General features: G+C 44.4%; 1 protein-coding gene across 2 annotated transcripts; it reads right to left on the minus strand.

Annotated features, from left to right (window-relative positions):
* Nucleotides 1-547: 547 nt before the first annotated feature.
* On the minus strand, nucleotides 548-64,720 carry kics2 (KICSTOR subunit 2). 2 transcript variants are annotated; one of them, XM_072268273.1, is made up of 4 exons: nucleotides 64,263-64,720; nucleotides 61,827-62,115; nucleotides 55,108-55,502; nucleotides 548-1,210 (listed from the first exon to the last, which is right to left on the minus strand). In XM_072268273.1, exons 1-4 carry the CDS (start codon nucleotides 64,627-64,629, stop codon nucleotides 987-989), a joined length of 1,275 nt encoding a protein of 424 aa, XP_072124374.1. In that variant the 5' UTR covers nucleotides 64,630-64,720; the 3' UTR covers nucleotides 548-986. The 2 variants fall into 2 exon arrangements, with proteins under 2 accessions (XP_072124374.1, XP_072124373.1); XM_072268272.1 differs by lacking the exon at nucleotides 548-1,210 and having other exon boundaries at nucleotides 42,921-55,502; nucleotides 64,263-64,699.
* Between the last annotated feature and the right edge of the window lie 77,377 nt (nucleotides 64,721-142,097).

Genomic DNA, 142,097 nt, shown 5'->3' on the forward strand with positions numbered 1-142,097 from the left:
ATGCTTATCAAACTGATTGTTCCTTTGTATCTTTGCCTTTGCCTTATAACTTCTAACAATTCTGACATCAAGCAGTGAACTTGTTGAATCGCTGGAGGGATGAGAACGCTCCTCCCCTGATGTCGGGACCAAGTTCACCCGCTGGCTGAGCTCGAAGAAATAAACGGGTGAAAAGATAAGTAATGATCTTTTGTGCTGTGGTTATTTGGTCCAGTGTTTTTAAAGTTTACACCCTCCTCTACCTGGTTCCATCTACCCATTATCTCCTCCCCTTATGGTGACACTTATCACTTGATAGACTCTGCCCCAGGCCTGATATACTGTCTGATCATTTATGTTCCAATGCAGACTCTCAGCAGGAAATATCAACTGCCTTCACCAATGCTGCTTGACCCACCAAGTCATTTCAGCATTCTAGTTTTGTTCTTACAAACTAGAATGAATCTATCAGGGAAATGTCAGTCGTGAAATCAAATATAATTCATTGTGAAGCCCACTGCAACATGCAGACCCACCAACACAGGGAGAGCAAAGACTCTTACTCCAATTCAGGGTGATATGACAGGTTTAACAACATATTTCTATAAAAATAGATGCATCATTGTCTTGCAAAAAAATCTTTCAAATATTTCTAGTTGGAGGTGTTGCCTTTGTTTTCAATTATTTTTAGATTATGAAGACACGCAGTCCTCTTTTATTGTCATTTAGTAATGCATGCATTAAGAAATGATACAATATTTCCTCCGGTGTGATATCACAAAACACAGGACAGACCAAGACTGAAAAAACTAACAAAACCACATAATTATAACATATAGTTACAACAGTGCAACAATACCATAACTTGATGAAGAAGTCAATGAGCACAGTAAAAGTTCAAAGTCTCTCAAATGTCCCACATCTCATGCAGACGGGAGAAGGAAGAACTCTCCCTGCCATGCCAACCACAGTCCGACTCTGAGTCACCTGAAAACTTCGAGCTCTGATCAGCTCTCTGACACCAGGTACTGAGCGCCATCTCTGTCCAAACGATTCAACCTCAACCTCGGTCGCCAACAGCAGGCAAAGCCGGGGATTTTGAGGCCTACCCTCCGAAAGATTCCCGACCATGCAGTGACGACAGCAGCAAACAAGCGTTTCAGAAATTTTTCCAGATGTTCCTCTGTGTTTTCACGTCCATTCTCCATCAAATCAGAATTGTCCATGGCCCCTATTTAACAGATACAATATCATTTTTCACGGAGGGCTGCACACGGCATTTTGAAGAGAAAATCATGGAGGCAATGGACTATTTGATTTCCTTTGTCAATTGTATGGCATATTTATATTATAGACATATGCACCAAGTGGAAGCCATCAACCATCAACTTAAGATCTGGTGCGGCCACTTGGGCCACACAGTGGACCAGAGATGTCCAGCCTTTAGGAGAAAATTGTAAATGTTGCCATGAGTTAGATTAAAAATTGAAGATTGTTTAAGCCATTTCTAGTACACAGGTGTAAAGGAGAATGAAATGATTGTTATTCTGGATCTGATGTCAGATAAGAAGACACAAGATAAGGATCATAATAAATATAAATATATAGGTAGCATACTAAACACAAAATAATCTGCAGATGCTGGGGTCAAAGCAACACTCACAAAAAGCTGGAGGAAATCAGCAGGTCGGGCAGCATCCGTGGAAAAGATCGGTCGAAGTTTCAGGCCGGAACCCGTCCTGACGAAGGGTTCCGGCCCGAAACGTCGACCGATCTTTTCCACAGATGCTGCCCGACCTGCTGAGTTCCTTCAGCTTTTTGTGAGTGTAGGAAGCATACTACATGGTTACATAAAGTGATGCTAGGCACAGGAGTGCCTACGTAGTCTGAATGACAGAAAATGATAAGGTAGTGGTGGTTTAGGGTGTATACAGGTCAGTTAGTGGGTGGAGGTGTTGATCAGCCTTACTGCTTGAGTAAAGTGTCTTGGTGTGGATGCTATGTAATCTCTTCTCTGATGGGAGTGGGACAAACAGCCCATGAGAAGGGCTAGGGTGGGATCCTTCATGAGATCGCAGACTGTTGCAAGAGACATAATGTTGTTATAGCAGAATCAGAATCAGAATCAGGTTTACTATCATTGGCACGTGTCATGAAACTTGTTAACAGCGGCAGTTCAATGCAATACATAATATAGAAGAACAATAATAATAAGTAAATCAATTACAATATACGTATATTTAGATTAAAAATCATGCAAAACAGAAAAAATATATATTGAAAAAGTGAGGTAGTATTCACGGGTTCAATGTCCATTTAGGAATCGATGGCAGAGGGGAAGAAGCTGTTCCTGAATCGCTGAGTGTGTGTCTTCAGGCTTCTGTAACTCCTACCTGATGGTAACAGTGAGAAAAGGGCATGCCCTAGGTGCTGGAGGTCTTTAATAATGGACTCTGCCATTCTGAGACACCGCTCCCTGAAGATGTCCTGTGTACTTTGTAGGCTAGTATCCAAGATGAAGCTGACTAGATTTACAACCTTCTGCAGCTTCTTTCGGTCCTATGCAGTAACTCCTCCATATCAGACAGTTATGTGGCCTGTCAGAATGCTCTCCACGTACAACTATAGAAGTTTTTGAGTGTATTTGTTGAGTTGTGGGACCACTTTGCATCTAGTGATCATAATGCCATTAGTTTCAAGGCAGTTATGAAAAGGTCTGACCCTTGGGTAGAGATTCTAAATTGGAGGAAGACCAATTTTGATGGTATCAGGAAGGATCTGGCAAGACTGGATTGGAACAGGTTTTCTGGCAAAGGTGTAGTTGGTAAGTGGGAAGCCTTTGAAAGTGAAATTTTGAGAGTACAATGTTTGTATATAAAACAGGTAGGATGCAGAAGGACTTAGACAGATTAGGAGAATGGGCAAGAAAGCTGCAAATAAAATACAATGTTGGAAAATGCATGGTAATGCACTTTGGTAGTAAAAATAACTGTGCGAACTATTTTTTAAATGGGGAAAAATCCAAAAATCTAAGAGGCAAAGGGGCTTGTGAGTCCCTGTGCAGAACACCTTAAAGGTAAACTTGCAGGTTGAGTCGGTGGCGAGGAAAGCAAATGCAATGTTGGCATTCATTTCAAGAGGTCTAGAATACAAGAGCAGGGATGTGTTGCTGAGGCTTTATAAGGCATTGGTGAGGCCTCACCTTGAGTATTGTGTACAGTTTTGGGCTCCTCATCTTAGAAGAGATGTGCTGGCATTGGAGAGGGTCCAGAGGAGGTTCACAAGGATAATTCCAGGAATGAAAGGGTTATCATACGAGAAACGTTTGATACCTCTGGGTCTGTACTCGTAGGTATTTAGAAGGATGAGGAGGGATCTCATTGAAACCTTTCGAATGTTGAAAGGACTAGACAGAGTAGATGTGGAAAGGATGATTCCCATGGTGGGAGAGTCTAGGACAAGAGGGCACAGCCTCAGAATAGAGGGGTGTCCATTCAAAACAGAGAAGCAGAGAAATTGCTTCAGACAGAGGGTGGTTAATTTGTGGAATTTATTGCCACGTGTAGCTGTAGAGGCCAGGTCGTTGGGTGTATTTAAGGCAGAGATTGATAGGTTCTAGATTGGACACGGCATCAAAGGTTATGGGGAGAAGGCTGGGAAATGGGGCTGAGGAGGACAAAAAAAGGGTCAGCTGTAACTGAGTTGTGGAGCAGGCCTGATGTGCCAATTGGCCTAATTCTGCTCCTATGTCTTATGGTCTTATGGTTTCTTAATCTGTAACGAGCGAAGATCTACAGATGCTGGAAATCTAAGCAACACACACAAAATGCTGGTGGAACTCAGCAGCTCAGGCAGCATCTATGGAAAAGAGTACAGTTGACGTTTCGGGCCGAGACCCTCACCCAAACTGGAGAAAAATAATGAGGAATCAGAGTAAGAAGGTGGGGCGGAGGAGGAAGAAACACAAGTTGATAGGGGAAACCGGGAGTGGGGAGGGTTGAAGTAAAGAGTTGCTGAAAGAGATACAGAGCTGGAGAAGGAGACGGAGGTGACAGAAGAAGAGCTCAGCATCATGGCAGGCATGGAACTCACTGAGGTGAGGGCGTGGGGGGACAAAATTGAGGCCGTTACTGTGGACAGAACATTCTGCCTCAAAGTGGGGACGGTCGGAGGTGAAGACTGGCACAGATGAGAGCTGGAATCAGAAGGGGGAATGGGTTAGTATTGTCAGAGGAGAGGGGAGGGTTGGGGTGTTCAGAGACGATGCGGTGAGAGGAAGGTGGAGTCAAGAGCTGGTGGTGGGACCTGAGACACACGGGATTACAGAGTGATGGTTGCAAAGGGGAGGCATGGGGATTCCAGTGGCAGCACGTACAATCCCAGCCTGGAGGCGCTGTTGGTGAAGGCTGGAGTCAAAGTTGGAGGATGCCCAATCAGCACTTTGAAAGTGAATCTGTTACATGTCTATTATGTCTTAATCTGTTGCTTTGTTACTTGTTTCCCCATGCAATTAGTTTTAGGGATAATTTACTTTTCATACTGGCCACATGAAATTTAAGTCGATGGACTAGAAATTTGGGCAACTTTATTCTGGGTATGAGAGGCCCACATTTCAGAGGAAATTGAGCACTTGGGGCACAATTCTTGTAGTTCTATTGCTTTTTGTGTTTCTAAATATCCACTAACTAATCAGGAGTGAGGATATCGTATCTCCCTGCAGTACAGAATGGCGAAGTGGTGGATGCTGATTTGTGGTGGGAGATCCTGTGATACATTCCTGAGGATGTGGTGTTTGAATTTGCACACTGGACCAATGGGTTAGATTGCTGGATTTGTATGAGGACTCTACTATACCATGGATGTGATGCCACTGATATTGATTTGTTTGACGACTGTTGGGGAAATTAAGTGGTTTTCGGGTTTTAGCATTCTGTTTTTGGGGAGCTGGGAGGGAGTAATCTATTCCAGCCAACTTCAACCCAGAGTATGGTAACAGCCTTAAAGTACTTGAGCCTTAATAGCCCTGGTGAAGTGACTGCTTTGAGGGCTGGTATTTTCCATTTGTATAACTGTGATGTCCTTTCTCTTAAAGTGACAGAGAGTGTTGGTGTAGGTGGTATGTTGAGTACAGGTACAAGGTGCATGGTGGGTGGCGAGTGTTAACAAGAACAGTGTCCTGGGATGGCTGTGTCTACACTAAAGGTTGTTGTGAAGCTAGGCATTTGTTGGGTACTGAATGGCACTTACAGGATATGCAGTTCCTAGATCAACCCATTGTCCCCACAGGGTTGTACTATATGTATACCACCCCAGCACCTTGCCCATGTTGGTCGATAAGAGGGTTATAACAGAGGAAGGGAGGTTTCGAATGATAGCTTTTCTCAGCACAGTGTGGCCAGATTGTCACGGAGCTGATTTTGATGACCTCAGATTACCTGCTCACAAAATTTGTGGCACTTGTACTGTTATTGGTTAAGGATGCTGCACCTACATTCCTACTCACCTGGTTGATCACAACTCAGAGTCAGTGTATAAGATTAAGTGGGGTGACCAGTTCATTGGCTATTACACTCCAGGGTGGGGCCACTGGCCTTTTCGGGCTTAGGGAGGAGGGTGACTATTGGGTTTACAGTAGTCAGAATTGTACTTCTGTGTTTTATATGTAGTTTAGTTGGGAGTTCAGGAGAGTCATACTAGTCTGAAGGGTGGATCATCACGTTCACAACTTTTGAGGGGTAGAGTGCCCTGTGGGGATGTCCCTTATTCTGATTGTCAAAAGTCGCTTCCATTGTGATTGGTAGTGGCTTCTTCTCCCATTGGTTAGCTGCCTAGCCTTCGGTTTCAAATATTCTGGGTATATCGAGAGCCCGTGTGGGTGGTTCTTTATCCCTCTTCCTTTGTTTAAGGGAAGCGATGCATATGCCCATTGGGAAGGTATGCTCTACACACGCTTTTAGCTAAGTACGTATGTTTGTTGAATATTCAACTTTGTACGTTCTGTAACTTGGGGAACATAACTATTTGGTTAAATTTTTACTGTTTACAAATAAATAGAAACATAGAAACATAGAAAATAGGTGCAGGAGTAGGCCATTCGGCCCTTCGAGCCTGCACCGCCATTTATTATGATCATGGCTGATCATCCAACTCAGAACACCGCCCAGCCTTCCCTCCATACCCCCTGACCCCCGTAGCCACAAGGGCCATATCTAACTCCCTCTTAAATATAGCCAATGAACTGACCCATGGACTTGATTCAACATTACATCAACACAGACCCTGTAAAACACCAGTAGTCACCAGCAGCCAACCAGGAAAGGCTCCCTTTCTCACTCTTTGTCTCCACCAATCAGCCACTGCTTTATCCATGCTGTTATATTTCCTGTAATGCCATGGGCTTTTTACTTGTTAAGCAGCCTCATGTGTGGCACCTTGTCAAGGCCTTCTGCAAACCCAAGTACACAACATCCATCGATTCTCACTCGTCTATCCTACTTGATATTTTTTCAAAGAATTCAAATAGATTTATCAGCCAAGAACTTCCCTTAAAGAAACCAGGCTGACTAGCCTATAATTTCTTTTCTTCTGCCTCTCTTCCTTCTTGAAGAGTGGAGTGACATTTGCAATTTTCCATTCCTCTGGAACCATGCCAGGATTAATTGAATTTTGAAAGATCTCTTTACCCACCTCCTCCAGAACCCTAGGGTGTAACTCATCTGGTCCAGGTGATTTATCTACCTTCAGACCTTTCAGTTTTGCAAGAACCTTCTCCATAGTAATGGCAACTTCACACACTTCAGCCCCCTGACACTCTTAGGCTCACGGCATACTACTAGTATCTTCCGTAGCAAAGACTGATCCAAAATACCTATTCAGCTTGTCCACCATTACCTTGACCCCCATTTCTACCTCTTCAGCATTATTTTCCAGTGGTCCAATACCTACTCTCACTTCTCTTTTACACTTTATGTATCCTCTTTTGGTATCCTTTTTACAATTATTGGCCAGTTTACTTTCATATTCCATCTTTTCTCTCTTATTAACTTTTTTAGTTGCTTGCTGGTCTCTAAAAGCTTCACAATCCTCTAACTTCTGACTAATTTTTGCTCTATTATGTGCCTTTGCTTTGGTTTTTATGTTGGTATTGACGTCCTTTATCAGCCATAGTTGTGTCATCCTGCCTTTAGAATGCTTCTTCCTCTTTGGGATATATGTATTCTGTGCCTTCCGAATTGCTCCCAGAAATTCCAGCCATTGCTGCTCTGCCGTCATCCCTGCCATTTATCTTTTCCAATCAATTTTGGCCAGTTCCTCTCTCATGCCTCTGTAATTCCCCTTAACCCACTGTAATACATCTGACTTTAGCTTCTCCTTCTCAAATTGCTGGGTAAAATGTTATCATATTATGATCACTTTCCCTCTCTAATCAATTGTACAACACTTAATCCAAAATAGCTGGTCCCTTAGTAGCCTCAACTACAAGCTGCTCTAAAAAGCCATTTCATAAGCATTCCAGAATTTCCCTCTCTTGGGATCCAGCACCAAACTTATTTTCCTAATCTACCTGCATATTGAAATCCTCCATGACTATTGTAACATTGCCCTTCTGGCATGCATTTTGTATCTTCCATTGTAACTTGTAGACACATCTTTACTACTGTTTGCCGGTGGGGGGGGCAGTGTATATAACTCCCAAAAGAGTCTTTTTACCTTTGTAGTTCCTTAACTTTACCCATAATGATTCAGTACTTTCCGACCCTATGTCACCTCTTTCTAATGATTTGATTTGAGCCACGCCTGTCTTTTTGATACAGTGTATATCCTTGGATAGCTCCCAGCTATAATCTTCTTTTGGCCACGATTCAGTGATGCTCACAATGTTATGCATGCCAATTTGTAACAGTCCTACAAGTTCATCTACCTTATTCTGTATATTGTGCACATTCAAATATACCACCTTCAGTCCTGGGTCACCTTTTTCAATCTTGTCCACCTTTTACATTGCAACTCATCCTGTTCAATGAAATTTTGCCCTATCATCAGCCTCTCCCTGCTAGCAGTCTCACTACACACTGCCTCTGCTTGTAAACCAACTACTTCATCCTCAGCACTACCACTCTGATTCCCATCCCCTGCTAAATTAGTTCAATCCCTCCCAAACAGCTCTAGTACACCTGCTCACAGGATATTGGACCCCCTGTGTTCAGGTTTACAGGTCATTCCTTCCGCAGAAGAGATCCCAATGATCCACAAATCTGAAACCCTACCCCCTGCACCAGTTCCTCAGCCAAATCATCTTAACCTCACTAGCGAGTGGCACGAGCAGCAATCCAGAGGGAAAAAACAATTCTAATTGAAGTTAGAGATGGAATCGGATACACTTCAGCTCTGGCAGTGTTTGCAGGTCATTACTTCCTACAGTATGAAACCTAACACCATGAATAGCTGTAGTGCTTCGCTCCAAGACGAGCTCAATGCTTCTTATGCATGCTTTGAAAGGGAGAATAAAACTACACCTGTGCAAATCCCTGCAGCATCCTGTGATCTCCGTCTCAGGCCCTGATGGTGTACCCAGTGGGGCACACCAAAATCTGTGCCAACCAACTGCTGGGAATGTTCAATCTCTCACTGCTGCATTTGGAGGTTCCCACCTACTTCAAAAGGGCAACAAGTATACCAGAAATCAAGAAAAGCAGGGTGAGCTGCCTCAACAACTGTTGAACTCACATCTACTGTGTTGAAGTGCTTTGAAAGGTGGGTCAAGGCTAGAATCAACTCTTGCCTAAAGCAAGGATCTGGACTCGCTGCAATTTGCCTATCACCGTAATAGGTCTACAGTGGATGCAATCTCACTGGCTCTGTATTCAGCCCTGGATCACCTGGACAATAATAATATCTATGTCAGGCTGCTGCTTATTAATTACAGCTCAGTGTTCAACATGATCATAGTTTCAGTTCTAATTAACAAGCTTCAAAACCTGGGCCTCTGCATGTCCCTCTGCAACTGGATCCTTGACTTCCTCACTGGGAGACTGCAGTCTATGCGAATCAGAAATAACATCTCCTCCTCAGTGACAATCAACCCTGGCGCTCCACAAGGATGCGTGCTTAACCCACTACTCTACTCTCTCTACACCTATGACTGTGCAGCCAGGCACAGCTCAAACTCCATCTATAAATTTACCAATGACACAACTATTGACAGAATTTCTGATGGTGACAAGGAGGCATCCAGCAGCAACACAGATCAAACAACAGGCATTCTGCAGATGCTGGAAATTCAAGCAACACACATCAAAGTTGCTGGTGAACGCAGCAGGCCAGGCAGCATCTGTAGGAAGAGGTGCAGTCGACGTTTCAGGCCGAGACCCTTCGTCAGGACTAACTGAAGGAAGAGTGAGTAAGGGATTTGAAAGTTGGAAGGGAAGGGGGAGATCCAAAATGATAGGAGAAGACAGGAGGGGGAGGGATAGAGCCAAGAGCTGGATAGGTGATAGGCAAAAGGGGATACGAGAGGATCATGGGACAGGAGGTCCGGGAAGAAAGACAGTGGGGGGGGGGGGACCCAGAGGATGGGCAAGAGGTATATTCAGAGGGACAGAGGGAGAAAAAGGAGAGTGAGAGAAAGAATGTGTGCATAAAAATAAGTAACAGATGGGGTACGACGGGGAGGTGGGGCCTAGCAGAAGTTAGAGAAGTCGATGTTCATGCCATCAGGTTGGAGGCTACCCAGACGGAATATAAGGTGTTGTTCCTCCAACCTGAGTGTGGCTTCATCTTTATAGTAGAGGAGGCTGTGGATAGACATGTCAGAATGGGAATGGGATGTGGAATTAAAATGTGTGGCCACTGGGAGATCCTGCTTTCTCTGGCGGACAGAGCATAGGTGTTCAGCAAAGCAGTCTCCCAGCCTGCGTCGGGTCTCGCCAATATATAAAAGGCCAGATCGGGAGCACCGGACGCAGTATTTCACCCCAGTCGACTCACAGGTGAAGTGTTGCCTCACCTGGAAGGACTGTTTGGGGCCCTGAATGGTGGTAAGGGAGGAAGTGTAAGGGCATGTGTAGCACTTGTTCCGCTTACATGGATAAGTGCCAGGAGGGAGATCAGTGGGGAGGGATGGGGGGGACGAATGGACAAGGGAGTTGTGTAGGGAGCGATCCCTGCGGAATGCAGAGAGAGCGGGGGAGGGAAAGATGTGCTTAGTGGTGGGATCCCGTTGGAGGTGGTGGAAGTTACGGAGAATAATATGTTGGACCCGGAGGCTGGTGGGGTGGTAGGTGAGGACCAGGGGAACCCTATTCCTAGTGGGGTGGCGGGAGGATGGAGTGAGAGCAGATGTACGTGAAATGGGGGAGATGTGTTTAAGAGCAGAGTTGATAGTGGAGGAAGGGAAGCCCCTTTCTTTAAAAAATGAACACATCTCCCTCGTCCTAGAATGAAAAGCCTCATCCTGAGAGCAGATGCGGCGGAGACGAGGAATTGCGAGAAGGGGATGGTGTTTTTGCAAGAGACAGGGTGAGAAGAAGAATAGTCCAGATAGCTGTGAGAGTCAGTAGGCTTATAGTAGACATCAGTGGATAAGCTGTCTCCAGAGACAGAGACAGAAAGATCTAGAAAGGGGAGGGAGGTGTCGGAAATGGACCAGGTAAACTTGAGGGCAAGGTGAAAGTTGGAGGCAAAGTTAATAAAGTCAACGAGTTCTGCATGCGTGCAGGAAGCAGCGCCAATGCAGTCGTCGATGTAGCGAAGGAAAAGTGGGGGACAGATACCAGAATAGGCACGGAACATAGATTGTTCCACAAAGCCAACAACAAGGCAGGCAAAGCTAGGACCCATACGGGCGCCCATAGCTACACCTTTAGTTTGGAGGAAGTGGGAGGAGCCAAAGGAGAAATTATTAAGAGTAAGGACTAATTCCGCTAGACGGAGCAGAGTGGTGGTAGAGGGGAACTGATTAGGTCTGGAATCCAAAAAGAAGCGTAGAGCTTTGAGACCTTCCTGATGGGGGATGGAAGTATATAAGGACTGGACATCCATGGTGAAAATAAAGCGGTGAGGGCCAGGGAACTTAAAATCATCGAAAAGTTTAAGAGCGTGAGAAGTGTCACAAACATAGATCAGCTGGCTGAGTGGTGTTGTCACAGAAACAACCTTGTGCTTATAGACAATAGACAATAGGTGCAGGAGTAGGCCATTCAGCCCTTCAAGCCAGCACCACCATTCACTGTGATCATGGCTGATCGTCCACAATCAGTACCCTTTTCCTGCCTTCTCCCCATATCCCTTCATTCCGCTATCTTTAAGAGCTCTATCGAACTCTTTTTTGAAAGAATCCAGAGAATTGGCCTTCACTGCCTTCTGAGGCAGAGCATTCCACAGAACCACAACCCTCTGTGTGAAAAAGTTTTTCCTCAACTCCATTCTAAATTGTCTACCCCTTATTCTTAAACTGTGGCCTCTGGCTCTGGACTTCCCCAACATCTGGAACATGTTTCCTGCCTCTAGCGTGTCCAATCCCTTAATAATCTTATATGTTTCAATCAGATCCCCTCTCATCCTTCTAAATTCCAGTGTATACAACCCCAGTCGCTCCAATCTTTCAACATATGACAGTCCCGCCATCCCGGGAATTAACCTCGTGAACCTACGCTGCACTCCCTCAATAGCTAGAATGTCCTTCCTCAAATTTGGAGACCAAAACTGTCCACAATATTCCAGGTGTGGTCTCACCAGGGCCCTGTACAACTGCAGAAGGACCTCTTTGCTCCTATACTCAATTCCCCTTGTTATGAAAGCCAGCATGCCATTAGCTTTCTTCACTGCCTGCTGTACCTGCATGCTTACTTTCAGTGACTGATGAACAAGGACACCTAGATCTTGTTGTACTTCCCCTTTTCCTAACTTGACACCATTCAGATAGTAATCTGCCTTCCTGTTTTTGCACCAAAGTGGATAACCTCACATTTATCCACATTAAACTGCATCTGCCATGCATCTGCCCACTCACCCAACCTGTCCAAGTCACCCTGCATTCTCATAACACCCTCCTCACATTTCACACTGCCACCCAGCTTTGTGTCATCTGCAAATTTGCTAATGTTACTTTTAATTCTTTCATCTAAATCATTAATGTATATTGTAAATAGCTGCAGTCCCAGCACCGAGCCTTGCGGTACCCCACTAGTCACCGCCTGCCATTCTGAAAGGGACCCATTAATCCCTACACTTTGTTTCCAGTCTGCCAACCAATTTTCTATCCATGTCAGTACCCTACCCCCAATACCACTTGCTCTAATTTTGCACACGAACCTCCTATGTGGGACCTTATCAAAGGCTTTCTGAAAGTCCAGGTACACTACATCCACTGGCTTTCCCATGTCCATTTTCATAGCTACATTCTCAAAAAATTCCAGATTAGTCAAGCATGATTTCCCCTATCCTGCCACTGCTATCCAAATATGCCGCCATTACATCTTTTATAATTGATTCCAGCATCTTCCCCACCACTGATGTCAGACTAACTGGTCTATAATTGCCTGTTTTCTCTCTCCCTCCTTTCTTAAGAAGTGGGATAACATTAGCTCCCCTCCAATCCGCAGGAACTGATCCTGAATCTATAGAACATTGGAAAATGATTACCAATACATCCACGATTTCTAGAGCCACCTCCTTAAGTACCCTGGGATGCAGATGATCAGGCCCTGGCGATTTATCAACCTTCAGTCCCATCAGTTTACTCAACACTATTTTGTGCCTGATGCAAATTTCCTTCAGTTCCTCTGTTACCCTAGGTCCTCTGGCCACTATTACATCTGGGAGATTGTTTGTGTCTTCCCTAGTGAAGACAGATTCAAAGTACCTGTTCAGCTCATCTGCCATTTCTTGTTCCCCATGATAATTTCACCTGTTTCTCTCTTCAAGGGCCCAACTTTGGTCTTAACTAATTTTTTCCTCTTCACATACCTAAAGAAGCTTTTACTATCCTCCTTTATATTTTTGCTTAATGCCAGTAAGACCAAGGAATTGATTATGGACTTCAGGAAGGGGAAGTTGAAGGAACACACTGCAGTCCACATCGAGGGATGTGCAGTAGAAAAGGTAAGCAGCTTCAAGTTCCAACATCTCTGAAGATCTATACTGGGCCCTGCATTTGAAGCAATTACAAATAAGGCATGACAGTGGCTACTCTTTATTAGGAGTTTCAGGAGACTTGGGATGTCACCAAATACTCTTGCAGATTTCTACAGGTGTACTGTAGGAAGCATTCTAACTTGTTGCATCAGCATTTGGTGTCGAAGGGCCACTATATAGGATTAGAAATTGCTGCATAAAGTTGTGATCTCTGTCAGCTCCATTAAGGGCACTAGACTCCCCAGCATCAAGGACACCTGTAAAAGGTGGCATCCATCATTAAGGACAGCTATCACCCAAGACATGCGCCCTTCTCATTGCTACCATCAAGGAGGAGGTACAGGAGCCTGAAAACATGCACTCAATGTTTTATGAGCAGTTTCTACCCCTCTGCCATCAGATTTCTGAATGGACAGTGAACCCATGAATACTACCTCGCTATTTTTTCTCTCTCTTTTTGCAGGATTTATTTAATTTATTTTTATGTATACTCACTGTAACATAGGTTTTTTTATCATTATGCATTGCAATGTCTTGCTGCCACAAAATAACACATTTCACAACATATACCAGTGATATTAAACCTGATTCTGAAATCTCATCTTCTAGAGATTCAGATTCAGATCCAGATCCAGATTCATTTACTAACACATGTACATCAAGACATATAGGGAATTGCATAATTTGCATTAACACATCTAGGGATATTGTGGGGGCAGCCCACAAGTGTCACCACAAATAGCATGCCCACCTTGTTCACAGAACACAATAAGCAACAAAACAACAACAGCAAAACAAGCAGCTTTCCTCCTTCCCATCCTCCAACTGCAGAACAGGCCTCTGCGCCTCCAGTCTCCAGTCTCCGCTCTCCACTCTCCAGGCTTCAGCCATTGGGCATCGACTTCTAGACTTCCAAGCTTCCGAATGATCTTTGGGATCCGATCTTTGATATCAACTTCCAGACTAGCCAGTCTTGGGATGCTGTACTCTGAACTATGGGCACGCTAGCAGACCGGCCCTTGTGCCTTTTCATGCCTCCTGTTTGCATTGACCCATATGAACCTGGGACTTGCTGACATCCACAGATATTATTGGAGGTCCACTACTGTCCTGGTACCCCAGTGCTTCCCTTTGTAATTGTGCCTAACAGCTGCGTTATGAAGATCATTCGTGTGAGAAGCCAGGACATTCCACTTCACCCCCACCCTCCCCACCACACACACTCACAAGTCATCATTCCAGGCAGTGCCAGCCATTGATAATGTCTGGTAGTGCAGGCTCCCTCAGGAGTTACTCACTTCTGAAGGTGCTTTGTATCTCAATCTCAACATTGTGTTTCTTTGAAAGCCACAAAGAAGCAACAAACGAGCATCTGCATGAGGCCAGAGTGCTCCAATATCTGTTTGCACATTTCGACATAAAGAAAACACATCAGGCACCAGTGATTTCCAGCACAATCTATTCCAAGGTAGTAGACAATCCAATTCCATATGTTCAAGTCACATCTTGTAAATTGGATTGTCTCCCCATTACCTTGGTCAAATATTTCCTAACTCCTAACGGATTTCCCAATTGTATCAAGAAATTGGCTCCAGTTTCAAGTGTTTTCTAACAGCTCCACCTACTGTATATGACATCTGCTGACTTTCTTCCAAACGATAACTGTTGACTATGTTATTTGCTTGGCAAGGTTAATTCAACATGATTTTGTCATTAATAATCTCCCAGCTGAGTTTGTATTTTTTCAGAGTTCAGTCATCCCGTCAGATTGAATCCTTGTTAAGTATTCTTCTGTTGCTTACTATAATAGTGTAAAGTCAATTATTTCAACGTGTTATGAAAATCACAAGTTTATTTTGAAAGGTGATAAATAATTGGGCTGAGCATTTTTGTTCTTGAGCCTGGGACTTTTCAAATTCATTGAAGCAGCAAATGGTGTAAATCAAAGAGGAGCACCATCTGATGAGAGGACTTGATATTTTTTTAGATTCCCGTGGATACAAACCAGATTATTTCGATGCTTTAATTTCTGTATCTTAGACCATACTTGAAGTACTGTGAGCAGTTTTGGATCCTTTATCCAAGAAAGAATGTGCTGGCATTGGAGAGGATCCAGAGGAGCACAGGAATGACCCTGGGTATGAAAGGGTTAATGTATGAGGAGCATTTGATAACTCTGAGCCTGTACTCGCTGGTGTTTAGCAGAATGGGGGAAAGGGGGTTATTGAAAAGCCCAGACAGAGTATGTTTCCCTTAGGGGGAAGTCTAGGACCAGAGGGCACAGCCTCAGAATAGAAGGATGTCCCTTTAGAACAAAGATGAGGAGGAATGTTTTTTAGCCAGAGGGTCATGAATCTGTGGAATTCATTGCCACAGGTGGGAGTAGAGGACAAGTCATTGGATATACTTAAAGAGAAGGTTAGTGGGTTCCTGATTAGAAGGTGTGAAGGTTACAGAGAGAAAGCAGGAGAATAGGGTTGAGAGGGACAATGAATCATCCACGATGGAATGGTGGAGTAGACTCAATGGCCTCATACTGTTTCTATGTCTTATAGCCCTATATGCTGTGAAATTTATTGTTTTGTGACAGCAGTACAAGGCATGGCATAAATTACTATGTTACAATAAATAAATAAATAGACAGATAGGTAGATATAATAGATGGATAGTTATAGATAGATACAAAATTATCTTACTGAGAAAGGTATTAAGAGTAAATTGAAACAACATTTCCTTTTTTAATTCTTACCAATGAATGGTAATGGTGACTGGCATTGATTAACTGTACGACTATTTCCGACTTTGCCATCGAAAGAGATTATGATAAAAATTCTATTTTATACCTTTACATTTAGCATTGAAGTGTATGGGTGGCAGTGTGATCACTCGAGGCAACTATGATTTTCTCCTAAGGGGGCTGTTTACTTTACATGTATGGAGTTTGTTTGTCCTTTGTACCAGTGACCAGTTTACTGAGATTCACTGAGTTAACATTCTACAAAGGTTATCGGCCTTCTATTGTGCTTGATCCATGTTACATCTTTCTCCTTTCTATCAGGTCCAAACTGTCAGACGTCACTTCTGATGAAATTATAAAGCATTCTTTTTCCAGAATTGATGGGCATACAGTGTAGACTTTGATGTCATGTAAAAAAGTCTTTTGTGCATAAAGATCTGGATTCTTACAGGCCTCTTCAACTGAAGAAGGTTTTAGCTGATGAGTTGAGCACTGTTTTTGCTCTTGTTAAAATGAACTTAACATCGGCTGGTCTTGGTTTTCGAGACTCCCAACATCTTCTAGGGTGGTCCTTCTTGAAATAGTCTCTTTAATTCATCTTTTCACCTACTTCCTCAACAATTCATCTAATGATACCGTGAGGCCAGCATTGCTTTCACTGAACAGATTACTAATCACTGTAATTTTCCTCAACACACACAAAATGATGGAAGAATTCAGCAGGTCAAGCAGCATCTATGGAGAGGAATAAATAGTCTACAGTACTCCACAGTAATTGTAATGATTTACATCAACAACCTGAAAGACCATAAGACCATAAGAGATCGGTGCAAAATTAGGCCATTTGGCTGATCCATTTTCCCTCTCAATCCATTCTCCTGCCTTCTCTCCGTAACATTTCATGCCCTGACTGATCAAGAACCTATCAACCTCTGCCTTAAGTAAACCCAAAGCATATTGCACTGAGCTCAAGGAAGTTTCTAACTCACTGTTGTCGGAATGAAACAAGAGGTAGGAAATGACAGGTGAATCCGGGTGAGGAAGGGTGACAGGCAAATGGCAGATGGCAGATGGAAGAGTGGAAATCTTGACAGAGGCAGGGAGGAGATCAGAGGGCTGCAGATGATGGAGATTGATAGGAAAGGAAGTTGGTGCATAGAAACAAATAAGGGAGGTGGTGTGGGCAGTGGGAACAGCAGGAAGGAGTGTGGGTGATGGGCAGAGTGGGTGGAGGCAGGGAAACAAATATATGTTTGATACAAGAAATGATCCGTAAAGCAAAGTTTTTGACTGAACCTCAGTACATCTGACAATAATAAACCAACTTACCAATTTTATTAACATTATGAGAACTCATTATATCTATTGGAGTTGATACATGGGTGTTTGCAACCCAGGGAGAACTTTGAATGTAAGCCAAGCTTCAGAGTTTTAAATGTTAGTTAATTAAAACTTGTAAATGTTTGCTAATATTACATATACTGATGTTCAATGAAAATCTTTGCTTTACAGAGATTCTGCAGATGCAGGAAACCTGGAGACAAACACACAAAGTGCAGGAGGAACTCATCAGGTCAGGCAGCATCTGTGGAGAGAAATAAAACAGTTGACGTTTCGAGCTGAAACTCTTCATCAGGACAGGAAAGGAACAGGGCAGAACCACAATAAGAAGGTAGGGGGAAGGGAAGGAGTACAAGTTCCTCCTTCAAATGACACCTATTTCACTGATAGGTGTTTTTTTTTTGTTTTTGGGAGTAGATTCTAACAATAAGTGAAACCCCACTGATTTCCTTGGCTGCATAAACCTAGGGAATACACACTCCGGTCCTGTCAGACCCATGAGATTGAGACGGCTCTCCCACTCCAAACCTCGATATGTCTGGATGCTGTGTAATTTGCTACCCTGTTACAACTCCGTGCCAAGAAATAACAGACTTCACACTGCATACAATTAAAGAAATTGTATTTATGAATCTTAACTAAAGGGTTAGTAAAGAAAAGAAAAAAACATAAAGAGCCCATTATAATTAAACAGTTAAATATGCACTTTGGAGTTTAACTCTTCAAAAGTAATATTCATCGATCCTCAATCGACTGCAGCACCTCCTCTATCAAATCACGGTCCTCCACCAGTTCGAATCCTATGACCGGTTCTCTCCAGAGTCTTCTCTCTCCATCTCCCGCCAAACAAAGGACTCAGCTCACATTCCAAAGCACCCGTTATCTCTAACCATAACTCAAGCACTGCTTCTACAGAAAGACCATTACGTTAGCAGTGAAACCTTTCCCAGGGTGTCACCCTCTTCGCCCACCAAAATTAATCATGTCTTCATGACGTTGAGATGATTTGTCATCCCTTCATACAAAGTCCAACCCAGGTGCAAATGGCTGTGACAGCTTACCAATAGGATAGGTCCCACACTTTTTTCCTGGCTGCAATATAGGCCTGTCTGTCTGGGGGGGGGGGGGGTCTCCTGACACTTTGGGACCTCCTTACCCATCATTTACTTCTTCAGCTTCAGACACTCCCTGGTCTCTTTCCTGTCTACCTGGGGAGGCCCCTGCTTGTCAATTACTCATGCCTTCTGACAACTCAGGTCCTCTCGTCACTTGGCTAAGCTCGGCTTCATGCCCAGTTACTTTAGAGTCTAAGCGCAAACTTGCTTGTCCACTGATAGTTCTCCCCATTTCACCTGCCTCAGTGTGAGAAGAGTTGGGAATCTCTTCATTAATTATTGGGGAGGTTGTGAAGGGCAGCATATATCACACCCCCATTTCCTCATCCTCTGAGTCCATATCACATTCAGGGTATGGACTAATTCATCTCATTGCTGGTCCCACGTAACCACAAAGTCCTCTTACCAGGTGTAGGGCCCAAGTCAGGCTCTGGGTCAACACGTACCTCTTGTCCCAGAGGGAGAAGGTGGTTCTGATGGAGAATATTGACAGGCCCATTCCCATCCTCTGGTTGCACCCAGAAATCTGCTACGTTTGGCATCTGACTCTCCACTACATAAGGCTTAGCTGCCCAGTGGTCAGCCAACTTATGCTTCCCAGGTAGCACCAAATTCTTTATGAGGATTCTGTCTCCAGGCATCAGTTGGGAGAACCTAACCTTTGATCGTACTTCCTCTTATATCCTTGATTCTGCTTGGTAGTCAAGACCTCAGCTAGTTCATAAGCTTTTTTTCAGTTCCCTTCTCATATCAAACACTAATGTATCAAGGACCTCAGCTACTCCCATATCTGCCTTCGAAAACTCCAGCTTCAACGACAAGTAACCACCATACGGATAGTCATCCATACTAAAACCCCAGATCTCTAGCGCACTGAGCGGCATTAATCGTAAATGCGTCAAATACTGGTCGTAAAACAAATGGTATAGCAAAGTAACCCGAGTGCATGTCTCCAGCATAAATACCCTCAATCTGTAACGATACACTGGAACTTGGCCCCAGTAATCCTTCAGGAATATGGTTTTTTGCTATAAGGTATTCCTTGATACATTGCTGGGAAAGTGTTCCTCCTGAGACACCATGCTATTCCCTCACTGGGCCTCCCCACTGAGGTACCCGGGGAGGCTCACTCTCTGAGGGTTTTCCCATCTGTCACACACTCGCTTGAAGTGTTCGTCTTCATCACAGTTATAACAGACAATCAATACCGGTCACTCCCCTTCTTGTAGGGCCCTGTTCACTCGCAGCCCCCTGCTTAGTCCGTCCCCTCAGGGGCTCTGATTTCCTGTCGGCTTTGTCGTGTGGGGTGGCCGCCAATAACAACTGAGACATCTCAGTCTTACACTTTGCCACAAGCTCCTTTTAATACTCCCTGGGGTGGTCACTTCAACCAAACGGGCTACTACTGAGAACTGTACCCTACTGCTACTACTGCGCTTCCGTTGCATTCTCCCCCTCTCTTACTTCGCTGATCAGCTCGACAAACAAGAGAGGAGGGTGCGTCTCACGAGACATGCGGAGACCCCAACAATCAGGTCCTGTGACTGTGCACCTTTTGCCACTTGGTCCATTCTTAACTGGTTCACCTCAGCCATTTGAATGCCACCTCCACCCCCACGCCGCAAGCGACTCAGCTGCCTTTCTAGCCATAAAATGTAGGTGGAAAGTTTCTCCCCCTTCTCCATGTTCTGAAACACTGTCATAAGCTCCACTGAACTTCCCGTCATACCAAATATGTTTAGTAGCACTTGTACGTAGCCCACAGAAGTAGCAAATGAGTTCTGTGTCTTTAAGGATCTCACTACGTCAACAGCTAGCCCCCTCAAACTTTCTACCAATTGCTGTCATCAGAGCACTGCCACTCATCCAGCATCTGAGAGGTCTGCTCCACCCAAATCTCATACTCCTCTTCCTCTTTAGTGGTGGGCTTCATTTCCGAGAACACGCTGAGACGACAATAACTGGTACTTTGAACCTGGGCACTTTGCCATTTATTCGTCAAGGAGGTAGGGGCCGCTGTCAACTCAGAATGCTCACCCCTCACTGGAGGACTCATTAGACCTTCTATATCAGACCACTCCTTCCCCTTGCTCTGCAGAAATGAGAATAACTTGTCTTCAAAGTCTCTGCCCCCAGCTAAGGGAAATTCAGCTTCCGATTTGGCACGCTCACCTATACTCCCCTCCTCCCGGCAAATATGGACTGCCCACGGCCCCTCCTCTCCCAGAGCCCCAATAGTACCAGGTAGATCCACTGCTGTTACGTCAGCGCTAGTCTGAACTAAAACAAAGACTTTGCCTGCCATTTTGTCAAACTTCCACTCCATGATCGTAACTGTTCCAAATGCTTTAACAGTACTTAAAGTACGAATTAACAATTCATCGGAAATACGATTGTGTACCCCACTCAATATTCATGCATTTGTTACTGGTAACCCCATGAATTAGCACCACAGCTCGACCCCTGCAGCGTCCATAACCATGTATCTTAATCACTTTACCGGACAGTAGTTTAACACAGGCTTAAACACACAACCCATTGGATCAATGCTCACAGCATCCAACAAAATCAATCCCGGACAAGCTCTCACAAATGAAACCCCACTGGCTTCCTTGGCTGCGTAAGTCTAGGGAATACATGCTCTGGTCCTAACAAACCCATGAGATTGACAGCTATCCCACTCCAAACCCAAGTTTGTGAGGATGCTGCATAATTTGCTACCCTGTTAGAACTCAGTGCCAAGAAATGACAGACAGAACACTGCATAAATTAAGTAAATTATTTTTATGAATCTTAACTAAAGGGTTAGTAAAGAAAAGAAAAAAAAACAAAAAGCGCCCATTTTAATTCAATAGTCAACAGTCAAGTTGGAGCTCAACTCTTCAAAAGTAATATTCACCAATCCTCAGTCGACTGCAGCACCTCCTCCATCAAATCACAGTCCCCCACCAGGTAGAATCCTATGACCGTTCTCTCCAGCGTCTTCCCTCTTCACCTCCCGCCGAACAAAGGGCCCAGCTCATGTTCCAAAGCACCCATTATCTCCAACCATAACCCAAACACAGCTTCTACAGAAAGACTATTATGTTAGCCGCAAAACCTTTCCCAGAGTGTTACATAAAATTGGTACCCTACTTCTGAGGGGATTAAACCATCCTCAAGATCATGTCCACATCATCAGTCTGGGAGGAAAGCAACAGATACAGAAATCCTAGTCTCACACTGCCAATACAGGTACATGACTTATTGCACCATAATTTTGGATGCATGTCTCATGCTCAGAAAACATATTTAGAAACAGATGACACAATCGATTCCGTCAGAAAGCTCAGAACTTGAGGTCATAAGTAATTCACAGCATCATTTCTGCTATTTGTAATACACACAGAATCACAAAACTGTTTGGAACAATTTATTGTTTAGTGCTCTTGCTGCTACAATGTGAAAGAAAGCAACAAACAATTTCCAGGATTAGCAAATGAAATTTAAGTGAGCCTTTCTTTATAAAGGAAACTAAAGCACACGGTATTGGGGGTAAGGTATTGGTGTGGGTGGAGAGTTGGTTAGCAGACAGGAAGCAAAGAGTGGGAATAAACGGGACCTTTTCAGAATGGCAGGCGGTGACTAGTGGGGTACCGCAAGGCTCAGTGCTGGGACCCCAGTTGTTTACAATATATATTAATGACTTGGATGAGGGAATTAAATGCAGCATCTCCAAGTTTGCGGATGACACGAAGCTGGGTGGCGGTGTTAGCTGTGAGGAGGATGCTGAGAGGATGCAGGGTGACTTGGATAGGTTGGGTGAGTGGGCAAATTCATGGCAGATGCAATTTAATGTGGATAAATGTGAAGTTATCCACTTTGGTGGCAAAAATAGGAAAACAGATTATCTGAATGGTGGCCGATTAGGAAAAGGGGAGGTGCAACGTGACCTGGGTGTCATTATACACCAGTCATTGAAAGTGGGCATGCAGGTACAGCAGGCGGTGAAAAAGGCGAATGGTATGCTGGCATTTATAGCGAGAGGATTTGAGTACAGGAGCAGGGAGGTACTACTGCAGTTGTACAAGGCCTTGGTGAGACCACACCTAGACTATTGTGTGCAGTTTTGGTCCCCTAATCTGAGGAAAGACATCCTTGCCATAGAGGGAGTACAGAGAAGGTTCACCAGATTGATTCCTGGGATGGCAGGACTTTCATATGAAGAAAGACTGGATGAACTGGGCTTGTACTCGTTGGAATTTAGAAGATTGAGGGGGGATCTGATTGAAACGTATAAGATCCTAAAGGGATTGGACAGGCTAGATGCAGGAAGATTGTTCCCGATGTTGGGGAAGTCCAGAACAAGGGGTCACAGTTTGAGGATAGAGGGGAAGCCTTTTAGGACCGAGATTAGGAAAAACTTCTTCACACAGAGAGTGGTGAATCTGTGGAATTCTCTGCCACAGGAAACAGTTGAGGCCAGTTCATTGGCTATATTTAAGAGGGAGTTAGATATGGCCCTTGTGGCTACGGGGGTCAGAGGGTATGGAGGGAAGGCTGGGGCGGGGTTCTGAGTTGGATGATCAGCCATGATCATAATAAATGGCGGTGCAGGCTCGAAGGGCCGAATGGCCTACTCCTGCACCTATTTTCTATGTTTCTATGTTTCTAAAGTGCTTGAATTTCAGGTTGAGTCTTAATGAGGTTCAGTAATGGGTGGAGGATTGCTTTGGCTTCAGTTAAAAAGGATGTAACATTATTGTATCTAAGACTTTCAACTTCTTCCAGGTTGTCCTTTTCCAAATAGTTTCCTTAGTGATTCAGAAAAAAACTCTCAAATTCACAATGGTCCATTGGAATGCAAAGTGAACATGGAATGATGAAGCACTGTGGTGAAAGCTTAGCCTGAGCTTGGAGTATTAGACTGAATGCTTAGTCTCATGATGAGCCAGCAGAACAAAGACACAGTCTGTGCAATGAATCAGAATCAGAATCAGATTTATTGTCACCGGCACATGTTGTGGAATTTGTTAATTTAGCAGCAGCAGTACAATGCAATTCATGATAATATAGAAGGGGAGAAAAGTACTGTAAATCAATTACAGTAATTATATATAAGTATATTAAATAGTTTTAAAATAGCACAAAACAGAAATAATATTTTTTTACAAGTGAGGTAGTGTTCATCGATGGGTTCAACGTCCATTTCAGAATTGGATGGCAGATGGGAAGAAGCTACTCCTGAATCACTGAGTGCGTGCCTTCTTCCTGACGGTAACAATGAGAATAAAGCATGTCCTGGATGATGGGGGTCCTTAATAATGGACGCGGCTTTTCTGGGGCATGTCTCCTTGATGATGTCTTGGATACTATAGAGGCTAGTATAGAGGAGATGACTCATTTTACAACTTTCTTGTAGCCTCTTTCAGTCCTGTGCAATAGCCCCCACCCCACTTCACCAGACAGTGGTGCAGCCTGTCAGAATGCTCTCCACGGTACATTTGTAGAAGTTTTTGAGTGTTTTAGGTGACAAACCAAATCTCTTCAAACTCCAAATGAAATATAGCCGCTACCTTGCCTTCTTTGCATTGGCATGTTGGGACCAGATTAGAGATCGTGACACCCAGGAACTTGCAATTGCTCACTCACACCACTTTTGATCCTCCTATGATTGATTCATGTTCCCTTGCCTTATCCTTCCTGAAGTCCACAATCAGTTCTTGGACTATGGACTATCAAAGTGGACAAAGCTTTCACACTACTGAGTCCAGATGAAAGGTCACCAAAGACTCCAGGATGTTTGCATGGATGTACCATGGAGAGCACTCTGACTGGTTGTATCTCCACCTAGTTTGGAGGCTCCAATGCCCAGGATTGTGCAGAGTTGTAAACTCAGCCAGCTGCCTCATGGGTATAAGCCTCCACACCATCAAGGGCATCTTCAAAAAGCAGTGCATTAAGGACCCCCACCATCTGGGACATGCCCTCTTCTCATTACTACCATCAGAGAGGAGGTAACTGAGCCTAAAGGCCCATGGCTTCTTCCCCTTTGCCATCAGATTTCTGAATGGTCCATGAACCTTGCCATACCTCTTTTTTACTCTTTATTGTTTGTTTATCTGTCTATCTAACTATTTACTTGTAATTAATAGCAACGTTTATGCCTTGCACTGTACTGCTGCCAAAAAACACAAATTTCACTATATATATCAATGATTCTGATTCTGATGTCGGCTGTCCACTTCCATCTACATTTCTGCCAGAGTTCCTCCAGCAGATCGTTTGTCGCTCTGGACCCCACCATCTGCAGCTTCTTGTGTTTTTTTTAAAGTAAAATTGATCGTCAGAATATACACACAGTCCATCCAAAGGCCATCTGATCAAATTGGCTGCTCCACTACTGGCAGCCAAGACAAACACACCGACTGCGCAGACAGATTGCATAACGGGTGCAATGTACTACAGAACACGTGTATAGTCTCTATCTTGAAATCGCAGAGTGACGACTGAGGCAGCGTAGAAGACTGCCAAAGCAAAGACCTGATGGAGTTAATGCTACGTCTGTGATATAGATCACCAGGATGAATGATTAACCAGTGTGACAGCCACCAAAGTTCAAAAGTTCAAAGTAAATTTATTATCAAACTACATATATCTCACCATATACAAACCTGAGATTCACTTCCTTGTCGGCAATCACAGTAAATACAAGAAACACAATAGAATCAATGTAAGACCTATCCAATTGGATGGACAATAACCAATGTGCAAAAGACAACACTGTAAATACAAAATTAAAAAAATAAATAAAATAATAATAAATAAATATCAAGAACATAAGATGAGGAGTCCTTGAAAGTGAGTCCATAGGTTATGAGGAACAGTTCAATAATGGGCCAAGTGAAGTTATCCCCCCGATTCAATAGCCGGATGATTGGGTAATTACTGTTTCTGAACCTGGTGGTGTGGGTCCTGAAGCTGCAATACCCTCCTCCTGACAGCAGCAGCGAGAAGAGAGCATAACCTGGACGGTGGAGGTCTTGTTTTCCTGTGACAGTGTTCCCTGTAGCTGTGCTCAATGATGGGGAAGGCTTTAACCATGATGGACTGGGTTGTATCAACTATGTTTTCTATTCAAAAAGGCATTGGTGTTTCCTTAACAGGCTGTGATGCAGTCAGTATAGACATGTTGGCCCATTGTAGTATTGCGTGCATGCTTGGTGGAACGGAATGCCAGGGGAAATCCAGTGCCTGTAAGATCAGCTACCAGACAGAAGGCAGCAAAGTTGAGGTGAGAGATCACCTGAGTCAACGCCATGGACCACCAAAGCAAATACATGGTCTATGTAATGGCCTACCAGAGCACATGTCTGGCCACCAACCTCCAGAACAGATCACAGCTTGGATGCAAAATCTGCACAAAGGACAGCCAAACTAAACCTTAGGCCGTAGGATGGATAGTGAATGGTCTCGGAAAGGGATTAGCTACACTAATGCAAATGAACAAGGTCAAAATTTAGATGATATCTCTGTCATCTTCAGCAGGACTCATTGTCTGAGTGAATGCATATTCTGTGTGATGGGACTCATGGCCCACACAACATGCTCAGAGCAAATATACAGAACTTGTGCTGACCTACCAACACAAACATTCACTCTAGCAGAACCTCAAGTGGGCTATGGGGTTGCTTTGGCCTCTCTTCATGCTAGCTACTGCATTTGCTTCGAGAATCGACCATGACAATCAACTACATTGACAATAGTTGGTGATTAACTTTGACAACATGATGAGACACCACTCTCAATGTGGTTGAAGGTCACTGTTGAGGGCCAAAGCAAATCAAGAACCAGGATCAACTTTATTCGCCAATTACAAATACATTTACATGTATTAGGAATCCGTTGTGGTGTGGACATCAGGGCACAACGGGCAATGAGAAACAATATTCAAAGCTTACAAAGAATAAAGAATCAAATTTATATACATACTATTATGAAATATTTTCTATATTATATAGAAATAGAGATTAAATTATGCATATGGAATCAAATGTACATAAATACCAGCATGTACTTACAATATAAATATCTGCTGCATGCTACCACCCACACGGGACCCACTACAATTCACCTACCAACACAACCGATCGACAGATGACACAATAGCCACTGCTCTACACACTGTCCTTACACATCTGGAGAAGGGTGCTTATGTGAGAATGCTGTTCTTGGACTGCCATTTTAGCATTCAACACCATTAATTCCCTCCAGGCTTGACAAGAAGCTCAGAGACCTCGACCTTCACCCTGCAGTGTGCAGCTGGATCCTGGTGTCAGATCACTGGCAGGTGGTAAGAGTGGGCTCCCTCACCTCTGTCCCACAGCACAGGTGTCCCTCAGGGCTGTGTCCTAGGCCCTCTCCTTTACTCTGTACACCCATAACTGTGTCGCCACCCACAGCTCCAATCTGCTAATAAAATTTGCAGATGATACTACATTGATTGGCCTTATCTCACATACTAATGAGGCAGCCTACAGAGAAAAAGTCATCACCCTGACACAATGGTGTCAAGAAAACAAGCTCTCCCTCAATGTCGCAAAAACAAAAGAGCTGGCTGTGGATTACAGGAGGAACGGAGACGGGCTAACCCCTATTGACATCAATGGATCTGGGGTTGAGAGGGTGAACAGCTTTAAGTTCCTCAGCCTACACATCACCGAGGATCTCATGGTCTGCACATACCGGCTATGTGGTGAAAAAAAAGTACAAGCACCTCTTTCAGCTCAGACGGTTGAAGAAGTTGGGCACGAGTCCCTAAATCCTAAGGACTTTCTACAGGGGCACAATTGAGAGCATCCTGACTGGCTGCATCACTGCCTGGTATGAGAACTGTACTTCCCTCAATGGCTGAGCTCTGCAGAGAGTGGTGCAGTCAGTCCAGTGCATCTGTAGATGTGAAATTCCCACTATACAGGACATTTAAGAATACAAGAACCTAAGAAATAGGAGCAGGAGTAGGCCATCCAGCTCAACGAGCCTGCACCACCATTCAATAAGATCATGGCTGATCTGTCCGTAAACTCAGCTCCATCCACTTGCCTTTCCCCCATAACCCTTAATTCCCTTACTATGTAAAAACCTATCTGTTTCTTAAATATATTTAGTGAGGAAGCCTCAACTGCTTCCCTGCGCAGAGAATTTCACAGATTCACCACTCTCTGGGAAGAACAGTTTCTCCTCATCTCCACCCTAAATCTTCTCCCCTGAATCTTGAGGCAATGTCCCCAAGTTTGAGTCTCACCTACCAATGGAAACAACTTTCTTACTTCTATCTTATCTATCCTTTTCAAAATTTTGTATGTTTCTGTAAGGTCCCCTCTCATTCTTCTGAACTCCAGAGAGTATAGTCCCAGGCGACTCAATCTCTCCTCATAGGTTAACACCTTCATCTCTGGAATCAACCTGGTGAACCTCCTCTGCACTGCCTCCAAAACCAGCATATCCTTCCTCAAGTATGGAGACCAGAACAGCACACAGTACTCCAGGTGCAGCCTCACCAGTACCCTGTATAGTTGCAGCATGACCCCCCTGCTCTTGAATTCAATCCCTCTAGCAATGAAGACCAACATTCCATTTGCCTTCTTAATAACCTGTTATACCTGCAAGCGAACTTTTTGCAATTCATGAACAAGCACTCCCAAGTCCCTCTGCACAACAGCATGCTGCAATCTTTCACCATTTAAATAATAATCTGCCCTTCTATTATTTCTTCCAAAGTGGATGATCTCGCATTTACCAATGTTGTATTCCATCTGCCAGAGCTTGGCCCACTCACTTAACCTATCTATATCCCTCTGCAGACTCTCCACATCCCCTGTACAATTTGCTTTTCCACTCAGTTTAGTGTCATCAGCAAATTTTGCTACACTATACTCAGTCCCCTCTTCCAAATCATTAAAGTAAATGGTAAACAGCTGCAGGCCCAGCACCAACCCCTGCGACACCCCACTCACCACTGACTGCCAACCGGAGGAACACCCATTTATATCAACTCTCTGCCTTCTATTGGTTAACCAATCCACTATCCATGCTAATACACTTCCTCCGACTCCGTGCATCCATATCTTATTTATAAGTCTCTTGTGCAGCACCTTATCGAACACCTTCTGGAAATCCGAGTATACGACATCCACCCATCCACCTGTTTCCCTCTATCCACTGCACTCATTATGTCTTCAAAGAACTCCAGTAAGTATAGGACCTGCCCTTTCTAAATCCATGCTGTGTTTGTCTAATGGAACCACTCCTTTCTAAACGTTTCGCTATTTCTTCCTTAATGACAGCTTCAAGCATTTTCCCGACTACAGATGTTAAGCTAACTGGCATATAGTTGCCAATTTTTTGCCTACATCCTTTTTCAAAAAGTGGTGTGATATTTGCTGTCTTCCTATCTACCAAGACCTGCCCAGAGTCCAGAGAGTTTTGATAAATCATTACCAACGTGTCTACTATAACCTCCACCAATTTCTTCAGCACCCTGGGATGCATCCCATCAGGACCAGGGGACTTGTCTACCTTCAGGCCTTCTAGTTTGCTCATCACTATCTCTTTAGTGACAGTGATTTTATCGAGGTCCTCACCTCCCATTTTGTCCATAACATCGTCTTTGGCATATTAGATGTGTCCTCCAACATGAAAATTGACACAAAATAGTCGTTCAATGCCTCAGCCATTTCCTTATCACCCAATACCAATTTCCCCTTATCGTCTTCCAAGGGACCTACGTTGACTTTAGCCGCCCTCTTCCGCTTTATATATTTATAAAAACTTTTGCGATCTGTTTTTATATTTTGTGCTAATTTACTTTCATACTCTATCTTCCCTTTCCTTATTTCCTGTTTAGTTGTTCTCTGTTGCTTTTTAAAGTTCTCCCAATCCTCCAGTCTCCCACTAGTCTTTGCGACTTTGTACACGAGCTTTTAATTTGGTACTATCTTTTATTTCCTTAGTTATCCAAGGCTAGCTCTCCCCACACTTACTGTCCTTATTTTTGACTGGAATATACTTCTGTTGAGCACTGTGAAAAATCTCTTTGCAAGTATTCCACTGTTCCTCCACTGTCCTACCAAATAGCCTGTGCTCCCAATCCACATTAGCCAACTCCTCCCTCATCCCGTTGTAGTCTCCCTTGTTCAAGCATAATACACTAGTTTTAGATCTAACTATTTCATCCTCCATCTGAATGCAAAATTCAATCATACTATGATCACTCTTTCCAAGTGGCTGACAAGAGAAATTAGGGATAGTATCAATTCCAAAGAAGAAGCATACAAATTAGCCAGAGAAAGTGGCTCACCTGAGGACTGGGAGAAATTCAGAGTTCAGCAGAGGAGGACAAAGGGCTTAATTAGGAAGGGGAAAAAAGATTATGAGAGAAAACTGGCAGGGAACATAAAAACGGACTGTAAAAGCTTTTATAGATATGTAAAAAGGAAAAGACTGGTAAAGACAAATGTAGGTCCCCTGCAGACAGAAACAGGTGAATTAATTATGGGGAGCAAGGACATGGCAGACCAATTGAATAATTACTTTGGTTCTGTCTTCACTAAGGAGGACATAAATAATCTTCCAGAAATAGTAGGGGACAGAGGGTCCAGTGAGATGGAGGAACTGAGGGAAATACATGTTAGTAGGGAAGTGGTGTTAGGTAAATTGAAGGGATTGAAGGCAGATAAATCCCCAGGGCCAGATGGTCTGCATCCTAGAGTGCTTAAGGAAGTAGCCCAAGAAATAGTGGATGCATTAGTGATAATTTTTCAAAACTCGTTAGATTCTGGACTAGTTCCTGAGGATTGGAGGGTGGCTAATGTAACTCCACTTTTTAAAAAAGGAGGGAGAGAGAAACCGGGGAATTATAGACCGGTTAGCCTAACATCGGTGGTGGGGAAACTGCTGGAGTCAGTTATCAAGGATGTGATAACAGCACATTTGGAAAGCGGTGAAATGATCAGACAAAGTCAGCATGGATTTGTGAAAGGAAAATCATGTCTGACGAATCTCATAGAATTTTTTGAGGATGTAACTAGTAGAGTGGATAGGGGAGAACCAGTGGATGTGGTATATTTGGATTTTCAAAAGGCTTTTGACAAGGTCTCACACAGGAGATTAGTGTGCAAACATAAGCACACGGTATTGGGGGTAAGGTTTTGGTGTGGGTGGAGAATTGGTTAGCAGACAGGAAGCAAAGAGTGGGAATAAACGGGACCTTTTCAGAATGGCAGGCGGTGACCAGTGGGGTACCGCAAGGCTCAGTGCTGGGACCCCAGTTGTTTACAATATATATTAATGACTTGGATGAGGGAATTAAATGCAGCATCTCCAAGTTTGCGGATGACACGAAGCTGGGTGGCAGTGTTAGCTGTGAGGAGGATGCTAAGAGGATGCAGGGTGACTTGGATAGGTTGGGTGAGTGGGCAAATTCATGGCAGATGCAATTTAATGTGGATAAATGTGAAGTTATCCACTTTGGTGGCAAAAATAGGAAAACAGATTATTATCTGAATGGTGGCCGATTAGGAAAGGGGAAGGTGCAACGAGACCTGGGTGTCATTATACACCAGTCATTGAAAGTGGGCATGCAGGTACAGCAGGCGGTGAAAAAGGCGAATGGTATGCTGGCATTTATAGTGAGAGGATTCGAGTACAGGAGCAGGGAGGTACTACTGCAGTTGTACAAGGCCTTGGTGAGACCACACCTGGAGTATTGTGTGCAGTTTTGGTCCCCTAATCTGAGGAAAGACATCCTTGCCATAGAGGGAGTACAAAGAAGGTTCACCAGATTGATTCCTGGGATGGCAGGACTTTCATATGAAGAAAGACTGGATGAACTGGGCTTGTACTCGTTGGAATTTAGAAGATTGAGGGGGGATCTGATTGAAACGTATAAGATCCTAAAGGGATTGGACAGGCTAGATGCAGGAAGATTGTTCCCGATGTTGGGGAAGTCCAGAACGAGGGGCCACAGTTTGAGGATAGAGGGGAAGCCTTTTAGGACCGAGATTAGGAAAAACTTCTTCACACAGAGAGTGGTGAATCTGTGGAATTCTCTGCCACAGGAAACAGTTGAGGCCAGTTCATTGGCTATATTTAAGAGGGAGTTAGATATGGCCCTTGTGGCTACGGGGGTCAGGGGGTATGGAGGGAAGGCTGGGGCGGGGTTCTGAGTTGGATGATCAGCCATGATCATAATAAATGGCGGTGCAGGCTCGAAGGGCCAAATGGCCTACTCCTGCACCTATTTTCTATGTTTCTATTCTTGACTACAAGATTGTTAATCTTACCTGCCTCATTGCACAGGACTAGATCTAAGATAGTATTTTCCCTTGTAGGTTCACTAACATGCTGCTCAAGAAAGCCATCATGGATGCATTCTACAAAGTCCTCCTCAAGATTTCCTTGACCAACCCGATTCACCCAATCTATGTAGAAGTTAAAATTCCCCATGACAATTGCCGTTCCGTTCTTACAAGCCTCAGTTATTTCTTGGTTAAACGCCTCTGCCATGGCAATATTTTTATTAGTTGGCCTATAGACAACACCCACCAATGATTTTTTCCCTTTACTATTCTTAATCTCTACCCAGATGGACTCAACATTCTGCTCCGCAGATCTTATATCGTCTCTCATAATCACCCTGATCTCATCTCTAATCAAGAGGGCCACCTCACCTCCTCTGCCTTCCTGCCTATCTTTCTGTATTACCTGATACCCTTGGATATTTAATTCCCAGTCATCTCCACCTTGCAACCAGGTTTCTGTAATGGCCACTAAATCATATGCCTTAGTACTGATCTGTGCCACAAGTTCACTAACCTTGTTTCTAATACTATGGGCATTTAGATAAAGTGCCCTTATACTCATTGTCCTTTTAGAATCCAGTGACCTATGCGATTTTTGCTTTTTACTTTTATGCACTCTACTCTTACTTTTTTCTTCACTAACTCTAGCTTTGGTCTCTGCATCACTTCCCTCTTCTTCTCTGTGTTGGTTCCCATCCCCCCCGCCATATTAGTTTAAAGCCTCCCCAACAGCACTAGCAAACAATCTCCCTAGGACATTGATCCCGGCCCTGTCCAGATGTAGACCGGACAGTACTGGTCCCACCTCCCCCAGAAGCGGTTCCAATGCCCCAAGAATCTGAAACCCTCCCTCCTGCACCACCGCTCAAGCTACATATTCATTCTAGCTATCCTGCTATTCCAACTCTGGCTAGCACGGGGCACCGGTAATAATCCTGAGATGATTACCTTTGAGGTCCTACTCTTTAATTTATCTCCTAGCTCTCCCTAAGTTCCAGCTTGTAGGACCTCATCCCACTTTCTTCCTTTATTGTTAGTACCTACATGCACCAGGACAGCTTTTTACAGCAACAAGTGTGTAAAAAGAGCCCGAAGGATCTTTCAGGACCCAAATCACCCCAACTACAAACTGTTCCAGCTGCTACTGTTCGGAAATAGTACCACAGCATAAAAACTAGGACCGACAGGCTCTGGGACAGCTTCTTCCATCAGACTGCTTAATTTATGCTGACACAGCTATATTTCTATGTTATATTGACTATCCTGTTTATTAAAAATTGCTATAAATTGCACATTCAGACAGAGATGTAACATAAAGATTTTTACTCCTCACATACGTGAAGGATGTGAGATATGAAGTCAATTCAATTCAACAGCATTATAAAATGTGGCTTAAAATGTCTACAGTGCAATACAGTGAAGGATGAGGGACTAATAGACAGAGGGGTGTGGGGCTAATAGACAGAGGGGTGTGGGGGCTAATAGACAGAGGAATGAGGGGGTTAATAGACAGAGGAGTGAGGGGGCTAGTAGACAGAGGAGTGAGGGGGCTAATAGACAGAGGGGTGTGGGGGCTAATAGACAGAGGGGTGTGGGGCTAATAGACAGAGGGGTGTGGGGCTAATAGACAGAGGAGTGAGGGGGCTAATAGACAGAGGGGTGAGGGGGCTAATAGACAGAGGGGCGAGGGGGCTAAGTAGGATGGTTGATCATATTAACTGCCCGGGGGAACAAAATTTTTAAATGGCATGGTTTTTGTTTTAATAGTCCTATAGCACTTTCCAAAAAAGAGCTGTAGGAAAGGGCAGTTTAAGACCATAAGGTACAGGAGCAGAATTATGCCATTTTGCCTATTGAGTCTGTTCCGCCATTTCATCATGGCTGATCCAATTTTCCTTTCAGCCCCAATCTCCCATGAAATCAGGCTGCAGTAGCTGGCAAAGGAGGGTAGCTAAAGAGAATCCATGGCCTACTGATAATTCTGTCAGAGTGAGTGCATGGCCCATGTGACAGATTGTCAGTGAATGTGTTGACCACAGAATAGGCCACTAAGTGAATACCTAATCCTGTATGTTACAAAGCATATGCGCTAAATAAATCTGAATCTAATCCATAGGATCCCCAAAGTGAATGCACAGTCTCTGGGCCGAATGACAGAGTAAATACATAGCTGACACAGTGCACTAACAATGTGAACTCTTTGTATCTGCAATGAACCATGAGAGACAATAGAATAATTGAATTTGCAAATTCCCATGTCCCAGCTGTTTGCATTATGGTCTTATACAACAATTTGAATGTGCAGGAATGCAGAGAATAGTGGACTCTTGACAGACACAGTCCATTGGTAGCATCTACAGGAGGTGTTACCTCAAGAAGACCAAATCCATCATCAGAGATCCTCCAATTTCTGGACCATGCAATCTTCTCACAGCCTGCAGCTGCCAGGAGGCCTGAAGTCACACACCATCAGATTCAAGAACAGCTACTTCTCTTCAACATTATCTCTTATGAGTTGAGATTTAAAGGGCAAAAGTCTCGGGGTAACATGAGGGGAGAACTTCTTTACTCAGAGAGTGGTAGCTGTGTGGAACAAGCTTCCAGCAGAAGTGGTTGAGGCAGGTTCGATGTTGTCGTTTAAAGTTAAATTGGATAGATATATGGACAGGAAAGGAATGGAGGGTTGTGGGCTGAGTGCAGGTCAGTGGGACTAGGTGAGAGTAAGAGTTCGGCACAGACTAGAAGGGCCGAGATGGCCTGTTTCTGTGCTATAATTGTTATATGGTTATTGTTATATGGTTAACCATTCAATTCCTGAACCAATTTCCACAACACTAACCACTACCTCAGTATCACAACACTGTAACCACTTTGATGAATTGACACTACAATGGACCCTGTTCGAATTGTATCCTTTCTTGTAAAACTAGTGTATAATTTATGTTCTTCTTCTTGTGAATGCTGCTCATGTGATACAAAGTGCCTATGATGCTGCTGCAACTAAGTTTGTTATTCCACCTATGTATTTGTGCTTATGAGGGTGTATGGGGTGTCAGGGAGGGGTAACACCTCTGGTGGGGGAACATGTTGCGTCCTTTTCAAGGCAGTTAGTCCACCTTTGGTCCCCACCTGGCACTCAGCTCTCACCTGTGGCTCCTCGTAGCTGTTTGCATGCGACAGCAGCCACACCCCGGGCAACGGCTTCGACAAGCCGGCTAAACCAGATGAGGGTAGCCAAAGGGTCTCAAACCCTCGGTGAGATAGGGAGATGTCTATCCCAGCATGTGAAGATAAGACTCCGGCAGATTGAGTGGACGAGCCCAATGGAAGGTCCAACGGTCAAGAAGGCGGTCTCTGCAAGTGTCGTGGATCGTGCAGAGCATGACAAGACACAGAAGACGTCCTGGTCATCCACTGCACCTAGTCCCATCTCCAGCCGTCTCGACTCTTGTCTTGCCACTGGATCCAGATGGGAATTGGGAAGAGAGAGTGAGGCCGATCCTGCACAACTCTCCCTCACTTAAATCCAAATCAAGCGCTAGTCTCGACACCGTCATCATCATCCTCAACTTTTGAAGTCCTGTGGCGATGGGCGAGTGACGAAGCAGCAGGTGTGGATACACTGGGAGCTGTAGTCACAGACCTGCACACAGGCAGCTCAGGTCTAATGTCGTTTTTCGCTGACCGAAGCAGCAGTGAAACTCGGCATCTAACTTGGCGACTGAGCAGCCCTCTTTTGGAATGCACTGCTCACCCCTGTAGTATGAGGAAGGGGATAGAAAAGGTGCCCCAAACATAGCCTGCTTCATTACACCCTGGCCAGTTTGCCGCAGCTAGTGGGGATCCTATCTCGGCGGTTGAACAAACACAACGAAACGCAAGGTGACACCGCTCACCATTGGCACTTGGAATGTGCGCATGCTATTGGACAACCCTACAGCAAACAGACCAGAGAGAAGAACAGCCTTAGTTGCCAGAGAGCTTGCAAGCTACAACATTGACATAGCAGCCCTGAGGGAGACTTGTCTTGCCAACATAGGTCAGCTGACTGAAACTGGAGCAGATACACTTTTTTCTGGAGCAGTCGCGGCAGCAATGAGCGTCGAGATGCTGGAGTTGGATTCACCGTCAGGAGTCACCTTGTTCGGAAACTTGCCAGTCTCCCCAAGGGTGTGAGTGACTGGCTCATGACACTACAGTTTCCGCTACAGAACAGAAGTCAAGCCACCCTGATCAGCCCCCAAAATGACCAACCCGGAAGAAACAAAAGACAGGTTCTATGAAGAACTAGACGCCCTGCTATCAGCAGTGAGCAGTGCCAACAAGCTGATCTTGCTCGGCGACTTCAATGCAAGAGTAGGGTGCGACTCCGCAGCCTGGCAGGGAGTCGTTGGGAGTCATGGAGTGGGCAAATGTAACAGTAACGGCCTATTCTTACTGAAGACCTGTGCAGCACACAACCTTCTCATCACCAACACAACTTTCCGCCTGCCTACCCATAACAAGACCTCCTGGATGCACTCCCGCTCTAAGCATTGGCATCTTGTCGACTATGTCATCGTCAGAAGAAAAGACAGGCAGGATGTCAGTGACCAAGGCCATGTGTGGTGCTGACTGCTGGACAGATCACAGGCTCATTGTCTCCAAAATGAAGCTCTGCATCAGACTCAAGAGGCAAACGCAAGGAAGCAAGGCTATGAAAAGAATCAATGTGGCCAGGCTGAAGAACTCCAGCATTGCTTCAGCACTGGTTGAAGATTGAGGAACCAAGCTTGCTGACCCACACCTTGTAGGCAGCGCTGTGGATGACTGGATTCGTTTCAGGGATGCTGTCCATTCACCTGCACTGAAGATGCTACGGCTCTCTACCCACAAGCAGCATGACTGGTTCGATGAGAATGATGAGGAGATACTGGCTCTACTTGTTGAAAAGCACCGCCTTCATCGTGCCCATCAGAACGACCCATCATCAGCTGCCAAGATAAACGCCTTTACCAGTGCTCGCAGGATAGTTCAGAATAAACTGCGTAAAATGCAAGATGCCTGGCTGAGCGCCAAGGCAGATGAAATACAGGGATACGCTGACAGAAACGACTTGAAACAATTCTATGAAGCCCTCAACACTCTGTACGGACCTCAGTCTCTCGGGAGCTCCCCCCTCCTGAGTATAGATGGTACAACTCTCATTACAGAGGAGGCTCAGATCCTGCAGAGGTGGGCTGAACACTCTGAAGCCATCCTCAACCGACCATCATCTATTAACGATGAGGCGATAGACAGGATTCCCTAGGTCGACATCAACAGCGCCATGGATGACCCACCGGTAGTAGCCGAAGTCATGGAAGCTGTCAGCCAGCTATCCAGTGGCAAAGCCCCAGGGGCAGACACCATACCTGCAGAGATCTACAAAGCCAGTGGTCCTATACTTATAGAGAAGTCTTTTTGGAAGCATGGATCCATTCCTCAGGAACTTAAAAATGCATCCATGGTACACCTCTATAAGAGGAAGGGCAATCGACAGGTATGCGACAACCACCGAGGAATCTTGCTACTCTCCATTGCAGGAAAAACCCTTGCAAGAGTCCTGCTAAATTGTCTGGTCACCCATCTGGAGCTGGGCCCGCTGCCAGAGTCACAGTGTGGCTTTCGCAAAGGCCGTGGGACTATTGACATGATTTTTGCCGCGCGCCAACTTCAGAAGCAGTGTCAAGAGCAGAATCACGAACTCTACACAACTTTTGTTGACCTCACGAAAGCCTTCAACACTGTCTGCTGACAAGGGCTGTGGAGGATCATGTCAAAGTTCGGCTGCCCCTCCAGATTCATTCAGATAGTATGCCAGTTCCATGACGGCATGATGGCCAGAGTGCTGGATGGCGGAGAATCCTCTGAGGCATTCCCAGTCACCAATGGCGTCAAACAGGGTTGTGTGCTCGCACCCACACTGTTCAGCATGATGTTTACTGCCTTGCTGAATGATGTCTTCCAGGACAGTGATGCTGGAATCAGCCTCAAGTACAGAGTGGATGGGAAGCTCTTCAACCTGAGGAGACTTCAAGCTATTACCAAAGTGAAGGAGACTATTCTGAGAGAATTCCTCTTTGCCGATGACTGTGCCCTGTATACTGGCTCGGAGCCAGAGATGCAAGTCAATATGGGCAAATTCTCCACGGCTTGTGACAACTTTGGACTCACCATCAACATCAAAAAGACCGAAGTCATGCACCAGCCTGCCCCTCATGCACCGTACACAGAACCCAAAATCACAGTCAAAGGACAGAAACTACAGGCAGTTGACCTGTTTACTTAGCTTTGCAGCACCCTCTTCCGAGCAGTGACTATTGATACAGACGTTAACTGCAGAATAGCAAAGGCAAGTTCTGCTTTCGGTAGACTGTGCCCGAACTGTATGGGAATGCCGAGGAATCAGTCCAGCAACAAAACTGAAGGTCTACAGAGCTGTGGTACTCACTACCCTCCTGTATGTCTGTGAAACGTGGACTGTGTATCAAAGGCATGCAAGACAGCTCAACCATTTCCATATGACTTGTCTTCGCAGAATATTAGGCATCAGATGGCAAGGCAAAGTACCAGACACTGAAGTTCTCTCTAGAGCAAGTCTACCATCAGTCACACATTGCTGATGAGAGCACAGACCTGGTGGGCAGGTCATATCATCTGCATACCAGTCGAGTGCATACCCAAGCAGCTCCTTTTTGGTCTGTTGGAAGACGCTCGCATAGAGGGCAGAAGAAACGTTACAAAGACACACTAAAGGCCTCCCTGAAGTCGCTTGATATAGACACGACCACCTGGGAAACGCTGGCACAAAACCGCCCTGCCTGGCGCAGCCTTATCCACAAGGGCTGTCAAGCTTACAAAGCAAGGCGCACTGCTGAAGCACAACATAAACATGAGCTGCGCAAGTCCAGAGCCACCAGCGCAACAACTGCAGTGCCTACACGTCTGCCCAACATATGCCAGGCCATTTCGTGCCCGAATTGGCCTGACCAGTTATCTTCGGTCACACTGCATCCAGTCTCAAAGTGACTAATGGTGTCGAGGTCTTCAACGACGACGATGGATGAACGATATGCTTATGACAATAAACTCGACTTTAGGCTTTCGGTGGACCTCTATAGAAACATAGAGACATAGAAAATCTATAGCATAATACAGGCCCTTTGGCCCACAAAGTTGTGCCGAACATGTCCCTACCTTAGAAATTACTAGGGTTACCCACAGCCCTCTATTTTTCTAAGCTCCATGTACCTATCCAGGAGTCTCTTAAAAGACCCTATCGAGGCAGGTTCGATGTTGTCATTTAAAGTTAAATTGGATAGCTATATGGACAGGAAAGGAATGGAGGGTTATAGGCTGAGTGCAGGTCGGTGGGACTAGGTGAGAGTAAGAGTTTGGCACGGACTAGAAGGGCCAAGATGGCCTGTTTCTGTGCTGTAATTGTTATATGGTTATATGGCATCCGCCTCAAACACCATCGCCAGCAGCCCATTCCACACACTCACTACTCTCTGTCTAAAAAACTTACCCCTGACATCTCCTCTGCACCTACTCCCAAGCACCTTAAACCTGTCTCCTCTTGTGGTAGCCATTTCAGCCCTGGGAAAAAGCCTCTGACTATCCACACGATCAATGCCTCTCATCATCTTATATACCTCTATCAGGTCACCTCTCATTCTCCGTCGCTCCAAGGAGTAAAAGCTGAGTTCACTCAACCTGTTTTCATAAGGCATGCTCCCCAATCCAGGCAACATCCTCGTAAATCTCCTCTGCACCCTTTCTATGGTTTCCACATCCCTCCTGTGGTGAGGCGACCAGAACCAAGCACAGTACTCCAAGTGGGGTCTGAGCAGGGTCCTACATAGCTGCAACATTACCTCTCGGCTCCTAAATTCAATGATTGATGAAGGTCAATACACCGTATGCCTTCTTAACCATAGAGTCAACCTGCACAGCTGCTTTGAGAGTTCTATGGACTCGGACCCCAAGATCCCTCTGATCCTCCACAATGCCAAGAGTCTTACCATTAATACTATATTCTGCCATTATATCTGACCTACCAAAATGAACCACTTCACACTTATCTGGGTTGAACCCCATCTGCCACTTCTCCGCCCAGTTTTGCATCCTATCAATGTCTCGCTATAACCTCTGACAGCCCTCCACACTATCCACAACACCTCCAACCTTTGTGTAATCAGCAAACCTACTAACCCATCCCTCCACTTCCTCATCCAGGTCATTTATAAAAATCATGAAGAGTAAGGGTCCCGGAACAGATCCCTGAGGCACACCACTGGTCACCGACCTCCATGCAGAATATGACCCATCTACAACCACTCTTTGCCTTCTGTTGGCAAGCCAGTTCTGGATCCACAGAGCAATGTTCCCTTGGATCCCATGCCTCCTTACTTTCTCTATGATAAATGTACACCTTTGTAAGCAACAACAAGACCTGAAACACTGACTGTTTAATCCCCTCCATACATATTGCCTGAACTTCTGAGTTTCTTCAGCATCTTATCTGTTGCTAAAGGAAAGATACTGGAGCTGAGCACAGTATCTGCCGGTCTGTAGGTCAGGCATTCTGGCCCATTTACTTTTACATGTACAGTTCCATTTCAAGATTCTGTATTAAGTTGTTTAAAAAGAATTCCATGAAATCAGCAACTTGGAAGGATGAATTTCAATGCCATTGTAGCAATCTTAGTTGGCTTTGTTTCTCTGCCAGCATTCCTCGTTGGATTCTTTGCCTGTTTGCTGGTGTTTGCCATGTAACTAAATTGCTGGTGTTTGTCATTTAAATTAATTACTGATTTCACAGTTCCTCAAATCAGTGGCATGAATCCTGTTTCTAAGATCAAAGTTCAAAGTAAATTTCTTATCAAAGCACATACATGTCACCGTATACAACCCCGAGATCTGTTTTCTTGCAGGTATACTCTGTAAATCCAACAACCATAATAGAATCAATGAATGACCACGCCTAGCAGTGTGCAAAAGACAACAAATACAAAAGAAAAAAGAAATAATCAATAAATATTGAGAACATGAGATGCAGAGTCCTTTGAAAGTGAGTCCATAGATTGTGGCAACATTTTAGTGATGGGCAAGAGAAGCTAAGTGATGTTATCCCCTCTGGTTCAAGAGCCTGATGCTTGAGAGTTCCTAAACCTGCTGGTGTGAGTACCTTCTTCCTGATGGCAGCAATGAGTAAGAGGTTGTTGAGATTTTCAAACTCCCTCTTATATGCAGATTTGTCAGCACCTTTGATTTGGCCATCTACTTTTTCAGCATTCCTTCAGGATCAAGCATTATTTGCCTGCACTCCATTTCTGAGGTGATTGATGGGACCTGCAGACTGGAGTAGTTTACTCTGGGTTACTGTGTGCTCCTATAACATGGACATGTTTCTCAGTTCCATTCATTTCCCATTTGAAGTGATCATGTGCCCAAGCTTTCCTTGATTCAATGTGAGTGTTACACTTTCTCAAGCAGGTTTTGAAACATCCTTGGATCTTTACATCTGTCCACCCAGCAATCTTCCCTTGAATCTGGTGTCATGTGGGTGAATGACTCAGGTTATCCTTCACAAACAATTGGATTTAATTTGGATTTTACTTGGCCTGGGAGTAGGCACTCACTTTGGTTCGCATGTCCCAAGACTGGGTTTGAAGTAATTTGCACAGATTTGGTGGTACCTCTCTGATGTCTTGAGAGCTATATTGTAGGTCGTCCACATTTTAGAACCATACAGGAGGGCAGAAATCACAAGACCTCGAGCGCTATGGAGGATTTTCATCATTGATATCTGCTTTTGCTAAGAGGTAGTACCCAGGACACAGGAACTGGTCTGCGTTTCATCAAGGACCTTTGTTGTCGAAGGGCACAATTGTCCTGCAGGGAGAGGTTGATAGAGAACCTTTGTTTTGCAGACTTTACGTGTGAAGCTATCCTTATATATGCCTATATATTACTGCTCAGTGAACAGATTCTAAACATGTACAATTACAGATGATGTCTCTGGAATATATCTTTATGGATGGTTCTGAATTAGAAATGACACAGGTTGAATAATTCCAGGGCACATGTCAGTGATAAAAAAAAAACTAACTCTTTTAAGACATAGGACCAGAATTAGGTTATTCAGCCCATTGAGTCTGCTCTGCCATTCCATCCAGGCTGATTTACTATCCCTCTCAACACTATTCTCTTGCCTTCTCCCTGTAATCTTTGACACCATTACTAATCAAGAATCTATCAACCTCCACTTCAAATACCCAATGATTCCACAGACATCTGCGGCAATGAATTCCCACTGGCTAATGAAATTCCTCATCATTTCTGTTCTAAAGGGACTTTCTTGTATTCTGAGAATATGCCCTCTGGTCAACTCCTCCACAATAGGAAGCATCCTGTCCATATCCATTCTTTGGGCCTTTCAATATTCAGAAGGTTTCAATGAGATCCCCCTCCCCTCAGTCTTCTAAACTCCAGAGCAGGAGCCATCAAATGCTCCTCCTACATTAACCCTTTCATTCCCAGGATCATTCTTGTGTACTTCCTCTGGACCATCTCCAATGCCAGCACGTCTTATCTTAGATAAGGGGCCCAGAACTCCTCACAATATTCCAAATGTGGTCTGATCAATGTCTTACAATGTCCTCCTTGCTGTCAGTCATGGGACAAGTTATTTCCAAGGTCTTTCTCAAACACCCCATAGGCAGAAGAACAGCTCCCAAATTGCAATTGCTCTGATATACAGAGGAGGACATGAACTTCACTGAGTGACCAGCCTAACAGAATAGTCAGGAGCAACACCAAGCAATGTACATGACCCTTTCCAACCTTTCCAAAGACTTTAGCATTAATTGAGGAGTACTGTGGAGCATCTCTTGTTGCCATTTTACCTGTGCTGCCTGACTGTATGAAGGTCACGGTTTTAAAACCACAGTGCACAAAGGTGTCAAGTAATCTCGTGTGATGTCATCGATATTTTTCTCAGCAATATGGCACCCCGCCTCCAACATGCTTCCCAGTGAAGCAGAGCCAAACTACAGGATTAAAGGGAAACAGACTGATTGAATACGGTGTAGGGAAGTATACAGGAGAAGGAATAAAGATTTAGACTTGGTGCAGCCTGCCAATAACCATGACTTAAAGGTGGAATTTTATCTGCTGTTCCTTCCCCCCCCCCCCCATAGATGCTGCATGACCATTTTCTGGAGATTAAAGATGTGATTGGAAACAACATTCAAATGGTTCCAATTACATTTATTAATTCAGTATATCAAGATTATTACATGTAATTTGATTTTCCAGAACACAGTTGTTGTTTAATCAATAACAATGCACTTAGCAATGCTAGTGGCTTTCAGCTGTTCTGCAAGTACAGTGGCCACTTTATTAGGTGCACCTGCTCATTAATGCAAATATCTAATCAACCAATCAAGTGGCAGCAACTCAATGCATAAAAGCATGCAGACATGGTCAAGAGGTTCAGTTGTTGTTCAGACAAAACAGTAGAATAGAGAAGAAATGTGATCCAAGTGACTTTGACCATGGAATTATTGTTGGTGCCAGTCAAGGTGGTTTATTTCAGAAACTGCTGATCTCCTGAGATTTTCATGCACAACAGTCCCTAGGGTTTACAGTGCAAAATGCAAAAACATCCAGTGAGTGGCAGTTCTGGGGGACAAAAACACCTTGTTAATGAGAGGTCAGAGAAGAATGGCCATGCTGGTTCAAACTGACAAGAAGGCGACAGGAACTCAAATAACCACACGTTACAACAGCAGCATACAGAAGAGCATCTCTGAATGAATATGTCCAACCCTGAAATCTGGCTGAGTGGTGCTACCACAACCTCTTATTCAATGTCAGTGGGACCAAAGAGCTGATTATTGACTTCAGGTGGAGGAAATCAGAAGCCCATGAGCCAGTCCTCATTAGAGATGGAAAGGGTCAGCAACTTAAAATTCCTTGGTGTTATCATTTCAGAAGACCTGTCTTGGGTCCAGTAAGTGCATTTACAAAGAAAGTACAGCAGCACCTCTACTTCCTTAGGAGCTTGCAAAGATTTAGCACGACATCTAAAACTTTGACAAGCTTCTCTAGATGTGTGGTGGAGAGTATATTGACTGGCTACATCACAGCCTGGTATCAAAACACCAATGCCCTTAAACAGAAATTCTTACAAAAAGTAAGAATTTGGATGTGGGGGTAGAAGGGTGGGTTGGCAAGTTTGCAGACGACACAAAGATTGGTGGTGTTGTAGATAGTGTAGAGAATTGTCAAAGATTGCAGAGAGACATTGATAGGATGCAGAAGTGGGCTGAGAAGTGGCAGATGGAGTTCAACCCAGAGAAGTGTGAGGTGGTATACTTTGGAAGGACAAACTCCAGGGCAGAGTACAAAGTAAATGGCAGGATACTTGGTAGTGTGGAGGAGCAGAGGGATCTGGGAGTAGATGTCCACAGATCCCTGAAAGTTGCCTCACAGGTAGATAGGGTAGTTAAGAAAGCTTATGGGGTGTTAGCTTTCATAAGTTGAGGGATAGAGTTTAAGAGTCGCGAGGTAATGATGCAGCTCTATAAAACTCTGGTTAGGCCACACTTGGAGTACTGTGTCCCGTTCTGGTTGCCTCATTATAGGAAGGATGTGGAAGCATTGGAAAGGGTACAGAGGAGATTTACCAGGATGCTGTCTGGTTTAGAGAGTATGGATTATGATCAGAGATTAAGGGAGCTCGGACTTTACTCTTTGGAGAGAAGGAGGGTGACAGGAAACATGACAGAGGTGTACAAGATATTCCTCTTAATATGAGGAATAGACAGAGTGGATAGCCAGCACCTCTTCCCCAGGGCACCACTGCTCAATACAAGAGGACATGGCTTTAAGGTAAGGGGTAGAAAGTTCAAAGGGGATATTAGAGGAAGGTTTTTTACTCAGAGAGGAATGCACTGCCTGAGTCAGTGGTGGAGGCAGATACACTAGTGAAGTTTAAGAGACTACTAGACAGGTATATGTTGGAATTTAAGGTGGGGGGTTATATGGGAGGCAGGATTTGAGGGTCGGCACAACATTGTGGGCCGAAGGGCCTGTAATGTGCTGTACTATTCTATGTTCTAAGTAATGGATACAACCCAGTCCATCACAGGTAAAGCCCTTCCCACCACTGAGCACATCTACAAGAAGAGTTGTTGCAGGAAAGCAGCATCCATCATCAGGGACCCCTACCACCCTGGTCATGTTCTCTTCTTGCTGCTGCTATCACAAAGAAGGTACAGGAGCCTCAGGACAGACACCACCAAGTTCAAGAACAGTTATTACCCATGAACCAAATTCAATTTCACTTGCCATCACTGAAATGTTCCCTCAATCCATGGATTCTCTTTCAAGGACTCCATCTCATGTTCTCAATATTTATTGCTTATTTAGACCATAAGACCATAAGGTATAGGAGCAGAATTAGGCTATTTGGCCCATCAAGCTTGCTTCACCGTATCATCCTGGCTGATCCAATTTTCCTCTCAGCCCCAATCACTTATCTTCTTACCGTATCCCTTTATGCCTGACCAATCAAGAATCGATCCACCTCTGCCTTAAAAATACATAAAGAAGGCCTCTACGGCTGCCTGTGGCAAAGAATTCCACAGCTTCACCACCCTCTGGCTAAAGCAATTCCTCACCTCCGTTCTAAACGGATGCCCCTCTATTCTGAGGTTGTGTCCTCTGGTCTTATTCTCTCCCACCATAGGAAACATCCTCTCCACATCCACTCTATCAAGTCCTTTCCATTATTCGATAGGTTTCAATGAGGCCACCCCCCATTCTTCTGAATTCCAGTAAATACAGGTCCACAGCCATCAGATGCTCTTCGTATGAGAAGCCATTCAATCCTGGAATCATTTTCGTGAACCTCCTTTGAACTCTCTCAAGTTTCAGCACTTCCTTTCTAAGATAAGGGACCCTAACCTGCTCATAATACTTCAAGTGGGACCTCACCAGTGCTTTATAAAGCTTCAATACTGCATCCTTGCTTTTATATTCCCATCCTCTTGAAATGAATGATAACATTGCATTTGCATTGCTCACCGCAGACTCAAACTGCAAATTAACCTTTAGGGAATCCTGCAGAAGGACTACCAAGTCCCTTTGCGACTCAGTTGATTGTATTTTCTTTCCATTTAGAAAATAGCCAACTCTTTCATTTCTTCTACAAAAGTACATGATCACACAGTTCCCAACACTGTATCCCTCTGCCATTGCCCATTCTAATCTAAGTCCTTCTGTAACCCCTCTACTTCCACAAAACTACCTGCCCCTCCACCTATCTTTATATCATATGCAAACTTTGCAACAAAGCCATCAATTTCATCATCCAAATCATTTACATATAACATCAAAGAGTCGATCCCAAGACAGACCCCTGTGGAACACCACTAGGCACTGGCAGCCAGTCAGAAAATGCTCCCTTTACTCCCACTCTTTGCCTCTTGCAAATCAGCTATTGCTTTATTCATGTTAGAATCTTTCATGTAATACCACGGGCTCGTAGCTTGTTAAGCAGCCTCATGTGTGGTACCTTGTCAAAGGCCTCCTGAAAATACAAGTACACATCAACCAATTCTCCTTTGGCTATCCTGCTTGTTACTTCTTCAAAGTATTCCAACAGATTTGTCAAACAAGATTTTCCCTTGATGACCTATTTTATCATGTGCCTCCAAGTACCCTGAGATCTCATTCTTAATAATCGGCTCCAACATCTTCCCAACTACTGAGATCAAACTAACTGGCCTATAGTTTCCTTCTTTCTGCCTCTCTCCCTTCTTGAAGAGTGGAGTGGCATTAGTAGTTTTCCAGTTTACCAGAACCACCCCGGAATCTAGTGACTGTTGATCCAGGTGATTTATCTACCTTCAAACCCTTCAGTTTCCCAAGAACCTTCTCTCTAGTTACCATAACTTAATGCCCCGACACCTGGAACTTCCACCATCCTGCTAGTGTCTTCCACAGCGGGGATTGATGCAAAATAAACTTACTCAGTTCGTTCGCCGTTTTTTTGTTTCCCATTACTACCTCTCCAGCATCGTTTACCAGTGGTCCAATATTCACTCTCACTTCTCTTTTATACTTCATGTATCTGAAGAAACTTTTGGTATCTTCTTTACTATTAACTGCTAGGTTACTTTCATATTCCATCTTTACCTTCTTAATGACTCTTTTAGTTGTCTTCTGGTGGTTTTTAAAAGTTTTCCAATCCTCTAACTTCCCAATAATCTTTGCTCTATTATAAGCCCTCCCTTTGGCTTTTATGTTGGCTTTGACTTCACTTGTTAGCCACGGTTATGTCGTCTTTCCATTAGAATACTTCTTCCTCTTTGGGATGTATATATCCTGTGCCTTCCAAATTGCTTCCAGAAATTCCAGCCATTGTTGCTCTGCCGTCATCCCTGCCAGTGTTCTTTTCCAATCAATTCTGGCCAACTCCTCTCTCGTGCCTCTGTAATTCCCTTTACTCCAGTGTAATACTGACACATTTGGTTTTAGCTTCTCCTTCTCAAATTTCAGGACCAATTCGACCATATAATGACTACTTTCCCCGAGAGTTCTTTTACCTCGAGCTCTCTTAATTAATACTGGTTCTTTGCACAACACCCAATCCAGAATAGCGATCCTCTAATGCGCTCAACCACGAGTTGCTCTAAAAAGCCATCTTGTAGGCACTCTAGAAATTCCCCCTCCTGTAATCCAGCACCAACCGGATTTTCTCAATCTACCTGCATATTGAAATGCCCCTTGACTATTGTAACATTGCCCTTTTGCAATGCACTTTCTATCTCCCATTGTAATTTGTAGGCAAAGTTTAGGGGTCTGTATACAACTCCCATCAGGGTCTTCTTACCCATGCAGTTCCTTTGCCCTATCCACAATGATTCAACACCTTCTGACCCTATGTCATCTCTTTCTAATGATTTGATTTAATTTTTTACCAACAGAGCAATGCCACCCTCTCTGCCTTCCTGCCTATCCTTTCGATACAGTGTGTATCCTTGGATATAAAGCTCCCTGCTATAATCTTTCAACCAGATTTGGTGATGCCTACAACACCATACCTACCAATCTGCAACTGCGCTGCAAGTTCATCTTCCTTATTCCATATACCGCACACATTCAGATACAACACCTTCAGTCCTGTATTCACCTCTTTCGATGTTGTCGCACCATGCTCAACCTTTTGATTTCTAACGTTGTCCCAGGTCTTACCAACATCTGCCTCCACAACCTCTCCATTAACCCTTCTAGAACTCTGGTTTCCATCCCCCTGCAACTCTAGTTTAAACCCCACCAGTTCAGGTGCAAACCATCCCTTCTGTACAAGTCCCACCTTCCCTGGAAGAGAACCCAATGATCCAAAGATCTTATGCCCTCCCTCCTACACCAACTCCTTAGCCATGTATTATATTTATTATTAATTATTACTTTTCATATTTGTACAGTCTGTTGACTTTTTTTTACTCTGGATGAACACCAAGTTGATGCAGTTTTTCATTGATCGCATTATGGTTATTATTCTATTATGTATTTTTGAGTATGCCCACGAGAAAATGAATCTTAGGTTTGTTTCCTGTGACATATATGTATTTTGATAATAAATTTACTTTGACCTTTGAAGCAAATGGGTTATACACCCAGTGCCCACTTTATAGGTATGGGGGTACTTAACAAAGTGGCCACCGAGTGTAGATGCAATTAATGTGATCTTAAAATTGGCACCTAATGAAATAGGTTTTGTACATTTCTCTCCATGGCAACATAACTACCAATTTCTGCAATCACAAACAATGCATTTCACAGTATGTTTTGAAGTACACATGGTAAATAAATCTGAATCTGCATCTGAAATAGACCTGGAATACAAGAAGGGAAATAAACTGCATGTCCTAGAAATCCACAACAAAAACAAAAATGCTGGAGGCACTTGTTATTTCTTCAAAGAATTCCAATAGATTTGTAAGGAAACCCATGCTGACATGTTATCTGCTTCCACTGATTTCCCTTGGCAGTGTTCCAAGCACTTTTAGAGAGGATATGGGCCAAACACATGCTGATAAGACCAGCTCAGGGTGGCAACTTCGTTGGTGTGGAGGAGTTGTGCCGATGGGCCTGTTCTGACTCTGGAAACACAAGTCAATGCTATTCTTTTTAATTCTTCTGTGTTCAGTGACCAACACTTTCAACTTGTCAAATGTGCCTCACTCCCTATCTAATGTGTTAAGTGGATTCTCTCCAGTAAGCTCAGCTTTAAATCTGTTTCAGTCAAATCTTCACTTACTTAGTTATCCCATCTAATAGGGAGGCTCCAATGTACAAGATTGGAAAAAGCTGCAAAGGGCTGTAGACTCGGCCAGATCCATCATGGGCACTAGACTCCCTCTTCCCCTCTGCCATCAGATTCCTGAACAGCTCATCAACCATGAACAATCCCTCACTATTTAGCACAATTTACACTACATACTGTATATATCATTGTAACTTAAACTAACTTAATATTCTAATTTTCTTAAAGTATATTTTACATATTGCACTGTACTGCTGTGACAAAACAAATTTCACAACATACTGTATGTCTGTGATAACAAACTATTCCAAAAGTTTCCTCAACTCATCTGCTGCTTATCAGATATTTATTCTTTCGCAAAAGTTCCTGGGTGTTTCACAAATTAAAGCCTCTGAATACAAATTATTGTTTGAATCTAGGAAATATGTGTGAGTTTAATCACACTCAGAACCCTTTAATATGAATTATTTCCTCCTAACTTATGCTGTCAGATGGACCATGAATTCCAGAATTTTGTCTCCAGACCATCCCACAGGTAGCTCTCTATTTTTGAAGTGTATTCACGTTGTAATGTAAAAACTATAGCAGGTAATTTACACCTGGCAAACACAAACAAATCACAAAGAGCAAATAATCTGTTTTCTAATGTGCGGACAGGACACCAGGAATAATTCAACTTGTTGATTTCAATGTAATGCAGTGGGCAGACAGACTCGCTTTAACATCACTCTAACTATGCAGAAATCCTTCAGACTATAAAAAAGCAAATAAAACTGCAATGATAACAATCTGAAATTTTTAAAAATGCTGGAGATTCCGCAAACTTTTCTCTCTACAGATGCCGCCTGACTAGCCGAGTATCTCTAGCACTTTGCTGTTTCAATCCCTCACCAAGTCGATTTGTGTACTTTGGTTTCTGGAGGACACTTGAATTCAGAATTACTGATTTTGAAATCTTGAAGCATGGAGTCATCTCAGCTCTCCACAACTTGTGCATTTGCATCACTCCCCAATTCCCATTCCAATACCACTGCTCCCTGGCCTTTAACATTATCATGGAAAAGGACAGAATCAGAGAGGACAGGAAAATTTTTAATTGGGGAAGGGCAAATTATGAGGCTAGAAGGCTAGAACTTGCGGGTGTGAATTGGGATGATGTTTTTGCAGGGAAATGTACTATGGACATCTGGTCGATGTTTAGGGATCTCTTGCACGATGTTAGGGATAAATTTGTCCCGGTGAGGAAGATAAAGAATGGTAGGGTGAAGGAACCATGGGTGACAAGTGAGGTGGAAAATCTAGTCAGGTGGAAGAAGGCAGCATACATGAGGTTTAGGAAGCAAGGATCAGATGGGTCTATTGAGGAATATAGGGTAGCAAGAAAGGAGCTTAAGAAGGGGCTGAGGAGAGCAAGAAGGGGGCATGAGAAGGCCTTGGCAAGTAGGGTAAAGGAAAACCCCAGGGCATTCTTCAATTATGTGAAGAAAAAAAGGATGGCAGGAGTGAAGAAAGGACCGATTAGAGATAAAGGTGGGAAGATGTGCCGGGAGGCTGTGGAAGTGAGCGAGGTCCTCAATGAATACTTCTCTTCAGTATTCACCAATGAGAGAGAACTTGATGATGGTGAGGACAATGTGAGTGTGGTTGATGTTCTGGAGCATGTTGATATTAAAGGAGAGGAGGTGTTGGAGTTGTTAAAATACATGAGGACAGATAACTCCCCGGGGCCTGACAGAATATTCCCCAGGCTGCTCCACAAGGCAAGGGAAGAGATTGCTAAGCCTCTGGCTAGGATCTTTATGTCCTTGTTGTCCACGGGAATGGTAGCGGAGGATTGAAGGGAGGCGAATGTTGTCCCTTTGTTCAAAAAAGGTAGTAGAGATAGTCCGGGTAATTACAGACCAGTGAGCCTTATGTCTGTGGTGGGAAAGCTGTTGGAAAAGATTCTTGGAGATAGGATCTATGGGCATTTAGAGAATCATGGTCTGATCAGGGACAGTCAGCATGGCTTTGTGAAGGGCAGATCATGTCTAACAAGCCTGATAGAGTTCTTTGAGGTGGTGACCAGGCATATAGACGAAGGTAGTGCAGCGGATGTGATCTACATGGATTTTAGTAAGGCATTTGACAAGGTTCCACACAGTAGGCTTATTCAGAAAGTCAGAAGGCATGAGAAACACAAAATAATCTGCAGATGCTTTGATCAAGGCAACACCTACAGTACGCTGGATAAACTCAGCAGGTCGGGCAGCATCAGTGGAAATGATGAGTCGACGTTTCTGGCCGGAACCCTTCATCAGGACTGAAGAATGAAGGAGGTGGAAGGATTTGATGAATGCTTGGGATCCAGGGAAGTTTGGCCAGGTGGATTCAGAATTGGCTTGCTTGCAGAAAGCAAAGGGCCGTGGTGGAGGGAGTACATTCAGATTGGAGGATTGTGACTAGTGGTGTCCCACAAGGATCTGTTCTGGGACCTCTACTTTTCATGATTTTTATTAACAACCTGGATGTGCGGGTAGAAGGGTGGGTTGGCAAATTTGCAGATGACACAAAGGTTGGTGGTGTTGTGGATAGTGTAGAGGATTGTCGAAGATTGCAGAGAGACATTGATAAGATGCAGAAGTGGGCTGAGAAGTGGCAGATGGAGTTCAACATGGAGAAGTATGAGGTGGTACACTTTGGAAGGACAAACTCCAAGGCAGAGTACAAAGTAAATGGCAGGATACTTGGAAGTATGGAGGAGCAGAGGGATCTGGGGGTACATGTCCACAGATCCCTGAAAGTTGCCTCACAGGTAGATAGGGTAGTTAAGAAAGCTTATGGAGTGTTAGCTTTCATAAGTCGAGGGATAGAGTTTAAGAGTCGCGGGGTAATGATGCAGAACTTGGAGTACTGTGTCCAGTTCTGGTCGCCTCACTATAGGAAGGATGTGGAAGCACTGGAAAGAGTGCAGAGGAGATTTACCAGGATGCTGCCTGGTTTAGAGAGTATGCATTATGATCAGAGATTAAGGAAACTAGGGCTTTACTCTCTGGAGAAAAGGAGGTTGAGAGGAGACATGATAGAGGTATACAAGATATTAAGATGAACAGATAGAGTGGACAGCCAGTGCCTCTTCCCCAGGACACCACTGCTCAATACAAGGGGACATGGCTTTAAGGTAAGGGGTGGGAAGTTCAAGAGGGATATTAGAGGAAGGTTTTTTACTCAGAGAGTGGTTGGTGCCTGGAATGCACTGCCTGAGTCAGTGGTGGAGGCAGATACACTAGTGAAATTTGAGAGACTACTAGACAGGTATATGGAGGCATTTAAGGTGGGGGGGGCGGTTATATGGGAGGCGGGGTTTAAGGGTCGGCATAACATTGTGGGCCGAAGGCCCTGTACTGTGCTGTGCTGTACTGTTCTATGTTCTATGATCTAACACATATGTCCATGGCTTCCTCTACTGCTATGATGAGGACACACTCAAGTTGGAGGAGCAACACCTCATATTCTGTCTGGATAGCCTCTAACCTGACAACATGAACATTGATTTCTCTAACTTCTGGTAACTTCTCCACCCCACCCCCTTCTCTCTTTATCCATTCCCCATTCTGGTTACCTGATCACCCTTCACCACTTCTCTTCTCCTCACCTGCCCATCACTTCCCTTTGGCACCCCTCCTCCTTCCCTTTCATCCATGGTCCACTGTCCTCTCCTATCAGATTCCTTCTTCTTCAATGCTTTACCTCTTCCTCTTGTCACCTCCCAGCTTCTCACTACATCATCTCTCTCCCACCCACTCACCTTCTCTCCCACTTGGTCTCACCTAACACCTTCAAACTTGTAGTCCTTTCCCCTCCCTACCTATCTTTCCTGGACTCATGAAGAGTTTTATCATGAAATATTGGATATTTATTCCTCTCCATAGATGATGCCTGATCTGCTGAGTTCCTCCAGCATTTTGTGAGTGTTGCTCTGGATTTCCAGCATCTGCAGAATCTTATGTGTTTCCAGTTGCATCACGCTAGTTACCTATCCATTAGCACACCATCAAATAAGAGGCACATTATCTGATACAAGACCAATAGGATACACTTTGGGTCATGATGGGTTTGGCCAACTCTTTTTAAATAACTGTTCTAAGGCTTAGTGCTTCGCTAAGACCCCAGATACCTGACTCAAGTCTAATGATACTGAATATACACTGCCAGATTTGGGTCAAGTATTAAAACAACTGTCCGTAGGCTCAAAATACGTTTGAATTTCAGTTTCCAACAGATTTCTCTTGTGACCCTTCCCCATGACCTCTGTCAACATATGCTCTATACGAGGCTGAACTATGACGCTGCTGATAGTTTAGAAGAATGACAGGTATCCTCAATGAAATAGTGAAGATTCTAAAAGGAGTTGAGGGGCAGAGAACGTTCCCTTAGGCTAGAAAAGCTCGGAGTAAAAACAGAACATTACAGCATAGTACATGGCATTCAGCCCACAATGTTGTTCCAACCTTTCAACCTACTCTCATATTTATCTAACCTTTCCTTTCTACATAGCACTCCATTTTTCCTTCATCTATGTGCCTATTGAAGAGTTTCTTAAATGCCTCTAAGGCAGCTGTTCCCAACCTGAGTCCACAGACACTTCAGTTAATGGTAAGGATCCATGGCATAAAAAGATGGGGAACCCCTGCCCTGTATCTGTCTCTTTCACCATCCCTGGCAGGGCAGCACATTCCATGCATTCACAACTCTCTGTGTAAAAAATAACTACCTGAGCCATCTTCCCATACTTTCCTCCAGTCACCTTAATAGGGCTCCAATGTACCCCAAGTATTAACCATTTTTGCCCTGGGAAAAACTCTGTGCCTCTTACTCTCTGTGCATCTCCATCAAGTCACTGTTCATCCTCTTTCTCTCTAAAGAGAAAAGTCCTAGCTTGCTCAACCTATCCTCATAAGACATGCTCTCTAGTCCACATAGCATCCTGGTAAATCTCCTCAGCACCCTCTCCAAAGTCCCTTCCTATAATGATGTGACCAGAACGGAACACAGCGTGGTATATCCAGGGATTCTTGGAGCAGCAAAATCACCTAACAGCTTTTGAAATCAATCCCCTGACTAATGAAGGGCAACAAACTATATGCTCTCTTAACAACTTAGATGCTCTATTCCAAACCAAAGTGTACAAGTTATTACTCAGAAAAGAACTTCACAGACAGATGGATCATGAGGGAGAAGTCAGAGAGAAGTTGTCAATGGCAGTGAATACCTGGCTGAATGAAGAGGCAGGCTCAAGGGACTGGTTTCTGTTTCAATTCCTTGAATGCTTGCAATGGCAAACAACAAATAATCAGCTGGAAGAACTCGGTGGATCAAGCAGCATCTGTTGTTTCCTCCTCTGTATTTAAATGCATTGTAAACGTATCCTTTCATTTTCAAATAACACCTCGGATTAAACCTCATGCTTTGCAAAGAGTTGAGTTTTTTTTTATTTCACAGTAATAAGTTACTAGGGAAAATGGAATCATTATCTCAGTGAGTATTAGAATGAAACGGCAGCAACCGTACTTGGCAAAAGGTCTGCATTTCCTAGCTGAGTGCAGATCGAACATCCACATCCGAAGTTCTTCATACAAATGTCATTGGTTCTGTAATGCACAGTAGTGAGTCACTGTCCGACATGGTATTGGCATCAGCCCTTTGAACCGGGTTTCAAACTGGCAAATGGCTTGCTGTTCTTCAAGGAGCCAGAGAGCTCGTTGAGGAAAGAGAGAAAGTGGGAATCCTTCTCTGACTTCCTGGAGTCGAAGATCACCACAAGGGTGAACTGTGGTTCAGGGCGCGTGAGGAAGTAGGTGCTCTGGACCTTGTCGTCATAGAAATGGACCACTTTTTCCAAAGTGTTGAGCTCCATTGCACTGTCTGTCATGATCATGATGACACTGGGCCAATGAATCAAAGGCCGATCGCTGGGCAGAGAGACTACTGCTGGGTACTGATCCACTCCCTTAGGGGCTTCTCTGTATGAGTGGGGGTGGTGGTAGCCATGCCCCTGGAAGGTCTCCGAACCCCGGTTATCAAAGATGAGGGAAACATTCTGGGCGTCGTACTTACGGATGAAGCTGGAGATCTTGCCGCAGTAGTCGGGGTTGGTCTTGGTGGTCAGAGCCTTCATCTCTGATGGGGTGGTCTGGCGGCTCAGGGCCTCATGAAAGTAGAAGCTGAACTTGGCCAAGAGAGCGTTCTTCAGCCTGGCCAGCCACTGGAAGAGGTGAGGTGGCTGGAGGGCCTTCTGGGTCTGGCCCCCAAACAGGTGCTTCCTGGTCTCTCGCTGCTTCTCAAACATCTGGCCCCAGCTCTGCAGTTTGGAGTGGGCGCCGTGCAAGTTGAGCAGAGAAGGGAGAAACCTCCATTCGCTGATCTCGGCCTGAGCCTTCAGCAGCTGGCTGAGCACATCCACCTCCAGATGGAAGCAGCTTTCCAAAGGGCTCAGGATTGGGTGATGGAACCTGAGGAAGTCAAAGCCAACACATGTTAAACTCATCAAATAGATTCTATAGATGCTGGAAATCTTGAGCAACACACACAAAATGTCAGGGGAGCTCAGCAAGTCAAGCAGCATCTACAGAGGGAAGTAAACAGTCAATGTTTCAGGCTAAGACCCTTCATCAGAACTGGAGTGGAAGAGGGCAGAAGCCAGAATACTGGGGCTGCACGGTAGCATTAATGCTATTACAGCACCAGCAACCCAGGTTCAATTATCACACACCCTGTAAGGAGTTTGTACGTCTGCCCTGTGACCAGGTGGATTTTCTCCAGTTGCTCTGGTTTCCTCCCATATTCCAAATATGTACAGGTCAGTAGGAAAATTGGTCACAAAGTGAGGCGCAGTCTCATTAGGACAGGAGAGCCTATTACCGTGATGTATCTCTAAATAAAATAAAACCTAGAAAGAATGTGGCGGATGGAGAGTAGTACAGCTGGCAGGTGGTATGAGACCAGATGAAGGGGGACCAGGTAAGGGGGAAAGTGGGTGGGTGGGGAGGGGGGTATAAAGTAAAAAGCTGGGAGGTGAAATGTGAGACCAGATGAAGGAGAAGGTAGAAGGGTGGGGAGGGGGGATAAAGGTGTGAGATGGAAGAAGTGAAATGCTGAAGGAGGACAGTAGACCATGGAAGAAAGGAAAGGAGGAGGGGAACCAAAGGGCTACGGTAGGCAGCTGAGGATAAGGGATGGGAGGGTAGCCAGAATGAAGAATAGAAAAGGAGTGGAGGGGGGAAATTACTTCATGGCATCAGGTTGAAAGCTACCCAGGTGAAATATGAGGTGGGAAAGAGAACTTAAGATTATTATACCGATTGAAAAATGGGAAAAAATTCTTCAATTGGTTAATTTATCCTCTATATGTGCTAAACATGTGTTGATACAGTTTAAAGTAGTGCACAGGGCTCATATGTCCAAAGATAAACTATCTCGTTATTATTCGTATATTAATCCAATATGTGATAGATGTCATTGCGAGATAGCTTCTTTAACTCACATGTTTTGGTCATGTCCTTTGTTGGAAAAATATTGGAAAGATATTTTTGACATTATTTCAAACGGTTTTGAATATAGACTTACAACCTCATCCAATTACTGCTATCTTTGGATTACCAATGATAGATTCAAATTGTTTAACCTCTTCAGCACGTAGGATGATTGCATTTCTTACTTAATGGCTAGAAGATCCATTCTGCTGAATTGGAAAGAGATTAACCCTCCTACTGCATTTCATTGGTTTTCACAAACTATGGTGTGTTTGAATTTGGAAAAAATTAGAAGTGCGGTTTATGACCCTTCCATTAAATTTGAAAAAACTTGGAGGCCATTCATTCAGCATTTTCATTTGATGTAATTTGACCATTTCCAAACTTCTTTTATTTCTCTGTACTGTTGGTTGAGAGGAATGGAGTCGTCGACACTAAGGTTTTCTTCTTTCCCATTTTTAAGTTGTTAGTTTTGCCCAAGTCTTTTAGTTTAGTTGACTAATTCTGTTTAGTTTTTTTAGGGATTGGGTTTTTTTTTCTATTTTTTTTCTTTTTCATGAATTTTCTTCAGTTTTTTTTTGCTTTGTATTATTCATTGCTATTCTACACGATTGGGAGCTTTGTCAATTTATACTATTTGGTCTTACAATTACTCATTTTAAGTGTAACAATGTATCTCCTACTATTTGTATTATTGCTATGTTATGTTTTCATTCTATGAAATTAATAAAAAGATTGAAAAAGAAGAAGAAATATGAGGTGTTGCTCCTCCAACCTGAGGGTGGCCTCATTACGGGAGTAGAGGAGGCCATGGACTGACATGTTGGAATGGGAATCAGAAGTTGAATTGAAATCGGTAATCCCACCTTTTTTGTAATTTTTTTTTTAAATCAGGATTTCATTCCCACCTGTGTTCATCCCTTTCCACAAGGCATTGTAACTTAGAGCAATTTTATGTATTGCACTGTACCATTGCCGCAAAACAACAATACATTTCTAAACAAGTGTCAGTAATAATAAAGCTGATCCTAATTCTGATTTTAATAGATCAACTGCAGAAACGTGCTCTGTACAAAATAGTGATCAAGATTCCTAACATCGACTATTCATTCTGTCCTCCTTGAAATATTCCACCTCTCAACACCTGTCTTGCTCAGCTGGATGAGATTTAGGTTACTGACTGCTGTACTGCTCAGAATCTATCATCTCTGGAGCATGACTAGAAACCACAAACAACTGATTCATAAGCAATCATCACTGTCAGAATTCAGAAAATAGCTTAACGTGAGAGTCATGAACACGAGTGTTTCTGTAGATGCTGGAAATCCAAAGTAACACACACAAAATGCCAGGCAGTATCTATGGAGAGAAATAGACAGTCGACATTTCATGCCAAGACCCTTCATCAATGCATCCTAAAGGGTCTCGGCCCAAAATGTCGTTTGTTTATTCCACTCTATAGATGCTGCCTGACCTGCTGAATTCTTCCAGCATTTTGTGTGTGTTAATGTGAGACTCACTGTACATCTGGAAGGAAAAATCAGTGAATGTACAACTCAAAGGCAGTATTGAAATATACTGCAGCAGAGTTCAACATATTTCTTTGATTTGGCTTGCATTTTCAAAGATACTAATTTATCTTCAAAAATGTTAGGTCTTAGAATTGCTTTGGAGTGGAGCTCTAAAAGTATAGTCTAACACTTAAGATAAATGCACTATCAACAGATGGAACAAATGAAGATATAGATAAATTCTATTAAGAGCTTGAACAAGCAAAGAATGGATGCAAATCTCAAGATACTGTTATTGTCATGGGAGATCTAAATGCTAAAGTAGGATAAGCTGCTGATGGAAATACTTGAGGAAAATTTGGACTAGGGGAAAGAAATGTAAGAGATGAGAAATGGGTAGAATGGTGCAAGATGAATAATCAGGTCATTATGAATACCTACTTTAAAAACCACCCAAGACACTTGCGGACCTGGAAAAGTCCAGCTGATAACACTAGAAATCAACTTGACTTTATTACTATAAACCAAAGGTTTAGAAACTCAGTGACCCAATGCAAAACATATCCAGGTACAGACTGTAATAGTGTCCATAACCCAGTAGTATGTCATGTAAAAGTAAAACTTAAAAAACCAAAGAAGCAAAAACCTGAACAATCCCTTGCAATTAATTAAAGAAGAAAACTTAAGACAAAAATTTACAATTGAAGTAAGGAATAGATTTCAAATATAGAAATAGAATCTGTTGAAGATGATAGCAATCATGTAGAAATGAAATTTAACTCGCTAAAGGATGCCTTGGTAGAATCAGCAAAGTCAGCGATTCCTAAAAAAGAAAAAGGCACAAAGAATAAATGGATGACAGATGAAATCAAAGATCTAATGGAAGAAAGGAGACAGAAGAAAGCAAATCCTATGGAATATATGTCCTAGATTAAAAATTTAAAGCTTATATCAAAAAGCCAAAGAAGAATGGTTAAACCAGGAATGTGAGCAAATAGAAAGAATCCCTATTACTGATCCAAAAAGGTTACATCATCAAATCAAGAATATCACTGGTAAAAAGCTCCTCTGTTCTTCAGATGGATGTTTGAAAGCAAAGGACAGTACCATTATCATGGAAAAAGATGAGATTATGAACAGATGGACTGTGTATATTCAGGAATTGTTTGAAGACAATCGAGGCAAAAAACCAGAAATTAAGAAAAACATTGAAGGTCCAAGTATTTTAAAATCTGAAGTTCATAATGCAATAAATAAGATGAAGAAAGGAAAGGCAGCAGGCCTTGATGAATTAGTAATAGAACAAATTATCACCCTTGAAGAATATGGAATTGAAAAACTTACTGATTTAATCAATGACATTTATGAGACTGGAATAATACCAGAAGAGATGAAAAAAATCAGTATTTATCACTCTTCCTAAGAAACATGGAGCAATAGAATGTGAATTACGTAAGTCTAATGAGTCATATCACCAAGATACTTCTAAGAATTTTGATGACAAGAGCTAAAGGTAAGATACAAGCTGAAATAGGCAAAGAACAACGTGGTTTTGTGAAAGACAAAGGTACAAGAAACGCAATATTGATGTTAAGGATACTATCAGAACGAGCTATTCAAGTGCAAAAAGATTTATTTGCTTGTTTTGTCGACTACACAAAAGCATTTGATGAAGTGAAGCACAGTAAGTTATTTGAAGTATTGTAGAAAACTCTAGATCTAGATTTGAAAGACCTCCGCCTACTCAGGAATCTGTACTGAGAACAAACTGCCGCTGTAAGAATAGATGGAGAGGTGAGTCAGTTCACGAAAATCAAGAGAGGCGTTAGACAAGGGTGTGTTTTCTCCCCTGATTTGTTTAATGTGTACAGTGAAACAATATTACAAAAAATAAGAGACATCTCGGGAATCAAAGTTGGCAGTGAAAACATCAATAATTTCAGATATGCAGATGACACTGTGTTAATTGCAAATACGGAGGAAGAACTACAAAATTTAATTGATATAATTGTTGAAGAAAGTGCAAAAATGGATGTCTATCAATTGCAAAAAGACAATGTATGGTGATATCCAAAAAGAAGGAGAATTCTATATGAAGGCTGAGAATAAACGGGGAAGACATAAAACAAGTACAGAATTTTTGCTACTGAGGAAACTGGGTGACATCAGATGGCAGGTGCGACATGGACATCAAAAGAAGAATAGGGATGGCAAAAGACACCTTTACAAGAATGACGAGTATACTGACCAATACTAAACTAGGCATGACAACCCGCCTCAGAGTACTGAAATGTTACATTTATCCAGTTATGTTATATGGCTCAGAATGTTGGACAATATCTAGTAACATGAGGAAATGAATTGAATCAGCAGAGATGTGGTTTTTGAGGAGGATGCAAAGAATATCATGGATGAAATGGATATCTAAGGAGGATGTCATGCACAGAGCAAGCATGAAAAGAGAAATAATGTATGAGATCATGAAAAGGCAATGTAACTTCATTGGACATGTGATTAGGAAAGAGGAGTTAGAATGTACAGTAGTTATGGGAAAGATTGAAGGGAAGAAAGCAAGAGGAAGACAAAGACAAACGATGATGGAGACAGCAGCCAGAGAACTGGAAATGAATACCAATGAATTGATCCACTTGACCCGAAACAGGAGTGTGTGGGCCATGGCAATCAAAGCTCAAACTGGGCACCTGATGATAATGATGAACACTTAAGTTCCTTTGTCAGATACCATCACACCAGTATCTGTACTCATAATAAATTAATGCTGATATAACATAATTCATGTATACAGTATGTGCATTAATCTAGCCTCACCGTATAAGCTCCAACCATTCAAATCTGGCATCTCTAACATGCATTTTTTTTTAAATCAAGCAAAAGATTAAATGGAAAATCCAATAAAAGGTTTGAATTGCTTTCAGAATTTGCAAAGAACATGTGGGAAGTACTGAGAGTTCGTAAGCTCTTAGTCTATCAAGTACTGTTTAATACCTTTAAGCCAGTGAGGGGCAGATCACCAACATCCCTAAGGGTGAATCTAATCCATCAATCTAATACCTTCTACCCATGCTTCCTAATTATTTATCGGTTCCAAGGGAAATAGATCCCTCCTATCGATTTTATCAACTCTTCTCAATCTTACCAAATTTGATCAAGTCACTGTTCCAAAGAAAAATGGTCTATCCTAGCTAATCCTTTCTCATAAGTAACCTTCTTCACACCAGAAAACATAATTTTATTTCTCCAGAGCCCTCTCTGGTAGATTTGACATAGAAAACTGCAGCACATTCCAGGCCCTTCAGCCCAAGATGTTATGATCAATCTAGCCCCTAATTTTTCTTTCATTCATGTGCCTATCTAAGAGTATCTGAAATATCCCTAATGTATCAGCCTCTATCTATCTCTTATCATCTTGTGCATCTCTATCAAGTCACCCTCCATCCTCTTTCTCTCTAAAGAGAAAAGTCTTAGCCCACTCAACCTATAGACAACCTCCAGGGTAAATCTTCTCTGCACCCTCTTGAAAGCTTACTATCAAGAGATGACCAGAACTAAACACAATGCTCTAAGTGTGGTCTAACCAAAGTTTATATTACCTCAGGTTTGATTAAAAGTTTGTCCTGTACAGCCACCCTGGCCAATATTTATTGGAAACATCAAGGTGTAAGACTATGGACCATGGTTGGTCCAATCCGAAACACCCTGTGGATGATCAAAACCTCAGTATGCTTCTCTGCAGTACTGACCCCAAAATCACTAAATTAGGACTTCCACTGACCTGGAGCTATACTTCTGTACGATAGATTCCAGTGTGTCCACCAACTCCATGGAATGGATGGACTTCTGTGTGCTGAGAGAGTATATTTTCTCATAGAACTCGGCAATTTCCATTCGGGCCTGGATGAAATCACAGAGCTGCTCAGAGAGGTGGCAGAGAAGCACATCCAGGTGGGATGAGTTGCTAGCCGTCGAACCCTTCCCAAAAGCGACCAGCTTGCGCAGTTCATTTTGGATGCTGGTGTAGATATTTCGAATGGAATCCTTCCGACTGAAGAATGATTGCCCGCCTGCCAGTTCAGAGATTGCATGTGAGTGAGCAATGAAGTATCTCAAATACATTCATTAAGTCTTGTACTAGCATTTACCGGTGCTGATGTGGCCAAATTTAGAGTATTCATCTTCTACTGTTTCCACCCCTTCCCTGCCTTCTCTCCTCCTAGAACCTTCCCCTTGCTCTCCACCTCCACTCCACTACTTCTCTGTCACCAATTCTTCACTCGCAATCCTCAATCCTTCCATCATCATTCCATTCCCTGCACCCCGTATTCCTCCACTTCACCCACATCCATGTGCCCACCATTCTCCCCATCCCCTAGACACCATTTACTCAAGTGTACATCTCTCGCATACCCACAAAGCATTCACCCTTCAGTACATTACCCCATCCGCTTCACACAATTCACCCATCCATACATCACCCCCATCCCCTTCACACAATTCACCCATCCATACATCACCCCCATCCCCTTCACACAATTCACCCATCCATACATCACCCCCATCCCCTTCACACAATTCACCCCTGCATACATCTCTCCTATTCCCTACACCTCTCCAATTCTGTATACACCATTCACCCATCCACTCTCCTTCCTCCTTTCCCACTCTTCCCCACCTCTCCTTACACTTGCACTCCATTTCCCTCTTTATTCACTCTTTTTCCCTCCCATTCCACACCCCATCACCTCATCTCCCTCCAGCACTCCCATCCCTCCCACCCGTCCCCTTCCACACCACCTCTCTTTTCACCCTCCCTCCCCACCCCCTACCCTGCCCCTCTTTCCCTCCCTGACCAGCCCTTTCCCTCCCCTCTCTCTGCCCAAACCCACCCCTCTCTCCCCTCCCCTTCCTTTCTGACCCTCCATACCCACTCTCCCCAGCCCCCAACCTCACCCCTCTCTAACACCTGTCCCCATCCCCACTCCACCCACCCCTTTTTTCATCCTCCCTCTGGAGCCCATTCTTCACTCTCGCTCCACTCTCCAGCCCTCCCTCCCCAGCCTCTCCCCAGCTCTTCCATCCCCACCCACTCTCCCTCATTCCCCACCCCCCTCTTTCCTGCCCTTCTTCCCCTTGCCCACTCTCTCCCTCTTTCCCTCCGACCCAACCCTCTCTACAACCAACCCCTCACCTCTCTCCCCAACATTCTCTTTTCCCCCACCCCCGCTCCCCTCCCTCCCACTCCATCCCCATCCCTTCCCCTCTCCCCACTGCTCTGCTCCCTCACTCTCTGACCCCACTCTCCTCCCTCCCCACCCCTTCTCTCCTCCTCCTCCCCCTCCCCACCCCTTTCCCCTTCCTGTCCATACCCTCTCCCTCTCCTCTCCCCACTCCCCTTCCTCTCCACTCCCTCTCCCCACCCCACTCCCCTTCCTCTCCACACCCTACTCCCCCTCCCCACTCCACTCCCTCCCCACCCTCTCCCCCCATCCCTCTCCCCTTCCTCTCCCCCTCCCCACCCCTCTCCCTCTCCCCCTCCCCAACCCTCTCCCCTTCCCTTCCCCTCCCCTCTCTCCCCTTCCCTTCCCCTCCTCCCCAACTCTATCCCCTTCCCCTCCTCCCCACCCCTATCCCCTTCCTCTCCCCCTCCTCTCCCCCCACCCCTCTCCCCCTCCTCTCACCCCACCCCTCTCCCCCTCCTCTCCTCCTCTCCCCCTCCTCTCCCCCCACCCCTCTCTCCCCCTCCTCTCCCCCCACCCCTCTCCCTCCCTCCTCTCCCCCCACCCCTCTCCCTCTCCTCTCCCCCTCCTCTCCCCCCACCCCTCTCCCCTCCTCTCCCCCTCCTCTCCCCCCACCCCTCTCCCCCTCCTCTCCCCCACCCCTCTCCCCTCCTCTCCCCCCACCCCTCTCCCCCTCCTCTCCCCCCACCCCTCTCCCCCTCCTCTCCCCTACCCCTCTCCCCCTCCTCTCCCCCCACCCCTCTCCCCCTCCTCTCCCCCCACCCCTCTCCCCCTCCTCTCCCCCCACTCCTCTCCCCCCACCCCTCTCCCCCTCCTCTCCCCCCACCCCTCTCCCCCTCCTCTCCTCCTCTCTCCCTCCTCTCCCCCCACCCCTCTCCCCCTCCTCTCCCCCCACCCCTCTCCCCCTCCTCTCCCCCTCCTCTCCCCCCACCCCTCTCCACACCCTCTCTGCCTCCCCACCCCATCGCTCTTACCTAGTTTCTGGCCCAGGAAGCCCATGCTTTGATAGGCCTTCTCGGCGGCCGCCAGGTGCCCGAGGGCCGTCAGCAGGGCGCCCCAGCTCGGGCCCGCGCTCTTGCTGCTCTCCTTCTCCCGCTCCACGTAATCCTTGGCGCGGTCGTGTGAGAAGACGCCGAGCTGCGAGAAGAAGGTCTCCAGCACCGCCTGCTCTTGCGGCACCGGCGCCGAGGCCTCGGACTCGCTCATCCCGCGGTCGCCGGGGACGGAAGGAGGGCGCGGGCGGAGCCGAATGACGGCGGTCGCTGGACCGTGGGGTGTAGCGAAGGGACAATGGGAGGGGCAAACGAGAGGGGAATGAATAGTAGTGGAAGCAAGGGGCATTTGGGAGAGGAATGGGAGGTTTGTGTAAGTGGCAAAAATAAGATGAGATGGGGCAAAGAAGGAAAAGAAGAAAGAGAGGAGATTGTGGAGGGCAGAAGGAATGAAGCAAAGGCAAGTGGGAAGAGGAACGGGAGAGTGTAGAAAAAGCAAAGGAGAATGGGAAAAGGCGGAAAGGGAATACAAGCTATGGAGGTTTGAAGGAGCAAGGGGAAAACAGTGGGAAAATGGAAGGGTAAAGAAGAGTTATTGCAGGGGCAAAGGGGAAGAGGCCTGCTCCAGTGTCACCCATTAACAATTGGTTCTGCTTCAATTTTAGTCCCCAAGTCGTTTTTCTGTCTCTGACCTCACTTATCCTTAAATTCTCAGAGTATTTCTATTTCCTGCCTGATGATCATCCCCAAATTTATTTGTCCTAATTCTGGCAGCCATGACTTTCAATACCAAGGCACTGGTTTCCTTCCCTATACCTGCCATCCACCTCTCCTACCTTTGAGTTGTTTTTTTATATCTGCCTCTTTGTCCAAGGTTTTGATCATCAGCAGATGCAAGAAATGTCAAATAAAACAGAAAATTGTTGTGAAATTGTAATTGTTTTATCATTGTCAATTGTTGCCGTCTCAGGTTGAGATCCTATATCATGGCCTGATGCAGAATTTCAACTCAAAACATTGACAATTCCTTTACCAACCCCTACCCCAATGCTGCTCAACGTGTAGCGTTCCTTCAACAGATAGCTTGTTGCTCCAAATTCCAGCAATGTCCTGTTTCAGCCACAAAAAAAGAGCCAGGAAACTGGAAATAATTCTTGTTATTCAATGTTAACTTTTCTTTTCAGGGAAGAGATGTTAAAGGTGGTCAGAATCATACAGCAGGTATATCATTAAGGACCCTCGCCATTTGGGTTATGCCCTCTTTTCAGTCGAGGAGGTAAAGGAGCCTGAAGACACACATTCAATATTTTAAGAACAGCTTCTGCCCCTTTGTAATTAGATTTCTGAATGATCCATGAACACTCTCTTGCTATTCCTCTTTTTTCACAATTTATTTATTGTAATTTATATTAACCTTTTCTTGGTCTTGCACTGTACTGCTGCTGCAGAACAACACATTTCACAATGTATATTAGTGATAATAAACCTGATTAGAGTCATAAAGTTATACAGCACAGAAACAGGCCCTTCATCTCATCTATTGTGAAGACCTGTTTTTTCCTGCCTCATCCCACACTCCTCCATAACCCTCCCATCCATGTACATCCAAACTTCTCTCAAATGTTGAAATCAAACCTGCATCTACTAATTCTACTGGCAGATTGATCCACACTTGCACCTTCCTCTGAGTAAAGAAGTTTCCCCTCAGATTCCCCTTAATAATTTCACCTTCCACCCTTAACTAATGACCCCTAGTTCCAGACTCACCCAATCTCAAGGGAAAAAATCTGCATGTATTTACCCTATCTATACCCCTCATAATTTTGTATACCTCACTAAGATCACTCTTGCAAGCTTCTGTATCTGCTACTCAACTTATCCCAAATCCTAACCACTCCCCTTGGAAAAAAGGATGGTTCCTTATGTCATGTACCTCCCCCACACCAACTGTCCCAAATCTACTTCTTTCCCTCTCACTCCTCTCCCCGTCACCTGAACAATGAAGGAGGGGATAGGGAAAATTTGAGCAATACTTTAGTTGTGTTCGTTCAGTTATCATAAGACAGACCTTGCTGCCTCACAGTCCCTGTATTGCCAGTTCAAAGAATGACCACCAACATGTCCTCTCTCTGACTGAAAAAGCAAGTAAACAGGAAGTGAAACAAAATCCTTGTCAGCAGAAGATGGGAGGAGGGAGAATGAGGAAGGGCAGGAAGCATGGAAGAAATAGCTCGTGAAAATTCTGAAGGAGGAAAACAAGGGGTTCAGATTGGTTGGCAACTTTATCAAGCTCCTTCGCTCCGTACACCAGAAAAGGCAGGAGATCTTGTTGGCTATGCATTTCCATTTGAATTCCTAATCTGATTCCGAAGTGCCGGTCCATGGCCTCCTCTACTGTCAAGATGAGGTTGCATTCAGACTGGAGAAGCAACACCCCATATTCCATCTGGGTTGCGTCCAATCTGATGGCTTGAACATAGATTTCTCCAATTTCTGGTAATTTCTTCCCCCACCCTAGTTCTGTTTTTCCTTTCACTATTCCGGTTCTCCCTCATACCTTTTCTTCTCACTAGTCCATCATCTCCCCTGGTGCCCCTCCTCCTTCCCTTTCTTCCATGGTCCACTATCCTCTCCTATCAGTTTCTTTCTTTACCTCTTCTTCTTCTCCCCTGTCCAATTCTTGTTTCAAACCCACCCACCTTCCTCCTCACCTGGTCTCACCTATCACCTTCCAGCTTGTACTCCTTGCCCTCCCATCTTATTATTCATTATCTTCCCCCCTCCTTTCCAGTCCTGATGAAGAGTCCCAGCATGAAATATCGACTGTTTATTTCTGTCCAGCACTTTGTCTGATGATTTCCAGCATCTGCAGACATCCTTGTGTGTATGAACTGTCAGTCCCAACCATTTCTCACCTCCCTGTCAATCATTCCCACCCCTCCATACATTTATCCACCCCATCTCCCATCCATAAGGTTATTTGGCCGTCAGAGTTTGCTCCGCCCTTTCATCATGGCTCATCCAATTTTCCTCTCAGCCCCAATATGCCTTCTCCCCATGTCACTTCATACCCTGACCAATCAACCTCTGCCTTAAATGTATTTAAAACTTGGCCTCCACAGTTGCCTGTGGCGAAGATTTCCACAGATTCGCCACTCCCTGGTGAAATAAATTCCTCCTCATCTCCGTTCTAAAAAGACACCCCTCTATTCTGAGGTTGCGTCCTCCGGTCTTAGACTCTCCCACTATAGGAAACATCCTCTCCACATCACTTTCGCCATTCGATAAATTTCAATGAAATCACCCCTCATTCTTCTGAATTCCAGTAAATACAGGCCCAGTGCCATCAGACACTTGTCATATGACAAGCCCTTCAACCCTGGAATCATTTTTGTGTACCTCCTTTGAACAGTATCCAGTTTCATCCTTTCTAAGGTATTTTTCATACCGAGGTAGGTTTTCACACAAAGGGTGGTGGGTGCGTGGAATGCACTGTCAACGAAGGTGGTGGAAGCAGATACAACAGGGTCTTTTAAGAGCCTCTTAAATAGGTACATGAGCTTAGAAAAATAGAGGGCTATGCGATAGGGAAATTCTAGGCAGCTTCTAGAGTAGGTTACATGGTAAGCACAACTTACTAACTATCCCTCCACTTCCTCATCCAGGTCATTTATAAAAATCACGAAGAGCAAGGGTCCCAGAACAGATCCCTGATGCCGAAGGGCATGTAATGTGCTATAGATTTTCTATGTTTCTATATGTATAAATTTTCTGTGTTTCTATATATATATAGATAGCAGAGGTACTTAATGAATACTTCAGTATTCACTATGGAAAAGGATCTTGGTGATTGTAGTGATGACTTGCAGCAGACTGAAAAGCTTGAGCATGTAGATATTGAGAAAGAGGATGTGCTGGAGCTTTTGGAAAGCATCAAGTTGGATAAGTCACTGGGACTGGATGAGATGTACCCCAGGCTACTGTGGGAGGTGAGGGAGGAGATTGCTGAGCCTCTGGTGATGATCTTCGCATCATCAATGGAACGGGAGAGCTTCCAGAGGATTAGAGGGTTGTAGATGTTGTTCCTTTATTCAAGAAAGGGAGTAGAGATAGCCCAGGAAATTTACCTCATTGGTTGGTAAGTTGATGGAGAAGATTCTGAGAGGCAGTATTTATGAACATTTGGTGAGGTATAATATGATTAGGAATAGTCAGCATGGCTTTGTCAAGGGCAGGTCATGCCTTACGAGCCTGATTGGTTTTTTTGAGGATGTGACTAAACACATTGATGAAGGAAGAGCAGTAGATGTAGTGTATATGGATTTCAGCAAGGCATTTGATAAGGTACCCCATGCAAGGGTTCTTGAGAAAGTAAGGAGACATGGGATCCAACGGGACATTGCTTTGTGGATCCAGAACTGGCCTGCCCACAGAAGGCAAAGAGTGGTTGTAAATGGGTCATATTCTGCATGGAGGTCAGTCAACAGTGGGGTGCATCAGGGATCTGTTCTGGGACCCTTGCTCTTCGTGATTTTTATAAATGACCTGGATGAGGAAGTGGAGGGATAGTTAGTAAGTTTGCTGATGACACAAAGGTTGGAGGTGTTGTGGATAGTGTGGAAGGCTGTCAGAGATTACAGCGGGACATTGATAGGATGCAAAACTGGGCTGAGAAGTGGCAGATGGAGTTCAACCCAGATAAGTGTGAAGTGGTTCATTTTGGTAGGTCAAATATGATGGCAGAATATAGTATTAATGGTAACTCTCTTGGCAGTGTGGAGGATCAGAGGGATCTTGGGGTCCGAGTCCATAGGACGCTCAAAGCAGCTGCGCAGGTTGATTCTGTGGTTAAGAAGGCATGTATTGGCCTTCATCAATCGTGGAATTGAATTTAGGAGCCGGGAGGTAATGTTGCAGCTATATAGGACCCTGGTCAGACTCCACTTGGAGTACTGTGCTCAGTTCTGGTTGCATCACTACAGGAAGGATATGGAAGCCATAGAAAGGGTGCAGAGGAGATTTACGAGGATGTTGCCTGGATTGGGGAGCGTGCCTTATGAAAACAGGTTGAGTGAACTCGGCCTTTTCTCCTTGGAGTGACGAAGGATGAGAGGTGACCTGATAGAGGTGTATAAGATGGTGAGAGGCATTGAGCATGTGGATAGTCAGAGGCTTTTTCCCAGGGCTGAAATGGTTGCCACAAGAGGACACAGGTTTAAGGTGCTGGGGAGTAGGTACAGAGGAGATGTCAGAGCTAAGTTTTTTACTCAGAGAGTGGTGAGTGCGTGGAATGGGCTGCCGGCAACGGTGGGTGGAGGCGGATAAGATAGGGTCTTTTAAGAGTCTTTTGGATAGGTACATGGAGCTTAGAAAAATAGAGGGCTATAGGTAAGCCTAGTAATTTCTAAGGTAGGGATATGTTCGGCACAACTTTGTGGGCCGAAAGGCCTGTATTGTGCTGTAGGTTTTCTATGTTTCTATGTAAGTGGCCGAAACTGCTCACAATACTCCAAGTGAGCCTCACCTGTGCTTTATAAAGTCTCAGCATTACATACTTGCAGAAACACCTGTGACAGCAGAGAGGGGAACCTGAGTTGACCAACAACTTATTGTTTTGGGTTATTACTGGCACCCAATTCCCCTGAGGGCCAGATATTAACATCTGTTCATGTGCCATATAGATAAAACATTCTAGATAGATAATTCCAGGCAAGATCCACTAGGAATGTCCTCAGATGTCTCAATCCAGAGCAGATCTCTTCCTCTGCTCAAGAGACCTCACCTGGGGAACTGCCCTCTGCGTTGGTCTCCTGATGTAAAAGGGGCACTGGAGCCAAAAAGTATAACTTAGGTTATCCTGTTCCATCTGTTCAAGGCATTGGCAGTCATAGTCCAGTTTATTGTCTGCAACAGGTCTGTATGTGCACAGGTGCAATGAAAACCCTGCTTGCAAAAGCATCACAGGCACTTAGCATCAGATAAGTAGTATTCACAAGTAAAGCAGAAATATAGCATCAATTATAGAATGTCGGGAAGTACAATGCAATATCAGGCCCTTCGGCTCAGAAAACTGCTTCTCTAAACTCATTCCTTCTGCCTACATATTGCCATATAGAATCATGTATTATTGTTCCACAAGACCATAAGACATAGGAGCAGAATTAGATCATTCAGCCCATCGAGCCTGCTCGGCTATTCCATCGTAGCTGATCCTGTTTCCCACTCAAACCCATACACCTGCCATATTCTTTAATGTCCTGACCAATCAGGAAACTCTCAGTATCTAATTTTAAAAATACCCACAGACTTGGCCTCCAGCACAATCTGATGCAGAGCAGTCCACAGATTCCCCACTCTTTGGCTAAAAAAAATTCCTCCTTGCGTCTGCTTTAAAAGGTTGCCCCTCAGTTTTGAGGCTGTGCCCTTTAGTTCTGGATACCCCCAACATAGGAAACATCCTCTCCACATCCACCTTCTCTAGTCCTTTCAACATTTGGTAGGTTTTAATGAGATCCCCCTGCATTCTTCTCAATTCTAGTAGGTACGGACCCAAAGCTGCCAAACACTCCACATATGTGAACCCTTCATTCCAGGAATCATCCTCGTGAACCTCGTCTGGACTCTCTCCAAAGGCAACACATCCTTTCTCAGAAATGGAGCCCAAAACTGTTAACAATAGTCCAAGTGCACACTGACTAGTGTCTTTCAAGCCTCAACATTATCTCCTTGTTTTTATATTCTATTCCCCTTGAAATAAATGCCAATGTTGTATTTGCCTTCTTTACCACGGACTCAACCTGTAAACTAACCTTCTGAGAGTCTTGCCTGAGGACTCCCAGGTCCCTCTGAACCTTCTCCCCATTTAGATAATACTCTGCACTATTGTTTCTTTTACCAGAATGCATTTCCCAACACTGTGTTCCATCTGCCTTTTTTCTGCCCATTCTTCCAATTTGTCTAAGTCCTGCTGCAATCGCATTGCTTTCTCAGCACTACCTAACCCTCCACCTTTCTTTGTATCATCTGCAAACTTTGCCACAAAGCCATTAATTCCATTATCCAAATCATTGACAAACTGTGAAAAGTAGCGGTCCCTAAGGAACGCCACTAGTCACTGGCAGCTAACCAGAAAAGGCACCTTTTATTCCCACTTGCTGCCTCCTGCCTGCCAGCCATTCCTCAATCCATGCCAGTATCTTTCCTGTAACGCTGTAGGATTTTATCTTATTAAGCATCCTCGTGTGTGGCACCTTCTGAAAATCCAAGTAAATGACATCCACTGCCCTTTCTTTGTCCACGTTGCTTGTTACTTCCTCGAAAAACTCTAACAGATCTGTCAGGCAAGATTTCCCTTCACAGAAACCATGCTGACTTTGACTTATTTTATCATTAGTCTCCAAGTACCCTGAAACCTCATCCTTAACAATAGACTCCAACACTTTTCCAACCACTGAGGTTGGGCGAACTGGAATATGGTTAAGGTGCAAAGGGAAGATCAGGCAATGTTTTAGGGGAGTGAGAGATATTGGGACTATTCCCCCCCCCCAGGTCTGCGAGCTCACAAAGGGTCATCTACCTCTTCATGACATCACACAGCTGCCCTGCCCTGGCTGCAGGCAGTGAGGTGCAGTTTGGGGCAGCCATTTCCAGGGGCACCGGCCTAGAGGCAGTGAGGTGCAGTTTGGGGCAGCCATTTCCAGGGGCACCGGCCTAGAGGCAGTGAGGCTGCAGGCAGTGAGATATCAAAAAGCCATAACCTCCAAAATCCGGACCTGCCTCTCCGTTTTTTTGCACTACCTTACTTTCCATTTCCTATTATCTATTTATGATTTATAATTTACATTTTTAATATTTACTATTGATTTGTGCTCCAGGGAGCGGGAAGCACAGAATCAAATATCATTGTCATGATTGTGCATTCTAGTATCAATCGTTTGGCGATAATAACGTATAAAGTATTTCACTTATTCTTAAAAAGAATAAGAACCCAACTGAATGTTCATCATTTAGACCTATCTCCTGACTTAATGTTGACACTAAAATCCTATTCAAAGTTCTGGCTCGTAGGATTGAAAATATTTTACCATCTATTATTTCTGATGATCAGACTGGATTTATTAAAAATCGATATTCCCATTTCAATATTCGTCATTTATTAAATGTTACTTATTCTCCTTCTAAAGAGATATCGGAATGTGTGATATCCTTAGACGCTGAAAAAGCCTTCACTCTGATTGAATGGAACTACTTATTTAAAACCCTAGAAAAATTTAATTTTGGGCCCGATTTTATTCAATGGATTAAATTGCTTTATTTATCTCCCTCTGCTCGGATTCTTACTAACTCTCAGAATTCCAAACCATTTAAACTTCAACGTGGAACTAGACAAGGTTGTCCCCTGAGCCCTTTGCTTTTTGATCTGGCTTTAGAACCCTTAGCTATTGCTTTCCGGGTATCTAATGATATCACTGGTATTTTAAGGAGAGGTATTACTCACGAAGTTTTGCTTTATGCTGATGACTTTTTGCTTTATATTTCTAATGTTGCAGCTTCATTACCTTTTGTACTTTCTTTACTTTCCTGTTTTAGTCAGTTTTCAGGATATAAATTAAATTTTCTGAAGACTGAACTTTTTCCTTTGAATATTTTGGTATCAATTAATATGAACCTTCCTTTTAAAATTGTAAGAAATCAATTTACTTATTTGGCTCTAACAATTACTAAGAATTATAAATACTTATTTAAAGAATTTTTTTTAATTTTGCTGAATTATGTAAAGACACTATCAAAATGCTCACCCCTTTCATTATCATTGATTGACCAAATTAACTCTATTAAAATGAATATTTTGCCTAAAGTTTTATACCTTTTTCAGGCCTTACCCGTTGTTATTCCTAAATCCTTTTTTGATTCTCTCGATTCTGTCATATCTTCATATCTATGGAAAAATAAACATTCTTGATTAAATAAAGCAACACACATCAAAGTTGCTGGTGAATGCAGCAGGTCGGGCAGCATCTTTAGGAAGAGGTACAGTCGATGTTTCAGGTGGAGACCCTTCGTCAGGACCTTCGTCTAGTCCTGACGAAGGGTCTCGGCCTGAAACGTCCACTGTACCTCTTCCTAGAGATGCTGCCTGACCTGCTGTGTTCACCAGCAACTTTGATGTGTGTTGCTTGAATTTCCAGCATCTGCAGAATTCTTTGTGTTTGCTTGATTAAATAAAGTTCATCTTCAACAAGCTAAAAAGAATGGAGGTTTAGCTTTACCAAATTTTAGGTTTTATTACTGGGCAGTCAATATACGGAACCTTACGTTTTGGTTATATTAACTGAGAGGACTGTCTGGTTTGGGTTTCTTTAGAAGCTAACTCTGTTAATAAATTTTCTATCATCTCTCTTCTCGGATCCTCAATTCCTTTATTTTTATGTAAACTAACTGATAGTTTTGTAGTTAAACACACTTTGAGGATTTGGGTACAATTCAGAAAATATTTTGGTTTATTGAGATTTTCTCTTTCAAGTCCCATTTTTTTCTAACTATTGTTTTAAACCTTCTATGACTGATGTAACTTTTAAAGATTGGGATAGACTGGGTATTAAATGCTTTCAGGATCTATTTGTTGGAGGAAGTCTCTTTTCGTTTGAGCAGTTGTCAACTAAATATAACTTATCAAAACCCACTTTTTTCAATATTTAGAGACTTTTTGCAGTCTCAATTACATACATCTAAAAGCCTTGCTAAGAATTTATTAGATGAAATTTTTAACCTGAAACCCTTTCATAATGGATTAATGTCTAATATTTATGGTATGTTGTTGGGAATGAGAAATGTTCCTTTAGACTAAATTAAAAATCTCTGGGAACAAGATTTACAGACTTCAATTTCTGAGCAAACTTGGAATGACATTTTTAAATTGGTTAATACCTCATTGTTGTGTGCCCGTCACTCCCTCCTACAATTTAAAGTGGTCCATAGGGCCCACGTGACTAAAGATTGTAATGTATTGTGTGAGTATTCATAGTGTCCGAGTGCGTATGACGTCAGGACGTAGAGAAGTACGTCCAGTAGCTCTCAGGGATCAAGTAGTGGAGGAGCTACACAGAAGGGAACAGATGGGAGTCATAACAAGACAAATAGAACCGACCGACTGGGTGGTCACAGAAAAAAAGACGAGGATTTGCATGGATCCACAAGACCTTAATCAAGCCATCAAAAGAGAGCACTATCCGCTGCTCATGGTTGAAGAGGTTGTCTCCTGCATGCCTAATGCAAAATACTTCTCAGTATTAGATGCAAATCAAGGTTTCTGGCAGATCAAGCTGGATGAAGAAAGTTCCAAATTATGCACTTTCAACACGGCCACAGGGAGATATCGTTTCCTGTGTCTACTCTTTGGGATTTCCTCTGCATCAGAGATATTCCAGAGATCCGTGGCACAAGTGGTTGAAGGCCTGGACGGGGTGGTCAACATCATTGATGCTTTGCTGATATGGGGTGACACAATTGAGAAACATGATCAGAGACTGAGGAAGCTCCTGGAAAGAGCACGTGAGTACAACCTAAAACTGAACAAAAGTAAATGTAAGATCAGAACTACAGAGATCAAATACATAGGTCATGTACTCAGCGCTGATGGGCAAAAACCAGATGATGTAAAGGTCAGAGTTGTGGTACAGCTACCACCACCTGAAGACAAGCAAGAACTATTGAGGTTCATGGGCATGATACAGTATCTTGCCAAATTCATTCCCAACTTATCAGAGAGCAGCGGTCCACTCCGAAAGCTACTAGAGAGCAACACTGAATGGCATTGGGAAGACGAACAAAAGAAAAGTTTTGACACATTGAAACAGTTGGCTACCAATGCACCAGCACTCATGTTCTATGATGTCAATAAACCGGTGACGATGTCTGTGGATGCCAGTTCAGAGGGAATATAAGCTGTTATACTGCAGGATGGGAGGCCTGTGGCATATGAATCACGAGCACTTACGGGTTGTCAACGCCGATGTGCTCAAATCGAGAAGGAATTACTCGCCATAGTTTTTGGGTGTGAGAAGTTCCACCAATATGTATATGGCAAAGAAATCCAGGTTGAAAGTGATCACAAACCACTTGAGAGCACCTTCAAAAAGCCACTCCACCAAGCTCCTATGAGGCTGCAAAGGAGGCTTCTCAGGCTACAGAGGTACACTCTCATAGTCACCCATAAGCCAGGAAAAGAACTGTACATCACTGATGCTTTGAGCCGTGCTTACCTCAAAGAGCAAAAGGAAGAGTTGCTGGGAAGAGAGCTAGAGGTCAACTGGGTTACACCTCAGCTACCCATCTCTGAGAAGTTGAACACGTTCAGGAAAGCAACTGCAGATGATCCTCAAGTGCAAATGCTAAGAGACATTGCAATGAATGGATGGCCAGCAGAAAGAAAAGATATTCCAAAGGAAATGCAGAAATACTGGACATTTAAAGAGGAAATCAGCTATGCATCAGGACTAATATTCAAAACGGCAAACCTCATCGTACCAAACCAAATGAGACAGGAAGTGCTCAACAGAATTCATGAGTCATATGTGGAGATAGTGAAATGTAAAGGAAGAGCAAGGGACATTCTCTATTGGCCAGGCATGTCAACTCAGATAGAGGACACACATCAAAGTTGCTGGTGAACGCAGCAGGCCAGGCTGCATCTCTAGGAAGAGGCATTGTCGACGTTTCGGCCCGAGACCCTTCGTCAGGACTAACTGAAGGAAGAGCTAGTAAGAGATTTGAAAGTGGGAGGGGGAGGGGGAGATCCGAAATGATAGGAGAAGACAGGAGGGGGAGGGATGGAGCTAAGAGCTGGACAGGTGATAGGCAAAAGGGATATGAGAGGATCATGGGACAGGAGGCCTAGGGAGAAAGAAAAGGGAGAGGGGTAAGCCCAGAGAATGGGCAAGGGGTATAGTGAGAGGGACAGAGAGAGAAAAAGAATGTGTGTATATAGAGGACATTGTATCTCAATGTGCTGTCTGTAATGAAAACAAAAACAGCAATCCAAGAGAGCCTCTGCTTCCCCACCCACTACCAGGAAGGCCATGGGAGAAGATTGGCACAGATCTCTTTCACGACAATGGTGCAGAATATCTGCTTTGTGTGGACTACTATTCAAAATATCCAGAGATCGCCAAGTTAAGTGACACGTCCAGTCGAGGTGTCATTACCGCAATGAAGTCAACATTCGCAAGACACGGTATTCCAGATATTGTCGTTAGTGACAATGGTCCACAATATGCCAGTGGTGAGTTCAGAGGGTTCTCAGAAAGCTGGGAATTTCAACATGTTACTTCCAGTGCAGGGCACGCTCAGTCTAATGGACAAGCAGAGGGAACTGTACAAACGGTCAAGAACATGCTCAAGAAGGCACATAGCAGCAACGGTGACCCTTACATTGCTCTGCTTGAATACCACAACACACCAATTGAGGGTGTGGGGTTCTCTCCTGCGCAGCCGTTGATGGGACATCGTCTGAAGTCCAAACTGCCAACATCCACAACTCTACTGACTCCTGAAGGTAATGCTCAAGTACATGACAAGCAAATAAAGCAAAAGAGCTACTATGACAGACATACAAGACAGTTGCCAGATCTGCGTACAGGTGAAAATATCAGAATACAGAGAGGAGACACTTGGCAACCAGCTGTGGTCGTGAACAGACATCAGCAACTAAGATCCTTCATAGTTCGCACGCCGGGTGGAAGAGTCTACAGGAGGAACAGGAGCATCTGCTGAAGACAGACGAGAGGGAGTTTCCATGTACAGATGCACAGGACATTTCCATATATACAGACATGGAAACAAATGATACCAAAAGTGATGCAGTCCGCAAAGACACAGAGGTCACTTGAGAGGCTGACACGGATGAAGGTCAAGCACAGTCACAGTTGTATCGCACACGGTCTGGGAGACAAGTCAAACTTCCAGCTAGATACAGAGACTAGACATGCATACAGTCTCACACAGTTTGAGGCAAAGTCACATATGTGGTAAGTTCCAAGGTGTGAAATAAAAGGTTTATTAATCTATGTTAGTAAAAGAAAATACACTGCTGTTAGTATTGTAAGATACAATGCAGAATACAGTACAAGAAGTTAACATTTTTTCATGGTTGTTGCACTGTAAGAAGGCATTGTTTTGGTAATTCACAGTGTTGTAAAAAAAAATCTGGAGAAGGAGGATGTAATGTACTGTGTGAGTATTTGTAGCGTCAGAGTGCGTATGACATCAGGACGTAGAGAAGTAAAAAATGGAAGTCTGGTGAATAAATGTGGTGGTTCAATCTATAGCGGTGTCCAAGTCACACCAATATCACAAAGATAAGCTGTCTGGTTTTTATTTGGATATATCTCCCTATTGTGACAAATGTAACAATGGAGAGGCTTCATTAATTCACATGTTCTGGACATGTCCGAGTCTTGAAAAATACTGGAAGGAAGTATTTCAAACTTTTTCTGTGCTTTTTAAAGTAAATTTTAAACCGAACCCGTTGACTCCCTTATTCGGTATTGTTGGAGGAAAAGATATTATCTTGGAGACACATGATTTGCACATTTTGGCTTTTATTTCTCTTATAGCTAGGAGGGCATTGTTGCTTAGGTGGAAGGATGTTGCTCCGCCTGCTCATGCCCAATGGCTAAGAGATGTTATGTCATGCTCAAATTTAGAGAAGATTCGTTGTTCAATTTCTGAATCAAGACAAGACTTTTTCACATTGTGGGGACCTTTTTTGAATTACTTTCAAAATCTTTGATTTGTTATCAAGTACAGATGTTGGCTAATAATATGTTCTACTATATGATAAGGAGTTTTTTTTTCCTTTTTCTTTCTTTACCAAACAGCTTTCTCGGTAGTGGGTTTAGATTTTTTTTGTGTAATAATAAAATAATTACTTTTCAATATTACGATTCAATTTAATTTACATGAATATGGGGTAATGAAACTATAAGTGTGATTCACATATATTGTATTTGATATATGATATATATCCTCCTGTACTCTGTATTCTTTTTTGTAAGAAATCAATAAAAATATTGAAAAAGAAAGAAGGTAAAGATAGAATACAAAAGTAAGCTAGCGAATAATATTTATGAGGATACTGAAAGTTTCTTCAGATACATAAGGTGTAAAAGAGAGGGGAGAGTGGATATCGGAGTGCTAGAAAATGAGGCTGGAGAGTTAGTAATGGGAGACAATCAAATAACAGATGAATTGAATGAAGATTGTGCATCAGTTGTCATTGTAGAGACACTAGCAGTATGGTGAGGTCCCAGGTGTCATGGGGCATGAAGTTATCATAAACAGAGAGAAGGTTCTTGGGGAACTGAAAGGATTGAAGGCAGATAGGTCACCTGGACCAAATAGTGTACATCCCAGAGTTCTGAAAGAGGTGGCTGAAGAGATTGTGGAGCCATTGGTAATGATCTTTCAAGAACCACTAGATACTGGATTGGTTCTAGAAGAGTGGAAAATTGCAAATGTCACTTTATTCTTCAAGGGGGAGAGGCAGAAGAAAGGAAACTATAGGCCAGTTAGTCTGACCTCTGTGGTTGGGAAGATGTTGCAGATTATTAAGGACAAGGTCTCAGGGTACTTGGAGGCACAGGATAAAATAGGCCATTGTTAGCATGGTTTCCTCAAGGGAAATTCTTATTTAACAAATATGTTGGAACTCTTAAAAGAATTAACAAGCAGGATAGACAAAGGAGAATCGGTTGATGTTGTGTACTTAGATTTTCAGAAGGCCTTTGACAAGGTGACACACACAAGGCTGCTTAACAAGCTATAAACCTATGGTAATACAGGGAAGACTCTAGCATGGATAAACCAGTGGCAAATCTGCAGAAGGCAAAGAGTGGGAATAAAGGGGGCCTTTTCTGACTGGCTGATGGTGACTAGTGGTGTCCCACAGGGGTCTGTGTTGGTATTGATTCTTTTTACATTATATGCCAATAATTTGAATGATGGAATTGATGGCTTTGTTGCAAATTTTGCGGATGATACGAAGATAGGTGAAGGGCAGGTACTTTTGAGGAAGTAGAGAGGCTACAGAAGGACTTGGACAGACTAGGAGAATGGGAAAAGAAATGGCAGATAGAATTCAGTGTTGGGAAGTGTATGGTCATGCACTTTGGTAGAAGAAATGAAATATATTCTAAGTAGAGAGAAAATACAAAAAAAAAACTGAGGTGCAAAGGGATTTGGGAGCCCTTGTGCAGGATTCCCTAAAGGTTAATTTGCAGTTTGAGTCTGTGATGAGGAAAGTAATTGCAATGTTAGATTTATTTCAAGAGGACGAGAATATAAAAGCAAGGATGTAATGCTGAAGCTTTGTAAAGCACTGGTGAAGCCCACTTGGAGTACTGTGAGCAGTTTTGAACCACTTATCTTGGAAAGGAGGTGCTAAAACTGGAGAGGGTTCAAAGAAGGTTCATAAAAATGATTCCAGGATTGAATGGTTTGTCATATGAAGAACGTTTGATGGCTCTGGGCCTGTATTCACTGGAATTCAGATGAGTGAGGGGTGACCTCATTGAAACCTATCGTAGGGGCTTGATACAGTGGATGTGGAGAGGATGTTTCCTATGGTGGGAGAGTCTAAGACCAGAGAACACAGCCTCAGAATAGAGGGGCATCCTTTTAGAGTGGAGATGGGGAGGAATTTCTTTACCCAGAGAGTGGTGAATCTGTGAAATTCTTTGCCACAGGCAAAGGTTCATAGATTCTTGACCGGTCAGGGTATGAAGGATACAGAGAGAAGGCAGGAGATTTGGGCCGAGAGGAAATGGCACAGGAGACTCAATGGGCCAAATAGATTAATTCTGCTCCTATATCTCATGTTCTTATGATAAATACACCGCTCCCTATCTCCGTAACTCTCTTTAGCCCCCTGCTTAGAAGAATGAGGGGCATCTCATAGAAATATTTAAAATTATAACAGGCATAGATAAGTTGGACAGTAATAGTCTTTTCCAAGTGTAGAGGAGTCCAAAACTGGTAATCACAGATTTGTGCTGACAGGGAAAAGATTTAAAGAGACCCAAGGTTGATAATGGCAAATATATGGAATGAACTGCCATGAGAAGTGGTTGAGGAAGCTACAGTAGTATAATTTAGGTAGATTCATGGAAGGCCAGAGATGAGAGGAATATGGGACAAATGCAGGAAATTGGCACTAGATGGGTGGGCGTGGTGGATGACATGGACTGGTTGGCCAAAGGGCTGTATGTCTCAATAACCACTTCTTACCTCTACAATCCCTTTCAATCTCTAATGTCTACCTCTGTCACCTTCTCTGGACCCTACATCCCTCCCATCTCTGTAACATCACTCCTTCCCCAAACCCCTCTCCAAATTGTGGGCAGTATTCCCAACAGGTGGTGATCTCTCACAATAACAGACCCTATTGATTTGTTACACTGTTGCCACCCAGTGGTGCTCCACTGCAATGACTGAGTCACTGACTTTATCAAGATGATTATGGTCGAGTGCATATCCACAAAATCATTCAGAGTCTTCTCCAACCAGAATAACCGGATGAACCAAGGAATCGGTGATCTGCTGAAGACCAGATCAGTGATGTTCAGGTCAGGTGACCCGGAAAAGTACAAGAAGTCTAAGTAGAAGGGATTATGGTTAATTAGGGCACATCGGGTCCAGTAAATTTTGGCCCAATTAAGATAATGCCCCAATTAACTGAAGTTTCATGGAAATAACTAAAAAGGTATAGAAACACAAACTAATTTTAACTGAATAACAAATTATGTATTTAAATGAAATACAGAACAAATTAGAACACTATCCCACCCTCTAGGGTACTATAAAACTGTGTATTAGTTCCTAAAAGTTATCAATGATTGAGTGTAAATGAACAAAATCAGTGCAGTGCAGATAATGAACTACCTTCATATAATCCTTCCAACAATTGTATCCTCCAAATCTTCATTTTCTATTGTAACAGCCAAGATGATTGTCAATGCCTTCAAATTCTTCATAGTTCATAACTTGTTGAAGTTATGAAATCATTGCATATTCAGTCCTGTCTGTTTTTGGCATCTCCAAGTCTGAGTGCTTGAGATCACAGTGAATAAAATAGTTCTGAATTGCCATACTGCTTATTTCTCACCACCTATCAGTAACAAAAGTCACTGCCTTTTGAGCACAAACACGTTTAACTGATGCTATTTAAAAACTGCTCTACGCATGGTGTAGTGTCTAATGATCATGCAAGTGCATGTGTCCGATGCTAGTTCGAAACTATTTGGCAGCAGCTTTCTGTCCCATTTAAGTGGCATAGTGTCCCAAATAAACAAAGAGAATCCCGGCTATTTTCTTGATTAGTTTTTTCTTTTAAGAATCAGACCAAATAAGCAGCTGCCTTCATGATTTTCTTGATTAGTTTTTTCTTTTAAGAATCAGACCAAATAAGCAGCTGCCTTCATTAACTGATGGCCCAATTAACCAGAACCCACTAAATTGTATTTCTTTGTCTACTGTCAATGTCAAAGAAGGAATCTGATAGGAGAGGAGAAGGGGCCATGTTGAGGAGAAGAGGTAAGAGTGGGAATAGAAGAAAAAGAAAGGAGAGGGAAAACATTGCTGTCTTCTCCAAACCTTTGCCTTTTCCAGATATCACATCGCAGCTTCTTCCCAGCTCTTTCACTCCCAGGATCATTCTTGTGACCTTCCTCTGAACATCTCCAATGCCCGCACATCTTTTCTTAGATGAGGGCTTGCAGTACTCCAAGTGAGGCCTTGCCATCGCCTTATAAGGCCTCAGCATTACATCCTTACTTTTATATTCTAGTCTTCTTGGAATGAATGCAAACATTGGATTTACCTTCCTCACCACTGATTCAAACTGCAAATTCTCCTTTAGGGAATCCTGCTCGCAGACTTCCAAATCCCTTTGCACCTCTGATTTCTGAATTTGCTCCATGAAAAAGAAATCCTTTTTTGGTAGAAAAAATAAAGGTGTATAGAATAATAGGGAAGGGGCAGTGTTGGATCTCCTGTTAGGGAATGAGATAGGTCAGGTGACGGAGGTTTGTGTTGGGGAGCATTTCAGGTCCAGTGATAACAATGCTATTAGTTTCAATATAATTATGGAGAAGGATAGGTCTGGACCCAGGGTTGAGATTTTTGATTGGAGAAAGGCTAACTTTGAGGAGATGCGAAAGGATTTAGAAGGAGTGGATTGGGATAATTTGTTTTATGGGAAGAATGTAATAGAGAAATGGAGGTCATTTAAAGGTGAAATTTTGAGGTTACAGAATCTTTATGTTCCTGTTAGGTTGAAAGGAGAGGTTAAAAGTTTGAGAGAGCCATGGTTTTCAAGGGATATTGGAAACTTGGTTCGGAAAAAGAGAGACATCTACAATAAATATAGGCAGCATGGAGTAAATGAGGTGCTCGAGGAATATAAAGAATGTAAAAAGAATCTTAAGAAAGAAATTAGAAAAGCTAAAAGAAGATATGAGGTTGCTTTGGCAAGTAAGGTGAAAATAAATCCCAAGGGTTTCTACAGCTATATTAATAGCAAAAGGATAGTAACGGATAAAATTGGTCCTTTAGAGAATCAGAGTGGACAGCTATGTGTGGAGCCAAAAGAGATGGGGGAGATTCTGAACAATTTCTTTTCTTCGGTATTCACGAAGGAGAAGGATATTGAATTGTGTAAGATATGGGAAATAGGTAGGGATGGTATGGAAACTATGATGATCAAACAAGAGGAAGTACTGGCGCTTTTAAGGAATATAAAAGTGGATAGGTCTCCGGGTCCTGACAGGATATTCCCTAGGACCTTAAGGGAAGTTAGTGTGGAAATAGCAGGGGCTCTGACAGAAATATTTCAAATGTCATTAGAAACAGGGATGGTGCCAGAGGATTGGCATATTGCTCATGTTGTTCCACTGTTTAAAAACATAGAAACATAGAAAATAGGTGCAGGAGTAGGCCATTCGGCCCTTCGAGCCTGCACTGCCATTCAGTATGATCATGGCTGATCATCCAACTCAGAACCCTGCACCAGCCTTCCCTCTATACCCCTGATCCCTTTAGCCACCAGGGCCATATCTAACTCCCTCTTAAATATAGCCAATGAACTGACCTCAACTGTTTCCTGTGGCAGAGAATTCCACAGATTCACCACTCTCTGTGTGAAGAAGTTTTTCCTAATCTTGGTCCTAAAAGGCTTCCCCTTTATCCTCAAACTGTGACCCCTCTTTCTGGACTTCCCCAACATCGGGAACAATCTTCCTGCATCTAGCCTGTCCAATCCCTTTAGGATTTTATACGTTTCAATCAGATCCCCCCTCAATCTTCTAAATTCCAACGAGTATAAGCCTAGTTCATCCGGTCTTTCATCATATGAAAGTCCTGCCATCCCAGGAATCAATCTGGTGAACCTTCTTTGTACTCCCTCTATGGCAAGGATGTCTTTCCTCAGATTAGGGGACCAAAACTGCACACAATACTCCAGGTGTGGTCTCACCAAGGCCTTGTACAACTGCAGTAGTACCTCCCTGATCCTGTACTCGAATCCTCTTGCTATAACTGCCAGCAAACCATTTGCCTTTTTCACCGCCTGCTGTACCTGCATGCCCACTTTCAATGACTGGTGTATAATGACACCCAGGTCTCGTTGCACCTCCCCTTTTCCTAATAGGCCACCATTCAGATATTAATCTGTTTTCCTGTTTTTGCCACCAAAGTGGATAACTTCACATTTATCCACATTAAATTGCATCTGCCATGAATGTGCCCACTCACCTAACCTATCTAAGTCACCCTGCATCCTCTTAGCATCCTCCTCACAGCTAACACTGCCGCCCAGCTTCGTGTCATCCGCAAACTTAGAGATGCTGCATTTAATTTCCTCATCCAAGTCATTAATATATATTATAAACAACTGGGGTCCCAGCACTGAGCCTTGCGGTACCCCACTAGTCACTGCCTGCCATTTTGAAAAGGTCCCGTTTATTCCCACTCTTTGCTTCCTCTCTGCCAACCAATTCTCTATCCACATCGATACCTTACCCCCAATACCGTGTGCTTTAAGTTTGCACACTAATCTCCTGTGTGGGACCTTGTCAAAAGCCTTCTGAAAATCCAAATATATCACATCCACTGGTTCTCCCCTATCCACTCTACTAGTTACACCCTCAAAAAATTCTATGGGATTCATCAGACATGATTTTCCTTTCACAAATCCATGCTGACTTTGTCCGATAATTTCACTGCTTTCCAAATGAGCTGTTATTACATCTTTGATAACTGACTCTAGCAGTTCCCACACCACCGATGTTAGGCTAACCGGTCTATAATTCCCTGGTTTCTCTCTCCCTCCTTTTTTAAAAAGTGGGGTTACATTAGCCACCCTCCAATCCTCAGGAACTAGTCCAGAATCTAAAGAGTTTTGAAAAATTATCACTAATACATCCGCTATTTCTTGGGCTACTTCCTTAAGCGCTCTGGGATGCAGACCATCTGGCCCTGGGGATTTATCTGCCTTTAATCCCTTCAATTTACCTAACACCACTTCCCTACTACCATGTATTTCCCTCAGTTCCTCCATCTCACTGGACCCTCTGTCCCCTACTATTTCCGGAAGATTATTTATGTCCTCCTTAGTGAAAGCAGAACCAAAGTAATTATTCAATTGGTCTGCCATGTCCTTGCTCCCCATAATCAATTCACCTGTTTCTGTCTGTAGGGGACCTGCATTTGTCTTAACCAGTCTTTTTCTTTTCACATATCTATAAAAGCTTATACAGTCAGTTTTCATGTTCCCTGCCAGTTTTCTGTCATAATCTTTTCCCCCCTTCCTAATTAAACCCTTTGTCCTCCTCTGCTGAACTCTGAATTTCTCCCAGTCCTCAGGTGAGCCACTTTTTCTGGCTAATTTGTATGCTTCTTCTTTGGAATTGATACTATCCCTAATTTCCCTTGTCAGCCACGGGTGCACTACCTTCCTTGATTTATTCTTTTGCCAAACTGGGATGAACAATTGTTGTAGTTCATCCATGCGATCTTTAAATGCTTGCCATTGCATATCCACCATCAACCCTCTAAGTGTCATTTGCTAGTCTATCTTAGCTAATTCACGTCTCATACCTTCAAAGTTACCCTTCTTTAAGTTCAGAACCTTTGTTTCTGAATTAACTATGTCACTCTCCATCTTAATGAAGAATTCCACCATATTATGGTCACTCTTACCCAAGGGGCCTCTCATGACAAGATTGCTAATTAACCCTTCCTCATTGCTCAAAACCCAGTCCAGAATAGCCTGCCCTCTAGTTGGTTCCTCGACATGTTGGTTCAAAAAACCATCCCGCATACATTCCAAGAAATCCTCTTCCTCAGCACCCTTACCAATTTGGTTCACCCAATCTACATGTAGATTGAAGTCACCCATTATAACTGCTGTTCCTTTATTGCACACATTTCTAATTTCCTGTTTAATACCATCCCCAACCTCACTACTACTGTTAGGTAGCCTGTACACAACTCCCACTAGCGTTTTCTGCCCCTCAGTGTAATGCAGCTCTACCCATATTGATTCCACATCTTCCCGGCTTATGTCCTTCCTTTCTATTGCGTTAATCTCCTCTCTAACCAGCAACGCCACCCCACCTCCTTTTCTTTCCTGTCTATCCCTCCTGAATATTGAATATCCCTGAATGTTGAGCTCCCATCCTTGGTCACCCTGGAGCCATGTCTCTGTGATCCCAACTATATCATATTCATTAATAACAATCTGCACTTTTAATTCATCCACCTTGTTACGAATGCTCCTTGTATTGACACACAAAGCCTTCAGGCGCGCTTTTACAACTCTCTTAGCCCTTATACAATTATGTTGAAAAGTGGCCCTTTTTGATGCTTGCCCTGGATTTGTCGGCCTGCCACTTTTACTTTTCACCTTACTACTTTTTGCTTCTACCCTCATTTTACACCCCTCTGTCTCTCTGCACTGGTTCCCATCCCCCGATTGTGAACTAACCTCCTCTCGCCTCGCCTCTTTAATTTGATTCCCACCCCCCAACCATTCTAGTTTAAAGTCACCTCAGTAGCCCTCGCTAATCTCCCTGCCAGGATATTGGTCCCCCTATGATTCAAGTGTAACCCGTCCTTTTTGTACAGGTCACGCCTGCGCCAAAAGAGGTCCCAATGATCCAAAAACTTAAATCCCTGCCCCCTGCTCCAATCCTTCAGCCACACATTTATCCTCCACCTCATTGCATTCCTACTCTCACTGTCGCAGTTCTAAGAGTAAACCTAGCAATTATTGGCCTGTGAGTTTGACGTCAGTGGTGGGTAAATTGATGAAAAGTATTCTTAAAGATGGTATATATAATTATCTGGATAGACAGGGTCTAATTAGGAACAGTCAACATGGATTTGTGCTGGGAAGGTCATGCTTGACAAATCTTATTGAATTTTTTGAAGAGGTTACGAGGAAAATTGACAAGGGTAAAGCGGTGGATGTTGTCTATATGGACTTCAGTAAGGCCTTTGACAAGGTTCCACACGGAAGGTTAGTTAGGAAGGTTCAATCATTAGATACTAATATTGAAGTAGTAAAATGGATTCAGCAGTGGCTGGATGGGAGACACCAGAGAGTAGTGGCGGATAACTCTTTGTCAGATTGGAGGCCAGTGACTAGTGGTGTGCCTCAGGGATCTGTACTGGGTCCTATGTTGTTTGTCATATACATTAATGATCTAGATGATGGGGTGGTAAATTGGATGAGTAAGAATGCAGATGATACTAAGATAGGTGGAGTTGTGGATAATAAAGTAGCTTTTCATAGCTTGCTGAGAGATTTAGGCCAGTTAGGAGAGTGGGCCGAAAGATGGCAGATGGAGATTAATGCTGATAAATGTGAGGTGCTGCATTTTGGTAGGACTAATCAAAATAGGACATACATGGTAAATGGTAGGGCATTGAAGAATGCAGTAGAACAGAAGGATCTAGGAATACTGGTGCATAGTTCCCTGAAGGTGGAATCTCATGTGGATAGGGTGGTGAAGAAAGCTTTTGATATGCTGGCCTTTATAAATCAGAGCATTGAGTATAGGAGTTGGGATGTAATGTTGAAATTGTATAAGGCATTGGTGAGGCCAAATTTGGAGTATTGTGTACAGTTTTGGTCACCGAATTATAGGAAAGATGTCAACAAAATAGAGAGATTACAGAGAAGATTTACTAGAATGTTACCTGTGTTTCATCACCTAAGTTGCAGAGAAAGGTTGAACAAGTTGGGTTTTTATTCTTCGGAACGTAAAAGGTTGAGGGGGGACTTGATAGAGGTATTTAAAATTATGAGGGGGATAGACAGAGTTGATGTGGATAGGCGTTTTCCATTGAGAGTGGAGGAGATTCAAACAAAAGGACATGAGTTGAGAGTTAAAGGGCAAAAGTTTAGGGGTAACATGAGGGGGAACTTTTTTACTCAGAGAGTGGTGGCTGTGTGGAATGAGCTTCCAGCAGAAGTGGTTGAGGAAAGTTCGATGTTGTCGTTTAAAGTTAAATTGGATCGATATATGGACAGGAAAGTAATGGAGGGTTATGGGCTGAGTGCAGGGCGGTGTGACTAGGTGAGAGTAAGGGTTCAGCATGGTCTAGAAGGGCCAAGATGGCCTGTTTCCGTGTTGTAGTTGTTATATGGTTATATGGTTATATATGATGTTTCATGAGAGGAGCGAATTGTGTTTGGTAAGATTAATGGTGATTGATGAAGGTGAGTGGAAGTGATTGATGAGGGGGAGTGGATGGTGATTGATGAGGGGGAGTGGATGGTGATTGATGAAGGGGAGTGGATGGTGATTATTGAGGGGAGTGGATGGTGATTGATCAGGGTGATATTGATTGATGGAGGGGAGTGGATGGTGATTGATGAGGAAGAGTGGATGGTGTTTGCAGAGGGTGATGGTGATTGGTGGGGGGTAGTGGATGGTGATTGATTAACCGAAAGCAGTGGATGTTTTTTCGACAGAATTTTGTAAAACTTCAATGATGTAAGCTTACATTGCGCTTGACACCCAGTTCCAGAGATTAGTTGATGGTGTTTGATGAATGCGAGTGGATGGTGATTGATGGGGAGGAGCGGATGGTGATTAATGAAAGGGAGTGGATATTGTTTAATGATGCTGAATGAATATTATTTGATGAGATTGATGGTGATTAATGGTGGGGAGTGGATGATGATTGATGGAGGGGAGTGGATGGTGATTGATGAGGGGGAGTGGATGGTGATTGACGAAGGGGAGTAAATGGTGATTGATGAGGGGAAGTAGATGCTGATTGCTGATGGAGTGTGGAAGGACATTGATGAAGGCAAGAGGATGGTGATTGATGAAAGGGAGTGGATGGTGATTGAGGAAGTCAAGTGCACAGTAATTGATGAGGAGGGGTGGATAGTGCTTGCAGAGGGTGATGGTGATTGGTGGAGGGGAGTGGATGGTGATTGATGAAAGGGAATGGATGGTGATTGAGGAAGTCAAGTGCACAGTAATTGATGAGGAGGAGTGGATAGTGCTTGCAGAGGGTGATGGTGATTGGTGGAGGGGAGTGGATGGTGATTGATGAGGGGGAATGGATGGTGATTTGAAGAATGGGAGTGGATGTTGAATGATGCCAGGGAATGGATGGTGATTGATGAAGGGGAGTGGCTAGTATTTTTTGATGGGGAGAGGATGGTGATTGATGGAGGGGAGTGGATGGTGATTGATGATGTGGAGTGAATAGTGATTGATGAAGTTGAGTTGATGGTGAATTATAAGGTGGTGTGGATGGTGATAGATGAGGGGGAGTGGATGGTGATAGATTAGGAGAAGTAGATGGTGATTGATTATGTGGGGTGGATGGTGATTGATGAAGGGGTGTGGTTGTGGATTGATGAGGCACTGTGGATGGTGATTGATGAGGGGGAGTGGATGGTCATTGATGAAGCGGAGTGGATGGTGATTGATGAAGGGGAGTAGGTGGTGATCGATCAGGGGAGTGGATGGTGATTAATGATGGTGATCATGATTGATGAGCTGAGTGGATGGTGGAGGGGAGTGGATGGTGTTTGGTGGAGCAGAATGGTTGGTGATTGACGTGGGGTGCTCGATGGTGATTGATGAAGGGAGTGGATGGTGATGAAGGGAAGTGGATAGTGATTGATGAGGGGGAGTGGGTGGTGATTGATGAAGGGGAGTGGATGTTGATTGATGAAGGGGAGTGGATGGTAATTGATGAGGGGGAGTGGATCGTGTTAGATGAAGGGGAGTGGATGATGTTTGATGAAGCAAGTGGATGGTGATGAGTGGGGATGAATGGTGATTGATGAGGGGGAGTCAATACTGATTGGCAAAGGGGAGTGGATGGTGATCAAAGAGTGGAAGTAGATGGTGATTGATGAGGAGGAGCGGATAGTGCTTGCTGAGGGTGATGGTGATTGATTGAGGGGAGTGGATGATGATTGGCAAAGGGGAGTGGATGGTGATCAAAGAGCAGAGTGGATGGTGATTTGATGAACGGGAGTGGATGGTGAATGATGCTGGGGAGTGGCTGGTGATTAATGAAGGGGAGTGGATGGTGATTAATGAAGAGGAGTGGATGGTAATTGATGAAGGGGAGTGGATAGTGATTGGTGGAGGGGTGTGGATGGTGATTGATGAGTGGGAGTGGATGTTGATTGATGAAGGGGAGTGGCTGGTGATTGATGAAGTGGAGTGAATGGTGATTGATGAAGTTGAGATGATGGTGAATTATGAAGGGGTGTGGATGGTGATAGATGAGGGGGTGTGGATGGTGATAGATGAGGGTGAGTGGATGGTGATAGATGTGGGGAAGTAGATGGTAATTGATGATGTGGGGTGGATGGTGATTGATGAGGGGGAGTGGTTGCAGACTGATGAGGGGGAGTGGTTGCAGATTGATGAGGCACAGTGGATGGTGACTGATGAGGGGGTGGATGGATACTGATGGGGGGAGTGGATGTTGATTGATGAGGGTGAGTGGATGGTCATTGATGAGCAGGTGTATGGTGATTGATGGGGAATGTACATGATGATTGATGAAGAGGGGTGGATGGTGATGGATGGAGGGATTGGATGGTGATTGATCAAGGGGATGTAGATGGTGATTGGTGGAGGGGAAGTATATGGTAATTGACTTGCCTCAGGCAGTGGATTTTTTTTCCCTAAAGAGTTCTGGAAAGCTACAATAATATAAGCTGATGGTGTGTCTGATGCTCAGTTCTGGAGAGGAGTAGATGGTAATTGATGAAGGGGAGTGGATAGTGATGAGGGGGCATGGATGGTGATTGATGAGGGAGAGTGGATGGTGATCAATGAGTGGGTGTGGATCATGATTGATGAGAGTTAGTAGATAGTGATTGATAGGGGGTGGATTGTGATTGATGAGGGAGAGTGGGTGGTGATTGATGAGGGACAGTGGATGGTGATTGATGAGGGGGCATGGATAGCAATTGATGAGGTGGAGTGGATAGTGATTGATGAGGGGGAGTGGATGGTGATTGATGAGAGGGAGTGGATGGTGATTGATGATGGGAAGTGGATGATTATGAGGGGGAGTGGATGGTGATTGATGAGGGGGCATGGATAGTAATTGATGAGGGGGAGTGGATAGTAATTGATGAGGGGGAGTGGATGGTGATTGATGAGAGGGAGTGGATTGTGATTGATGAGTGGGAGTGGATGGTGATTGATGAAGGGGAGCGGATGGTGATTATTGAGGGGAGTGGATAGTGACTGATCAGGGTGATATTGATTTGATGGAGGAGAGTGGATGGTGATTGATCAGGGTAGTGGATGGTGATGATAAAGTGGAATGGATGGTGATTGATGAGGAGGAGTGGATGGTGCTTGTAGAGGTTGATGGTGATTGGGTAGGGGAGAGTGGATGGTGATTGATTAATCTAAAGTAATGGATGTTTTCTCTACAGAATATTGTAAAACTTTCAATGATGTAAGCTGACATTGTGCTTGATGCCCAGTCCTGGAGATGAGTGGATGGTCATTGATGAATGGGAGTGGATTGTTATTGATGGATGCAAGTGGATGGTGATTGATAATAGTGATGGTGATTGATGGAGGGCAGTGGATGGTGATTGATGAAAAGGAGTAGATGATGTTTGATGGGGGAGCGAATGGTGTTTGATAAGAGTGATGATGATTGATGGAGGAGAGTGGATGGTGATTAATGGATGGGGTGGATGTTGATTGTTGGAGGGGAGTTGATGGTCATTGATGGAGGTGGTGGATGATGTTTCATGAGGGGGTGCGAATTGTGTTTGATGAGCGTGATGGTGAATGATAGAGGGGAGTGGATGGTGATTGATCAATGTGATATTGATTGATGGAGGGTAGTGGATGGTGATTGAGCAGGGTAGTGGATTGTGATTGATGAAGTGGAGTGGATGGTGATTGATGAGGAGGAGTGGATGGTGCTTGCAGAGGGTGATAGTGATTGGTGGGGATGAGTGGATGGTGATTGATTAACCTAAAGCAGTGGATATCTTCTCTACAGAATTTTGTAAAACTTCAATGATGTAAGCTGACATTGTGCTTGACACCCAGTTCTGGAGGTGGGTGGATGGTGATTGATGAATGGGAGCGGATGGTGATTGATGGATGAAAGTGGATGGTGATTGATGGAGGGGAGTGGATGGTGATTAATGAAGGGGGGTGGATGTTGTTTGATGATGGGGAGTGAATGGTATTTGATGAGATTGATTGTGATTGATGGAGGAGAGTGGATGGCGATTGATGGATGGGCTGGACGGTGATTAATTAGCCTCAAGCAGTAGGTGTTTTTCTCCACAGTATTTTGGAAGACCTTAGATGATGTAAGCTGACGGTGCAACTGATGCTCAGTCCGGAGAGGAGTGGATGGTGATTGATGAAGGGGAGTGGCTGGTGATGATGAAGTGGAGTGGACGGTGATTGATGAGGAAGCGTGGATGGTGCTTGCAGAGTTTTGTAGCCCCCGGTAAGCCTCAGGCTCGCTCAACTGGCTTTCGCCTACAGGGAGCAGCCTTCAGTCCTGCCAAACAAGCTGCTGTAGAGAAGCACTTTCTCAGCAGTTAACATAACAAAGAAGCCATTTCATTCTAACATAACAAAGAATCCATTTTCATTAGCCTTAGCAGTAACATAAAAGAAGAAACCCCTTACACTCTCCCCCCACCAAATTTAGTTATGTCCTCATGACTTCTAAGTAACTCGCCAACCCTTCCGGCAGACACAAAAACCCAATCCAGGTACAAACAGTCACATTGCTCCCCAAACAGTAGACCTTATGCCCTGTTCCTCAGGCGCTACATAGGCCAACCTATCTGGAAGTTTCCTAATCCTCCGAGACCTCCGTACCCATTCACCTAAACCCTTCAGGCTCGGACACTACAGAGGATACCTCGGGTCTGCTTGCCTACTCCTCTCTCAATCTCTCACTCATGCCCCCACTGCAACCTGGAGCCCCCTGTCCCATGTCCAGGACCCCGCTTCTTTTCCTTCAGGGTCCTGCTGTAACCCAGGCTGCCCACAGATAGCCCTCTTCACTACCCCTGACTCAGTGGAAGAAGGGCCAAAAGTCTCTTCCTCAATCAAGGGGAAGTTAGCGAAAGGCAGCATGTACCACACATCCAGCATATCACCCTTCGAATCCGTACTCTTCCTCATTTCCTCCATTGATAGCTGCTGTTTGATTTTCTCCAAACTGAAGCACTTAGCCTGGGCTCCCTCTGCAGCCTCTTCAGCCTCCTGCCATTGAGACGTCAGCTTCTTCTTTGACTCCTCTGCCTCCACCCGCAGTTGCAGCAGTTCGGACTCACACTTCGTGTTCATCTCCCTCTGGGACGCAATTTCACCAGCCGCTTCTTCCAATCTGTTCTGGATCGATTTCTTGAGTTTCTGCTGATCCTTTCAAAGGTTGGTCATTGTTTCGTCTCTCTGGATTAATTCATCAGGAAATGACCACTGTTTCGGCTCGGAATTCCGTTTCTCCGTCTCCACTTTAACGAGTGTGGACTCCAATTCTTCAATGGTTGTCCCAAAATTGCAGCACTCTGTCTCCAGCCTGCATTTCTGAGTATTCAGTTCAGCGATGCAAATCTCCTCACTTAGGAGCTGTGTCTTTCTCCAGATCTGGCACCCATGCAAAGAAAGTTTTACTTCATTAATCCCTAGTCACCCAGGATCTCTCACTTTCCTCGCTTCATAGATTTCCAAGGCTAATCCCAGTGCTAGGAGATCATCCAAATACACCAAAACTCCAAACAAGGCCACATCCCCCATGGTCTTCCCCATGCCACGCGGGAAGGTTGCAAGGACTCCGGATATGCCCTGTGGCTTCTTTTCGGATCAGAAGAATCCTAGTGGACCTATAAGGGCCGTCTTCTCCTTGTCAGCCTCACTCATCAGGATCTGGCAACATCCACTCCTCAGATCCAGCACATTAAACCACATTGCACCACACAAACAGACCATCACGTCTTTGGCCCTCAGGACCATATTCTGGTCAATGACAGTGCGCCTGTTCAGAATCCTATAATCCGCACACACGCTACCTACGTCTTCCACAGCTGCAGGGGCCAGTCGCCACGACCTCTCTCTCACTGAGGTGTCTTCAGCGGTCAACTCCCCTCCCTCGTGGTATTTTGGAGCATCTACTAAGAGGGTCTCACCTTCAGATACTTCCCCTGGCAGGCCATACCACCATCGGCTCTTGTTTAAATTCGGTACTGGCCCCCTGCTGCTACACATGTCCTCACGAGCAGCTCGGAACACTGGGTGCATAGACAATGCCCCCAAACAGCTCTCACCTGTCTCCTCCTGGCAGGCCCCCATGCACCTCCTCATCAGTTGGTCCCCTCCTGAACTGAAACGCTGCCCATCTCAACAGTGTCCAGACACATCAGCATTAACGATTCACGACCCTCTGACATCTACACATTGGCCTCCAAGAACTCCAGTTTCAGTGACCAATAACTGTCGTCTGGATAATCACCGGCATTGGTACCCCTAATCTCCAGTGCCCTTAATGTTGTCAAGGGTAAATGCTTCAGAAACCGGTTGTAAAATGAACTGTACAACAACTTGACCTGCGCCCCGGGGTCGAGGATGGCTTTAGCATAGCTTCCATCGATCCGTAATGACACCCGAGGGCAGGGTCCCTCTAAGCCTTCAGGAATAGGGTCTTTTCCTTTCGGGAGTTCCTTGGTACATTGCTGGGAACGTGCTCCCCCAGCGACCCAAGCCATTCCCCCACTGGGCCTCCACTAAGTTTCCCGACACCTCTCTGATCAGCTGAACAACTGAGGGAGGGGCTGATCCCCTTAAATGATCCCCCTGGCACTGCAAGCAATTTAGCTGCCTTTTACTTCCAGTCGAACCAAAAGCATTTCCCCCACTTTCAGATAGCTGGCAGCTGTCACTACGGGGTAATTGACCCTGACAGTTCTAACACCGTCACCAGCCCGGCTGCTCAAACTTTCAACAAATCCCTGCCACTCTCCCTCAACCGAGCACTGTCACTCATCTAACAACTGAGAGATCCGCTCCGCCCACGTCTCGTACACCTCCGCCCCTTTAGGGGTGGATATTATCCTGAAAACCAGGCGGAGCCTGCCATAGCTGGAACATTTATTCCCAGACACTACCTCCGAATCAGACCACTCTTTCCTCTCTCTCCTAACAGTATGGACAGCCCATGGTCCTGCCTCACCTGGGGCAGTAATAGACACTGGCAGTCCCACCACCATTTCGTCAGCGCTAGTCTGAACTCGAACAAAGACCTCCGGGGTACCAACAGCTACCCCACCCAACACACATGCAGTAACAACCAGCAATCCCACAGAGGCACACCAGCTTTCCGTCCCCGCAGCATGCATAATTTAAAGAGGGCAATCACACAGCTTCCTACGAAAAATCCATATTCCGGACGGGTAACCCCACAATGTAGCCCCCTGGTAAGCCTCAGGCTCACTCAGCTCGCTTTCATCTAGGGGGAGCAGCCTTTGCTCCCGCCAAACTGAGTAATCAAGTTTGTGTAGATGCTGTGTGACGTACCTCACCCCGCCAAATAACAGACAGTACACCACATGCGATTTACAGAATACAATTTATAGATCTTACTGGAACTATGTAATTAATAGTGATACAATACAAAAGGAAAAGTAAAAGGCGCCAAACTTATCAGAGTTCAACCACTTCGTGCACAACCGTTGGAGCTCAATTAATAGAGTCTTCTTTCCACCATTTGATCCCATCCGACCTCCTCAACCCGCCGCCTGGGATCAAACACGATGGTCGACCAGACACTCCACACGAGTCTGTCCTCATCTCCTCTCCTTGCCGAAGACCCTGGGCCTCAGACTCCTGTTCGGGGGTCCATTCCGTCGCCCAGCTCACAGCATCGCGTTTCCTCTCTCTGACCCCATGGCGCCTTCTGCCCCAAAGCCTGCGAAAACAATAGCTTACAGACACACAAGAAAGAATAACGTCTATCCCAATTGGTTAGCAAATGAATATAATTCTCTCTATCAGTAATTATAACCCAAACAAGCTGCTATAGAGAAACACTTTCTTAGCAGTTGACATAACAAAAAAGCCATTTTATTCTAACATAACAAAAAAGCCATTTTATTCTAACATAACAAAGAAGCCATTTTTATTAGCCTTAGCAGTAACATAAATGAAGAAACTCCTTACAGGTTGATAGTGATTGGTGGGGGGAGTGGATGGTGATTGATTAACCTAAAGCAGTGTATGTTTTCTCTACAGAATATTGTAAAATTTTCAATAATGTAATCTGACATTTTGCTTGACACCCAGTCCTGGAGATGAGTAGATGGTGATTGATGAATGGGAGTAGATTGTTATTGATGGATGCAAGTGGATGGTGATTGATGAAGTGGAGAAGATGTTGTTTGATGATGGTTTAGTGAATGGTATTTGATGAGACGGATGATGATTGATAAGACTGATGGTGAATGATGGAGGGCAGTGGATGGTGATTGATGAAAAGGAGTTGATGTTTGATAAGGGAGAGTGAATTGTGTTTGATGAGAGTGATGATGATTGATGGAAGAGAGTGAATGGTGATTGATGGATGGGGTGGATGTTGATTGATGGAGGGGAGTGGATGGTGAAATATGGAGGGGAGTTGATTAATGGAGGGGAGTGGATGGTGACTGATGCAAGGAATTGATGATGCTTCATGAGGGGAGAGAATTGTGTCTGATGAAGCACCAGGTCAACAGTTGCTGAATGCCCAGTCACTCCTATCTCAGCCACTGAAGCTTGTAACTCCTCCAGAGTTGTCATAGGTATCTTGGGGCCTCCCTCCCCTTCTTCTACAGTCACTCAGTTTTTGAGGATGGCCTGATCTAGGCAGATTTACATCTGTGCCATATTCTTTCCATTCCTTGATGATTGACTTAACTGTATTCCAAGGGATATTCAGCGACTTGGAAATTTTCTTGTATTAATCTCTTGACTTATGCTTTTCAAAAACCTTTTCGTGGAGTTGCTTGGAGTTTTCTTTTGTCTTCATGGTGTAGTTTTCACCAGGATACTGACTCACCAGCAGTTGGACCTTCCAGATACAGGTGTATTTTTACTACAATCAATTGAAACACATTGACTGCACATAGGTCTCCAAAAATAGATCTCCATTTAGTTAATTATGTGACTTCTAGAACTAATTGGCTACACCAGAAATGATTTGGTGTGTCATATTAAAGGTGGTGAATACTCATTCAATCAAATATTTTGTGTTTTATATTTGTAGTTGTAAAGCCCTGGTTAAGATTTTTACTGCTATGCTGAAGGTATTTCATTTTAGCAGTTCTGCAAGAGCAGTCTGTTCTGCTTTCAGCTTGTTCAAGTTTGAGCTGAGATAAGAGACTTGTTCACCTTAGGAATGTGGCGTCAGCCAATCAGGATAGTGGAACTAGGAGAAGGTTCTAGAGAACACTGGGTGGAGAGGTCTTCGTTGGCAGAAGCTGCAAGAAAACAGGAGGGTAGATAGTGGAGGATGTCTTCCCTGTTACACAAGGTGCAAATAATAGTTTCAAGGAGGAAGGACCAGTATTCCCATGGGAGAGCCCGTTTGTTCCAGATGGATTTCGAGTGACATTTGGAAGGTGGTGTGTGTGCTTTCCTGCAGACCGAGGGTCCAGCATGTGAGTGACAGAGAAGTTCAAGATTTGGGCTCCAACGTGCGCATGTTTAAGTATAATGGGCCCTTTTTGTTTCTTTTCTTTCTTTTGTTTAATAACTGATTGTTTAAGTTAATGTTGATAAATACACTTCGTAATAATTGTATGCAGTGTACGATCTGTTATTTCTTGCCAACATGTGATTGCCAGGGGCAGTAAATTACACAGCAATCACACAAACCAGGATTTGGGTGGACGGGACATCCCAGCCTCATGGATTTGGCAAGACCAAAGTCATATACACTCTAAATGTACTAAGCCTGAGAAAGGTGGGTTCTCGTCGTGGAAACCAGTGGTTGTTAGCGAGGGGCTAACGTGTCACATTTCCAGAGATGCCCAGTAAAAGGGAGTTTCAAAATTAACATAGATCACTTGGTAGAGATCTGTTTTCACTCCTTCTGTTTTTTTTCTGTTGATCAAAATAACTCAAATTAAATCTACTGTGATTCAATGTTGTAAAACAATAAAACATGAAAACTTCCAAGGGGGATGTATACTTTTTAGAGGCACTGTATAGGGAGATAGGAGATAAGAAGAGAGAGAGAGAGGGAGAGAGAGCTAGGTAGAGGTACAGAGAGAGAGAGTATCAGAGATGAAGGAAGGGAGAGAGAGTGTCAGAGACAGAGAGAGAGAGGCAGTCAGTGAGACAGAAGGAAAAATGTCAGAGAGAGACAAACAGACTGACAGACTGAGGGCAGACAGAGTGAGAGGCAGAGAGAGAGAGAGAGAGAAACAGAACAGAGAGATAGAGTGAGCTAGACATAAAGAGTGAGAGAGAGAGTGACACTATCAGACAGTGAGAGAATCAGAGGCATACAGAGAGAGCCATAGATTGAGAGTGAGGCAGACAGAGAGAGAGAATCAGACAGAGGATATTGTGAGATGCAGACAGAGAGAGAATGAATCAAGCAGACAGAGTGAGGCAGAGAGAGAGAGTGAGAGAGGTAAACAGGGATTGAGAGTGGGAGTCAGAGAGAGTGTGAAAGAATAAGGCAGAGGGACAGAGAGAAATCTGAATCAAGTTTGTTATCACTGGCATGTGTCATGAAATTTGTTAACTTAAGCAGCAGCAGTCCAATGCAATACATAATCTAGAAGAAGAAGAAGACAAAATTAAATAAGTAGATCAATTACAGTATACGTATATTGAATAGATTAAAATTGTGCAAAAAGAAGAAATAATATATATTAAAAATAAGGTAATGTTCACGGGTTCAATGTCCATTTAGGAAACAAATGGCAGAGGGGAAGAAGCTGTTCCTGAATCACTGAGCGTGTGCCTTCAGGCTTCTGTACCTCCTACCTGATGGTAACAGTGAGAAAAGGGCATGCCCTGCCTGCTGGGGGGTCCTTAATAATGGACGCTGCCTTTCTGAGACACCGCTCCTTGAAGATGTCCTGAGTACTTTGTAGGCTAGTACCTAAGATGGAGCCGACTAGATTTACAACCTTCTTTCAGTCCTACGCAGTAGGCCCCCCCCCGCCCCCCACCACCATACCAGATAGGGATGCAGCCTGTCAGAATGCTCTGCACAGTGCATCTATAGTTTTTGAGTGTATTTGTTGTCATACCAAACTCTTCAAATTCCTAATGAAGTATAGTCGCTGTCTTGCCTTCTTTATAACTGCATTGATATGCTGGGACCAGGTTAGATCCTCAGAGATCTTAACACCCAGGAACATGAAACTGCTCACTCCTGATCCTTCTATGAGGATTGGTATGTGTTCCTTCATCTTGCACTTCCTGAAGTCCACAATCAGCTCTTTCGTCTTACTGATGTTGAGTGCCAGGTTGTTGCTGTGACACCACTCCACTAGTTGGCATATCTCACTCCTGTACGCCCTCTCGTCTCCATCTGAGATTCTACCAACAATGCTTGTATCATCAGCAAATTTATAGATGGTATTTGAGCTATGCCTAGCCACACAGTCACATGTATATAGAGAGTAGAGCAGTGGGCTAAGCACACACCCCTGCAGTGCACCAGTGTTGATCGTCAGCGAGGAGGATATGTTATCACCAATCCGCACAGATTGTGGTCTTCCGGTTAGGAAGTCGAAGATCCAATTGCAGGGGGAGGTACAGAGGCCCAGGTTCTGTAACTTCTCAATCAGGATTGTAGGAATGATGATGTTCAATGCTGAGCTATAGTCGATGAACAGCATTCAGGTGATCTAAAGCCGTGTGAAGAGCCATTGAGATTGTGTCTTCCATTGACCTATTGTGGTGATAGGCAAATTGCAATGGGTCCAGGTCCTTGCTGAGGCAGGAGTTCAGTCTAGTCATGACCAACCTCTCAAAGCATTTCATCACTGTCGATGTGAGTACTACCGGGCAATATTCATTAAGGCAGCTCACATTATTCTTCGCAAATAACAGGAATTCTGCAGATGCTGGAAATTCAATCAACACACATCAAAGTTGCTGGTGAACGCAGCAGGCCAGGCAACATCTCTAGGAAGAGGTACAGTCGACGTATCGGGCCGAGACCCTTCGTCAGGACTAACTGAAGGAAGAGTTAGTAAGAGATTTGAAAGTGGGAGGGGAAGGGGGAGATCCAAAATGATAGGAGAAGACAGGAGGGGGAGGGATAGAGCCAAGAGCTGGACAGGTGATAGGCAAAGGGGATATGAGAGGATCATGGGACAGGAGGCCCAGGGAGAAAGACGGGGGGGGGGAACCCAGAGGATGGGCAAGGGGTATAGTCAGAGGGACAGAGGGAGAAAAAGGAGAGTGAGAGAAAGAACGTGTGTATAAAACTAAATAACGGATGGGGTACGAGGGGGAGGTGGGGCATTAGTGGAAGTTAGAGAGGTCAATGTTCATGCCACCAGGTTGGAGGCTACCCAGATGGAATATAAGGTGTTGTTCCTCCAACCTGAGTGTGGCTTCATCTTTACAGTAGAGGAGGCCGTGGATAGACATGTCAGAATGGGAATGGGATGTGGAATTAAAATGTGTGGCCACTGGGAGATCCTGCTTTCTCTGGCGGACAGAGTGTAGGTGTTCAGCAAAGCGGTCTCCCAGTCTGCGTCGGGTCTTGCCAATATATAGAAGGCCATATCGGGAACACCGGACGCAGTATATCATCCCAGCTGACTCACAGGTGAAGTGTTGCCTCACCTGGAAGGACTGTCTGGGGCCCTGAATGGTGGTAAGGGAGGAAGTGTAAGGGCATGTGTAGTACTTGTTCCGCTTACAAGGATAAGTGCCAGGAGGGAGATCAGTGGAGAGGGATGGGGGGAGCGAATGGACGAGGGAGTCGTGTAGGGAGCAATCCCTGCAGAAAGCAGAGAGGCAGGGAGGGAAAGATGTGCTTAGTGGTGGGATCCCGTTGGAGATGGTGGAAGTTATGGAGAATAATATGTTGGACCCGGAGACTAGTGGGGTGGTAGGTGAGGACTGGGGGAACTGTAAAGATGAAGCCACACTCAGGTTGGAGGAACAACACCTTATATTCCGTCTGGGTAGCCTCCAACCTGATGGCCTGAACATTGACTTCTCTAACTTCCGCTAATGCCCCACCTCCCCCTTGTACCCCATCTGTTATTTATTTTTATACACACATTCTTTCTCTCACTCTCCTTTTTCTCCCTCTGTCCCTCTGACTATACCCCTTGCCCATCCTCTGGGTTCCCCCCCCCCTTATCTTTCTCCCTGGGCTTCTTGTCCCATGATCCTCTCATATCCCCTTTGCCAATCACCTGTCCAGCTCCTGGCTCCATCCCTCCCCCTCCTGTCTTTTCCTATCATTTTGGATCTCCTCCTCCCCCTCCCACTTTCAAATCTCTTACTAGCTCTTCCTTCAGTTAGTCCTGACGAAGGGTCTCGGCCCGAAACGTCGACTGTACCTCTTCCTAGAGATGCTGCCTGGCCTGCTGCGTTCACCGGCAACTTTGATGTGTGTTGCTCACATTATTCTTCTTAGGCACTGAGATAATTTTTGCCTCTTTGAAGCATGGGAACTTCCGGCCATGCCAGTGAGAGATTGAAAATGTCCTTGAATACTCCCGCTAGTTGGTTGGCACAAGTTTTCAGAGCCTTACCAGGTACTCCATCGGGACCTTCCACCTTGCCTCACCCTCTTTAAAGACAGCCTAACATCGGCCTCTGAGACAGAGATCACAGGGTCATCAGGTGCTGCAGGGATCTTCACAGTTGTAAGCCTTTCAAGGCGGGCATAGAAGGCATTGAGCTCATTTAGTAGTGAAGCATTGCTGCCATTCATGCTATTGGGTTTTGCTTTGTAGGAAGTAATGTCTTGCAAACCCTGCCAGAGTTGTCATGCATCCGATGTCGCCTCCAACTTTGCTTGATGCATGTACTTCATGTTGGCAGTTCTGTAAGAGCAGTCTGTTCTGTTTCCATGCTTGTTTGGGTTATTGTTGAAGATACGCCATAAGGAGAAATGTGTGCCGTCCAATTAGGATTGTTGAATTAGGGGGAAGTTTCTCTGGTGAGAGGCACTAAGGTTGGGCTTGAAGCTTTTATTTGAGAAGAGATGAAGAGAGAAGACGCAGGGAAGAACCGGTGGTAGCATACAATCTGGTGGGAGACCCATTTGTTCGAGATGGATTGCGATGTTCAGAAGGTGGTGTGAGCTTTCGCGTTGACCGAGGGCCCAGCGAGTGAGTGACAGAGAAGTTCAAGGTGAGCTCCAATTTGTGCACATTTGACTGTTTAACTAGAATGGGCCCTTTTCCTTTTGTTATTCTTTACTAACCCATCAGTTAAGATTCATAAATATAATTCCTTTAATCGTATGCAGTGTACTCTCTGTTATTTCATGGCATTAGTTTGCAATGGTAGCAATTGACACAGCATCCACTCAAACCAGGGTTTGGGGTGGGATTGAGCATGCCTCAGTCTCATGGGTTTAGTGGGGCTGGAGGATGTCTTCTCTAGACTTACGTAACCAAGGAAACCAGGGTGTTTCAGATAATTATTTAACAATTTAATGATATGGGTCATCAGACAGTTTAACAACACGGGGCCATTTTTCTCAGAAAGAGGAGGAAATTCAGAGTGTGTGGTTAGATTTGATGCTATTGGACCTCAGAGTATGTCTGAGGGATCGAGTGGACTCCTCGTATTCTCACTTCAACAAACATCTTGGCCATCCACCCTGGTATTGACCCATGGGGGTGAGTGATAAGAGGCAGTATCTAGGTGTATTTTTTTGTTTCCAGCCCATGCTGGTCGGTGTGGCACCAGCTGTCAGTTCGTTATTGTCACATATGGTAGTCAGTGTCAATGTATTGAGTGAGATAGTTACAGTATGATCTTTTAGAGCCTGGACCTATAGTCAAAAGGCAAACCTAGTGTTTAGAGATGGAACATAGCTCCTCTTTTCGCTGCAATACCATAAGTCCATAAGAGATAGGAGCAGAATTAGGCCATTCAGCCCCTTGAGTCTGCTTCACTATTTCATCATGGCTGATGCTGGATCCCATTCAACCCCATACATCTGTCCTCTCAACATATCCCTTGATGCTTTGACCGATCAGGAATCTATCAATGTTCACTTTGAATGTACCCAGGGATTTAGCCTCCACCACAGTCTGTGGCAGCACATTCCACAGATTCCATACTCTTGGGCTAAAAAAATTCCTCCTTACTTCTGTTCTAAAAGGTCATCCTGCAATTTTTAGGCTGTAGCCTCTCATTCTGTTTACCCCCACCAGAGGAAACATCCTCTCCACATCCACCTTATCTAGTACTTTCAAAATTCAGTAGGTTTCAATGAGATCCCCCATGAATTCTTCTACATTCTACTGAGTACAGGCCCAAAGCTGCATTAACCCATTCATTCCCAGAATCAACCTCGTGAACCTCCTCTGGACTCTCTCCAATGATAACACATCCTTTTTGCGATAAGGGGCCCAAAGCTGTTGTCAATTCTCCAAGTGCAGCCTAACTACCTTCTTATAAAGCTTCAGCATTTTTCCCTTGCTTTTATATTCCATTCTCCTTGAAATAAATGCTTTTTTTCCCACAGACTCAACCTGTGAATTAACCTTCTGAAAGTCTTGCAGAAGGACTCCTAAGTTCCCTTGCACCTCTGATGTTTGAATTTTCTCCCCATTTAAATAAGTTCACACTATCGTTACTTTTACCAAAATGCATTATTATACATTTCCCAGCACTGTATTCCATCTGCCACTTTTTTCCCCATCCTTCCAATTTGTCTAGGTCCTGCTCCAATTGCATTGCTTCCTCAGCACTACCTACCCCTCCACCTATCTTCATATCATCCACAAACTCTACCAGAAAGCCATCAGTTCCATTATCTAAATCATTAACAATGTGAAAAGTAGCAGTCCCATTATTGACCCATGAGGAGCACCACTAGTCACTGGCAGCCATCCAGAAAATGTCCCCTTTGTCGCCAGTCGCTGCCTTCTGCCTGTCAGCCATGCCCTCTATCCATGCCAGTACCTTTCCCGTAACGCCACTGTTACGTACCCCGTAACTGGGTTGCCAAACCAGCAGAAATGGATCACTCAGTTGGAGTCTGGATTACTAGAACTAAGAAAGTTTTATTAAAGAAACAAGCAACACAGTAATCGAAAGGATAATAAATGCAACAATTCAGCAATGATAAACACACGTGCACAGAATTAAGATAACAGCATCAATCAAGCTCTATCGTTGTCTAGGGGCAAATGACCAGTTTCAAAGTGACGCAAAGTTCAGTTCAGTTCAGTTCGCAGTAATCGTTGCCATGGCGATGGACAATGTGGGGGGAGGGAGAGAGAGAGAACGAGCACGACTGATCATTCAGAAACGGCTTCCACTCACAGACCGGCGATATTGCTCACAAGCAGCTTTCGGGCAGGTCCTTTGTGATGTCACCTGAGGTCACCGACTGTGACCCCTCCTCCAGATGCGGTCGATCCTCTGCAGTGAACCCGGCACCCAAGCAAGGGCGGACACACACCGGGTTCCCGCTGATCGTACCTTTCCACCCTATGCGTTGTCCGGTACTTCCCACCGACTCGTGAGAGGCGCACCGCTTCCAGGGTCTCGTTACCTCGAGTGTCGTGTGTGTGTGTCCTGCCTTAGCGAACCTGTCCCTTTTTATCCCCCTGCTGGGGTATCGCCTGTCCATCACTTCAAACAGTTCAGGGTTCAAAGGGGGGAGCCGCTCTAGACAGCTCAGACTGATGGCTCCTTCATTAACATCTCCAAATGCTGCTTCATTGTTCCTTATCTCTCCCTCCCCTGAGGACAGGTGGCAGACCAACTGCTGATGCCACTGTTGCTAGCCCAGGCCAGCAAACATCTAAATTTATGTGTATTCTCGTCACACCACAGAAATTTATCTTGTTATGCAACCACATGTGAGGCACCTTATCAAATGCCTTTAGAAAATCCAAGTAAATGACATCTATGGCCTCTCTTTTGTCCTGCTTCATACTTCCTTGAAGAATTCTAAGAGATTTGTCAGGGAAGATTTCCCTTCACAGAAACCAGACTGAGTTTGACTTATCATTCGTCTCCAAGTACCTTGAAACCTCAATTTTAATAATGGACTCCAACACTTTTCCAACCACCGTGGTTCAGCTAACTGACCTATAATTTCCTCTTTTTTGTCTTCATCCCTTAAAGAGTGGAGTGTCAGTTGCAATTTTCCACTCCTCAGGGACCATGGCAGAACTGGGTGAAAGATCATGACCAATGCATCTGTTATCTCTTCAGCAACCTCTCTCAGAACTCTGGGATGTAGTCCACCTTGTCCAGGTGACTTATCCACCTTAAGACCTTTGAGTTTGCCGAGCACTTTTTTCCTTTGTAATAGCAATGTCACTCACTCCTACTCTCTGACACTGACAATCTCTGGCATATGGCTAGTGTAAAGACTGAAGAAAAGTACTTATTCAGTTCATCTGCCATTTCTTTGTCCCCCTGTCTAGGGTTGTTAGCCCCAAGTATTTTAGAACTGGAGTCACTAACATCGAGCATCATGGACACTTTATTACGAAGTGTCTCGCGTATTTAGGTGAAACTGTGTATGACTCTGGGGAATATGCAGACAATTCAGGCATATTGGATATTTTTGGTGTTCCTCCAACAGACAAGAAGTTCTGATTTCAATCTTACCGAGGCCATGTTGTTATGGGCACCAAACTAATGGTGCAGTGAAATATGACAGCAGTCGGGCATTGCAAGTTTATTTAACTCACCATTGCATTGTCGCGCCTTTGTTCGGGTTGAGAGTTGACTGGAATGGTTGTGAGGAATGAGTAGTTCAGGGGATAGGTTGAAAATACTTAAGATAGAGTTTAATGTTAAACCGGGAAGAGTCTCTTTTGGATGAGCCAGAGCATGTCAGCAGCGTGATCCCGAGTAGGAAATACTGTACAGAAAATTCAGCGTGCGCTTCTGTCAAGGAACTGTAGCAATAAGGCAGCTGGATATTTCACTGCATTCCTCAGCTGTTCCCTGAACTTGGACTGAGTCGCTGCGTAAGTAAATGTATTAGTGCGACAACTGAAATCTCTCAGCAAGTAGCCTACCAGTGCAAATATATTTTGTAGATCACTGTACTCTGATCTTGCTCTTTTTCCTCCAGCAGCATAATAGAAAAATTCTGTTACGTGTGTCAGCCAAAGGAGGATGAAGCTGCTGGAAATGGTGAGAAGTAAAACCACAGGCCTCCTCCTGCTCTTCATCTCCGGGTCACTGCGGTTAGCTGCCTTGCTCTGAATCCTTAGCTCCTTACGAATCCGGCTGGTCAGTAAAATGTGCCTGGCTGTCAACGCATTGATTAGCAGAATTGCAGCGAAAGGGAACAGCGGGTTGAAAGCAGTATCGAACCAGTTAAAAGCCACCCAGCCAGGTTCAGTGCAGCAGCTTTGTTTCATAAAACAGTACCTGGGCACCTTGCAGATGAACTCCAATGGTTCGAAGGCAAAGTAGAACGGGACGTTTTTCAAACACAGCAGAACGACAGCTGTTGCCAGAACCACAGCCGCAGTTTTTCCTGCGCAATATTTTGCTTTGAGCCTCTGGCAACAAATAACGACAAATCGATCGACGGTGAAAGTGATGGTGAAATACACAGAACACTCAACGCAAAGTAAAACCCTGCAGACGGGAGTGAAGTCCAGGAAGCTCGGCTGGAAATAATGATAATTGATCCGATATAAGAAAACCTCAGCGACAACAACCAATAGATCTACAGCTGCCGTGGCCACAAGATATCGGGTGGTGCAGATGGAGAGGCCACACTGTCCCCGAGATAGGATTAAAATCGCCACTAAATTCACTGGAAAGTTACAAGGGAGGAGATACATATTATTGCCACAAATGGCTCATTTTATGCAGAGAGTAAGTTCATCAACCATGTAAACAAAATAGACACAACTCATGAGCGAGGGTCGTGCAGCTTTCATTCTTACAACTGCGGTTCATGTATAGAAACATATACATCGATTAGTAACAAAGACGATCTGGTAACTTCAGCGAGATATTAATTCTGTTCACGAAGACTGATTACATCTTTTGGAAGCCACCACCCATGACTTAAGGTGCACCACTGCAATTAAAGAACTTACAAGAATAATACTGTCCTTTCACTCTTCAGATTTTTTTTTACATTGCGGTTCAATATAACTGATCCTATAAATATCTAAATAACAAAAAATGCCAGTTTTCTCGATTTCAAGACACTTTAAGTTAATAAATTCATTTCTATGGAGACGAAAGCTGGTTCATCTGATGAATAGGCAGAACTAACCGTTTTTTCCCGGCCAATCGAGATGCTAATTCCGCAGTCATCGATGTTCCAGTAATACTATAATTCCGGCTCAAATAAGTGACGTTTATGATTAGCACTGGCAAATATTCTGAATGAAATGCACACTCTGGGATGTCGTTGACGCGACGCAATTTTACTTAGGTGTGGACAACTCACTGACGGCAAATAATTCTACTCAGGTCTATGATTCAATCATAGTTAGGAATCATTAGTCAATATATATCATAGTCAGTAATCTCGGGGCCTGAATTCCACCCCGATCTGTACAGTTTCCTCAATAAACAGTCCCAGAAATACATTACAAGATTACTTGCCCCGAATTCCTGCACAACAGAACACATAGCCAGTTTTAGATGAGAAACCCATAGAAACCCCACGATTTGCAAACCTAACTTTAATTTATTTTGACTGAATATAAAATTGCAGCTGTACAATTCATCTTGAATAACAGATGCCATTGATAATGGTCATCCGGCAGATCGTTTCATAACGTACTGATGAACACAGAAGATGATCTTGCGCAGAGATCCACTCAACATAAATTATTCCATTGCCTTACCTGGAATTCCAATGACTACAATCACAATGTAAAGTATTTTCTCCACACTAAAGTACATTTCCAGCATTTCTCTTTGAGAGTTACCCCTTGGTGCTCAAGTAGTTTCTCAGAACGAAATGCTGAGGGGATACCGAGCATTTTAGAATTGATGTTTATGTAGCGCAGTATTTTCCATGGGGAGATTAACTAGTCTTTGCAATTTAAATACACAAACGATTACTTCATCCAAGTTATAGCCCTTCAGTGGCATTATCCTTAATCCAGATCATTTAGAGAACCCAATATTACGTCAGCACGAATAGGTGAAAATCGTGAGCGCCATTCTTCTAAAAACAGTAGAAAACTTTAAACAAAATCAGATCGATTTCCACGTCTCACATTGTTTGGATGATGCACTTCCGGGTCTTCCTTCACCGGCAATGAGCGGGAAAATCCTCTGCTACTGGGGTTCGTCGCTCTGATGTTGAGTGAGCATATGCCATTGCTTGCGCACAGCCTAACGCCCGTTTCAGGCATTTTACTCTTTCATTTTTGCATTGAATCTCTTTTCTCTCACAGGAGCAGACTCCACCAATGCACTCTCAACCGGGACTGATCACATTTCCCATTCACCATCTGATCTCATCTCGTGGTTGATTTCACAGCCCCTGAGAAGGCCACACCGTGTCCTGTCGTGCGGGCTGATAACGCTCCGCCTGCAAGAAATGATCACGTTCCTCCTGCATGAGAAGAGCCCCTCCATTCCTTTGCTGAGCAACCTCCCTCCCATTTGCTCTAATTCTGAGGACTTGATTCCCCCTTCCACTGACGGAGTAAGCTCCCTCTCCTTCTGCAGGCACAAACCCCCTTCCCTACCGTCCCTGCTCACTTTTAACCCTCCTAATATTGCCGCTATCCACCCCCTTCATTTTGTGGCGTAATACCTCGCCTGAAATATTCCTCGATGATGTAAGATGGGCTTTTGCCAGTTACAGTATTGAGCATTGTCATGGTCCGGTCCGTGAAGTCCGTATTTTGGTTCACGGTCCGTCCATCGATCCTTGCTCTAGGTTTTCCTATCCACCCTGTTTCTGTTCTTGTTGAGTTCTAATTGAGGCAGCTGATGCTCATTGGGGCTGGCTGCATAAATACCTTCAGAGACCCGGGTGTGGGTGCTGAATTGTTCTTGTCCTTACTCCTTGTATCCCTAGCTCTGCCTTCTGTTTCCTCGCCTGAAGCCCTCCCTTGTCTTACCAGTAACTCTCGCCTCACCTGAAATTCTCGTCTCACTTTGCTTTGTCAGAAGCCTTGCCTTGTCTTGCCGGTAACTCTCACCTTGTCTCGCCCGCAGTCTTGACCTGGAGCCACCCTGTACCTAGCTCCCTTCCTGTCCCTTGCCTCTGCCCAGGTAAGCCATTCCCTCTTGCCATTACCTGGGGTTGGTTCTGTCCCTTCCTCTCCCTTGCCTCCGCCCAGGTAAGCCAGGCCGTCTTGCCGTTACCTGGGGTTGATTCTGTCCCTTCCTGTCCCTTGCCTCTGTCGGGTGGTGATCTGCGCCCTGCCCAGGTGAACCGCGCCCTGCCCAGGAGTTGCCTGCCAAGCCTTGCCTCAAGTCTCCTGCCTCCAGCCTCCAGCCTCGCCTCGCCTCAAGTCTCCTGCCTCCTGCCTCCAGCCTCGCCTCAAGTCTCCTGCCTCCAGCCTCCAGCCTCCAGCCTCGCCTCAAGTCTCCTGCCTGTGTGTGTGTCTGTGTGTATATGTGTGTCTGTGTGTGTGTGAGGTTTAGTCTGTATGTGCGCGTGTGAGTTTGTGTGTGTCTGTATGTGTGGGTTTATGTGTGTCTGTGTGTGAGTGTTAGTATGTATGTGCGTGTGTAAGCTTGTGTGTGTGGGTCTGTGTGAGAGAGTGTGTGTGCTTGTCAGTCTGTGTGTGTTTATGTGTGTATATGTGTGCATGTGGGTTTGTGTGTCTGTATATCTGTGTGTGTGTGTGTGCGCGTGCGCGCGTGTGTGTGGTTTAGCCTGTATCTGTGTGCACATGTGAGTTTGTGTGTGTGTGGTTTAGTCTGTATGTGTGTGCGCGTGTGAGTTTGTGTGTGTCTGTATCTGTGTGCTTGAGTGTGTTCGTGTGTGTGAGTGTTAGTCTGTATGTGTGTGAGTGTGTGTGCGCGTATGTGGGTCTGTGTGTGTGTGTGTGCGCGTATGTGTGTGTGTGTGTGTGTGTGTGTGTGTATGTGGCTCTGTGTGTGTGTGTGCGCGTATGTGGCTCTGTGTGTGTGTGTGTGTGTGTGTGTGTGGTGGAAAGACTGGCAGAGATATCATGGATATGGAGGAGATACGGGTAAGGGCAGCATTAACTGTGGCACGGATGAAGGTTGCAGAAATATGTTACTGTTGTAAACTACCCTCTACTTGAAAAAACTGAGCAATTTTCTTGGGTCTCACCAAAAAGTGAGTACCTAATCAGATGATTATTTGACTGAGATCAAGGAAGGACTCAGCTTTGTCCATATGTGCTTCCTGACTGATTCCTTTAGTTCGATGTGTAGTGGAAATCAGCTTCATTCAATAACTTTCTCTTTCATCGCAGCACAGTTTCCAGCCTGTCTCTGAATGCAACACAAGCTTCTAACGTTGCTTGCACCCGCGCCCCCCCCCCCACCAACAGCCAACTGTAGATTCAAGCCAGGTTGCATGAATCGAGTGGAAATTGATTTAGTTTCAGAATCTGATGATGATTAGGCATCTAAATAGGGTGTGATGTACTGATAACTGAGATCATATTTTTGACTAGGATCCAGTTCTCTTTGTTCTTCAGAACCAAGTTACGCAATTGCACCATACACTTTTCATCAATTAACAAAGCAGCCACTGTGTTCAAATGACTGGAATTTATTACAAAGGCAGATAATCCCACATCTAGTTGACATGTTTAGCACCACAACTAAGTGGATTTAATTCTCTTCTTCTTCAGCTTCTGCTAAAATATCACATGTACTGTACATTTTATGTGTACACAGCAGTACAGAGTTATAGAGGACGAAGGCTGGCAGACAGCAATCCATTGTGCTGAAGAGCTTAATATTATTGTAACATCTCTTGGCGTTAGACCTTTCTTCGTGTTATTGCTCACTAAAACTCCACTATGAACATATTTCGTCCTGCTAAAACATCTGAATTCACAACTAATGACTGAACAGTGAGGAGGGAGGAGAAGATGGCGGCACGACGCAGCACACGTGGCTGTTCCAAATGAATGTCGTATGTGTAACTAGGGTGCCGTGCACAATCCAGATTTGATGGAGACAGCTGTGAGAAGCGCAGAGGAACACCTGGAGTAACTTCTGAAATGCCTGCTTCGCAGCCGCTGCTACTGTGCGATTGAGTATCTCTGGAGACGAAAGCCCCAAATCCTCGGCTTTGCCTATTGTCAGGGCCGGGGTTGGAATGCCGGCAGAGATGGTGCTCGGTGCTCGGTGTCAGAGAGCTGGTCGGAGGCTCGGAGTTTTCAGGCGGACTTAAAGTCGGACTGTGGTAGGATGCTTCCACTATGCTGCATCGGCAAGTTTGCGGCGCTGGAGGTTCACCGTCTGCGTGAGATGATGGGACTTTTGAGAGACTTTGAGACTTTACCGTGTCCATGGTCTGTTCTTATCAAATTACAGTATTGCTTTGCACTGTTGTAACTATATGTTTAATTATGTGGCTTTTGTTAGTTTTTAAGTCGGTTTGTCATGTGTTTTCGTGATATCATTCTGGAAAAACATTGTATCATTTCTTAATGAATGCATTACTAAATGACAATAAGAGGACTGCGCGTCCTCATAATCTAATAATCTAATCTAATCTAATCCAACAGTGCACAACAGTCGGTGAGGTTTTCAGCGCTGCAGCCCACCATCGTGCGGCGGTGCTGAAATGACTCATACGCTATATTCTTACAGAAGAGACATCCACGATCAAAGTCACTTAGGTAACATTTCTTCCCTATTCTGATGTTTGGTCAAAGAACTTCTTCCCCATGAATCGAGTTGCTGCCACACGATTGGCTGATTATATATTTGCATTAATGAGCAGGTGTACAGGTGTACCTAGTAAAATGGCCACTGAGCGTATATACCCTCACTATTTTGATTTCTTTTTTGCACTGTTATGCTACAAGGAAATAGCTGCTCCAAATTAAGCTTTTGTTTCGTGTTTTGGCTTCGTTCTATCTCCTGGATTCACAAGACCATAAGACATAGGCCATTTGGCCTGTCGAGTAGGTCCACCATTTAATCATGGCTGATTCTTTTATCCCCTTCTCAGCCCTGCTCTCTGGCCTTCTCCCCGTAACATCTGATGCTGATCCACTCAAAAATCTGTCAAGTTTTGCCTTAAATACACACAATGATCTGGCTTCCACAGCTGCCTGTGGTAATAAATTCCACAAATTCACCACCCTCTGGCTAAAGAAATTTCTCTGCATCTCAGTTTTAAAAGGAGGTCCCCTTTATCCTGAGGCTGTGCCCTCTTGTCCTAGACTGCCCCACCATGGGAAACATCCTCTTCACATCTACTTTGTCTAGGCCTTTCAACATCCAGAAGGTTTCAGTGAGATCCCCCTACCCTCATCCTTCTGAATTCCAGTGAGTACAGACCCACAGCTGCCAAACATTCCTCGTATGATAACCCTTTCATTCCTGGAATCATCCTTGTGAACCTTCTCTGAAACCTCTCCAATGCCAGCACATCTTTCTTTTGATTTTTTTTAGCGTGTCGCAGCAGACAGTCAGCTATTCTTGCCTGGCGCGTAGTGTCAGGATTGGTCTCCTTTCAGATTAACCGGGTCACGATATGAACGTTCCTGATTCAACACTTTTTTTTATATATACGAGGCCAAGTGGCTAGCTCGACGCTCAACTGGCACATTTATTTCTTCCACCAAAATGCATAACCGTGCATTCTCAATTTTCTTTAATTTTCTTCCCCATTCTCCAAATCTGTCTAAGTCGTTCTGCAGCCTGCCCGTTTTCTCCATGACACACTGGATCGTCACAGGGGCTCCGGATAAGCCCAGGGGCATCCTTTCAAACTGGAAGAATCCCAGTGGACAGAAGCACCATCTTCTCTTTGTCAGCTTCACTCATGGGGATCTGGTAATACCCACTCTTCAAGTCCAGCACAGTGAACCACATCGCATCGCTCAGGCAGGCCAGCGCGTCTTCGATCCCTGGGACCGTATACTGGTCGGGGACGGTGCGCCTGTTCAGAGTCCTATAGTCCACACTCATCTGTACCTTCCCCTCCTTCTTTCTGGCCACTACTACTGGGGACGCATAGGGGCTTCTGGACTTAGCGATGATCCCAGCTTCCACAAATGCTGCTGAACGTCTTCCACCTCTGCAGGGGCCAGTCACCGTGACCTTTCTCTGAACAGGGTATCCTCGGTCACCTAGATGTGATGAGTGCTGTTGGAACAACCCACATCAAACTCATCCGTGGAAAAGACGCCTTCCAGTCTCAATATCTTCTCTATCAACCTCCTCTTCCAACCCGCCACTACTAGGGAGTCCCCAAAGCTGAATGACTCAGCAGTCAACTTTCCCTTTTTTGAAGAGAGTTTCTCCCCGGCTTGTCTCACAGGGACACTAGACATTACTGTCACCAGGAAGAGGTGCACAAGGGTAATTCCCTGCTTGAAGGTGACCTCCCTCTTCGTAGTGTTCCTGACAATCACAGTCATCCAGTTCGCCTGTACAACCGAGGATTTCTGCAGTTCGGGCCTCACCAGTACCCCAGCAGGTAGGCCCGACTCCTCTTCCAGGTCTTCTAGAGCATCCACCAGGGGGGCCCTGGACTCAGGCATTCCGGGGAATTTGGGGTTTCCCATCACTCTCGCTACTTCCCCATACCGTAACACGATTGGCTTTGACCAGGTGAACCACACAGTCCCTCGTCTAGGTTCATTATCTGGCCCAGTGCGGCCACGCATTTCCACGAAAGCAGCTCGAAACACTGGGCAAACAGTTGATGTCTTCACAAAGCTCTTTCCTTGCAGGCTCACAATAGGAGTACTTGTCCCCACAAGAATTGAAACTCTGCCCTTCTCAATGGGGTTCGGACAAACTAGTGCTAATGTATCAAAGACCTCAGCCACTCCCACATCTGCCTCCCAAAATTCCAGCTCACTGACAAATAACCATTGTATGGTTAATCAACCGCGCTAAGAACCTGGATCTCCAGTGCACTGAATGGGGCCAAGGGTAAGTACGTCAAATACTGGTTGTAAAATGAACAGTACAGCAAAGTGACCTCCAACCCTGTGTCAAGTATGGCTCTAACATAAATACCCTCTATCCATAGCGATACACCGGAGCTTGGCCCCACTAAACCTTCAGGAATAGGGTAGTTTGCTTTAGGGTGCTCTTTGACATATTGATTGAAACGTGTTTCCCCCGAGATGCCAGGCCGTTCCCTCACTGGGTCTCTTCTAAGTGTCCCAACATCTCTCTCTGCTGAATGTACCTGGGAGCTCATTCTCCAAGGGGTTTGCTGTCGTTCACACTCCCACCTGAAGTATCCCTCTTCACCTCAGTTATAACAGGCAATACTGGCCGCTCCCCTTCTCACAGGACCCCGGCCACTAGCAGCCTTCTACATAGTTCTTCCCCTTAGAGGGTCCACCTCCCTTTCAGCTCCAAAATACGGGGGGGGGGGGGGGCGCCCACTCCTGCTGATAATGACCAGGACATCTCAATTCTCAACTCTGCCACAATCTCCTTTACCACTCCCTGGGGCAGGCTATCCGTGGTCACTTCAACGCAGGGGGCTTCTACCAAGGACTGGGCCCTCCCCCCTCAACCCTGCACCTCTAATGCATTCTCCTCCTCTCATACTTCTCTGATCAGCTCAGCAAACAAGGGAGGGGGCGGGTCTTACAAGGCAGTCGGAGACACCAAGCGATCAGGTCCTGGGACTGGGCGTCCTTTCACTATTTGGTCCATTCTTAACTGATCCACCTCAGCCGTCTGAATGGCCCCTTTTTGCTGCAAGCAATTCAGCTGCCTCTCCAGCTGAAAGATGTAGGCAGAAAATTTCTCTCCCTTCTCCTGACACATGTTCTGAAACCCTGTCATGAGCTCCATTGGGCTTCTTGTTGCACCAAACACCTTTTCTAGTGCTTGCATGTAGACCGCAGAGGTGACAAAGGGATTCTGTGTCTTTACAGCTCTCACTACATCAGCAGCTCGGCCTCTCAGACTCCCAACCAGTCACTATCTTTTTATGTCATCACAGCACTGTCACTCATCTAACAACTGAGAAGCCTGCTCCACCCAAGTCTCATCATCCTCTTCCCCCTTGTGAATGGGCTTCACCCCAGAGAACATTCTCAGCTTTTGATAGCTAGGATCCTCTGCCTGGGCACTGTGCTATTTATTTGCCAGGGAGGTAAGGGCTGATACCAACTCAAAAGTCTCACTCTTCCCTGGGGAACTCATCGGACATTCCAACTCATAGCACTCTTTCCCCTCGCTCCGCAGAAACAAGAGCAACCTGTCTTTGAAGTCTCCGCCCCCAGCTATGGGAAACTGGGAGACTCGGCTACATGCCCCTCCTTCTGGAAAGACACACACACACCCCCACACCCATGGATTTGCACCATCGCTCAACCCTGGCAGCATCCATAACCATGTACTGTAATCACTTTATCAAACAATAGTTTAGCACAGACTTAAACACACAACCCACTGGATTAATGCTCAGGGCAATTACACAGCATCCAACGAAATTGATCCCCCACAATAAAACACTCTGGTTTCTTCGGCTGCACAAGTCTAGGGAAGACAATCTCTGGCCCCGGCAAACGTGTGAGATTGAGACGCAAGCCCACCCCGAAACCCCGTTTGTGTGGATGCTGTGTAATTCATTATCCTATTACAAATGACTGCCATGTACACCACATACTATTAAAAGATTTAGCTTTAGAATTCTTAATTTGGCTAAAGGGTTAGTAAAGAAAAAGGGCCCATTTTATTGAAACAGTCTAATGTGTATAAGTTGAAGCTCAGTTTTCTCCAGGTCACCGATCCTCAATTGACCTCACCCAGGGTTCATTGAATCCTACGACCACTTCTCTCCGGTGTCTTCTCTCTTCATCCCTCTCAAATCGAATAAAACCCAAAGCCCAACTTAGTGTCCCTCACCAATTAGGAAACCTCCTTCAATTCGATCATCCTAATTGGATGGCACACATTTCTCCTCATCTCTCATCTTCAATAAGCTGAGACAAGCAACTCTCACAGAACAGCACAAGGTGAAATTCCAGCAGCTTAACAGTGAAAAATGAACCAGGGCATTACTTGTAAAGGCTCAGCATTATCTCCTTGCTTCTAGGTTCTATTCTCTTGACACAAAGGCCAATAATGCATTTTCCTTCTTTACAACAGATTCAACTTGTAAACTAACCTCTGGGAATCTTGCACAAGGACTCCTAAATCTCTCTGCACCTATGTTTGAACCTTTTCCCCATTTAGATAATAGTCTGCATTGTTGTTCCTTTTACCAAAATGCATTATCATACGTTTCCCAGAACTGTATTCTGTCTGACACATTTTTACCTATTCTTCTGATTTGTCTAAGTCTTGCTGCAGTCACATGGCTTCCTCAACACGACCTACCCCTCCACCAATTTTCGTATCATCCACAAACTTTGCCACAAAGCCATCAATTCCATTATCTAAATCATTGACAAACAATGAGAAACACCACTAGTCACTGGCAGCCAACCAGAAAAGGCCCCCTTGATGTCCACTTGTTGCCTCCTACTTGTCAACCATTCCTCTATCCATACCAGTATCTTTCTTATAATGCCATATAGGATTTTTATCTTGTTCAGCAGCCTCATGTGTAGTATGTAATAGTTTTGTATGGGGTTGAGTGGGATTTGGGATCAGCCACGATGAAATGCTGGAGCAAGCTCAATGAGCTGAATTCTGCTCCCTTGTCTCATGGTGTTATGGTCCTATAGGTTCTGTTGAAATTTAAACATTATTTTAGATTCATTCTGCCTAACAACCCACGTAACCTATTGTTTGAGGAAAGTGTCCTGCAGCCTATAAATTAGTTGTTTCCCCTGATATTCATTGCCGTTGCATAAAACTAGTTACATTTAATGCCTATGACTTTATCACATATGCCGGTGTCGTCAATCACAAATGTGAAAAACTCTCACTGGGTAACGTAACTGAATTACAGCTCAAATCCTTGATTTTTATTTGCCAGCTTCAGTCACCTGGTGATACAGACATTTGTAAACATCTCCAGGCCAGAATGCAGCATGGCCCTAATATGGCTTTACAAGATTTCGTTTAAGGACATCAGCATTTCATCAAACTGAAACACATTTCCAATGTAGTTGAACAGAACCATGTCAATACAGTTTCCAGTAGCCCAGACATCATCACTCAGTAAGTTTCCGAGAAGCCAAGCACAGCTTTTTGGAACTGTAGACACAAGAGGTACTGCAGATGCTGGAAATCTAGAGCAATACACACAGTGTGCTGGAGGAGCAGAGCTCAGGGGGTCAGGCAGCATCTATGGATGAGAATATATAGTCAACACTTCAGGCTGTGACCATTCATCAGGACTGTTGGAACAAACTGCAAATACAAGAAACAAATGCCAATAGTGTGTTCATAAAGAAGGGTTTGCCAATCTTCACTGTCTTCCATGCTAGTGAAAGGACAAGAAGTTTCAAAATCCATCAAAATCTACAAGGAGTTTAATGGTCACGTTCAAAGTCAACTTAACCCACAGGAGACGTACATAACCTATTTATCAACAATCAATTGTCAAAATACAACTCACTACATCGCCATTGTCTCCAAACGCACGTGCCAGGCACTTGGGGCCCCACCAGTCAAATCAACTCACTTCTCCGCCTGACATGAGTTGAACGACCAGTCTATGCACATAGCATCATCAGTACGCGAGACCATACAACAACTGCAGCAGCACTGTGCAGCAGTGCTTCAAGAGGTCTGACTTGTTGGTACCAAACCTCAAGCGAAACTCCATCTACATCCAGATGCAAAGTCAGTCTACTGTTCCAAAAGACTGGTATAATACACAGCCTTACCAATCGTGGAACAAGAGCTAGATCACCTGTGACAAGTTGGTGTGCTCAATGCTGCCAGCTACTTATGTTCAGCAGCTCTAATAGACATCATCAAGAAAGCGAGTTGTGCAGTGAGATTGTGTGCAGACTTCCTAACGTGGCTCGGGGAATACACTAATACCTACTACTGGCCAGACTGGAGCAAGTTCCTGATATGGCTTTACAAATTGTCACTTAAGAACATCAGTGTTTCATCAACCTGAAACACAATCTCAACATAGTTGGATAGAACCATGTCAATGCAGTTTCCAGTAGCCCAGGAATCATCATTCAGTAGGGCTCCAAGAGACTAAACACAGCTTGTTGCAGTGAGGGCAACTATGGATGTTACGTCCTAGCTGTCAAGATATGCAAGCCTTGGTTGTACAATATGGAGAGCAAGCTGTTGCCAGCCCCCATGTAGCAAGCTCCCCCTCCATTTATCCGATTAACCCAAAGGAACGACAGAGGCCTTTGCAGGAGCAGCAGCATTGCAGGAGGAGTTGCTAGTTGGTGTTGACCTCAACGTCTTAGGGACTTCTGTTCTGGATTTTTCCCTCTGGGTTCACTCCTGAAGCCTTCTCCCTATATAACTGCAATTCAGTGGAGTTTTTCTTCTCTGAGAGGAGGCTCACAAGGATGATTCTGGGAATGAAGGGGTTAACATATGAGGACCATTTAGCAGCTTTGGGCCTGTATTCACTGAAATTTAGAAGAATGCAAGATGAGCTCATTGAAAGTTACCGAATGTTCAAAGGACTAGATAGGGTGGATGTGGAGAGGATGTTTCCTATGGTGGGGGGGGGGGGGGGGTTATCCAGAACTAGAGCTTCAGAATTGAGGGGTGACCTTTTAGAACAGAAGTAAGGAGGAATGATTTTATGCAGAGAGTAGTAAATCTGTGGAATGCTCTGCCACAGACTGTGGCAGAGGCCAAGTCCTTTTGTATACTTAAGGTGAAAGTTAATAGTTTCCTGATGACTCAGGGCATCAAAGGATATGGCGAGAAGTCAGGTGTATGGGATTGAGTGATATCCAGAAACAGCCATGATGGAATGGTGGAGCAGACTTGATGGGCTAATGGCCTAATTTTGCTCCCATGTCTTATGGTCTTATAGATAAGTTGCCAACTATGGCTGACAAGCCCCACCTGCCCGAAGCAATCGGTTTTGAGATACCAGTAACCCACCTTTGCACCTTCTCCTGTTAGTAGAAATGATTTCACTGGGCTTAGAAGCTGGAGTTGGTTGTCAGAGGCTGTTTGAGGCGTACACCATTGGGAGTGTGATCCTTTACCATCCCTGGTTGGAACTGTAGACTTGAGGAACTGTAGCTGCGGTAAATCTAGAATATACACAATGTGCTGGAGCGTAGCACATCTCTTTCCAAAACTGAACAGTGGTCACTGCTTTGCAAAGTTGGGCTTGGCTGAATAGGCAGAGGTGGAGCTTCTCACCATTATTAAACATAAGGGTTGTTTTCCTTTCTCTGCCTGCATTTCAAGGTAAAGGGGCCCTTTCAGTTTACCAACTTATGAACACCATGCGGAATGATATTGATGGTGTAACCACTTATCTTGATGACGTCATTGTGATGGGCATGGACCAGATAGGTCTATACCAATGCCTAGGCAACATTTTGATGTTACTACATCAAACTACAAGCCTTTTGATTGTGACTTTGGGTATTAGAATGCATTCTCCTGATGCCTTTATCAAGTATCTGTTGAGCATGGTACTCGCCCAGGTTCTGAGAGCATCAATGCTATCTCAAAGATGCATCATATATCAGCACTTTATGATTGCTTTTGGACGTAATCAGTCATTATTCAGCATCTCTGCCAGCAATGCATTAGTTGAAAGAGTCACCTAATGCCTTGCTCAACAAGGGCACCATGTGGAAATAGACCAAACAACGCCAAGAGGCTTTTGATCAGGTGAAGAATGCTGTCAACTGACCTTCTCTTGACACATTTCAACCCAGAGTTATTAATCATGGTCACCATAGATGTGTCCAACTATGGGGTAGGAACTGACATACCCCACATCTTCCCTAATGGTTCCAAAAAAGCTGTCATGCATGCATTCAGATCACAGAATGTAGAAATAAGGAACTATACCAAATCGAGTAGGAGACCTTGCGATTCATATATGCAGTGAATAAATTCCACAAGATGTTTCAGGCAGACATCTCACTCTCCTTACAGGTCACCAGCCTCTGTTGTCCATCTTCAGGTCTAGAAACATAGAAAACCTACAGGACAATACAGGTCCTTCGACCCACGATGTTGTGCTGAACAGGTACTTACTTTAGAAATTATTCTGGGTTACCCATAGTCCTTTATTTTTCTAAGCTCCATGTACCTATCCAGGAGTCTCTTAAAAGACCGTATTGTATCTGCCTCCACCACTGCCACCAACAGCCCATTCCACGCACTCAAATGTGGACTCCTGCCATATGTTTGGAGACAGAATACTGATACCATGAACACTTCGACCAAAAGTCACCATGGTCACCTGAGCATCAATCAAGTGAGAGCTCTAGCAAGAAGCTGTATGTATTTCCTGGGAATAGATGAAGATATCACATTGGTATGCAAGCAGTGTATTCAGTGCTCTATGGCAGCAAAAATTCCAAGTAGAGCCGAGCCACAATTTTGGCCTCAGGCTAACAGATCTTGGAGTGATGTATATATTAATTTCCTGGACCTACCTTAGAAACATAGAAAACATACAGCACAATACAGGCCCTTCGGCCCACAATGCTGTGCCGAACATGTCCCTACCTTAGAACTACCTAGACTTTACCCATAGCCCTCTATTTTTCTAAGCTCCATGTAGCCATCCAGGAGTCTCTGAAAAGACCCTATCGTTTCTGCCTCCACCACCGCCGCCGGCAGCCCATTCCACACACTCACCTCTCTCTGCGTAAAAAATTACCCCTGACATCTCCTTGGTGCCTACTTCCAAACACCTTAAAACTATGGCCTCTTGTGCCAGCCATTTCAGCCCCAGGGAAAAGCCTCTGACTATCCACACGATCAATGCCTCTCATCATCTCATGCACCTCTATCAAGTCACCTCTCATCTTCCGTCACTCCAAGGAGAAAAGGCTGAGTTCACTCAACCTATCCTCATAAGGCATGCTCCCCAATCCAGGTGACATCCTTGTAAATCTCCTCATCACCCTTTCTATGGTTTCCACATCCTTCCTATAGTGATGCGACCAGAATTGAGCACAGTACTCCAAGTGGGGTCTGACCAGGATCCTATGTAGCTGCAGCATTATCTCTCAGCTCTTAAACTCAATCCCATGACTGATGAAGGCCAATACACCGTATGCCTTCTTATCCACAGAGTCAACCTGCGCAGCAGCTTTGAGTGTCCCATGGACTCGGACCCCAAGATCCCTCTGATCCTCCACACTGCCAAGAGTCTTATCATTAATACTATATTCTGTCATCTTATATGACCTACCAAAATGAACCATCTCACACTTACCTGGGTTGAACTCCATCTGCCACTTCTCAGCCCAGTTCTGCATCCAATCAATGTCCCATTGTAACTTCTGACAGCCCTCCACACTATCCACAACAACCCCATCCTTTGTGTCATTAGAAAATTTACTAACCCATCCCTCCACTTCCTCATCAGTCATCTATAAATATCACAAAGAGTAGGGGTCCCAGAACAGATCCCTGAGGCACTCCACTGGTCACCGGCCTCCATGCAGAATATGACCCATCTACAACCACGCTTTGCCTTTTGTGGGCAAGCCAGTTCCGGACCCACAAAGCAATGTCCCCTTGGATCCCATGCCTCCTTACTTTCTCAGTAAACCTTGCATGGGGTACCTTATCAAATGCCTTGCTGAAATCCATAAACACTACCTTCATCAATGTGTTTAGTTGCATCCTCAAAAAATTCAATCAGGCTTGACGAAGCCATGCTGACTATTCCTAATCATATTATGCCTCTCCAAATGTTCATAAATCCTGCCTCTCAGGATCTTCTCCATCAACTTACCAACCACTGAAGTAAGACTCACTGGCCTATAATTTCGTGGGCTATCTCTACTCCCTTTCTTGAATAAAGGAACAACATCCGCAACCCTCCAATCCTCCAGAAACTTTCCCGTTCTCATTGATATTTCAAAGATCATTGCCAGAGGCTCAGCAATCTCCTCCCTCGCTTCCAACAGTAGCCTGGGGTATATCCCGTCCAGTCCCGGTCACTTATCCAACTTGATGTTTTCCAAAAGCTCCAGCACATCCTCTTTCTTAATATCTACATTCTCAAGCTGTTCAGTCCACTGCAAGTCATTCCTACATCGCCAATATCCCTTTCCGTAGTGAATACTGAAACAATATATTCATTAAGGACCTCTGCTATTTCCTCCGGTTCCATACACACTTTTCCATTGTCACACTTAATTGGTCCTATTCTCTAATGTCTTATCCTCTTTCTCTTCACTTACTTGTAGAACGCCTTGGGGTTTTCCTTAATCCTGTCTGCCAAGACCTTCTCATGGCCCCTTCTGGCTCCCCTAATTTCATTCTTAAGCTCCTTCCTGCTAGCCTTATAATCTTCTACAAAGTTTGTGGATTCATATCATTACCTAGTTTTTTGAATCTTTCGTAAGCTCTTCTTTTCTTCTTGACTAGATTTATAACAGCCTTTGTGCACCATGGATCTTGTACCCCACCATCCTATTGACACCTATTCCAAATGGATAGAAGTATTATCTATGAAGTCAACAATGGCAGAGGCTAACATTCAACAGCTGCTGCAGATCTTCAGTCGCTTTGGGATGCCAGAAATTCTTGCGCTTGACAATGATCCTCAGTGTAGTTCAGTTTGTTGCACTCTGCCAGAAGAGTGGAATTACCACAGCTGCTCATCTCCATATCATCCATAGTCCAATGGCCAAGCAGGGAAGTTTGTGGATACCTTCAAACAGTCTCCTCTGAAATCAAGAGGGAAGGAGCATCAGCCAAGGCTCTCATCACATTTCTGCTGACATGGTGAATTACACTGCTTTCAGGCCTCAAGGGGAAGTCTCTAGCTGAAGTGCCTTTTGGAAGAAAACTGCAGTGTTGACTGCAATGCTGCCACAGCGTCCAACATACGAGACAGTAAATGGTCATGTGCGCAACAGCAGCCACACAGACCTTGGGTTGACAGGTGAGGTAATTCAAGCCTGGGGCTGCAGTGTGGGCCAGACAGTATCGCAATGGGCAAGACCCTTGGGTACCAAGTCAGACTGTCAATGGGATGTGGAAAATGCTCTACGAAGTTATTGTAGACAGACCTCACAACGTCGATGCACCAACCACTTGCGGCCAGGTGTTCCTTATGGCACAAGTTCATGGGGCAGAACATCAAACAGACCTAGACTTTCAGTTCCTCCTGGAAGGGTTTAATTTACCCTGACCGAACTAACCACCAGTGTCAGCACAGCCGCAAGCAAGATTGCAACAAGAAAGCGACCACCTGCTACCACAAGGAAGATAGGCTGATCGAGTCTGAATCAACCCTCAGCTCAAAATCACCATCAAGAGGGTGGTGTTACCGTGAGCCGAAACGACCACTGCCTGTTGGTCAGCTGACAACCAATCTCAGGCTGACGTTCAGTGATTAGTCATTATTCCCATCAACACCTGGAATGTCTTGAATAAACCATTTAAATAGTTGTGCTTTGGGATATACTGTTGAGTTTGAGATTTTTGTAGATGGATGGTTTTAGTAAATAAAGATCATTTGTATTTATTTTTACTTTAGTGATGCCATATCTGGCCACGAGTTGACTTTAAAAGGTGGGTGGAGGTTCTGTCACTACCAGGAATGTCACCTCGAGAGAATGTGCTGTTTCTCTTTTCTGCCTCCCATCGGGTGCACCCCATATGGGAAATATTATGTCCCCACGGACAAAACAAGAGAAATCCAGGCACATCTGTACCCATATTGGCCTGTGCTCTGGTCAGTGTCTGCTCTCCATGTTAGGTGTTGCTACATTTGAATCCCTGTTCCCTGCTCCAATTATTCAGCCAACATTTATCCACCACCTCATGGTATTCCTATCCACACTGCCATGTGGCACAGGCAACAATTCCAACATTACTACCTTGAGGTCCTGCTTTTCAGCTTCCTCCCTAACTCCCTGTATTCAGGACTTCTTCCCATTTTCTATCTAGGTCGTTGGTACCAATTATGCACCACGACTTCTGGCTGCTCACCCTCCCTTTTCAGGGTATTGTGGACATGCTCAGAAACATTGCTGACCCTGGCACTTGGGAGGCAAACTGCCATCAAGTTTCTGTTTTGCATCCACAGAAGCGCCTCTCTACTTCCCTAACTACAGAGTCCCCTATTACTGCTGCCACCCTCCTCAGTTCCCAACCCTTCTGAGCCACAGGGCCAGACTCAGTGCCAGAGGCAGGCCACTGCTGATCATGTGACCTATACTTCTCCCTCTCAAGAGCGGGAAGGTTTTGCCTTAATTAACTTCTGCAAGAACAGGTACAGGCACAGATAAGAAGAGATGAGCTTTTTTTTAGTGCAGCATAGTCAAGATGGAATGGTCTTTGATAAACTGATCAAGGAAGTCGAGAGAAAAGCTAAGCAAATGAAGTCCACGCAAGTTGGGTCAACCTGACAAGAGCACTATAGAATTTTCAGATACATGAAAACAAACGTTTGGTGTATACAAGGCCAGACTAAACAGATACATGAAATGCGCCAGAGAAAGGAAACACAAATATTGGTTCAGAAGAATGAAAAAGGTTGAAACAGTACAATGAAAATAAATTCACCAATGCTAGCACAGAATTACTAACAAACACAATGAACTCTTGGTGAGCAAGTACTGGCTATGCCGAAAAAGCCAGCGTTCAAAGTAGCCCACCAACATCACAGGCTACAACTGCTTGAGGTGTTTCTCAGGGGAGCACACCAATTACACAGAGACCACTAAAGCAATTAAGAGAAGAAAGACACGCTTGAAGTGGTCAGCAGCTAAGCACACTCTGAATGTGTTAATGAAAAAATAACTTAATCCCTATAGACATGTTAAACAAAAAAAACATCAAGTTGTGCAAGAACTAGAAAGAAACCAATCTAAAGATCACAACAATGCTATCCCCAACAAGCTGGTGAAAATAGAATTACTCCAACAACTTGGAGACCGTGTTAGGGAACTGGAGCTGCAGTTCAAGGACCTTCGGCTTGTTCGGGAGAGTGAAGCAGTGATAGACAGGAGCTACAGTCAAGTAGTCACCCCAAGGCTACAGGAGACAGATAAATGGGTGACTGTAGCAGGAGAGGCAAGGGGGAACATCAGATAGTGGAGAGCACCCATGTGGCCATCCCCCTTAACCATAAGACTCCATTTTGAGTACTATTGGTTGGGGGTGGGTGTGACAACCTACCTGCGGGAAGCAAGGTAGTAATGTTAGGATTGTTGCCTGTGCCACACGACAGTGTGGCCAAGAATAGAATGAGGTGGTGGATAAACGTATGGCAGAATAATTGAACCATAGAACATTACAGCACAGAAACAGGCCTTTTGGCCCTTCTTGGCTGTGCCAATCTATTTTTCTGACCTGCACCTGTACCATATCCCTCCATACACCTCTCATCCATGTACCTGTCCAAGCTTTTCTTAAATGTTAAAAGTAAGCCCACATTTATCACTTGATCTGGCAGCTCATTCCACACTCCCACCACTCTGTGAAAAAGACCCCCTTAATGTTCCCTTTAAACTTTTCCCCCTTCACCCTTAACCCATGTCCTCTTTTTTTTTCCCTCCCCTAGCCTCAGTGGAAAAAGCCTGCTTGCATTCACTCTATCTACATCCATCATAATTTTTATATACCTCTATCAAATCTCCCCTCATTCTTCTACGCTCCAGGGAATAAAGTCTTAACTTATTCAACCTTTCTCTGTAACTCAGTTTCTCAAGTCCCGGCAACATCCTTGTAAACCTTCTCTGCACTCTTTCACCCTTATTAATATCTTTCTTGTAATTTGGTGACCAAAACTGCACACAATACTCCGAATTCAGCCTCACCAATGCCTTATACAACCTCACCATAACATTCCAACTCTTATCCTCAATGCTTTGATTTATAAAGGCCAATGTACCAAAAGCTCTCTTTACGACCCTATCTACCTGTGACGACACTTTTAGGGAATTTTGTATCTGTATTCCCAGATTCCTCTGTTCTACTGCACTCTTCAGTGCCCTACCATGTTCTACCTTGGTTTGTCCTTCCAAAGTGCAATACCTCACATTTGTCTGTATTAAACTCCATCTACTATTTTTCAGCCCATTTTTCCAGCTGGTCCAAATCCCTCTGCAAGCTTTGAAAACCTTCCTCACTGTCCACTACACCTCCAGTCATTGTATCATCAGCAAATTTGCTGATCCAATTTACCACATTATCATCCAGATCATTGATATAGATGACAAATAACGATGGACTCAGCACTGATCCCTGTGGCACACCACTAGTCTCAGGCCTCCACTCAGAGAAGCGATCTTCCACTACCACTCTCTGGCTTCTTCCATTGAGCCAACATCTAATCCAATTCACTACCTCTCCATGTATACCTAGCGACTGAATCTTCCTAACTAACCTCCCTTGCGGGACCTTGTCAAAGGCCTTACTGAAGTCCATGTAGACAACATCCACTGCCTTCCCTTCATCCACGTTCCTGGCAACCTCCTCAAAAAACTCTAATAGATTGGTTAGACGTGACCTACCATGCACAAAGCCATGTTGACTCTCCCTAATAAGTCCCTGTCTATCCAAATACTTGTAGATCCTATCTCTTAGTACTCCTTCCAATAATTTACCTACTACTGATGCCAAACTTACCGGCCTATAATTTCCTGGATTACTTTTAGAGCCTTTTTTAAACAATGGAACAACATGAGCTATCCTCCAATCCTCTGGCACCTCACCTGTAGATACTGACATTTTAAATATATCTGCCAGGGTCCCTGCAATTTCAACACTAGTCTCCTTCAAGGTCCGAGGGAATATCCTGTCAGGTCCTGGGGATTTATCTACTCTGATTTGCTTCAAGATAGCAAGCGCCTCCTCCTCTTCAATCTGTATAGGTTCCATGACCTCACTACTTGTTTGCCTTATTTCCATATACTCCATGCCAATTTCCTTAGTAAATACAGACGCAAAAAACCCATTTAAGATCTCCCCCATTTCTTTTGGTTCCATACATAGCCGTCCACTCTGATCTTCATGAGCACCAATTTTATCCCTTACTATCCTTTTGCTCTTAATATATCTGTAGAAGCTCTTTGGATTATCCTTCACGTTGACCGACAAAGCAACCTCATGTCTTTTTATCCCTTCTGATTTCTTTCTTAAGTATCTTTTTGCACTTCTTATACTCCTCAAGCACATTTGCTCCCTGTTTCCTATACGTGTCATACATCTCTCTCTTCTTTATCAGAGTTCCAATATCCCTTGAGAACCAAGGTTCCTTATTCTTATTCACTTTGCCTTTAATCCTGACAGGAACATACAAACTCTGCACTCTCAGAATTTCTCCTTTGAAGGCCTCTCACTTACCAATCACATCCTTGCCAGAGAACAACCTGTCCCAATCCACGCTTTTTAGATCCTTTCTCATTTCTTCAAATTTGGCCTTTTTCCAGTTTAGAACCTCAACCCGAGGACCAGATTTAACTTTATCCATGATCAAGTTGAAACTAATGGTGTTATGATCAGTAGACCCAAAGTGTTCCCCAACACACACTTCTGTCACCTGTCCTAACTCGTTTCCTAGTAGGAGATCTAATATTGCCTCCTCTCTATATATTGATTTAGAAAACTTTCCTGAACACATTTTATAAACTCTAACCCATCTAGACTTTTAACAGTATAGGAGTCCTAATCAATATGTGGAAAATTAAAATCCCCTACCATCACAACTTTAAGTTCCCTGCAGTTGTCTGCTATCTCTCTGCAGATTTGCTCCTCCAATTCTCACTGACTATAATTCAACCCCATTAATGTGGTCACACTTTTCCGGTTTCTCAGCTCTGCCCATATGGCCTTGGTAGACAAGCCCTCTAATCTGTCCTGCCTGAGCACTGCTGTAACATTTTCCTTGACTAGCAATGCCACCACCCACCCTTCATTCCTCTGCCTCTATCACGTCTGAAACATCAGAACCCTGGAACATTAAGCTGCCAGTCCTGCCCCTCCTGTAGCCAAGTTTCACTAATGGCTATAATGTCGTAATTCCATGTGTCAATCCACGCCCTCAGCTCATCAGCCTTCACCACAATACTCCTTGCGTTGAAATAGACACACCTCAGAAGATTATTACCACCACACACAACCCTTCTATTTGTGACTTTGCATGAACGTTTAACATCATTTATTTTCACCCCCATTCCACTATCTGCTCCGGCTCTCTGGTTCCCATCTCCCTGGATTCAGATTTCTGGATCATTGGGACCTCTTATGGTTATCCACATGATCAATGTCTCTCATCATCTTATACGCCTCTATCAGGTCACCTTTCATCTTCCGTCACTGCAAGGAGAAAAGGCCAAGTTCACTCAATCTGCTCTCATAAGGCATGCTTTCCAATCCAGGCAAAACATAAAACATATAGACCATAGAACATAGAATAGTACAGCACAATACAGGCCCTTCGGCCCACAATGTTGTGCCAACCCTCAAACCCTGCCTCCCATATAACCCCCCACCTTAAATTCCTCCATATACCTGTCTAGTAGTCTCTTAAACTTCACTAGTGTATCTGCCTCCACCACTGACTCAGGCAGTGCATTCCATGTACCAACCACTCTCTGAGTAAAAAACCTTCCTCTAATATCCTCCTTGAACTTCCCAGCCCTTACCTTAAAGCCATGTCCTCTTGTATTGAGAAGTAGTGCCCTGGGGAAGAGGCGCTGGCTATCCACTCTATCTATTCCTCTTAATAGCTTGTATACCTCTATTATGTCTCCTCTCATCCTCCTTCTCTCCAAAGAGTAAAGCCCTAGCTCCCATAATCTCTGATCATAATGCATACTCTCTAAACCAGGCAGCATCCTGGTAAATCTCCTCTGTATCCTTTCTAATGCTTCCACATCCTTCCTATAGTGAGACGACCAGAACTGGACACAGTACCCCAAGTGTGGCCTTACCAGAGTTTTATAGAGCTGCATCATTACCTCGCGACTCTTAAACTCTATCCCTCGACTTATGAAAGCTAACATTCCATATGCTTTCTTAACTACCCTATCTACCTGTGAGGCAACTTTCAGGGATCTGTGGACATGTACCCCCAGATCCCTCTGCTCCTCCACACTACCAAGTACCATTTACTTTGTACTCTGCCTTGGAGTTTGTCCTTCCAAAGTGTATCACCTCACACTTCTCCCGGTGGAACTCCATCTGCCACTTCTGTCTCTCTGCAATCTTCGACAATCCTCTACACTACACCCCCAACCTTTGTGTCATCTGCAAACTTGCAAACCCCGCCTTCTACCCCCACATCCAGGTCGTTAACAAAAATCACGAAAAGTAGAGGTCCCAGAACAGATTCTTGTGGGACACCACTAGTCACAACCCTCCAATCCGAATGTACTCCCTCCACCACGACCCTCTGCCTTCTGTAGGCAAGCCAATTCTGAATCCAACTGGCCAAACTTCCCTGGATCCCATGCCTTCTGACTTTCTGAATAAGCTTACCATGTGGAACCTTGTCAAATACCTTACTAAAATCCATGTAGATCACATCCACTGAACTACCCTCATCTATATGCCTGGTCACCTCCTCAAAGAACTCTATCAGGCTTGTTAGACACGATCTGCCCTTCACAAAGCCATGCTGGCTGTCCCTGATCAGACCATGATTCCCTAAATGCCCAGAGATCCTATCTCTAAGAATCTTTTCCAACAGTTTTCCCACCACAGGCACAAGACTCACTGGTCTATAATTACCCGGACTATCCCTACTACCTTTTTTGAACAAGGGGACAACATTTGCCTCCCTCCAATCCTCCGGTACCATTCCCGTGGACAACGAGGACATAAAGATCCTAGCCAGAGGCTCAGCAATTTCTTCCCTTGCCACGTGGAGCAGCCTGGGGATATTCCGTCAGGTCCCGTGGACTTATCCGTCCTAATGTATTTTAGCAACTCCAACAACTCCTCTCCCTTAATATCAACATGCTCCAGAACATCAACCTCACTCATATTGTCCTCACCATCATCAAGTTCCCTCTCATCGGTGAATACCGAAGAGAAGTATTCATTGAGGACCTCGCTCACTTCCACAGCCTCCAGGCACATCTTCCCACCTTTATCTCTAATCGGTCCTATCTTCATTCCTGTCAACCCTTTGTTCTTCACATAATTGAAGAATGCCTTGGGGTTTTCCTTTACCCTACTCGCCAAGGCCTTCTCATGCCCCCTTCTTAAGCTTCTTTCTTGCTACCCTATATTCCTCAATAGACCCATCTGATCCTTGCTTCCTAAACCTCATGTATGCTGCATTCTTCCACCTGACTGGATTTTCCACCTCATTTGTCACCCATGGTTCTTTCACCCTACCATTCTCTATCTTTCTCACCAGGACAAATTTATCCCTAACATCCTGCAAGAGATCCTTAAACATCGACCAGATGTCCATAGTACATTTCCCTGCAAAAACATCACCCCAATTCACACCCGCAATTTCTAGCCTTATAGTCTCAACATCCTTGTAAATCTCCTCTGCACTCTCTATAGTATCTGCATTCTTCCTGAAGTGAGGTGACCAGAACTGAACACAATACTCCAAGTGGGGTCTAACTAAGGTCTTCTGTAGCTGTAACATTACCTCGCGGCTCTTGAACTCAATCTCACGATTGATAAAGGCCATCACACCATGCACCTTCTTAACAACACCGTCAACATGTGCAGCAGCTTTGAGTTTCCTATTGACAGACCCCAAGATCTTGCTGATCCTCCATACTGCCAAGAGTCTTACCATTAATATTATACCCTGTCTTCAAATTTGACCTACCAAAATGAACCACTTCACTTATCTGGGTTGAGCTCCATCTGCCACTTCTCAATCCAGTTCTGCGCACTATCGATGCTAAGTTGTACAACTGAGGCAAAATTCATAAGGGCGAAGAAACCAGGACTGAATCTGTAGCATTTAAATGCGTGTAGCGTTGGGATAAGCCGGCAAACTCGTGGTGCAATTAGAGATTGGTCAATATGATGTTATGGATATCACTGAGTCTTGGCTGAAAGAAGATCATAGTTGGATGTTTACCATCAAAGGATATACTATGCATCAAAAAACACTCACTAATTTTTATAGATTCACCGTAGAAAGCATTCTTCTGGAGTGCATCACAACCTGGTATGGAACTTGTCCTGTCCAAGACCGAAAGAAGTTGCAGAAGATCGTGAACACAGCCCAGCACATCATACAAACCAATCTTCTGCCCTTGGACTCACTTTACACTGTATGCTGTCGGAGCAGTGCTGCCAGGATAATCAAGGACACGACCCACCCAGCCAACACACTTTTCGTCCCTCTTCCCTCCGGGAGAAGGCTCAGGAGCTTGAAGACTCATATGGCCAGATTTGGGAACAGCTTCTTTCCAACTGTGATAAGACTGCTGCACAGATTCTGACCCGGATCTGGGCTGTACCCTTCAAATATCCAGACCTCCCTGTTGGTTTTTTTGCACTACCTTACTTTCCCTTTTCTATTTCCTATTTATGATTTATAATTTAAATTTTTACTATATTTACTATCGATTTGTACTCCAGGGAGCGTGAAGCGCAGAATCAAATACCACTGCGATGATTGTACGCTCTAGTATCAATTGTTTGGTGACAATAAAGTAAAGGAAAGTAAAGTAAGTAAAAAGGACAGGCAGGAAGGCATAGGCAGTGGTGTTGCTCCATTGGTAACAGATGGAACTACATCTTTAGAAAGAGCTGAAATAGGGACAGAGAATGTTGAGTCTTTGTAGGTGGAGTAAAAAATGTGTAAGGGTAAAAATAAAATTATGGAAATCATATTGTTGTAAAAATTATCTCTTATAACAATGATCAGTGAGACAGAGAAATCTACCGACAAGTACCTTTATTATTTAAACTAACAAGTATGTGAATTCATACACTAAATACCTTGTGTGTACACCCACTAAGTTTCCCCTGACTCTCCTGATTAGTCAAAGAATAGCAAAGGTATTACCTGGGCAAAGGAGTTTACGCTGGCCAGGCGTTCTTCGTTGTCCCAATTCACTTGCCATGCGTTTCATGCAGGGTTGCTCATGCTTATATCTGCGATTGCTATTCTTCAAAGTTACTGCTGCCAGCACACACGGAGCATCATTCCTTATCAATTCAAATATCGCATTCCAGTGTCATTTGCCGCAGGTCATGTGTCTGTCCTTCAACAACGTGTTATTGGCTCTGCTCCAAGCCAGCATCCATCTATTGCCCTCTTCCCTTCAAGTGTTAGTCGATAACTTATGGCTGATCACTCCACGCAGGTACCAACCCCAACATTCACAAATATTATATCCAACCAAAGAATATCTAACAAATGACTTCTTATTTGGAAATGATTTCCAGTCCAGCAGTTTACCTGAAATATCATTGTGTCTTCTTTAAAACATTGATCAAGCCAAACACATCAAGCCATCAAGCTCACAAAATGGAGAATAGAGTGTCTTCACAAAATGGCAGCCTCCATCCCCAAGCATGCAGCAAAAACAAAGACAATTAGTCTATCTGCTTCCACTGTCCTTGATTCATTTGAATTCATTGATTTGTAGACTGTCGTTCTTTCTGGTCAACATCTCCCTCCTTTTGATCCAAAGATATTTATCTTGGTATCACTAGCCTCCTCTATTCTGTTGACATTATAACATTTACTTACTAAATTCATACAATTTTTATACTGGCCATTGTTTTTTTCAGTATTGCAAAATCATCACCCTCTACCTTTTGCATAACTTCAGCCTTCCATCTTCTAAGTTGATACACATTAAATAATACAACTACTGTATCAGTGTACATAAAATTAATATTACAGCAGCATATGAGATTACCCTCACCCATGGATGTATTTGAACATTTGATCCTCAATTCCAAAACTTATCCCAAAAGTCTGAGTCATTCAATATTTCATTTGCTTTATCAGCGCATCTTCATAACTTTTGTGTTGTTTCATACCTCATGGATTTCTTGTGACTGTCTTATGACCATGATGTAATGGTCTTTTTGAAGTCACCTGATGTAATTTTCCTGCCGATGAGGTCATGTGATGATATGTTCACCACAGGTATGAAAGGAGACCCCTGGGGTGATGCAGTTAGTTTTCCAGTTAGAACATCAGCCAGATGCTCTGCTCCGCTGCGCACTTGTCTTATGATGCAGTTTTAATTTAAAACAGAGTTTTACGTTCTATTGTAAGGTACAAAGGTATTGGGCTGGCAGTTTAACCAATTGCTGCCAGGTTTGTTGATGTGTATTTTCAGTAGTATTGGAGAGTGAAGACAGGAACCTGAAGGAGTCATTTGGCAGTTTTGGATAGGATTGGCCATTATTGAATTCGTTCAAGAAAGTGATCTGCATGAGGTAGCCTTTGCTAAAAGCAGCAGAAAAGGCTGTGCAGTATCTAGTATCCAGAGGGAAAGGTCAGTGCCTTTAAACCATTTTATTTCCGTCGTCATGAATCCTGCGGATAAATTGGTTCTGGCTGGGATCGGCAGTGACTTCGTGTCTTTGAGGAATTCTTTACTTCAGGAAAGTCTCTCCTAATTGACTGTATAAATCTCTTGGACTTTTGAATTTACCATTCTAAGAACTGTGTTTGAATTTACCACTTTAAGAACTGTTTTCACATTTATCGCTTTAAGAACTAGTACAGAGTGGCAGTTTGTTAAATTGCTGCATAGCAGTTTACTTCCAGTTAAGATTTTCGCTTTTTTTTTTAATATTGAGCAGAGTTTAATAAATGTTTGATTGTTTTATAAAACCTGACTCGATTGATATTCATTGTTGCCGATCACGTGACAGTATGTTCAGTCCACTGGTGAATTATCTCCATTGCCTCCTCCACAACTCATGTCCAGTCTGCAGTCAAATGAGGAATCAGTGGCAACTCAGTCACAACACCATCCCACAAATATCGATCCGTATCAGTTCGTTGGATGGCAAGGTTCTCCCCACCACCTTCTCTATGTTTGGTTGAGGCAAAGTTCATCCTCCAATAGTCAAATTTAAAGTCACGTTCCCAATTGCATGTCAGGATGCTGGATCAGGGATCTAGTTGCAGACCCTGTGCACAGTGATACTAATTGAGTAACAAATCCCAAGGTGCAAACAAAATCGACGTCAAAATTCAGACAGAAATCAAAACATCCAGAGAAATCCAAAAACCAGAATCGAGAAAGGGCAAAGTTGGTACTCAGATGGACAGAGTACAGATACAAATGCTGGAAAAGCTCAGAAGTTCACTGGCACAATCTGGCAACATACAGGTGAAAACACGGGACTGAAATACACTGAGCAATAAACAGAGAGGCAGATGATAGGTGGAGCACAATGAGACACGGGTGGCAGCAATACAGGTAATAATGAGAAGCAGATGAGAGACAGAGTACTCAGTAATACAGGGGCTGGAGTAGAGCAGGAACAGGGACAGGAGCACATGGCAATACAAAACCACAGACTGGCAGGAGAAACACACAAAAAGGCAGAGTTCAACCGGAGGTACTGACAGTACCCCCCCCCCCCACCCCACGGATGTCTCCTGGCGTCACATCAGATAGAGCTGGGTGCTGGTGATGAAAGTCCCTGATGAGAGAGGGGTCCAGGATGTTACAAGCGGGGACCCAGCACCCCTCCTCAGTTCCGTAGCCCTCCCAGTCCACAAGTTATCGAGACCATGGCCCCAGCAATGAATGTCCAGCAGTCGACGCACCGTGAAGGCTTCTGACCCATCGATGAGCCGTGGGGGAGAGGGGATTTGGGGGACAGCACATAGGGGGTAGCTCATGAAAGGCTTGGTGTGGACACATGGAAGGTGGGATGAGTGCAGTGGAGAGTGGAGGGGAGCTTGAGACGGACAGCAGCAGGGCTGATGACTTTAGCAATGGGAAAGGGGCCAATGAAGTGGGATCAAGCTTGTGGGAATCCACCTTGAAGGGCAGGTCTCGGGCTGAAAGCCACACACGCCGTCCCTGGCGGTTACATGGGGCCTTGGAGCAATGGCGGTCAGCTTGACGCTTGATCCTAGCAGAGGCATGGAGAAGGGCAGAGCGAGTGCGCCTCCACGTCCACTGACAACAGCGGATGAATGCCTCAGCAGATGGAACGCCAACCTCATCCTCCTGGGCAGGAAACAGTAGAGGCTGGTAGCCAAGGCAGCACTCGAAGGGGGACAGGCCAGTGGATGAGGACGGATGAGAGTTTATGGTGTACTCGGCCCAGGGTAGCTGCTGACTCCACGCAGAGGGGTTCTGGGAGACCAGACACTGCAGTACAGTCTATATCTGTTGGTTGGCCCGCTCGGTCTGGCCATTGGTCTGTGGGTGGAATCCTGAAAACAGATACAGAGCCACCCAGAAGATTACAGGATGCCCTCCAGAAGCTGGACGTGAATTGAGAACCCCTGTCTCACACATCTACAGGTAAACCATGTAACTTAAAAACATGCAATACTAGTAATTTGACTGTTTCTTTGGCAGAGGGGCATTTAGGTAAAGGAATGTACAGATTTGGAGAAACGATCAACTACTGTGAGAATGGTGGTGTTACCATCTGATGGGGGAAGACCAGTGACAAAATCCAGGGCAATGTGGGACCAGGGTCTCTTGAGGATAGACAAGGGTTGTAACAGATCAGTGGGTGACCGGTTAGAGTTCTTGTCTTGAGCACAGACCGAGCAGGCTGAGACTAAGTTGCGGATGGAGGGCCACCAGAACCGCCGACTGATGAAGGCCTGAGTACATTTGGTTCCAGGGAGACAGGATAACTGGGAAGAATGACCCCACTGCAATACCTGTGAGCGGACAGAACTGGAAACATAAACACGGTTAGTGGGGCATTGACTAGGGGCTGCCTCACTCTGTTGAGCAGCTTGCACAATGGATTCAATGTCCCATTGCCCTGCACCCACGAGACAGTGAGCAGGGAGGATGACATCAGGGACCTCAGGGGTCTCAGAGGAGGAAATCTTCAGGAGAGGGCATCAGGTTTTCCATTCTTGGAACTGGGGCAGAAGGACAGAGTAAAATTGAATCCTGAGAAAAACAGGGACCAACAAACTTGACTGGAGTTGAGATGCTTGGCAGCACAGATATATTCCAGATTCTTGTGATCAGTCCAGACCAAGAGTGGCACCTTTGCTCCCTCCAGCCAATGCCTTCACTCCTCCAGAGCTAGCTCCACAGCCAGCAACTCCCGGTTTCCGACATCGTAATTCCGCTCCATGGGAGTGAGGCCTTGAGAGAAGGCAGCGCAGGGGTGTGCCTTCTCATCCTTGGCCAAGCGCTGAGAGAGAACAGCTCCTACACCAGTGTCAGATGCTTCCACCTCCACAATGAACTGTGGGTTGGTGTTGGGTTGAATCAGGATGGGGATAGAGGTGAAATGTTCCTTCAGGTCAGAGAATGCTTTTTCAGCAGCGGGGGACCAGGAGAATCCGACAGCCGATGAGGTAAGAGCAGTGAGTGGTGCAGCCAGTGTATTGTAATTTCTAATGAAACGGTGATAGAAGTTAGCGAAGCCCAAGAAGCGTTGCACCTCCCAATGGGTCGAAGGTTGGGGCCATTCGACCACTGCCTTGACCTTCTGTTGGTCCATCTGAATAGAACCACCTGAAATTACATACCCCAGGAAGGAGGCAGTATTGCGATGAAATTCACATTTCTCAGCCTTCACAAAGAGCTGTTTCTCCACAAGGTGCTGGAGAACTCTGCGAACGTGCCCTGTGTGTTCAGCAAGGAACTTAGAAAAAAATCAAAATGTCGTCAAGATACACAAAAACAAATTGGTTCAGCATGACCCTGAGAACATCACTTACCAGGGCTTGGAAGACAGCAGGGGCATTGGTGAGACCGAATGGCATGACCAGATACTCGTAATGGCCTGAGGTGGCGTTGAAGGCTTCCACTCATCTCGTTTGCGGATGCAGACAAGATGGTAGGCGTTACGGAGATCAAGCTTGGTGAAAAACTGAGGCTCCTTGCAGTAGTTCAAATGGTGAGGTCATGAGCGGAAGAGGGTAACGATTCTTTACAGTTCTTAACTTCATTCAGTCCCCGGTAATCAATGCATGGACATAAGGAGCCGTCCTTCTTTTCAACAAAGAAAAAACTGGCACCAGCAGGGAAGGAAGATGGCCAGATGATGCCTGCAGCCAGAGACTCTTGAATGTACTTACTCATGGCTTCTGTTTCAGGTACAGACAGGGAATACAGGCGGCCTCATTGGGGAGATGTTCCAGGCAAGAAGTCAATGGCGCAATCATGTGGATGATGAGGCAGTTGGGAAGTGGCCCAGGACTTGCTAAACACAACCTTAAGGTCTATGTATTCAGGATGGATGGCACTAAGGTCCGGAAATTCCTTGGGGGGGGGGAGGGGGGAAGATCTGGTCTTGGAGACAAGGGGATCCGAGCATGGCGGAGGCAGTGGGAGTAACAGAATGGGCTCCAGCCTACAATCTTGCAACTGAGCCAGTCAATGTGGGGGTTGTGTTTAACTAACCAAGGGTGGCTCAGGACAATGGGAGCTTAAGGAGAGTCAATAACATAAAGGGTTAACTATTCGTGATTATTGCTGGATAAACTGAGACTCACCGGGGCCCTGATGTTAGCCAGTCTCTGACCATTCAAGCTGTTGGCCACCAATGGTGACTGGAGAGCAGACATGGGTAATGGAATGGATAAAACACCCCTCCACAGCAGAATCGACCAAGATGGAGATTGCTCGTCGTTGGACGCCCCACTCCAGAGAAGCAGGTATGAAAGTGAGTGGCGTTGAGGAGGGCCAGACAGGTGTCACGCTCACCAGTACTCCTCGTCTTACTGATGAGCGCTTGGCTTTTACTGGGCAGGTGGAGATGAAGTGGTCTGGTTGACCACAGCACAGACAGGAACAGGTGCTGATTCTCCTTTGTCTTTCAGTCGGCGTCAGGCAGTTACAGTCAACCTTCATAGCTTCGGGCTCTGGAATGGGAATTGTAGATGGGGGCAGATGGCAGGGCAATGTAGACTGACGAGGAGCTTGGAACTCACCCAGTGCCCCCAGAGGCCCTCTGGAACCCCTCCCTCTGTAGCGCTGCTGATGGTGAACATCAATATGGGTGGCCAAATCCACCAGGGCTTCAAAGGTGGCAGGAAGGTCCTGGGTGACCAGCTCATCTTTGATATCTTCAGAGAGGCCATTTTGGAAGGTGTCGTACCATGCCTCTGAGTTCCAGCCGCTGGAAGTGGCTAGGGTCCGGAACGCTATATGTAATCCGACAAAGATCTGCACCCCTGGTACATCTGAAGCATTTCACGGGCAGCCTCTCCCCCATGTTTGGAGCGATCAAACACTTTTCTCATCTCCTTAGAAAATAACTGAAAACTACTGCAGAAGCTACTGCCTCCCAGACAGCTGCTCCCCATTCTCTCACCCGACCGGACAGCTGGGTGATGACATAGGCTACCTTGGCTCGATCAGACAGAAATTTTGTTGGTGAGTTTCGGGGCTCTTAGCCAGGAGGAGCATGCAAGGACACATAGGGCAGGGCGGAATATGCAGTCACAGAATGTTGATGGACACTCTGGAGCAGCTGGAGTGACTGAGACTGGGCCCCAAGATTAGTTACATCAACAGAAAGTGACTGCTACCCTGAACGCAGACTCTAGCTGACTCTGGAGTCTCACCAGCATTACTCCCTGTTTTTCCAGGGCAGCTCTCAGACAACCAGGGTCTGCTGGATCCATTCTGGCCAGATCGTACTATCAGGACACTGGAGCAGAGATCCAATTGCAGACCCAGTACTGTGCACACAGTGATATTAATTGAGTAACAAATCCCAAGGTGCAAACAAAGTCGGCATCAAAGATCAGGCAGAGATCAAAACATTCAGAGAAATCCAAAAAGCGGAGTCAGGAAACAGGCAGACAGACAGAGTACAGATACAAAAGCTGGAAAACTCACTGGCACAATCTGGCAACATGCAGGTGAAAACACAGGACTGAAATACACTGATCAATAAACAGAGGCAGATGATAGGTGGAGCACAGTGAGACACAGGTGGCAGCAATACAGGTAATAATGAGAGACAGAGTACTCAGTAATACAGGGGCCGGAGTAGAGCAGGAGCAGGGACAATATACAAAGCAAAACCAGACTGACAGCTAGGGGGAAACACACAAAAAGACAGAGTTCAACTGGAGGTACTGACATTGCAACATTATGACTTTCCAAAGGACACCTTCTCCATCCCTTGATATAACTCATGGCTGCTGTTACTATATAATATGTTCGTTCCAACAGTGCACGCTACAGAAAAGAATCATTATTCACAGGCAAAATAGACAATGAACAATTCTCATAAGTATTGAAACCACAATCCACATGTTTCTGTCTAGTTATCTCTTCTGGACAAGCCCAGTGGTTACCCCCTCGATGACATTTTGATAAATCTATCCCTTTCCTGATACCATTCATAACAATAGCATGTTTTGGTGGGTTGCTTAAGGATATCCAAGTATTCTCATAATATTTACCTACATTGTGATCCCTTTTCAAGGAGCAAGTCAAATTATTTCCATGATGGGGAATGTGAAATACTGCACCAACATAAAACCTCCCTTTACCATCATCATAAGTGTAGCCCCCGGTAAGCTTCAGGCTTGCTCAGCTTGCTTTCATCGAGGTGGAGCAGCCTTCGGCCCCGCCAAGCTGTGTAATCAGTTTATGTGGATGCTGTGTGATGTATCCCAGCCTGCCAAATAACAGACAGTACACCAGATGCAATTAAATGATTACACTTTATAACTCTTACTTTGACTATGTAAATAGTAAAGGAACAAAATAAGAACTGTTTAACTGTTTAAGAAAAAAGAAAAAGGCGTCATTATTATTAATCAGTTTGTGCACATATCATTGGAGCTCTTACAGAACCGGGTCCCCCTTCCTACATTCGATGTCCTCCTTACTCCAGTTGACACACAAATGGGACCACCCTCGGTGATTGACCAAACGCTCTTCTCCAGTCTGTCCTTGTCTCCTCTCCTCACCGAAGACCCTGGGCCTCCAACTCCTGCTCGGGGTCCGTTCCGTCGCCCAGCTTACAGCATTGCGTCTCCGCTCTCTGTCCCCATCACGCATCCTCCCCCAAAGCCCGTGAAACAATTGCTTATAGACACACAAGAAAGAATAATATCTATCCCAATTGCTTAGCAAATGAATACAATTCTCTCTATCAGTAATTATAATCCAAACAAGCTGCTATAGAGAAGCACTTTCTCAGCAGTTAACATAACAAAGAAGCCATTTTATTCTAACATAGCAAAGAAGCTATTTTTATTAGCCTTAGCAGTAACATAAAAGAAGAAACCCCTTACACAAGTACCCAGTACTCTATTGCTTAGTGTAAGACTTCTAATATGACATAAGGGAACCTCTTCTCCAACCCATTCTATTAATTGTTCATCTGATATCCAATTTGGTAGTTGATGTGCATCAAGTTGTAATAATTTCATTCCAATCATGGCTAGCAAACAGCTGGTATATGTGGCACAGATCTCTGCTTTATGTGTTCCTTTGGATACGAGGTCTATGTGGTCAATTATCAAATTTGTTGTATCCTGAAGGGGCTTCAGAAATTCCAAAATTCCGTCTCCCAAGAAGGTGAGCAAGTAATTGTTTTATTGTAAATGAGCACCAGTTAGGCAGCGTTATTTCAGTGCACATGCTGGTACCCTGGTACCAAAGTGACAAATTCCCCTGTATCTTCTAACACTAATCCTACCCCATTTGTATTATGTTGAGTCTCACTACATTCAGGCTCTGGTGTAGTTTTAGTTAATTGGGGTTGTGGAGCGGTCAATTTCCTATTAGTTTTGAAAACCCTGAAAGGACCTGGGCCCTGACAGAAACTCTTACCCGTGTCCCATAGTGTCCTGTGCATTCTACTCTCCCCGTGTACCTCATCCTCCTGTGGACAGTTCTCAACAATAGAACAACCTTTGAGAAATGCTTGATGTGGCCACTCCAATCGATACATCTGGTGTGTAGATCACTACCCCACTCGATATTCACATGAGAGTAATCCCACAGAATTGTAATCTTACTGTGGTCATCATCACCCAAAGGTGAAAGTAGTGCTGACAAAGGGCAGCCCTGCCGGCTGCCCCCCAGAATACTAAAATTATCCGACCTAATACCATTCGTGAGAATTGCAGCCAAAGGGTCATTTTAAAGAACCTTCACCCACTTAATAAAATTATTGCCCAAACCAAATCATTCTAAAGTGAAAACAAGATACGGCCATTCGACACAATCTTTTCTGCATCTAAGGAAACCACCAAGCCATCCACTGCCTATTGCTGACATGCCTGAATCACATTAAGTAATCTTCTGATATTGTTAGATGATCTACGGCCTGTTACAAAACCCGTTTGATCCTCTTTCATGATAAAAGGTAACACAGTTTCTAATCGCAACGCTAAAGTTTTAGATAAGATTTTAAAGTCAACATTTAGCAATGAGATAGGCCTGTAGGAGGCACAATTTTCAGTGCTCTTTCCTTTCTTAAGAATTAGGGAGATATTAGCTTCTCTCAATGATGGTGGGAGGAGACCACAATTAAATGCATGATTGAGCATGTTTGGCATAGCCTTTGATAATAACCCTCTGAACTCTTTATAGAATTCACTAGTGAGTCCATCAGGACCAGGGACCTTCCCACTTTGGAGCTGTCTCACAGCTTCCTGTATCTCATGTATAGATAACTGAGCATTGAAGAGGGACTCTTGTTCGGAAGAAATGCCTAGGAGATCTAAATTCCTGAAAAAGGACTCCATCCTAGATTGTCCATCATTACATTGCTC

Source organism: Mobula birostris, chromosome 9 (genome assembly GCF_030028105.1).
Source record: "Mobula birostris isolate sMobBir1 chromosome 9, sMobBir1.hap1, whole genome shotgun sequence".
Lineage (NCBI taxonomy): Eukaryota > Metazoa > Chordata > Chondrichthyes > Myliobatiformes > Myliobatidae > Mobula > Mobula birostris.

What these genes read in the sequence shown, in the direction of transcription:
- kics2 (XM_072268272.1), bottom strand. Translation starts at nt 64,629, where the DNA reads ATGCCCCTTGCTTCCACTACTATTCATTCCCCTCTCGTTTGCCCCTCC. An exon ending in CTTCCTGGGCCAGAAACTAG is followed by an intron (nt 62,116 to 64,262) that starts GTAAGAGCGATG and finishes CTGAACTGGCAG; the next exon opens with GCGGGCAATCATTCTTCAGT. An exon ending in GTACAGAAGTATAGCTCCAG is followed by an intron (nt 55,503 to 61,826) that starts GTCAGTGGAAGT and finishes TGACTTCCTCAG; the next exon opens with GTTCCATCACCCAATCCTGA.